We start from the raw sequence: 120,792 nt of genomic DNA on the forward strand, positions 1-120,792 counted from the left end.
CCCTGGGGAAATGAGTCACTACATTTGGAAATAAACAGACTACAGAAGAGAAAAGTAGAAAATAAGAGCAAATAATAGAATACACACAGGGAAATCCTAGACTGGGGTTATATGAAGGTGACATCTGATGTGATAAGTCTTGTTGAGGAACATCAGGGAACAGATTACAACATTATTAGGGTGTGCAAAACAACAGCAGCTGGGACCTGCTGCAGGCAACCAAAGAGGAAATGTATGCATAATAATTGCTGTTATTCTAGACTCCTGTAATTATGCTCAATATTGTTTATTTGAAAAAAATAGTCAAACAAGTTTTATTGTTGATAATGCACGTTAAATGGGACTTATAAAAGAGCAAGCATGACATTTGAGATAATGGAAAGGGCAACACAGAGCCATTTCATCTCGGCTTGTACTTTACATCAGTGCCTGTTTTAGTAACTCGGAGCACATAAACAAGGTCACGATTGTCGAGAGGGAAAATTCATATCGGTGGGGAGGGACCCCAAATACGCAGCAATGAGCTGTTGCAGACAAACGGCTATAAACTCTGCCAGCGTAATGAAATGGAAAACTGTTGGCTAAAACACCAAGACGAGCAGAATTTTAATCACAAGTAATAACTGAAGTTAATAAAACAATGAAAGCTCCATTATTTCCTGCCACACTGCTGAGTTCAGAGCTGCTTTCCAAAACTTCCACCAATGGTGAAGAGAGTTTAATAAGTTTAATAAGGAAAGGTTCTATATGATAAAGCCAGGATTATTTCAACAGTGATTATCAGTGTAAACATTAAAACCACTCATTGCATGCATCATGTTGCAGGGTCCTTTTGCTCCAAGAAATTTCAAGTCATTTGATTCAGGTTCCGTTCACATGTTGCTAACTTTTGCATTGAAGTCCAATCAGTTAATTAAACAATAAAAAAGCTTTTGGCACAGTGTATCACTGACTATGAAGCTGACTATTAGTAAGGAAACACTGCATTTCCATAGAAAAATCTCACTCGTGTCCAAAACAAAGAATCTTGTCACCTTCTCTGCCCGGGTGTTTGGGTTGAGTCAAAACCCTTCACACCTCAATATTCTCTCTCATACAAGCTTTAGGTAGTGCCACCTACTCTCTCTCACTCCTCCTTTATGCTTTATATGCATTTCTGTAATGTGCACTTGTGCAGAGCCACAAGCATGAACAGGGAGTCAGACGTCTCCTTTTGAAATAATTCCAGTCCTTGGAAGGAGCCGTGTCTGTGGCCATTCACCTCGGGAGTGATTGACTCTGCTGACTGAATTCAGATGAGCTCGACACTGGAAAAGCCCTGCACCTCTTTCGTCTATCCCTTTCGGCGCGAGCAGGAAAACTGCTTCTCCGGCTACCTCCTCAGATTTCTCAAGCAGCTGCAATACACTGTCAAAGGTGATAGCGAAGGATTTTTCAGGGAAACAGATGACCTGCTTCACCTGTGAGAATGAAAGCTTAAGGGGCTCTTGTGTGTCTACAGTGTACAGGATTGGAAATACGGAGTATATTGTGTGATTTTTTTTTTTTTTTAGCTACCAGGCTCTGAACGCCGTGCATCTAATCAAGCGCACTGACCTTTTCGCCAGCATCATAAAATATTCATTGGGGCTGAACGTATTACAGGGATGCATAGCACATTCACATCCATTCTTTATGAGGAATAATCAGTTTCTTTGTAGAACCTTGACAAATGCTGTATTTTACCTGATGCGATATCAGTTTAAATCCGGTTTCTCTCTTCCTGTACCACACAAACAAACACACACACACACACACACACACACACAGAGGAAAGGTAGATAATGATAATTCCCCATCTCATCTTCAAGTGCAGATGAGTTCCTGGCACTGAATTCCTGTTTCTTCTTTTAATACCTGGCAACAGAGGGAGCTGACTGCTGAGTTCTATCACAGTAGGCCATACACAGGCTATTCGTGAAAACAGCATGTGGAAGTATGGTGTACTTAATTCGCAATGTGGGTGTGTAATTCCTGCTGCTACTGTTTACGCTGACAGCTTGATCACACAGTTTAGGCAAAGTCACAAGCATAGCATAGCAGTTGGTGAGAAGCTTGAGATCTTTTACAACAGCTAAGCGCCCGGCGTTCTCGAAGATTATTTCTCAGAGAGAACTCTTTTTATGTGTTTATCAAGTCAAAAATCACAGCACTGTTGCTTTCACCTTCAGGCTGATAGAAATTTTTATCCGAGGGCACTTGTTAAAAAAGAGTTTGTAAAAAATAAATTAAAAGAAAATGTTGAGGTTGGATACAGAATAGTTGTGTTCTCAGCACAGTCGTGACACAGCCCCGAGACTGGGTACTTTATCAAACCCTGACCACGCCGAAGATGTTCCGCTGTGCACCGCTGCTTGCAGTCTTAATTATGCACCGGTTCTTCCAGTTGGCCGGCACTGACTTCCAGTCCACTCTGCCTCTGCGGGGGCTGTCCCACCAGCATGTTGTTCTTTGGTGAACAGCTTTCAGGCTCCATAGTCATCACCCGCACCGAGTACCCATGAGTCTCTGCTGCCCACGACCGGTCCAAGTCCACCAGGCCCATACACTGTTTACCTGCAGTGGTCAGAAACGAAAACAGAACTTTTTATCGAAACAAAACTAAAAAACCCTGGTGTCAATCTCTTGTAACAGCTTATTTTTTACTTAAGCATAGAAACAAAATAATGAACATAACAATGAACATGTCCAAAATTTTCTTAATTAACTGATTAATTACTAACAATAACAAAAAATGACCATGATGTTTTCCAGAGTGCAAGGTGACATCTCTAAATGTCAAATATCAAAAACTAAATATATTCAATTCACAATGAACAAAGAAAACCAGCGAATCCTCACACAGAGAAATACTAGTGTAAGGAAATATAATTGTTGTAACTGATCATAATAGCTGCCAATTACTTTTCTGTTGATCAGTGAATCAGTTAATCTACTTATTATTTCAGCTCTATCTAATTTTGAGCTTTTGACATGTATTTTTTGGTAAGGATTAACCACATTTTGCTATTATCTGACAGGTTATTTTACACTTTAACAATAAACTCTGTTGTTAAATTTGAGAGTAACTGTCAGTATTATAGAACATACAACAAAAAATCTAATCTAATTTAAATGATCCAAAGTAATTATAAATTCACACAAAATGCAGTGTATAGAATCCTAATGTACTGCAGTTTGTTTCTGCATATCTGCCAGACACAGATGGGTTATGTATTAAAAGGAACCAGTGAAACATTTGCTAGGTCTGCTGCCATACATGTATACATGTATACTCTGTGATTCAATTAAACATTTACTTCCTGTCATGCTATGTGACATGTCTCAGACCAGCAGGCAAAAGATCTGAGTGACTGCAATGAAGCGCTACTACCCTGATGTGTGTCGTCTCTTCAAGACAATGTCCTCACCGCAAGGCACGAGTGTTCACTGGATGAGTGTGAAAATGACATAAATATTATCCTCTTGCCCCCACGGACATAAGGTATTAACACAACTGAACACCTCTGGGAGATTTTGTCTCCAGCAGAGTTACAGAGATTTGGGAAGTGTACACCAAGGAGCACAGAGGCTGTTTTGGCAGCTTGTGTTGGCAGGCTTGTTTTTTTTTTTTATTATTATTATAAATTTTTTTCACCCATCTGTGTGTGCTGCTTATGTTGATAAACCACAGCCAATATCAGATTAACATACCAGTCAGACTCTAAATCAGCAGCATTTACTATGGTAGTACTGTACTGTTTCACATATCGCCAGGTCTTCCTGTTAATTTGTCCTTTCCTGTATGTTCCTAGCATTCACATATATCCTACAGAAACCACTTATTCATCAACAACCTTGACACTGATTATCACAGTTGTCTCTAAGGATTTCCTTTTAACAAAGACTTCATGTGTATCACGCAGTTTAGCAGCTAGGTAGCAGGTGGCAGACACAGTGAGCGCGAGCTGTGGTCTGCCAGGCTGACTTGACGGTCACAGTCACACTGGCAGGCTCTAGAGAGAAATGAGATCAAACATGGTTAGAAAATGTTAGTGGGAGAGGTTGAGCCCTGTTAACTGATACAGAGCAGAGACCGCTGTGACAGGTGATGTCAGGTACATATGAAAGGGCTTCAGAGTGACGAGGCATCAGGGAGCCTCCTCAGATTCAGAGGGAGGCTTTGATAAGCTGGAGAGCTATCAGGGTGAAGAGAGTCCTAGAGTGAAGCTTCAGCACAGGCCTGGAGCTTTCAGCCTGACAAAACACTTCCCTCTGAATCTGACAAAACTGATCTGGCAGCTGTTCAGTGCAGCTGTTATGTCACACTGTTGAAATCCCTGCATTAACCCTGTATTAACGTTTTTCACACTTCTCAGGCGTCTAGACCTTTGGAAAAATAGAGAAGTGGGTTCAGGTCACAGGGTAAAAATCTCAGGAAACATCAACATGCACTGAGGTAACTGTTTAAGGCTTCCTAACAACAAAATCAATACAGTAGTATCCATTTCTGATGTCAGACATATTAAAGGAACAGTGGGTGAGCAGCGGTGTAGAAGGAGAAGATCGAAGATGGTACCTATGAGTCGCCTCTCAGGAGGGAGCTGGACAGCAGTTTGGTCTGCAAAGCGGCAGAGGATCATGTGCTCCTGAAATAAGGACAGACAATAAGTACAGGGGCTATTTATTACAGCAGTTTATTCACGCTAACCCTAACACATTTTGGTTTTCTACGCCTTCTCATCCTGCTTACAGCCATGGCTGGATGGAGGCGGAGAGTTCTCATTGGACCATTAGACGATCCCTTCGCAAGAATTCGAGGTAACACTAGCACAGTCACTGTGAGCAGGATTTCAACATGGCTGTAGACTCTTGTTTGTTTCAGTCTCTGTCACTGGACTGAGGAACACTGATGGACTGGACTGAGTTCTGTGCATCGTGTCCATCATTTGTAGACCAGTTTACAGTTTGTTAAGACTCTGTGGAAATATTGAAAGACTTCATTCATATGGTAAGCTTTATGTCAACAACATTCCTTTCATAAGAACATCCTAGCATACTTTTCAGAAAGGTCAGGTGAACCCTGGTTATTTATTTCTATCCAGTTTTTCTGTCCTGTTTTTCTCCTCGCTATGGTTCATGGAACAAGTGACTCAGGAGAGCGGTTAGTCATCTCTAACCTGCCTCTACTTTAATTGATTCTGCTCCTCACTCCGCCGGGTCGACGCTGAATGCAAGGCCACGGAGCAGGTGCTTAAAGTTAGAGCTGAGCACCAATATCTCACACCATTAGCCGTTTATTCCAGCGATACACCATTTGTCAATGTGCTGTCATTCTGTTAAACTTCTGTAGTTCAGGAAGGACAACTTCTGCTGAAAAACAATGCTGTGCAGCTTCGATATCTGTGTGCCAGCTGGGAGTTGGGAGCAGAGACACAGGAAACAGTGGGGTTCTGTATGCTGAGTCCAAATGAATGGCAAATACCAAACATGGTTGTTGAAATCAAAACCATAGTGGGAGGCAGGGGAGATTTAGAGCTCAGGTCTAAAGTGGCAGATAATGTGTCTGCTGGTTTAAATAGAGTATAGATTTTTCCTGCTGTGTGGCGACATGTTTAGCTTTGTATTTCCAAACAGAAGATATGGCAGTTGTGATTTCTTTTCCTCTCTGGGCTTTTGGACAAACAGTAGAAACATCACAACTCAGTATCAAAAAACACTACAACTGTAGGTTGTAAATAATACAGAATCTTTTGCGGCTCTCAAGCCCTGTCTGTAAGAATGTGTTTCGTCTTGTGCACCAAAGAAAAGAAGTTAGAGGTGGTCCGATGTTGTGACATGTCAACTCCCGAGGTTGCTATGGCTAGGACCTACAGCAACTTTTGCACAGATTCTCCCCAGGGGCACTGACAGGTCCCATACATCATCATGGGTTGGGCCCTCCCAGAGCACAGTGCTGTGTCTGTGCTGAGCGATAAGGGATTGAAGACTGGAGGGTGTGCGCCTCCCTCTTGTAACTGCCTTGGGAATCTTTGCTCCCAAGACAGTGATGAGCCCAGAGATCACATTAATTTTATTTCACTGTCCCATAAAAGAAATAAAATAAATATAAAAAATAAAAGCAAGGAGAGCAATCTCATAGAAAACCTTACTCAAAGCAAAATAAAGTCATGTCAACTATTTAATGTTTTTAGATTTTTTGTCTTATTCCAAATTACAAAATGAATCCATTGCATCAACTCTTCATCAGGTCAGACTTAGAATATTTACAATATGACTGTAGATTAAGATTTTGATGCATCACCAAAATAAAATAGGCTCCACCGCACAAACTAGTTCTTACACAGAGATTAGTTGTTAATAAATAAATTACACATAGCTATGTAACACACACTGTTACACGGCTATATGAACCAAATTCCAGCACCAATGTTGGCTTGCTAGAGAGATAAATGTTGAATATGTTTTATATTTTTACAGGTTATGTTACAATTGTGATGTTACAGTTTACACACTGTAGTTGTCCTACTTATGTTTCCAAGCGACACATTTACATGTCACTCATTTACTTCCAAAATCTTCACTAGCTAAGTTTCAATGGTGCAACATGGTTCAGCAAATCACTCGTTTGAAACCAGCTAACAGCTAAGAATTTAGAGAGGACTTAACAAACTTAATAATATTTAACAAATAGCTGGTGCAACCCATTCCAGGTGTGTGTCTGCTTGTCAACTTGTTTCACATTTGTCTGAATCCTGTCTGGCTGCTGTGTTTGCTGGGTGTTGACAATTGTGGTATGGGTAAGCACGTTCACCTTTCACTGGGTCACTACACTCTGGTCCAGACATGTGAAGCTTTAACTTTGTAACTAAATGCTTGGGAGTCATTTATACTTCTGTTAATGCAGCAGCATCTCAACGAAGATGCAATTAGTGAGAAGAAAACCCTGTCTCATTGTGTTGTAACAGAGCACATGACTCTAATGAATATGATGTTTTAAACCAAGTCATAACCCACAAAGGCGTCGTTCAGTTAACTGAATATTAAAAACAATCCTTGTGAAAACTGAGTGGATGTAATTCAGTATTCTGTACTTGATACTTTGCCTCAGTGCGAATGAATAATAAATGCAATAGAGGGACTTAATCACTTTTAAAAACATACCTTAGAAGTCAGAGTTTCTTGGAACCTTTTGCTGTAAAAGAAAAAAGAACAGAGGAAAAACATAAGACATTCTGACATTTAAAATGCAGTGAGTTAGTTTGTGGTGGTTAAAACTCAGTCAGATCATTGTTAAAGCTAATTAAAAATCAACATGAGGAGGGTCAGGGGTTTCAGAAGCAAGTCAGGTCACATGGAGAGAAGTCCTATGTTTAACTCAAACTGTTAAGGATTTAATGAAATGGGCAGTTTAGTTTCACAGCTCATAAAAACCTGCGAACCGCCTGGAATGTCTACACCTGCAGAATATCCACATGAGTACCTGGAACATGACCTGAGGGGAAAAAACACTGAACGTAGCGAGATGAAGATTGACACAGTCAGGTGCGTTGGCCCCTCACACATAGTGCCCTGCAGAAACACAGCTTCTTCTTGTCCATTACAGCTGCAGAGTCCTTTTTTTTTTTGTCATTCTTTAATATTTTATGAGGAGTCGGGAGGGGTGAAGTGTCAAGTTAGCAAAAGTGAGGAAGGGAGGAACTAAGTATGTGAAAACTCCTAAATATTTATACTACACACTGAGAGTCCTCCCCAAGGCATAATTTTAGTGTCAGCTGTGTGGACACGCAAAATATCCCGAAACACCTGAGACATGGTAACAGTCAACAGCTGAAAGTCCTGGAGACCATATCGACGTTATCTACACTTCATCCTGGGTTATTAGATGTGGTGAAACGAACCTAAACATTCGTTACAGTGACAGTAACACTGAGGTTGACAGGCGGCTGATGGTATCCCACTCCTGTTCTCAGCATGCCGCTCCTGTTCTGCTGGCTTATGGCTCTTATAAACACTATGTCATTCATTTTCACCATCATATACATTTCTCACAGACATGCATCCACTTTAATGGACATATGCAGCTGCTAATTACAGTATGATGATGCAGAGTGCGACTTATAAATGGCTTATTATTTCTATTTCACTGGCAGATAGCACAGGTGGTGTGCAACGCCACATTTGTCTGACTCTCCTCTGGCTTCTATGCTTTCTGGGTGTTGATGTGTGTGGTATGAAAAAGCACTTTCATATTTCACTGGGTCATTGCACTCTGGTCGAGGCATGTGGAGCTATGGTATAATTCCTATATATGGAGCTGTGCAAAAGTTTTAGGTACCTTAGATGTTTAGACTTATCCATTACACAATACCATCATGGAGGTGTCTGAGCTCCAAACATACAGCCAGAGACATACAGAGCAATCTTCAGAGACATGAAGAACATGGAATCCTGCAACAGATGGCGAGGCCCCCACAGTGCCCTGATGTTAATACCGCAGAGTCGCTGCCACTCTGGCAGTCTGTGATCAGAGCTGCAACCTCTGAAAGAACGCAATTTGTCACACATTTCTGTTCCAAAACAGAGAGATGAAGAAAAGAAGGAGTGCGCAGAGAGAGCCAGAGGTGATTCAACTTAAGTTGAGTGACATCTGAGTGATTCTGCACTGAAACCTGATCAGTAAATTGTAAAATAATTTTCACTCAGGCAAATAGGACCAATGTGCTGTTTGGTTGCTATTTCAGTTATTTTATTCTATGTGTTAAAACAGCCAATAAAACCTGAGCCTGAAAGAAAACTGGTTGAATCTTTAATCACCACACACTATAAGATGTTATCACACAAAGGCCCAAACTGGAAAAGAACTGGCCCAACTTGGTCCAGTCGGTCTTTATGCCAAAACCAAAGCTATAATCATCCCAAAAACTACAACACATATCTCCACTTTATCTTGCTTGTAATCACAGTCTCTCAGTTGCTACAACAGCAATCCTACACAACAGCTTTGCTTTGTTGTCCTCAGTTTCCCAAAGTTGTTTTAGCGACATACTACCTTATTATGGTTCTTAAGCCATTACAGTACCATTAGTCAACAGAGTGCTGCTATAGCAACAGGATCAACACCAGCCTCTCTTTCCACTTTTCCCTGTATGCTGTTGTTTGTTTCTCCCATCTCTGTTCAAACAGTATCGTATTGTAGCTTACTTTATCACCAGGAAAGAAAATGAAGTGCCTCATTCTCCATAATAATATGTGTGATAATGTATGTCCAATAAAAGCAGCATTTCTCGTCTGTGCCTTCAACTGGGTTTTGCTGTCACTCTGTAATATCCATGACAGCCGCTGCATAGAGAAACCTATTCTGTGCTGCTGATAGAACAGGGCTGAGATTAAAAAGGTGAGGGGTGGACCCTGTTGTGAGGGTGACGCGACGCTGCTGCCTCATACTGTCAGTGGTGATGATAAGAGAAGACAGGTGGTGGACAAAAAGCAGCAACAAGAGATATAGATTGTGTGTACGTGTAAGAGAGAAAATGGGAATGATTGAGAGCGAGAGCACTTAAGAGAAACTGAAAAAATCAGGAGAGGGGAGAGGCACCGACACAAGCAGGGAGCTAACAAGAAAACAACAGGGTCAGAAACATTATTTTAAAAGGCAGAAACCTAGAGAGGTGACAGCAGACTGAGGCACGGCGTGCAGGTACAAACCTCTTGGGGAAGGTGAACTTGACTGCATTCTGGATGAAGCCGTAGCAACAGGGACTGATGACAAAGGCGGCTCCCTGCCTGGATGCAGTGCTCCATCACCATGTCTGTTGCAACTCCACACGCGTGGAGGGCCACCTGATGTGAAACAAAGACAATATCTTCTTACTTTCACCAAAACCCTCTTTGTCTGACAGAGAGACCAAAACTCAGAGCACTTGAGAACATGCACTCAATCTCATTGATTACTTCATAATGGCTGCTGCTATTAAATACATCTATGCTCTCAGAGGTGCAGACTTGGGGAGTTAGAGCAAACAAAATGTATTAGTGCTTTAGGAGCAGAGGCACGAATTCCCATTGAGTGGGTAAACTGTGCGTGGTGATGAACACCTAGCTATGCATTAGTAATGGTGTGCTTATATATTGGACGGCAGACAGGGACTCAAAAACCCAATATTATAGCCTGTCTGTATTCCAGCCATCTCTCTCCTCAAGTCCATCTGCAAAAATACATTATGACTCTTCAAAGGCAATAAGTTTAATATCCAAAGTACAGTGGTAAAATAGATGATTTCCTCTCAAGCGTACATTCGCTAAATAGATTCTTTGTTAATGATCCAAATAAAATGCATTATCAACAGTCTGATGTGACAATAGCTACTCAGTCTCCCTGAAATTAACCCCCATCCAACTCAAGTAGCCACCACAAACTTCTATTCTCCGCTTCCAAGAAGTTGTCATCTTGGCGTCCATGAGTCTGAATCCACTGCATGTTGCCTTGACAGCAGTGCCACAGAGCAGAAGTTCAGATCTGGGACAAGGACAGGGTTAAGCCAAGACTGCAGCTCCAAAGATTAGGGAAGATACAGACACTCTGAAACTCCAGTAATAAAGTCACTGAAATGTCTGGAGGGGGGTACATGTCTCAGAAGTAAATAAGCTCTCCAATCCTTCAGTTCACTGACTACACAAGAAACCAAAGGTGTAAACTGAAACTCTACAAACTTTCTCATGTGTTATTTCACAGTCTTGTACTTGTAAATAAGCCCTCTCATCAGCGTGAAGAGCTCGGCATGGAAATATGATGTGTTTGGTCTGTGAATGTTCGTCAGCAGAGAATAATTTATTCCTCCTCGGGAAAGGTGCATTTATTTAAATATGAAGTTACACGAGGTGAGTTTGCACATGAAAGAATAACCAGGAAGTGAAAATTGGAGAATTAGCATCAATTACCTGCATGGCCTTGCATCTATTTGACACCTAATTTTCTCTCCCACATTTATTCATCGGCATCAGGGAAAAGTCTTATATTCTTTCAGCAGCGTGTCTCAGACTGCTGATTAGGAGGAGGAGCTGCTATCAAAGATTGCATGATGTTACATCCCCCACATCTAAAGCAAAAAATAATTAACAAAGTTACACCATCACTCTTACCCAGCTACTTAATGTTGTACATTAGTCATGCTGTGGTAAATCCTAATTACATTTTATAACCTTTGGCCTTGATTTAACACAAACACAAAGCCTCTCAAACAAATGAAATGCACACAACTCAAATAAAACTCGTTCTGATATGTTGTGATAACTAATTATACATTCCCTATTCTTAATGTAGACTGCATCCTTGTTGAGACTATTTTTGTCTGTTTTAAGCTGCAGTGATAAAGCACTGCCTCAGCCCACTGTGTTCTGTGTGTTACTAAATAAAAATGTATACATGTATGCCAGGCTGATTTAAAGCAGTTTTACAAATATAAAGTGTGGTATTTCTTACATGACCTGCTAAGTTTTACCTCTTCACAAACATAGTTCGACTGATATATATAATCATAAATTAATATGCAACAACCAGGACCAAGGGCTTTTAAAAAACTGTGTTTTTATATTAATTTGCCTTTTGGGAGGCAGAAAAGCTGCTTCAATCTGTATCTCTCTCTCTCTCAATAATCACATCACAGAAATGATGAGGCTTCATTATTCACTCTTATTCAAGTAATTACATCCCACTGCTGTTGTATGTGGGCCTCGACAGAACAAGTTCCTGCAGTAGAGCTCAGTAATACTCAACTTAATCAACATCACACTCGTCTACAACAGAGGAGAGTGATGCAAAGGTTTGATGGCCTTTCTTCACAGCGTTGGAGTTTTTAAACTTCAGTTTTTTTTGTGCTGATTTTGTTACATGAAACCTAATATTACCTGACAATAAAAGAAAAACACACATCATCTGGAAAAAACTTTATGTCAGCAGAACCTCAACTTATTGAGCTGTCCTGTTTTGTATCTATAATACAGTATGTGAGCTTAACTTTGTGTTTGTGTGGAACAGACTTGAATAAATGTGATTACAAAGAATCAAAGCATTGTTTTCATTTCAAAGGTGGATGCAATGCTGCATTTTACAGATAAACAGACTCAGTCTTGAAGTCTTTAAAAAAAAAGAACCAAGACAAGAAACAAACACTGGGCTCCTTAAACCAGTATTGGAATTACACCTGATAAAGCCTTAATGGAATTGATCAATACCCATTTTTACATAAGCCTTAAGGCAATACCATAAAGTACACTTCACACAACATAAAGAAGTCAACTGAAAGAATCAATTGCAAAAAATCTGAGCCCCAAGCAGAACCAATAACGGACCAGGATCCAATAAAATCCAAATCAACTTCAAGCTCCACAACACCTCTTGCCTCTGAGGTCTGTCGGCTCAATGTCGGGAGAAATGCTAAAAATTAAAAACATTTATTTTAGGTACAGGCTGGTTCTGATACCAGTCTAATACCTGGGCCAGGCAACTACAGACAGGAAAAGCAGACACTGACTAAGAATAGGGACACCGCGGCTTAATTAGCCTGATTAAATGACCGTGACTAAAAAAGGGACCATGTATAATACATAACAGGAATAAAATCAGTGTGACAGGCAGCTCCTTCAGGTAGAAATATCTGTATCACGCAGGAAAAAGCTCAGCAACAGCTGAGGTTGCGTAAATGTTGAGGTACGAATCTCAGGCAGTGCAGAGAAGGACAAACACAAGCACCTGTTTCAAATGTAAGTGTTAACATTCATGAGGAAATAAAAATCTGTGTGCGCGCATACACACCCACATACTGTACTGTAGAGAAGAGTAATCTGTGCTGTTTGTTTCTTGCCAAGTGGAACGGGTCTCAGTGGAGTGACGACGCTGGAACAATAGCTATTTCTAATTACAGCAGGTACATATATATGTTCCCATTTTTCCCAGAGAGAGTTAAAGTGAGGCTAGTAGAACAGCTGGCTTTTCTGAAACTGGGCTATGACACCCGTCTGGAAGATGGATCTCCCCAACGTGTTTGGGGGAAGACGCTGACCTGAGACACATAAATAATGACAGCGATCAAGAGTGATGATAGCAGAGATTCTGTGGGAAAGCAAACGGATGCATGTGTGGGAACAGGAATTTAGTCTATGGAGAGTAAGAGGATTTTTTTTTTTTGGAATCACAAAGACTTGTTTTTGTGTGACACAGCCAGAGTCAAACAGCCTATAAACAACCACAGTTAAGCACCTATTTGCTCTAAATTGATAGTAATTATCTGTTCGAGAAGTCAAGAGCTCTGTAGATGAAGGTGGGTGTTTTAAATAGGACCAGCGAGGGTTGCGACTACGCAGTTGGAGAATCTCAAAGCTGAATTTTAGTTTGTTTTAGCCTCATTAAGCATGGCGTTTGAAAGCTAGTAAAATATTTATTCTGTTGTCGCAGGTAGCTGTGCAGAATTAAACACATTTACTGAGCCGGGGCTTTAAGCTTAACAAACGCAAACAGGCACAACTGCAGTCTTGGCAGAGATGTAGGTATAAAAAATGTGTGATGAATTAAGAAGTAAAAGGGTGACATGGCCAAGTTGCCCGCATAAAACCAGACATGGCTGGCAACCATTTTTATTTTTATTACAAACACTTTCCAAAGATTACACTTTCTTTTCCAAAGACGACTGCTGAGCCTTTACTAAGAGCATAACTCTTAAGATCTTGGCAAGAAGCTTTTGAAAGCATCTTTGGACAGCAGCTTTTTACAGTAAACAAGAGCAAACCAAGGCAAGTGAGCTTTTCATATTCCTCATTTAAGAAATCCTTTAACCCTGATATTACCTTTGTCCTTCATGTTCTGGATAAAACTACCTTTTGACTGAATAATCAGAGAGGGGACAGAGACATACACTGCTTGACTGAAGTGCAGAGCACTAAAGGGCTTCTGATTAAAAGCTCCACTTCAGGAAATGAAAAGCCATCTTAGCTGCTCTGACAAAAATAATTGCACACTGACATTTTCAGTTTCCAGAAAAAGATGAAGGAGTGACATGTCTTTCCATGTGATGCGTGGCTGTGCCTCTCTGAAATGAAATAAATATTTGAAGACTAAAAATACATTGTTCAGACACCTTGCAGTAAAGTCGTGATTGTGGCAGAGTTGGAAGTCACACATTGTTTATGCAGCGTTAATCAAAGGTGTTTACCTCTCAGTTTCAATCTATCATCAGAAATGAGAAGTGCTGAATTATTGGATTGATTATTTAAATTATTCTTTTTGGCATGTCTGCTTCATAGACAGTGAAGAGTGACAGGAAGTACAGGGGAGAGAGAGGGGAAGACTTGCAGCAGAGATTCAAACCCGGAGCGCTGTGGAGAGGACTCAGCCTCGTTTGTGGTTATGAGCTTTACCACATCAGCTATCCTGGCACCCCCAGTGGATTAATTATCATTAGTAATATTTAAATTTCCAAACCAAAGGGTTGCGTTGTGCCTCACTATCATATGCATACATGTGCAGACTGTTAGAGTTCACAGAAACTGACAACTGTTGCTTTCAAACATCATGCAAACATCTTATAGTAAGTATATGGAGTTGGATAATTACTTGGAGGCTGAATTTTAATGCAGTTAAAATAAATTAATTGTCTTGGAATTGCTGATAAGAAACACATTTTCTTTGCAGTGTAGCTCAATAAGATGACACCAGTCTGAATCTCTGTGTTTTCATGTACAAAGGAGATTTTGCCATAATATTACTAATTCCATTTCCCCTATTTTCTAATTGTTCTGCTAACAATACAGCAATTCTGTAAGTGGAAAAAGTCATTTGATTTGCTTAAAATGTGTGGAATGTGGAAATTGGATTATGATTACAGTTCTAACAAAATGTTAATCAAATCAAGACAAAGGAGATTAAGCAATTGTGGAAAATATTGCCAAACTATGACTTCTGTATCAAAGAAATTAAAACATAGAAATATGGTACAGAACAATTTAAACATCCGGTTTAATTTCAGTGCCGCACAACCAGAGATTTTAAAGCTAAATTTGCATTTACTTTGAATAATTATTCTTTAGTTACTCACAAATGAGTAGATTGTTCAACAGTTAAATCACATGACATGGTTACCATATTGTCTATGGAATCTATGAATCATTAAACAACAGCAAAGGCACATTTCTTTGTACAGTGTTACTTGCTCTGCTCACCCCGATGTGAAAAGGTCCGGTGAAATAATCCAAATTGGCCTGAATGAAGCCGATGTTTTTCAGACCGAGCTCTGCACTGCGACACTGGGCCCTGACCAAAGACTCCTCTTTGTTCTCTATGAGGATGACCTTGAATAAAGACAGAGAAAAACTCACACAGCTGCATGTGATTGCTACTTTTTCAGATGACTTGGAATGAGCAAGAATAAAGTTCAAACGTACGGCGAAATATAACAATGTTCAAAACAAGAAGATTTACGCAGGATCAAACAGTAAACTCTAAGAATGAACATTAAACACAGGCTTTAATTACCATGAGATGACACGAGACATATTCTTTAATAAATAATAAATAGAATAAAAGAACAAAACATTACAAAGACCACAAACATATTATGACTTTCTCATCACTAATTGATTTGTTGGTTCATCTTTTAGTCTTTAAAATCAAACACGCACATGTGCACATATACACACACACACACATTACCTGGCAATCTGGAAGAGTGTGAGCCAGAACAATCCCTACATGGCCCTGAGAGACAGCACAAAGAAAATGGAAATTCATGACAGGAAAAGCAGCACACATCAAAGAAGGCATCAATAGAGTTATGATTAGTCCTGCCCTTTCCAACCAAGCATTGAACCTTTAGCCATGCAGCCCTGCCGCTCTGAGTCAGTGTGCATTTTCATGAGTGTAATTACCAGTCTGCCAGCGTACACCGGCCAAAAACAAAATGCATTTAAAGGGGAAAGAAAAATATGAGAACTAGTTGCTCTCAGATGGTTGCTAATGGAGAAGCAGTCTGATGTACCCAAGGTCAGGTGCGGTGATAAATATACATGCAAAGCCGGACTGATGGATGAGTACACCTACCGTTCCACTGCAGAAATCCACAATGGTGTATCCCGGCCTGGCTAGCTCTGTAACCATGGCAACTAAGTTATTCAGCTGTTGCCTCTTCCTGACAGCACGGATATTTGACATTTTCCCTGCAAAAGAGCACAAGTTCACGAAGTGGAAAAGCAACAGGTTTTTACAGGCAATTACACTGAAAAGGAGAAAAAAAAAAAAAAAACTGAGCCATCAAACAGAAACGGGAATTTCATTTCGAATTTTAAAAGCCTGTTATGTAGCTCGGCTGGTTCCTGTACTTATACTACATATTCGTCATTTCTTTAATGTCCTCCTTTCCTTTGCAATCAGTGCAGAAACAGCCCCCATCCCCCTCCACCACCTGCTCAAATTTTGATTTACAACCAAACATTTCAGCTAATGGTTATGGCACACATATAAAAAGGCCTCAGCTCTCTCATCAGTATGTTTCTAGCCAATTGCCAACTAGGGAGTCTAAACAATCATTCAACATCATCAAAAGCGAGCCTCCGAGCCACAATCGTGCGTCCTCCTTATTTGATGGCACAACTTTCTGCTGCTGTGCGAGCAGTATGTACCCCATTAACTCAAAGCACATTTCAATCTCCTGCATCTCCCTCTGCCGTCTTCTCGCGCGCCACATCAGCAGTGAGCCGCTGACATGCTGTGCCAATACCATCTCTGCTCCATGAATCTGGAGTGACGAGTGTTTCATTTAATCCTGAGACACACCCCTCATATGCACACAAGTGGAATATCAGAAAAATATTATTCCCACACTTTCCTACTCACGCTGCTTTGTATACGACAACAGGGGAGGAGAGAAGGCAGAAGAGACTTTTCATTCCGCTGACACAAATAGGAAATATCATTCAGCTTCTCACACTGTCTGTTATTAAGCTGATCCCAGTCGTAAGGAGAGCACAATGGAGAAAGTAAGGGATGAATTTAAATACAGAGAAACAGTGGGGAGGGTATTGACAAGCCCATGCTCTTCATTTGGATGAGTAATTCACATGGGTGCAGGCACTTTTATGTATCCATGGCTCTGGAGAGACCTCGGTATAGAGGCCTTTTGATGCATCTGAACACATTTAGATTTTAATTGCTAATTGCAATGCAGAGTGTGATAAAAGTCAACAGGGCGGAAATAGAGAGGCTTAGTATGAAGACATATAATAACCGAACAAAGAAACACTGGAGGTTATCTACAGAGGACTCAAACTTCTGCTCATGTGATATCTACACTGATCACAACAACTGAATATTTGACCACAAGAAGCACAAACTTTGAACACAACACTCACATATTATTACCTGATAAAGCTGATATGGTAACCATGGTGACCATTAACACATTCAAAAGAAGACTAGCATTCATTTGCAATTGTGTTTTTGGCAAACTGACTGATAAAAGTCCAATATTCACTCTGCTTTTGGCTCTGTTAAAAAACTGAAGTGCAAAAGGTGTGTGCTCCTTGCATAAAAAAAGTGTACAAATTGATTTTACAGTTTGTGTATGTGTGTGTGTGTTTGACTTCCAGCATTACTCCTCAGACAGGACTGTGGTGCTTGATGAAGTTTAACCACACGGCTTGAGGTCAAACCCATGAGCGACGTAGAGCTGAGTGGGTGGCAGCAGAACAACTCACCACATGCCAGTCGACCTCTTCCTTTGTTTTCAATCTCACTTATTTAAAAGATAGGTTCTGGGAAAACAGTAAATCTGAGAGAAGTCTTTAAAGTTCACGCCCTGGGTTACTGTAATTGTGTCAAATTCACCCAATTTCAGATGAACATCACAGAGTATGTACTAAACAGAGCAGAGGTCAAAAAGCCACAAGATGTGAAAAGAAAAACAAGAGTAGGAACACACTGTAGAGAATACTAAACATGTCTATAGAGGCTTAATGACACAAATAACATGGAACTTGTTTCATGTTTCCCTTGAATTTCAAATGGTTAGCCAAGTGGATCTTCCTGCAATATAAGTCACTATGAATTTTATAGCAGACACCTTTAAGGGAAAAAGAGACATAAAAAGATTTATTTGCTTTCCCTTTATTTTAGGAATTACTTTGGCATAGATAGGAAAGGAAAGGGAGAAGAATCAATACCTTAATTAAAGATACAAATGGTTATAGTTTCAACTTTTATCATTATCACAATAACTGACAACATCAATCCCCAAAGTGAATTTCCCTCTCTACTTGCAACTTAATTGAAGGTTTTATTTACTTCTCTCTTTCTGCCTTAACACAGCTGAAGGTCTGGATAAACCACACAGTTGTTAAATATTTAAGACTTAATTAATATGTTGATCACCCCTAGCTGACATGGCTGAAAATGGAAATGATGCTTTGTATCAGTATTAGTGCCCATTAAAGGTATCAGAGTTCTACTGTGTTACACCCTAACACAGAGACAAATACTGAATTTTAGGGATTATGGGCTAAGTCACTTTTTTCAGTCATTAAAAGAAGGGTCATATTGATGCTGATACAAGTGAACTTGCTTCAGTCACCTCTGAGTTTGATCTGCTGTATGAGATGTATTTAGTTCCAGAGCAGCTGCATCCCTTGACCCTGCCCAGTGCCTAACAGGCCGTGTGCCCAGGTAATGAGCCCACAAGGTAATGCTCCTACATCGTTTCTTTGCTAAGAGGGTCATGCAGGATTCCACTCACAGGCAAGCACATCCCCCAGGGTCATCATGAGACATCATCGTTTGTCTTTCAGGAGGAACCCTGCACTGAATTGAAATCCACTTTCCTGGAAGAACGCTGATACTGGAGGATTCTGTGAGACCTTGGATTATGTCCAATAATGTGTGGCTAGAAAGCTAACACTAATTAGTGGCCTGAGACAGGACACCAGCTCCAGTCTAGTAACAATGTCTTGACCTGTCAGAGGTTTTCAAGACACATCTGACTGGGAGGAACATCGAGGACACACAAATTTCTCTGATGGTGTCCCAGAGTGCTCAAGATCCCTCGGAGGAAATGGAGAAAGTATCTGTGAAAAGGCTTGTTTCTTTTTTTCGGCAGTGTACCTTCTGCCATGCACTGTTCAAACTACACACCTTGTAATCAGGATTCTTGAAATCGTTGGGGTTTGCACACATGACTGATCAGCGACAGGGAGTCAGAACAAGTCTGTCTGGTTTCTAAGCTACATTTTGTCACAAAAGGCGCACAAGAAGTGACACAGGAAATAACGTGTGAGACAGAGCATTTTTTTCTTCCGCGTGTGAGTTGTTTGTGCACTGACTCGCAGCGCAAAGGAAGGCTTGTTGATGCTGTACAACTCCTCCACCAGGTTTCCCCTTATCCCATGTCTTGTGCTCTCATTGGCTTCAGCTTGTCGCCACACTCAAGTGCCAGGAACTACCAGGTAACAACACTTTTCATATGACTGGATTTAGACTCTCTGCAATGGATCGGTAAGTCTCTCGGATCATGTCTTTGAACACTTTACAAATAGCGATCAGGCACTGATCCAATCAGGGCTAAGTGTGTAGGACAGCTGCTCTGTTGCCACCACAACCACGACCAGGACAAGTGGATGGATGGATGGATGGATGGATGGACAGACCATAACTGGCCTGTGCTGCACACTGCACACCATCTTTGTGACCATCTGCAGTTAGCACTGTCACCACTTTTGCAGCTGTAACATTGCTCTGTCACACCTATCACTTTCCAAGTATTAGACAGCAGGAAACATATTTATTGAAGCAGGGCTTGATGCCAGAATGGATTCTCTATCCAATAAACAAAATCATTATATGACAAGATGATGCCAGAGTTGCCAGTTTAAGAATAAGCTAGGATATGACATCTACCATTAGCCTCAATGACAACGAATACAACCGCTGCAGCAGAATGGAGCTCAGTGGAATAAAACATAACACCACAGCTGTGACATGGAAACCTCAAAAGTTTTACCCCAACTCCAACTCACAAGAGAAAAACAATCATAGACCATGTAATTCACAGAGAGTTCAGAAGGAGAGGGGCCCATCTGCACGGTAATTTCTTTGCACTTTTCTTTCCTCATGCATCCCAACTAGATCTTCTGTCTTCCAGCCATTTTAGAACCAGCCACAGCAATCACAGGCATGACAGGAACTGACTGCAGCTGTCATCTAGCCAGATCCAAATGATGCACTACCAAGAAGAGTCGCTGACAGGTGGACATTAACTGAACTCCCCTTCTCTGTAATTATTCACATCACAGCGCATGTACAAGAGTGAGGACGTGCTGCATTGTTTTAGCAATTAGTCAGGCACTGTCTTTTTTTTTTAGCCTTGCGCCAAGTATATATAAAAATGCAAATAAACATGCATAAATTAACACTGAAGGGGTGAAAATTAAGACAACATCACGTCAAGCTACACATCTGAGTCCATGTTATAGGAAATTAAAGACTATAAAAAAACTGAATCCACAGTCTCCTTTCCAGCTGAAACTTGGCATCATGGAATATAATCCTTTGCTTGTATTAGACAAACAATGAGAACACACTGGCAAGGGAAAATACAATGTTTGGCCAAATGTGATTGCATAGTAAAAATCTTATTTTCTTACAACAAGCAAAACCAAAAAGAAATCCACCGACATGGCGAGATTATTCCACTTTTCCAATCAAAACTTCACAGCAAATTTCACCAATTTTCTAGAATCGGGGGTAATTTGTTTGCTAGCAGTGCAGCTATCTGTCTGTTTATGTTTTGTCTGAAGATACTCATTTCTGAACAAAACCTGAAACAACTGCAGTGGGAACAAGTGGGATTATCTGACAGATGTGTTTGTTGTTTTAAGGGTAAAAAGAAGCCTAATGTTTACTATTTGTGGAGTGGATTTATCTCTTGTCTGTATATTAATTTTCATACAACATAATTTCATACACTATTCTTTGGATTTTTAGATTTGCCTGAGCGTAGAATACTGGCCAGCCACAATCCAAGTCTTCCTGTGCAGTTGAAAATGTAATTATTTTCTTATTCCAGCTTGGGTTTCCTTGACCTCGGAGTATACTTTGCCGACATGTTCCATTGGATGGAATCAGATGGGGCTCAGGTGTTTTCCTCTGACAGACTTTTCTGTTTAACCTCCTTCCCAAAAGCAGAATATACTGATGGTGGTGGTGTTTTATGAACAGGTGCACAGACACGTACCCCACCCAGATAACCACTGGCACCAAGCCAGAGATGACAGAGCCAGTGAGAGTCTTGGTATCAGGGAAACAAGTTTTCTGTTTTTTCCAGCAGGTTGACATCTCCCAGTGCTCATTGAGAAGAAAACATGTTGTGGCTGCATCACTGGGAGAGACTGAGGGTCCATTAGCCTGCGTGTCCTCTACTGTTAAATGTTGCCTACCGCTGCTGCTGCTGGCAGAGAGCCCTGTTCTCTTCCTTTTTCCCCTGATGCTGCAGAAGTGCCCATGGCCTTATCAAGAAGGTCCATCACACAGATTAGAATGTAAACACACCACTGTGGCACAGGGGACCTCTGTTTGGGTTCTGCAGGATCCAACAGCTGCCATCTCTCAAGAGGACATGCTGGTTTGAAGAGCAAACATGAGAGAGAGATGGTTTGGAGATCCTGGTTTAGATTAAGTTTTTAAATTTATGACTGCATTATTTTGAATTTAAGTGTTTGGATTTGATATATTATAGTTTTCTTGCTAACTCTACTTACTGCCAGAGAAGTTGAAATACATACAGGAAAAGTTTGCTATCTCTAAATTACATCTGAAAGAGGGCAGTTGAATTATATTTGAAGACAACTCAAACGCTCTCTATGTGAAGAGAATGTGCAAGCTCTTATGTGACAGAGTGAGCCTGTTACTTTCACAGTGTACTATGATGTAGATTATTTGTAGCCTTAATGTTAGGCTAGAATGTCTTCATATGTTCACCTAAAGTGTGCACACCAAAGTTACACGGGCCCCAAAAGTGTCCAGTAACCTACAGAAGTTATCTTCTGGCTCACGTTACGTGTTTTACTGCTAGAGAGGAAAGAAATTCCTTACAGACTGAAAGCGTCTCCAGACGTGTTTACCACAGAAATGTTCCAGACAGAGTCATCTGTCAACGAACGGGAAATATGGTGTCACACTATGTCATGTTAGAAGATGGTGAGCCTACAGGAAAAGTCTTGAAAACACTTAGGTTACACAGAAACTCTTTACATGGTTCTAAAATTGAAATCTTCCAAGAATGTGTGAATATATGACTTAAATAGCACAAAATGCATTTTTATTATAGTATCACAATACATTCTAAATATATTACTACTACTATTACTACTACTTTGCTTAATTCTGTGTTTCTCATCTTCAAATAGTCTGCTTCTCATTTTATAATAATATAAAGTACACAAATATAAAAGTGCTTGAGGTGGTTGTTCATGTAGGATAATACTTTATCCTAAATAATATTGACAGTCAATAGCGATCTAAAATAAGTAATAAATTTGGCAAAACACAGTTAATAAAATAAATAAGACAGTGGTTTATCCTTTGTCACAGAGATGTTTATACTCCTCCAGGAGAAGGCAACTTTAATGATTTTTTTATGAGCTCATTTTTTCACACCTCTCAGCCAATCTGATGGAAACAAATAAGCAGAAGCACAGGTCAATAAATCAGTGAGAACCTGTGAAAAGGGTCACCAGTGGGAAGGAAGACATGTACATACTGCATCTGAGTTCTTTAAAGAGTTAATCTTTGCATTCAGGTTCATCCATTTTAGTGTATGTGTCAGTATAAACAAAATGATGCAGCATGAGCACACGAGTTGTGCACAGTCGGACCGTATCCAAGCACTCTGCATATACTTGTACATGTAAGCACAGGGGCACAAAATATGGAGAAGTGTTGTGTGAAATGAAATGGAAACAGGAAAGGTGTGGTGGATCATTATCTTCTCAGCCTGACTTTCAGCAGCTCCTCTGATTGGTATCATGTCTGAATGCCTGGATCCTGCTCAAGTAGTCGTGAATGTACCAGTGCGTCAGTTGAGACAGGATCAGCTTGGCTGTCTTAGTCCTTCAGAGGAACAATAACAATGTTTCCTTGTCTTGGCAGCAGCTCAGAACAATGCAGTGTGTGTCATAAAAACAAAGGATGGAGTGGCAGGTCTTGGAAAGGTTGAAAAATAAAGCACAAACTTAACCTGTTAATACTTGCTTCCTGCAGCAGCCCAGGGTTGTTGAAACTGCTAAATAATATCAAATCCATACATTGACTAAGCCATAGCCTGTCCAGGTATGTGAATGTGCCATGCACATTGGCTAATGGAACCGTGACTGCTCTTAAAGTGCCCGGTGTGAGAGAGCACGCTTTATTTCCTTTTTGTGACTGGGAGAGTGCAGAGTGCTGTGAATTGCACACATGGGTTCTGCAGGAATAAACCACAGTGAAGAGTGCTTCTATCTGCGTAATAAACAAAGTGCCTGCAGCTCAGTAACAAAGGGAAAATGGATTACCAAGACTCTGACAAAGGTGTATGGAAGAAAAGCTACAGGAATAACAACATGGTACATACAACGACTCATCTCTTAAAATCTGAATTTCCCCTCAATATTCCTCTTAAGTGACTTTAAATTTAAAAGAACTTTTCCTCAGTATGACAGTATCACCAATATACCCTGTATCTACTTGTTCAAACACTTCATTAATGACTTAATTATCATTTTATGATGGTTACAATAAGTGAAGTCCCAGGGGTCATAGTTCATACCGCTGCTTCGTTCTAACTAATGGTAATATTTTAGATGTTTTTGCTCATGTAAAACATTTGTCACTTAGCGAATTAAAACTCTAATTACACACAGCTAATTACACATTTGCTACAGCCTGTCAAAACATATGCATGACCTCTCCCTTTTAAGCAGAACGTTTTCTCGATGCATTCTTTGAATATCTGTAAAACAACACAGAATAAGCCAAGTAATCCTCCCTACGGACGCAAGGTCTTTGACAACAAGTCTTTGTTTAAGTTTTCTCTCATTCCAGTGTAGATTGTGGTGTGTGCATGTAGCTGCTGCTCATAGAGATGTGAAAGCATGATCAGAGGGAGACAGAAAGGGAAAGCAGACAACTGTTGCATAACAGGAGCAATGTTTTTTGAAACGTGAGCCAGCAAATGTGAGGTTATCTCGTTAGTGCTGGATTTGCTTTGCATGGGTTTAATTTCTGTAAGGAGAACCAAACTCATTTTATCACAATTCCACAGAGTTAAAGGCACCTTCAACATATTCTTTATGTGACTAGATTCTGGCAGTAGCCCATGTTTTTGTGAATGGCAATAGAAATAATTTAACAGTATTTAGCTGGCAGGGCTGTAGTTTGAGCTTGGCATGGACTACTGTGGGCAACTTGCAATGTCTTCTCCATAATTTACAATTTGGAACTTTGAAGCGTTTGCACTGGAGCAGAAAAGCTCCCATATGGCCATATGTTCCTTATTAAGGAAATCTATGGACCAAAGGATGAGGAAATGAACATCTATGCAAAGTGTTGATAGGAGGAGAGAAGGAGAGAAATCTAAATTCATGGTGCCTCTCTGGCAGTTTAAATATTCTGGGGAACAATCCCAAAAGCTACACAACATCACAACATCAACAACTGCAACTGTGCTGTGAGGTATTTAGAAAAGTTTGAGGCTACGCAGCCAAACACTGAGCAGCTACTAAATATAATCTTGTTGAATCGGCTTGAAGTAAAAAAAAAAAAAAAAAGACATTCGCAAGGCTGAAAGCTTCGATTGTTGTCACGTTGTCAGGGGAAAAAAAAAGCACTTTCACAGCAGCAGTCACTGAAATTTTTCAATGTATTTGCATAAGACTGTGATGACAAGAAAAACGAGAGGTAATGAAGACAAACACAAGAGGAAAAAACTCCTCAGTGTGCATCGTTCAGCAGCTTTGGAATGTCTGTCAAAACATGACCAGACGTAGCTGTAGGCAAGAGGTCTGCGTAATTATGGAGCTCCCATCGTCCCTCTCACAGGCCACAGCACATACCTAATTCATCTGCACTGTTTAGTTTCAAAACGGGCGGGGAAGCTGAGACATCACTTATGCTTTTCCAAATGCATCCAATTACTAACTTTTCTGTTCCACATGGACAGTGTCACATCAGCACACCTTATCTGCACATAAACTGTCACACTGGAAATCTGAACTTATGCTAGTTAAGGGCTGAAATGGTTTGTTAATAAAGTGATTAGTCTGTGGGAAGAAAGTTTACAATTGTAGATTTTGATATTCAGCTCATAAATACCTGGACAAAGCCTCTTAAGCTCAAAGATTTACTTGTTTTTTCTGTATATTATACAGGTGTAAATTTAATCCTCTTAGATTTTTTGATTTTTTCTCAGTCAATAAAAAGCTGTTTAAAAGAAGTTTTGACTGGAAACTTGTAATGGCCACAGATGGATGAATAAACCAATAATGAGAAACATCATTAGTTGCAGTTGCAAATGTCAGCAAACCAAAACTGGTAACACTTCGTTTTGCAGGTACCATTAGTCTACATAATCTCAGAGAGGAGAACTGATATTTAAACTTTAGGTTCTTGGAATGAATAACTTAATAGGGTACTGATTACAGGAGACAATGTTCATTTATTCCAATTAGTGGCACCAATTGAGAATATAGGTATAATGGAGGTATTATAAAGGCATAATGGATGAGTGTTTGCTTGGGTCTGAATGGAGACGTTCTTCCAAAGAAATTCTTCTGGAAATCAGTAACAGCTTATGAACCCGAGACAGCTCTTCAAACAAACTCAAGTCTCATAATTTGTTATATTTTCCCATAAAAAGTATGAAATGATGATGTTCTTTCGAGATATCTTCTGAGGAATTTTTATGTTATGTATTGTAAAACATGCCAAAGTGTCTAATATTGATTTGTAGAGACCTTCTCCAGTCTGTTGATAGTGTTTCACCTCATTTGTCTTGTCAAAATAACCACAGACAAACACAACACCTTTCCAAACCTATACACGTTTATCATGGCAACAGAACTTTCTTCATCATCAAAGAGCAGTTTTTTGTGAAGAATGTTAATGTGTTGGGAATATATATGCTTTCATCTGAAAACTTTTTCTTGAAGATGTTGTTAAAAGGATTACCAAAGAAAGCCAAAGGCAACACTGCAGCAAGTTCAACAGCAAATCTCAGATATTTCCATTTTATTGCAACATTTATCAAGAAAATACTGTATATTTTGGACAATGATTGCACTGTGACATTTTCACTTTGACATTTTCATATTGGCACATGCCTAGCAGACAGAGACAGAGCAATCTTGCTCCTTTTGGCTACCATTCACTGTGCAGGTTAACTTGACTGACTTGCAGTCTGTCTCCTGAGTGCTGTTCACTGCACTGTTTGAAGTGGATGTGGCAAAACAACATCTACACTCCTCTGCTTTAAAACTTGGGGAGTTTGGAATCGATCTATGCTGCTGGTGAATTTGTCTGCCATGGGCAGAGGAGAAAAAAATACTGTGGTTGTTCAGACAGGATTCAAATGACTGAAGTGCACTAATCCTGATCAACACATTGACAGCTAAGCTCAGTTCAGGTAAGAAACAAATGACCTGAGGCTGCCCACGAGCTGACACGTCGGTAAACCATATCTGAAAGGAAAACACAAGATTTTGCTCAATCAATAGACTCAACATGGATTTTACACTTTAAAATATCAACCTGTGATTTAACAAAAGCAGAACTGCCACACTAACAAACAACACAACAAGATTGGTTGCACATGACTTTAAATTTAGCGTGTCCTTCAAACAGTACTTTCCCTGATGTGACCCTGTCGTAAAATGCATCACTGAACACAAAAAAAAGATGGAAAAACTCATTCCCATCCTGAGCTAAGCACCATGAACAGAGGAAATCACGGAATATAGATACTGTAATGTGTTTTTGAGGCTACCGTAAGTGTTCCCCAACTTCATTTTCCTGTACTAAAATATTTATTATATTGTACTGCTTCTGCAAAATTGCTGTCAGATACACTCTGCCAGATATCCTCCACAACACGTGACACACACATAGATCTGTTTATACCACACAGGGTGTTTGCTACATTTTGTGTTGCCCAAGGACGATCTGTGCATTGTGGATGTGTATTTGTTTCTAATACTCTAGGTGTACATGATGTGTTCAGTGGTTGTTGGTGCTTACAGTCCATGTGTAAAGTTGACATTTTTAAGCTACGTATGGATGGACTAAGAGTTGCGTATGTGGGCAGATGATGAAATTCATGTAACACAGGTCCCTTGGTACAACATGGATATGGAAAGTATGATGTGTGGAGGAAAGTAAAAGTCAAAGAAATACTGCACATTCTAGAGGTGAGACACACCACGTTAACACCATCATCTGCGAGAGATATGTTGTTTATTATTTTTGAAATACCAAGCAATATATTTATTGTAAATGGCATACAGTTGAAAACTTTTAGATAAAAGGAACTTCTAATTGGGATTTGTCAGTAACAATTGACATTTTACAGATGTATCCCTGAACATTGTTGGGGTGTGGGTTTCCTGGTGGGTTTGAATGGACATCAAATGAAAAAGTCAAGTCAGATCTACAGTTAAATTCACCAAGAAGAGGCCTTCTGTTGAGTTAAATTCAAAAAACATAAATGGTAAATTATTAATGTAGGATTATTGGGTTGCATGACTGAATAGAATAGAACAGAATAGGCATCATCAGTGTTTTATCACCTCCGCCAAGGAGGTAATTTTTTTCACCTGTCTGTTGGATTACACAAAAAGTACCAAACTGATTTGCACCTTAGCAGAGGGATGAGGCATGAGCCAGAGAAGAACCCATTACATTTTTGTCCAGATCCAGTTAAAGGGGCAGTTCCATTTTTTAAAAATATTTTTTATAAGATTTTAATTAAAAAAAATTTTTTTTTAAGATTTTTAAAGATTACAAGATTTCTCTGTGAGGATCTGAAACCTGGATATAAAAAATCAGACATATTTATGGTGTTGAGATCTATGAGTTTGTGCAACTTGATGCAGATCCAGATCTTGATTTAGCACTTTTCTCCTGCACTGTGGTAGGTCTGGTTTTGTCTGTAAAAAACTTTTAATAACACTAAGAATGGAATAAATATTTTCTGTAAACAAAGTCAACAGAATATTTAAATGCAGCTGTTCTTCCTGTTATGTCTGCTGAAAACCTTCCCCCACAATTTCTTTTTCAAACTAAACAGTTTGTTTTTATTCAGTGCACACTCTGCCCCTTCATCCCTGCTCTCTGTACTCTGCCGGAGCTGTCAAAGTCAGGGAGTAAGTGGCACAACGCTGGCATCTGTGGAGGGCCGTGTCAACGTCTTCTGGCCTGCCACCTTTGTAAAATCTTCCAGCATGGCTTTCAGCTCTAGCCTTGCAGTGCTAAGTCAAGGATAAATAAAGGCTGGCTGGACTCCAGCCAGCTGGTGTCCCAGCTCCCCCTGGTTTTCTTATGAGACGTTGGGTTGCCAAAGCCATGGCCCCTCTACTGGGAGAAATAAAGGGATTCTCCTTTAAACTCTGTGCATTAAGCTTATTTGTCACTGCAGAAGTAGACTCCTGGTGTTTGAAGGGAAAGTTTTCACAAACACTCTTTCTTGTCAGACTGCAGATCATTATCCCTTTAATATATTCTGAAATAGGCATTTTATTTTTGTGATGGAAAGTATATGTTTAGTCTCAATGTATATCTATTTCCCTATTATAGTTGCAAATGCGTTTGAAATGCACAAATATTCTTATTTAAGAAAGTGGGACGAGAATCAAGGGATTGCAGATTGGCCACAAACACTACATGTGCCCTTTGGATAATTAGAGCAGGATTTGGATGAATCATTATTCTGTCTTACTGAGCCACCTGCATACTAGAAAAACACTTCATACAAGCTATTGTTTCTCTCCAATTCTTGCAGGTCGCTGGAATCTTGGCTCTCTCTCACCACTTATCACAAAATAGAAGCCAAAATAACTCAATTATATGACATGAAATTTTGACAAAAGGACAAATTTGTGCTGGTAACTCCGCGAATATGAATGACTGTCCAGATTTTAACAGGCACATACACACAAGTGAACACATTATAGCCATTATAGAGTATGAAAAGGTAGAGCAATGGAAGCCCCTGCAATTTAGGTGATATATGTTTATTCTTCAATGCACTGCACACGCAGAAACAGACAAAACACACACTAACTCACAGCCACACACAAATGACAACTCACCCCTATAGCAGTGTAAGCCAACACCATGTGGGTGTAAAAAAACATGAGGGAAAACTCTGCTAACAACAAGACGTAGCACACAGACAGACAGAAACAGAGACACACATGCCAGAGTCCATACACAGCCTTCTTTTGAACCAAATTAGATGTGGGCACTGGGGGAGGTCTCACAGTACCACACTGAAACCAAATATGACACCTCATCTATTACAGTGGGCACCAGATACAGAATATAATAATAAGCCTTGAGCCTTTCTTTGAGCCCATGCCGACAAAATTAGAGACTCCAGTCGGGTCACTTTGTTCAGGGATGGGAAGAACAAATACAAAAGTGATGCACTTACTTTTGACAATGGCAAAATGCTTTGAATTTGTTGTCGGAAGTGTGTGAAAATAAATTTTAACATACTCCCTTCATGTCAAAGCAATGCTCACGGCACAAGGTTGCGGAGGAAAGTGAAAAGGTTAAGAGGTTAGAAATGTAATGACAATGCAAGGCATGTAGGCAAAGACGGAGGAGAGAAAAAAGACAGAAAGAGTCAATATAAATAAAGAGGTAAACTAAAACAGAAGTAGCCGGAAAACCAGACAGAAGGAGAGATAATAAAGAAAACTGGACTGGAGAAATATAAGAACAGAAATAAAACAAACACTACTACATTTTACTCAGACCCATTCTGTGAAATATCTATCTCCTGTAATTAACAAGAGTCTGTGAACACAACATGCCAAGCCATAAAATGTGCAAATGAAACTGACAGATGTCCTGAGAATCCTTCCAAATCAAGTATCATATTACTGTTTTCAACTTTGAGTTGATAATTTGGGTTACTGAATTGGTTCAAGACACTGTGGAACATATTATTCATCAAATCAGGATGTAGTTCTCATATATTTTCATCCTCTGCTTTACAGAGGGTGAGATGGAAGTGCAAATCTGCATCTGTTCATCTCCATATGCGTCTTTCCGCTGACTTTCTTGGAATTAATGCTGCCTCTTTATATCACTTCACACTGTATAATGCAACTGAATGTCAGTTTTTACTAAACTGATGGAGGAAAAATGTGAACATTTGAAGTTTGTGGCCAACTGAGATTTTTTCTGAAGACGTCCAAGTCCATTAAAGTTGTCTCAAAGTTTTTAGGAAGCTATGACTGAAAAAAGTTTTTAAAAATGTTTTTAAAAAATGTTACAAAATTCTTTCTTCACTGGACAATTTATATATTAGGATAAACAAGGAATAGTCAACTGATCTTTTGAGTCAAATTTTGTCAAAACTGTTCATTTTGTTCTTAATGTATCATTACATCCAGTCAGAGTAAGTCCATTATATAAGAAAACCACATAACAGCAGGCAAACACCACGGCAATAATTCCTGTGTTATATCATCTCTTGTTGTAATTCAACTAACAAGACAAAGAGTGAAATAATAATAAACGTGTTAAACACTTCAGATAAAATAAACCTTATGTAACATCAGGGTCATAAATACTCACATACCTTCTGAACATTGCAGAACACCTTCGACTGAGACAATAAAGTGTTGTTGCAGAAATATGTTACGAATGTTATGAGTCCTTCTTCAATTCATTTTTAATCAGTGATGCTTTGTCCTGTGTCTCCTGAAGGAGAACTGAACAGAAAAAAACAGACTAAACCAAAAAACTTTTGTCGTATCTCTATGATGGAGATGAAAAATGGATGAAAGTGTGTTAGAGTGTTGACAACTAAAAGATAACAGGAGATTCATTATTTTAAATCTGCTGCAGCCCTCAAATGTCATCTCCAAATTCCAAACATACAAGATTTTAATAGACAAACTCCAAAGGAAAGGCATAAAGAGAGAAGATTTAACATTCTGCTCACGGCTGAAAGCACTAATAAGTAATTAATTATGAGACTAGTGAAACGTTGTAAGAAACACTATGTAATCCGAAACCCAGTGAAAGCTGGTGGAGGGTAAGGCAAATTGTGTCCTCGCTTCGTACCCACACTGCAATGCCTCACCAGAGATTATTGAACAAAACAAAACTAAGGAGACAAATGAATATTCATGATATGACATTTGCAAGAAGCTCATCATGAAGGCAGCCAGTGGCTCTGCATTTAAATGGGCAGAACTCAAACATCACTGCAAATGGTGAAACTCTGTGGTAACCCTCCAGGGAGTCTAGATGTGTTTGAACTTGAATTGTAGAAATAAAGTGCCAATTATCCCTCTAATTGGGAGTAACAAAGCTGGTTGCCCGTTGTGCTTGGTCCCATGTTTGCTGCGTATCTTTAAATCTCCAATTTAAAGGCTCTAATGAGTTCAATTAATTGAGAATGAGAGGAGTGATTTGGGAGTCACAGCCTGCTGTTTGGAGCTGTAAGCCCAAGGGAATGAGGTGTTAACCTAATGCTGGCGCATAGTACAAACAGATATCCTCACCAACACTCAACAACAATATTTTTAAATCACATCTTTGTGTTTTTTATGTTAACATGTGCTCTTCAAAACTCTCTAATCTCTAGTGTTAATAACAGGCAATTTTCCTTTAATTACACACAAGTATAAAACTCATAAACACACACCTTTCCTTGAAGGCAAATGGAAAATCTGACGTCACATTTTACACATGCTAATTTTAGCCATGGCTGTAGAGAAGGTGAGGTCAGCCTGTCATTTGGTCTACTACTTTGACTAAAATATCTCAACAACTATTGAATGAACTGCTCTGGTCATCCTCCAACTTTTCCTCCAGCACCCTGAGATTTTTGTTTAATGTCTTAACGACTATGGTGTGGATTGTGGTGAAAGCTGGTATCATTTATATCCTCAAAATAAACTGTAATCACTTTGGTCACATCCACTGAGCATCACCATGAGATCAAATCTGCAAAATTAATTATATTCCCATCAGCCTCAGCTGTACTTTGCATTCAGTGCTAATTAGCAGATGTTAGCATGCTACCATGCTAAGCTAAAATGGTGAACATGTTAAACATGTTATCATTCCTACTAATCATCGCTATGTAAGTCGTTAGTAGGTATGTTAGCAGGATGACCTCAGAATACAGGACAAAGCACCACTCTGCCCATACCGCCTCACACAGCCACTAGCATATCTGCAGACTCTCAGACTTGCTTTCGAAATCTAGAAATCTGCTGTCCTGTCTCGTGTGTGACGTGTGTTGAGTTGCCACGCCAACTTGCTCTTGAGGAATTACTGCAATTCCTACTAATCTTCTTTTGCAACTCTTAGATTTCCTGATGAAACACTTTATAGACACTCTGAGGTAGAATATTTCATTCATTACAAGCATCTGGAATGGGGCAGTTGAATTTTTGAAAGGTGACAAGATCAGTAAGCTATATTTAGTGTTGGGAAACTGGACACAGACTTCAAGGATTAACACAAGTAGAATTTATTTGTGTGTGCATAGCAAGTGTGTGAGGCAAAAATCAACCTGCTGATCTTCCATCTAGATTTCCCCAGACATTTATCTGACAGAAGCCTAAAGATGTCAATCACGTTTCGGCGAGTATTTGACAGGCAGAAAGACTTTTGGAAAATCATCTTGCCCTGCGCCCCGACTTTGTCCTTCTTACTTTTTTGGCGCTCACAGCAAATGCAAAAAAAAAAACACATGCAATTGGAGAGAGAATCAGTCAACATTATCTCTGGACTGAGCTGATGTAGTAATGTGCAGGACAGTGGTTTCACAGATCTGTGACTAAGCCTGCTGTGCGTCTCTCAGCAGCGCTCCATTCAGCCTGATAAATGGACAAGAAAAAACCAACCATAAAACCATATACACAGACTCTTGTTCAGCTGCATGCAGTACACAGGTAAGAAAGGAAAAATCTATTTGTATTCAGTTAAATCAAAATATTTCAATCAACCACTTTTTTTTTTCCTGAGACTGGATGTTTCATCACTTAGATGAGTAGATGGACATATTTGCTACTTAAGTACATTTGCTTCTATCTCAGTAGGAGGACAAGCATGGATCTATTTTAACTGATGACTATAGTCCACTGTTGTCTTTAGAGGGGTTAACCTTGGATTCAAAAGATAACATCTAATCTAATTCTTTCATTCGCTGCTGGAAGTTCATGGCCTCTACTCTACACATGAATCTGGAGGTGAATCAAAAGGATGGATTTGGTCTTAATACCTCACAGTTTCTTTCGATTTCCAATGGTAACAAAAGACACAAAATATTTAACTTGAATGCAACAGAAATTATCAAAAGTAGAATCTTTAAAGTTCAGGTTTGGTAAATAAGCTCATTTATTTGCTTGTTTGTTTTTGCTTTAAACCTGCGTTAATTAATCAGTTATAATAATAATGATAATTATTTTGCTACTCTAAACACCACAACAAACTGTAAACACAGCACTGACACTGGAATTCACTTATGTCACATTTTTGGCCGCCTGGCAAATCTAAATCCAATATCCACTCTGCTTTTAGCCCTAATTTGGTCTCCACCAGCTCCTTAGGGAAATATCTGTCTCTTAAGCTGCTAAATGCTCCACAATGATCATCAGCTATAGCTCTCCGCAGAGCTGAGGGGAACTGCAGATCATATTATCACTTGATCCATTTTGATACAGAAATATTGATTAGAGCAGCTTTAAAATCTAACTAGACTGTCATATGAAGTTTGTAAAAGTGGAACTCCTGCCTGAATGTAGAGAAACACATATATTCCATTTGGATCAGTATCCTCATGATCCCTACATCTAATCTTTAAATCTAAATTTAAATCTCTGGTTGAAACAGGCTTAAACTACCATGAATGTAATTTGCAGGGGGTATTATTTCTATAAATACCATACACAGATTACAATCAGATAAAACACCACATGAATTAGTTGCCCAGACAGTAATGAATTCTGAAGAACACAACTTTCAATAAGAGGGAAAATGGAATCACCACCCTAGTCCTTTATTTAAAGTTAACAGCAATGCACTAGTGTTAAATGCAGCTCAAAGAAACTGTATTGTGTCCTCAGGGCACCTAGTCAATATAGCTACTCCACTCTCCTCTAATGTCTACGCTAAGAAAATTAAGAAAATGTAAAGGGAAATTCATGAATCTGGACTTGAATCAAATCCACCTAATTATCTTCATCTAAGTTCAATGACATGTTTGAGGGGAAATCATCTCATTAAAAACAGCCTGACAGCTGATTTAACAGTGGATGAAACAGACACAACAGCTCTGTATCAGAACACACTTAACATCTTTAAATCCAAGTCATACGGAAGCTTTTATAAACAAATGTGAAAAAAGTACATATCCACCTACGTAATGAAATATCTAGTTGTTACTTGATTGAAATTCCATCTCTGATGCATCTTACAGACAGCTCCTCCAATTCCCAGTCTAATTTGGTGAACATCAGAGAGGTATCCGGAAACAGAGCATGACAGATGTTTAACTACTCTGTAGACCTATGTGCAATGTAGGAAAGACAAGCAAAGCACTGAGAAGCGTGGGATATGACTTCTGGTATGGTTAACATTTCTACTGGGATTTAAATTACAAAGATGATGATGAGGAGGAGGAAGATGTCTGTGAAGAAGTAGGAAGTTTCAGCTCAGCTGCAAACATTGTACTGCAACTGTGTTTAATGCTGCGTCAGGATGCTGTGAAATCACTTAACACTGCATGGCTGTCATACTGCTGAAAAGCCATTACTGCAATGATCAACCTCATAAAAGCCACCATCAACTCTCAGGGCAGGCAGGCTGAGCAATATGATGATATACAGTAAGTTGACCACATGCACAATTTATCACAGAGAGCTTGGTGTTACATGACAACAATAATAAGAGCTGAAATTGTGTGTATTAAGACTTTGATAAATATGTTTTGTCAAGGTTACTGCCCATGTGCAGTCAATTTGAGAACTAACTTTTCCTAGTAAAGCAGAAAAGATCACTATGTTCTTAAAGCAGCTTTAATTAATACGTACATATCAACAACAGATCACATAACTAAGAGGTGCCTTGTAATGATGAACTCACAAGAAATGATTCCCTGACTGCAGTTCCCCACAGCCCTGCTGCGAATTCTTTAGCATCTTTCAGCTCATTTACTTTGGTTTTACAGCCCTCAGCTTTACTGCTTTGAGTCACTGTCATCACCCTAGTCAACAACATTTTGGGCCACAGCAGCACACAGCTGTTTTCAGCAAAAAAAAAGAGCCACTATGCACTAAGTTCTTAGCCACAGCAACAGCAGAAACACAATGTTTGCTACTAATATTTCATTCAGAAGTTTGTGAAGACTAAAAGTTTGTTCAGCTTCATGCTAACAGACAAAAATTAGTTACTGCAAGCATATGAAGACACCAAGCTAAGTTTAGGTGCTATATGCTATCACTACATAGCTAACATTAGCAATAACAGCTGTTAACTTACCAGTCTAAAAGAATAATTGCAAGTTCAGCATCAAACTTCATTCCTTTACTCGCCAGGAGGAAACCTCTTGCCTTGTAATGCAACATTGGCTGAGGGTCTTCATAAGTAAACAGCTAATACTAATGTTGGCTGTGTAGCGATTGCAGAAAACTTACATATAGCACCTTTATGATTGGAATGAAAAATGTTTTTGACCATGTGACATACAATGTATAGCATACAAAAAATCATATTGGATATTTCCAAATGTTTCTTTTTGAGAGATGCTCAGAGGGATTTACCTTTTGGATAGAAACAAACCTTCACTGGATATGGAGAATATAGATTTTGAGTTAATAAACCATCAAACCAAGATGACTGGAGCTCTGCCTTTCTTTAAAATTGTGAGTTATTGTGAGTGGAAACAAGGTGAATAATGAATATTTGAACAGAGTCTAAATATTCTACTTGACTGGCTTTTCAAGAGGTATTGAAGGTTGAGGCTGCCACTACAACAAGTCCAATTACCACTAACAAAAGATGTACAAATGTGGATTTCATGTTGGGATAATGAATCATAACTGGGATGACAACTATGATACATTTCTACAAATAACCACAGGCTAATGTAAGCTGTTCAGCCTTTCCTTGGCTTCATAGTTTCTACAAAATCATCACCAAAAAAAATCACACCAGACAAGTGTGGAGTTTGTGAAATCTCAATCACATCTCTGCTGCAGTGGAAGCAGGAAGACAGAGACAAATGGAGCCAGTTTTCACTCCAGCAGTTCAACTTCTGTCATACTCTTGTAACCTAAGACAAAGACATGGAAACTCATCACATTTTCTTGTACCAAAACAAGCCTGGAGGACCTAATAGCACCATGTCTCAAGCATGACAACTATGCAGTTTCCTCACCAGCCCTCCCCCCCTTTTTATGCCTCATTGTCTCGTTCCCCCCTCTTCCCCTGCCTTGTTTTCTCCTGATAACCCCCGTCTCTTCTCATGCGGTCTCACCCCTATCTCAATCTTCCACCGTCACACACTCCATCATTCTAGCCTGCTTTATTCACCACCTACCCTCCTTCCTCTATTAGGTGAGGTGCTGGAGACGAGACATTGGCTGCTCTATACAATGGCCTCTGTATTCACATTGCTGTTTACCTGTCTGCAGACAGCCCACACCGCATTTAGCGAAGCAGCCCTCTACACTGGGGGGACAAAAAACCTCACATTCACAGAGGTCCCTTTGTTCCTCTGTAGACTGTGCATACCTGAGCATCTGCATGTAGGATTTGTTACAATTGAATGCAAATTAGCTGGTTCAAGAGACTGGAGCAATATATAAAACTAGAATTACAGCCTCGCAGCTGTATGCCTCCATCAACCAGTCAAGTTGCAGAAAATATCGTCACAATCTTCCCTTCTGTTCCTGAGTTATAGGTTTGAATAACGTCCTGACCTTTGACCATTTGGACAAAAAATGTCACCACTTTGTCAGTTTATCCTATTTTACATTTGGAATAATTGGCATTCTTGAGTTATGGACAAAAACATGTTTCATGAGGTCACAGTGACCTTGACCTTTGACCTTAGACCAACCAGATTCTAATCAGTTTAACCTTGAGTCCAAGTGAACATTTGTGTCAAATTTGAAGAAATTCCCTTAAGGTGTTACTGAGGTATCGTGTTTACGAGAAGGTGACAGAGGGACAAATTAAAAATATAATGGTCGGTCACAGAGGCATAACAAAGGAGGAGCATGAATGTGCATTCATCTTACATCTGCTTTAAAGAAGTGGACATGTACTGTAAGTCAGATAGAAATATAGGTGCAGCCAGGAAGTATCAAGACATGATATGTGATATATCCCTTATTATTAAAGTGCTGACTTTCAGCTTTAAGAACACATTCAGTTCACATCCATAGTGGATGTTCAAAGTGTAATCCTTTTTTTACCCTTTGGGGGTTTGGATAAAAAAAAAAGGCTCAAATTTGTTCACAGTTCATTGAATGAGGATGTAAACACTCAAATTAAAGCTGAACATCAGCACTTTAACCTCCTAAATCACTGTTTCATTTTAAATCTAATCCTCTGGGCTACAGAGCCAAAACTATCCAGGTACATGCAGGCTGAACTGTTAATGCACTTACATGATAATGAATAAGCCAATGCACATAAATAAGACAGCTTTCAAAGATGTGTGTGTTATATTAGTTTTGCAGGTATGGAAATATTTGTGCATACGTAAGGGGAAAATGCTGCAATTTTCCCTGTAGCACTGTACGTGTAGGCGTGTGTGTTGCCATTTGTGTATACTGTAGGAGCAGATAGATAGGAAAACCCACGCACTGGGGTTCAGGACAAATTGGCTGCCTTTTCGTCTCTGCTCCTCTTTAATTACACAGTCCTGAAACGCAGGGACTACCTACCTACCAACCAAACACTGCAGAAGGAGATATCAACAGCGCCGTTTATCATGCAGAGTGCCGACAAAAGTGGGACAGCTAAAATTTTGTCTCTCTGCTCGATTCTCGCTCTCAGAATAGACACTCTGCCCACATCATCAAGGGTACTTCTGTTAGGATGTCAGTAGGGGATTCTGGGATAGAAATGGATGATGAGGTTGTACCGAGGAAGTACAGTAATAGGTTACAAATGCCTGTCAAAAATTACTACCAGTACAGTGCTGTAAAAAAAGTAGGATAGTGAGATGTTATTCACTGCTTTGGCTTTAATCCAGCTCTAGAAATATTGTACTGTACTTGAAATAAAACAGTGAATGTCAGACCACTACCACTATTTTTGTGTTCTCATCCATACTGTGTAAACAGAGTTAAGACTTGCAGCTTTTTTCATACAAAGCCCATCAGTTTTCAGACAAAGCATCGGGACAATGATCCCAAATGTACAGACAAGGTAACTAAGTAATTTTTTTGACTGATTGGTCACCTCAGTCCAACTGATGATGTGAACAGTGAACAAAACAAGCAAAAATCGAGGATGGATGCAATGGGTCATAGACTTCACTGACTGCAAAGGACTTGCAACAAATGTTAAATCTGATGACTTTACTGAAGTTCATGTTAACTTTAACTAATTACTTTCTGTTCCCAAAAACTGGGGGACTATGTATTAAAAAGGCTACAACTCCTACACTGTCCATCTGCTCTAGATGTAAATGCCCTCAAATTAAAACTGAATGAGAGTCAGAAATTGAAAGTCACAGTTTTCCTTAAATCCACAGTCCCAGACAACATAGACTTAGGAAATAATAAAAAATGTGCTACTGTCCTAATGTTGCTAACTGCACTGTATGTAGCCCTGATGTAAGTAATAAACTGACAGTTACATTAAAGTGACAGTTTAACTTACATAGTGATATTAAGTCTGATAAGAATCAGCAGCATTTTACATGATGAAGTCCCGAAGCGATATAAGTGAGCGACGGACCACAAACTGTTCCACTCAGGTCAGACTTTTCTCTAAAACTGTTTTGTTGGTGGTGGTGTATTTTTATAAATTCGTGTGAAGCAACTGTAGCTTTTTCCTTTCTTGTTAAGAGTCAAAGTTATAGTTCACTAGCATGATGATACTGTAATGAAGTAGAAGCAAGGTCTGCACAAACACATGAGCTGGAAGAAGGAGGAAGCTGAACTTGCGGCTCCATATATATTTTAATGATTAAGTATCTCTCCTGTTTCATTTGCCCATGCTCTTTGATAAATGGAGGAAATAAGCCATGAGAATGAACTTCTACTGTCACAATTTTCCACATAAGTGAAAATGAAAGGATGCAGGAAATGGATGCATAGAAAAATGATGAAGAGAAAAGGAAATATCTAAATATTCATATTATGTATATATGTGTCTTTATCAACCTCTTCCATTTTCTTAGAGCAATAACACTGATATATTGGAGCTGCTCAAACATTTGCATACACACCATTTAGCATCACTACCGCCACAGACATCTCACTAAAAAGAAGAAAACAATGTGGGCAAGAGAAAAGGGAGACAAAGCAGCAGATATTTCTTCTCTCAGCTCCGCCTGTGCCACCTGGGGCAGCAATCAACAACCTTTCCACTGCCTATTAGATACTGCTCTCAATACAATCAGCATCCACTAAGGCATGTGCACAAGTTCAACGTTGCACATTAGTTGTTTGTGCCTTCTGTGTGTGTGGGGTTTTGTGTGTTTCTGTTGTGCTGAGTCTGTTTCTGTCACAGACATATTTCACACTCTCACCCCACAGCATAAGGAGGATAACTCATCGAGATAAGCACTTTAAAATTCATTAGGGGTGGCCTCATGGGGAAACACACCCAGCTGAGGCTGAGCAGAAAGCTTTGCAATGTGTCAGTGGTTAATATTTTCTTTTGGGGAGGTGACAAGGTGCCAGTGAAAATCACCAGGCCACAGCAGCACTGTACGGTTTCATGCAAATATTTATGCACATTCCTCACTCCTTGCTCCATATACAGTATCAATAACATTTGTTTTGACTTTGTCCAAGTAATAAGGTGAAAGACAGAAGGAGCAGGGAGTGATGCAGAGGCACACAGATAAAGAGATGGGGGGAGGTAAAAATGATGAGAGGAGGTGGTTTTGATGCAGACAGAAAGAGGTATATTTGGACAAAGCAAAAAAAAAAAATCTAAAAACAACAACAAAAAAAGTACAGCACAGAAAAGAGCAAAAGGGCAAGAGCTATCAGCAGCAAAAAGAAAATGGAGGAAGCAAAATGGGGGGAGCTACAAGGCAGAGATTTGACTTTACCTTCAGCAGGGTTGATAGCTCCTGGTAAGCTGTCCCATGGGAGGGTCCAGGCAGGGCAAGGATGAGGAGCGAAGACTGCCTCTATGCCATTTTCCTGAGGGAGGAACACACAAGCACACACACAAATACACAGGTTACCATAGAAACCCCTCTACAGCCTTGAGGTTCTGTGGTCCAAATGGCTGTAATGAAGCGATTTAAAGAGAGCTGCTCTTGAACAAGCCCTTTGTTACCTTGCTCACACTGATCTGAGACTATACCTGCTAGTGCACTTATTACTCTCTCAAGAGAGAACAAATGTTTCACCAGTCCAGTACATACTCCTGCACATCCAATACATTTTAAAGAAATACTGAGGAAAGTGAAAATTGAGGCAGACAGCGTAAAGCCCTTTTCCTTTTCTGTCTCTCTCTTTAATGATAAGAGGGTTAGAACAATAAATAGCTGCTTTGAGACAGCCTATAAAGGCAGGGAGATGGTGTAGAGTCATTACTGTCAAAACAAATACATTTTATGAAGTCTCTTTAGGAAAAATCTTTCTGGAAAGTTGCATGTTTTCCTTCACATGAATGGTCATCCTAATTACTACTGATAACAGGTTCTGCACAGCTACTAATGAACATGATGAGGTGTATCATGCAGGCAAAATATCACTCACATTATTCTTAATTTCGAAGGTATAGTGACATTTGACAATAACTTTCTCTCTCTTTTGGTTGAAACTTCACTACTACACCAGCATGGTGTCTTATGTAAGTATTTCAATGTAGTAATAACACTGGTACTTTTTTTCAAATAATGTGCATTTCTATTTGGTTATCACTAAAACCCTGTGATTGTTGCAATGGATTATTTCATGAATACTGAACTTTAAAAAACACAACCATCTACACAGTATTATAGAGGTGCAGTGGTATTGCTAAATTCTTGTCAGTATACCTCATGTCACATCATATTGTCTATTCACTACAACATACAATATATAAATAATCTGAAGATATACACTGAGAGACTAGGACAATATGAACACCTGTATGATGTAATGCAATGCAATACAATACAACACCCCTGCAATATACACTATTTTACTGAAAATACTTTGTTTGCTGCTACTACAGCAGCTACAGCATACTGGGACTGTACTGTGTGGTGCTGTGTTACATTACAGTATATCAAAATACTGTGTTCTAATATTTTGTCTAGTTTACATTTACATCATGACATAATGCAATCCAACACAAGAGTACCATAAACTACAGCCTCAAAATGACCTCAGAGAGAAGTAAGCACCTTTTTGACACAGTGTGAAAAACACTTTATATCCTATATATTAGAGAGTTGCTCTCTTGAGATTTATTGCACTGAACCTGGAGGGGCTTTAATCTTTGTCAGTCACTGGCACACAAGGTATATTTCAGAAAGTAGATGAAGTAAAGCTGGGCTTTTGAAAAAGCCTGAATTAATTTAACTTAAACAAGTGATTCAGTTTTAAGTTAATGTAGCCATGATCCACAATGACTATTACTGATTTAACTACAATGTAAAAGCACAAAAGTTGACTGTGCTTTACATTTATATACACCTGATCTCTATATACAGTATAAAGTAAGTAGATTTGTATGAATTGATCCAATCATTAATATACTTATGACAACAATAAAACGATATGAGAATGAGCCTGAAAGCTTGTGTGCAGGATGTAAGATCAAGTTAATCTGCCACACAAGCAGCAACAGTAGGGTCCAAACGATCAGCATCACGCCTGTGTTGGATAGGTCACAATTTCAAAATCCATCTGTTTTTGTTGCCCAAAGAGGATAACAGAGTAGAAATCAGTGGCTAAAACGGGACGTTCAGTTGGACCAAGAGTAAGTATATAAGCGGGATATACTGTATACACAATAGATGGGTAGTCTCTGGACACAAGTTTCCACAGGAACAGACACAGAGACATTCAGTAATCCCAGCTCTCCTGTTCTCCCAGCTGAAATTCCTGGACCTATTTTTACAGCTATCTTAGATTAGGCTGTTGCAACTGTAACAGTGAGAGACCTGTCAATCAAGTAGGAAGTTATAGAGGACAGATTTCAATCACCAAGGCATTCTGGTGTGGGGGTTGCCCTTTTGTTTACATTTAGTTCACAGGTTGTGTGTCTACACCTCATTGCACAGGCAGTTTGACTGGCATGCATCAGTGTGTGTTAAGTGAAGTGAGAAAGAGGCCGAGTTTATGAGCCGTTCATATTGTGGATAGTGTGGCGAGATGAGCCCGGTGCCTCTGGTTAGCAGCAGTGAAGGATCGCGTGTCACTGTGTCAGACGACAGACCTCTCTGTCTCTATGTGCCTGCCTTGGCAGACACACAGTCACATATGAGGACGTATGGAAACACACACAGGCACCTTGGCCAAGACAACACAACAGCTGCACCGCAGACATGATGGTGGCGACACGCAGCCATTCTTGTAATCCCTCTAGGCTAAAAAAAAAAAAAAAAGAATGGTGGCCATTGTGTGCATGTCTGTGTGTGTGTGCACACATTCCTCTCAGTTTTAATGTCTGATTTCAACCTGCCATGAAAACTGTCATTTGAACACATCTGTGCCTAGCTAAATTTCATCCGGCAACATGGTGCGTTTAAGACACATCGCATCCTGACCACCCAGCTCACTCATTCAACCTCCCCAAAACCCTCTTTTACTGCTCTCTCCCTTTGCTCGCATCCTGTCACTTAATATCACATTGTTATAGACACTTGGCCAGCAGGAAATCACAGAAATATCTGCTGAGAGAGCAGAGCAACACGGCCAAGAGAACAGTCTTAAGGCTCAGTGGTGAGAGGTTAGTCAGGGCTGAGGAGACAGTCTCCTTTTAAACAGCTGGGCATGTTTAGCTGAAAAAGCTGGTCCAAAAACGAAAATGTTGCGGGGGCAAATATTTGGTGTGCTATGGAGCTAAGAAAGCTATAAATGTGTGTGACTGTGTGTGTCTTGCCAATGCTTGCTGAGGGAACTACATTCAAAGAGTGTGGACACATTATGCTAATACTGTGTGCTGTCTTGTCTCTTTACACCAAGATTTTCAGCCATTACTAGGAGCTACTTAGTCTAGCTATAAAACATTGTTTTGTTTTGGACTGGATTCATTGTTTTTATTGCCCCTGAAATGAGGATAAGCTGAATGTGCGCGGTCTGCACTATTGCAAGTGGCAACAGGATCCACTGAGAATACTGAAGTGAGCATTTTAAAATGTACTGAGGGCAGTAAAAAAAAGTTACAGTTATAAACAGATTGTTATGTTTTTAAGAAAGGTCAGTTTTTTGTTAGTTTGTCTTGACTGATAAATACACTGTCATACAAACAACCTGATGAGGAGAAAATCATGTGTACAGATAAGCGTCCTAAAACCTTTTAACAGCCCACTTAAAATGTTAATCCTGTGACTGAAAGCACTTAACGTTTAAGCACTGGCAGAAAGAGGGAAATTTCAACAATTAAGAAAGTCTGCCAGAAGCCAAAACATTAACTTAGAGCTACACTCCTGAAGGCACAATCAGCTGAAAATGGAGGCATGAAATTACAGGGATAATGGTTAACAACCAGTTGGAGCCTCCACACCGTCTCTCTGTGCTGTGAAGGGGCAGTAGGGAGACGGCTTCTTCAGTTTACTGTCTGTATATGTGTGTGTTAAAGCAAATATTTTTAGGGAAAGACAGAGAGATAAATAAGTAAAGAGATGTAATGATTTACTTTAAGTTTAGTCATCGTGGGCCTGGGGCCACCAACAAATGGCTGTGTGGTCATCTCCTGGTTTTCTTCTTGCTCCAGGAGGTTAGCTGGGTTGTCCTCTGCTGACGGCCTCAGGGTTCCGGACGTGGAAACCTGAAGGATGGAGAGAGACATCCCACAAGCCTCAGCTGCTCGGAGGACCCCAGGTACCTCCTGAACACGGCTGTACCAACGCAGCAGGTGAGGGAGCCGGCTTAGGGTGCTCGCAGCGTGGCCTCGGAGGGAACACTATCAAAGACAATAAGAGGAATGGAGGAGAGAAGGAAAAGAAAACAATGAGATATTGATTAAGTGACTCATCGGACGTGTCATCTCCAGCAGAGCGAGATGTCAGGTTCCACCAGAATTCATTCATCGTGCTGGCGGACAGACATGCACACGAGGGGCAGGCAGGGAAAAAACATCAAAACATCGTTGGCAGGCGGGGAGGTGTGAGGACACAAACAGAGACGTGATCAGAGAAGCAGTGTCACTGTGTGCGACTGTGTGTGGAAGACAGAAGAAAGAGAGAGGGACGCCGACAGAGAGGGAGAAGGGGCTCTCTGCAGTACGTCAAGTGGGTGGAGTGGAAAGGATCCGCCGTAGCTGCATGTGTCGTGAACAGTGATGGCCGTTAAGAGGAGACACGCTAGGCTGAGTGTGAAACTGGAAACCACTGGAGCACAGCTGACTACTAAAAGCCTCATTGTGAGAACTTGAGTTCATTCCCACAGTTGAGGAATGGCTGGGAGAGACGGCTGAAGGGTGAAATGGGGGTTGAGATCCACTCCACTGACTGACAGTGCAGCATTCCTGATCAATAACAATATACCACTGAACTAAAGAGCCGTGCTGCACTCCGCTGCAGTTACTTTAATTGCTGCTACCAACTTTACTTGTAAAGTATGCAATCATTATGTGTAATGAATATTCAGAAAATGTTCCTGAGCTTTTGAAGTCTTGCATAAAAACTCTTAAAGTTAAGAGTTTTAAGGTCAAAATAAAACCCTGCCAATTCTTAATCTGTTGCAGAGAGAAACACGTTCCCAAACTCCAGTCATTGAAATGCATTTCAACCTGCTGCATTTGAATAGAAACTCTCCCATACACTGTTATCACTCTTTGCCAGGTGGCTCTAGACCACCTTTGAGAGCAAAACCTGTGCCAAGTCTGATGCAGTGAGTCTTCTTAACTCAAGTTTCTGCCTGGATGGATCTGAAAGGAGCTGGATGTACTGTCTGCTCACCCTGACCAGAGTGTCAAAACCAAAAGTCATGCATAATTTGACAAGTCATCATAATAAGGGCATTTAAAAAAGGCCAGTAAATACATGGGGGTTCTGTAGCCTGAATGGCACCATCTATATCGTGACATCAGATCTAAGTCTAAGTCATATGTTCTACTGTTTATGTTGAGAGACAAAGCCTTGTATGGCTACACATGACCGCTCATGGCACAATGAAGGGAATTTTGCTTACAGTAAATGTTGTAAAGATCATATTGTGTCAAAACAATGGAAATATTACACTTATACAGGACACATACTCAGGGTTCCCACACCTTCAAATCAAAACCAAGGACTTTTCAAGGACTTTCTATAATGAGGGACAATTCCCTCTTTTTTAAAATAAAGAGAACTAGCAGGCTGTCCAGAAGCTCACAGACAACAATTAAAAAGAGAGAGAGGCTTGAAAGTGTGAACACATCTTTTTGGGCACTGTTTGGTCATGTATTGAGTGACACATTGCATATTTACTGACATTAAATAACAAATATATGTATAAAAATCTAAAGAACTTCAATGTCTATTTTTTTTCAGAATATGTACATTCAAGCACTTTTACACCATATTCAAAAACTTTCAAGGCCTTGGTTTTAAAGGATATCAAGGACCTGTGGGAGGGATGCATACTAAAATTTAATGAGCGTCTGACGTGTATTCATGGATCCAAATTATAACTTAAGGCAGTAATAAGAGCAGGGTCCTCAGCCACAAGGGTTCATTACTGACAACACTCTCACACATAAATCATAAACTCCAAGGCCCTTACCAGGTACTGATAGATGCATGGCAGCAGCACCACATCAGTCAGAGTGAAGTACAGTCCTTCAGCAAACACATGCTCCAGTGGAGGGAGGTCTGTGGTCTTCACTTTCCTGATCTCAGAGTTCTCTCTGGTGGTCACAGCTGGAACTGAATCCACAGACAGCTTGGCCAATGCAGCCCTGAGCTCAAGTCCATCACAGACCTGAGTTGACTGTCCAGGTTCAGACTCACTGTCCACATCCCCTCGGCCTTCGGGGGACTCATTCTTTTCATTCTGTCTCTGCTCTTGGAGCTTCTGCCTCCGTATTTTGTCATCATTGTGGACTTTGACAGGCTCGGCCAGCCTTTGCTCCAGGGTGAGGATGGAGAGAGGAAGCTGCTGATATTGATTTGTGGGATTTTCTGAGGTGTTCTTCCACAGCAGAGGGGATACCAATTTCACACAGCCTGGTCCACTTGCTCACCTGAGAGCGAGGGAAGAAAAAGATTTTTAAGGTCAAATACAGCACTGTCTTTAAATTGAAAGACACCAGTGGTAAATGTTATGTTGAGGTCAGTCTGATCTGCCGACACAAAGCCCGATTAACATGCTGTGACAAAACTTTTTTATCAATATGTTGTTCGGCCATTACAGTAAAGTAAAAGTAACTCTGTGCTGAAACCTTGTCAGAAGACCATGTGAAAGAGAAGCAGTGTAACCACAGAGGGCTTGAAATTTCATCAGCCAAGGAGGAAGTACAGAGCTGAGAACCACTGATGACTTGAACAATAAGTATTGGTAATGCTTAATTAATTAAAGGTCCTTGTTACCTCCACCAAGGAGGTTATGTGTTTGCCAGTGTCTGTTTGTTTGTCAGTAGAATTATGCAAAAAGTTCTGGACTGATTTGTACCAAACCTGGTGGAGGGCCTCCCTGGAGGACCAGGGGTGAACCCATTAAATTAAAAATTTGGTGGCAGATATGACAAATAAATAATTTATGTTATCAGACTACTTCCTTATTCATTTTATTTTTCCATCATAAGAGATAAACAGAAGTGTAGGATTGTTTGGTCTTGGCAGAGATATGCACTCTACTGAGCGCCACTGGAGGTTTCCTAATTCCTCCTGAGAAGGTTCTGGTGAGGAATCGTTTGGCATCAAATTTCAGTAAATATCGAGACTAAGACGTGAGGCAGTTATTGCAGTTTTGCTTGATTTTCTAGGTTTACATATGCAGTTGTAGATTTCCAGAGGAAATGCTCTTTTGTGACTAATTAATTAATTTGTCATTTATTACTGGAAGGTTTATTCTTCATATATGTTGAATTACAGGGTTGCAAATTAACCTGTACTGAACATAGACTAGCTCTGATGAATTTACTGCTGCATATCAGATCCATTTAATGAAATTACAGGAGCCTGTTACAATCAAGTATTTCTGAAATTTTGCCTGACTGACACTGACATAACAGCATTAAGCCAGGAGACACACTGAACCAGTCAGCATAGTTTCCTGTCACATGTCAGGCACTATGTTTCTACAGTATGACAGGGGGTACACAACAGAGAAACATGTTTCAATCAATCAATATGTATACAGTCCTGTCACGTCTGTACACAATGAGAGGCTGAGTCAACTCTCTGCATGACCTCTAATAAGCTTAGCTCTCACAATAAAGTTGTTCCTGATGTTACATGTGATGCTGAAGTTTTGACCATATAAAGCTGCCCCTCTCTTCCACATGCACACTGCAAGGAGGTGAAGTTGTACAATCAACACCAACTCTATAACTGATGCTAAATGCCAGTGGAAATCACTCAGGCACTTTCTACCTCCTTTGTGAGAGCTGGTGATTTGTTTCCCTGCTATCCACTGACCTCAGCACAGGCCTTCAGGCATGTCTTCTTGAAGCCCAGCAGTGCCAGCACATCATTTCTTGAAGGGTCAGCCTCTAAGGTCTTGTTGATGATATGTCTCAGGACCACTGCCAGTCCAGCCCTGCAGAGCCGCCCTGTCTCATCCAGAACAGTAGGTAGACGGCAGCCCTTCACCAGCTGGGGCAGATCCTCCGGCTGGATGTCAGACACATCCACAGACTCTGGGAGATGACTCTTCAGCGACCGGGGGCTGACAGGTTTGGTGGAGACCAGAAAAACTTTGAAAGACTTGCACTCGCAGTACGACAAGAGAAACAGGACGATGGAGGTGTGCAGCGAAAGACGCGGCTCCTCACTTTGGGAATAAACTCCTAAATAGAGGGAGGGTTGCTGCTGCTGCTGCTGCTGCTCTTCGTCCGTGTGCTTCATTGTAAATAACGTTGCAACTGTGGAGTCGACACACAGGGAGGTTAACAAGCTATTAGCTTTGAATATATGTGTACCACTGTGTTTTAAAGGAATGGCAGCTGGGACGTGTAACGCTATTATACACTTTTGTATCCGGCGCTTAAAATGACATTAATAGATACTCACAACAGCTCTAGAAACGTACGCATACACAACAGCAGTTTCAACAGAACCACGTTGTTGTGATCCCGCTTCCTAAGACAGTGGTGCTTCTTCTTTCCCTATGCTAAAGCTAAAATAGCTCCACAGCGCCATCACCTGTCTGCTGTCAAAACTTCCCCGTCAATACTAATGGAAATATGGTGTATATCAAAACACTATATTAATTTTAATTATATTATATATAAATATTTGATGTGTGTACACACATATATATATAATAGACTTTTAAAAGTCGGAAGGTTTGAGTAAAGCCATTTTTTACACAAGGTTCCGTGTGCGTAGATTCCGGGACATATTTAACGGTTGCACAGGTCGTAAGAAGAAGGTCCATCCCGGCTGTCTGCTTCTTTTGTAGGAAGTGCTGCCCAACCGTCATCTGTTCATCAAAACGAAAATACCGGCTCACAGGACAGGCTTTTACCTGAAGCAGGGTGTGAGGTATTGTAACCAACTGAAATTAATCATATGTGTACTGGGTTTTCTAACTGACAGCTGGAGGAGAAGGTAACTTTATCCGTTGTGCCGCTGTTACAGAGATGTGTGTGTCCGGACTAACAACGTTACACAGCACCCACATTAACTCCGTTTTAACAGTTGTATTGTATTTATATTAAACCCGACTGGCTAGATCGGGACTGTGAGGGCATATAGGCCTCAATCATACCGTCGTAAATAATGTAAAATTCTCACTGAAGAAATCATCGCTATAGCTGATGGGAAACTACAGTACAGGACATAGGTGGAAATGAGGCATCAGTGTGAACAGTCCAGGTCGACTACAGTGTCCTTTCCTTCCTTCATACGTTTTCTTTTGGCCTTTTTTCTCTCCTCCTCTCTTCTCTCACTCTATTTAGTATTATGTCTCAAATAAAATAAAAATAGTGATTATATGTGTGGCAAAATGAGGCCAGGCTTTGCTGAGGAGAGAGAGAGAGAGAGAGTTGCCACTGAATTTTTCAATCCTCCTAAATGTTTCATGTTGAGGGAGATGTGTCTCTGTCTTTACTGCTAACAGACTTAAAGTAATACAACTGAATATGAGAGTGGACATAAGCTGCAGAAAGCTTTTGTTTAAAGATCTGTTGATATTAAGGCGTTTAAAAGACATTTTGTACTTCAAATTAATGAAGAGTTTTTTCATATCATGTTGGCATATAATCTTCAATGCGTAAGCATGGTGTCAGTCCTGACATGTTATGATCTCTAGTTAAAGCCATGGCTGGACCTGTCAGTCTGGAGTTGGATCCCATCTTCTTAAAGGGATTGAGTTACCTGCACTCCAAGAGTAAAGACTCAGCTGAGAAACTCAAAGCTTTACTAGATGAATCCCTTGCAAGAGGAAGTGACTCATCTTACCGTTCGACACAGAAAGTAAGCATTTCATCATCAATTTTCTCTTTCAGCTTCATTAGTATGTAATTTACGTAACTAAATGCTAAGTACTCTGTATTATCACTGTGCATCCTCAGGATATAGAGGTGTCCAAGGTGTCTGTGTCAAAACTGAGCTTAAGTAAACAGGACTCCAAATCCTCCTCAAGTTCCTCATCCTCCAGCAGCAGCAGTGGCAGCAGCAAATCCAGCTCGGAAAAAAGCAAGAAAGAGGGAGAGAAGAGACCCTCCGAGAAGGTACGGGAAAAACGTTGCGTCTTTTTAATCAGAATAAAAGTAGTCTCACGCTCAGAAAGATCTTAATACATTATCATTTAGACATGATCTTGTATGCAAGATCAAACGTCAGTCACCATCCCATAGGAGAAAATAGACATTCTAAAAAAATAAAAAATTAAAAAGCACACATAAACATGCCAGTATCCTTGAGGCTGCCTTGCATAAATTGTGAAGTCAAATGTAAAACTCCATGTATGCATCTGTCATTTTAGAATGACCATCACGAATGGGATGATTTAACATGAGTATGCACTCTCTAAACTGACCTCTCTCTGCCCTACTGACAAACAGGTAAAGGGTGACCTGGGTGACGTGGACCCTCCAAAAAAGCTTCGTCCGGAAAAACAGGAGAATCGCTCTTCTCCGATTACCGTTCAGACGAGCAAAGACCTCATGCCAAACATGAACGACGACGAGACCAACGCTGATGACTTTGCCATGGAAATGGGCCTTGCCTGTGTGGTTTGCAGGTACATGTTAATTATTAGTAAATAAAATACATAGACTTCTCCCCTTAGCAGTTATTAATATTCTGTTCAGCCTTCGAGCCTAGAAAGTTATACCTAGTGACTAACCCAACATTTGTCCCATCCACATCTCTCTCCTGTTGTGTTTCTTAATTACTGAAGACAAATGACAGTCACAATGGGAAACCAGTTGGTGGAGTGCCAAGAGTGCCATAATCTGTACCACCAGGACTGTCACAAGCCCCAGGTGACAGACAAAGAAGTTAATGATCCTCGGCTTGTGTGGTACTGTGCCCGCTGCACCAGACAAATGAAACGAATGGTGAGAAAAATAAATCAGCTTAGTAACAATTCACCACTGACCAGGTGACTGAATGCATAGTCATGTTACTGTTACCTTTTGTTTCTGTTTTAAGGCCCAGAAACCTCCGCAGAAGCCGTCCCCTGCATCCGCATCATCAGCGCCTGTTGTCAAAGACACACTGGTGAAAAAGACAGAGCTCAAATCCAAACCTGACACAGCAAGCACCTTCCAAGCCTTCAAAAGAACAGAAGTGAAGGTATGTGTTTACTCATCATGGCCGTCACAATGTGTGAGACTTAAAAAGCACGCAGGATGGTATTTACGAGTGTTTACGTGTAGCTAAGGGGATGTGAAACTCTGTAATATGCAACCATTTTCTATGCCTCACATATGCTACTGTGTCACCCTCAAGTCATGCAAGAACTAGCATTCTGCATCCTTATTACTGGTAGCAAGTGAGAGAAGAGCAATAGCTGTCAATGTGCAAAACTGCTCTAAAAGTCAGACTGCAGAAAGGAAAATGAGCAGAAAGTACACACTTATTTTTAAGGATCAGACCACTGACTTCTGCTGCTGTATCATTTCTCCAGAGGGAATGGGTTTAAAACTTTTCCTGAGTACTTTTACTTATTGGAGTTCACCGTAAAGTTATTTTGACAGCAAACATTTTGCCTTTAGTCAGAGATTTGATTATGTTAATACCAGCTGCACTGGGAATGAGAGTTTTGTTTGTTTTTTTTCCAGCTAAAGTATTTCCCAAGTTAGCAAGTTGAGGCATTGTCTAGCTTGAGGGTAACTCTGCTGATTGACACAACATGATAAATATGTATTTGCGCTACTACACAGTGATCTGAAGATATGTTTACATGACACATAAGCATCATAACATATTGCAGCACATTGGTGTTGAACTCCAGAAGTATCGGTGTCTTCTTCATTAAAATATGTTGAATTTGTGTTGCTCTGTGATAACTGTGGCAACTTTTTTTCATTTCATGCAGGCATCCACAACATCAGCCAATCCCACGAGTAGCAGCTCGTCCTCCTCCGGCAGTGGACTTACAGGCTGGGCTGCGTTTGGCGCCAAGACGAGCCCTTCTCTCCCTTCCAGCTCCAAACTTGGTTCCTCAGGGCCAAGTGGCAGCAGCAAGACCTTGGCAGCTCCATCTGGCCAGAAACCCGTCGGGCTGTCTGGACTAGCCGGAGCCAAGTCAGGACTTGGGGGTGCGAAGGTACCCGGTGGGGGTAACGGAAACGGCTCCAGCCAGGTGCCTCTGAAACCTCCTCCACCCCTGACTCTGGGTAAGCAGCCGCTGAACCGTTCATCAAGCGGCGAAAACCAAGGGAAAGGCTCTGCTTCATCGGGGGGCGGCTCCCCGGGCGGCTCCCAGTCAAGTGGGGGAGGGAACGGGGGCAGTAACGGAGGAGGCAATGGGAACAATGGGAATGGGTCGAAGGTTGCACCGGGGGACAAAGCGCCGACATCTCAAGAGTCTCAGCTTAACGCCATGAAACGGTTACAACTGGTGAAGAAGAAAGCAGCGCAGAAGAAACTGAAGAAATGAGCAGAAAGTAGAGAAATGAAAAGGAGCAGGAGATCTGAGGGAGTAGAAAATAAACGCTTAAACAGTGTGAAATTAGTGCCAGAACATTCTGTTTGTATTACAAGAGCATCTGTACATGGATTAACACCATCCAGTCAAATACTTGAATCTTACTTTGTGTAAATGCTGCTGGACTCTGTGCCTCGTTCTGTCCTAACAAATCTGAACATTGAAAAAGTGACTGTCGCTTTTTATCAACAAATGTCATTAAATATCCTCTTCTTATAAACTGGCTGTAGCAGTGACTCTGTAGCATGCGGTGTTTCTGAATGTGAGTCATAGTCATATTTTACTCTGTGGGACAAATGGAGAACAGATCACAAGAGTTATCATAGAAGACATGTTTATGTATGACATCACTGTTAAAATATAAATGACATTATAGATTTCTTCATTTCACATTCACAGAAAACATAAACTTCATGTATAAATCATTTCACATATAGCATTTGCTTCATCTATAAATCAGTTCACATATAAAATTTACTCCATGAATAAATCACTTCATTATCAATATAAACTCAACAACACTGAGATACAAAAGTGCTCGGCACAGTGGCCTGTATTTTCCTACATCATTATCCATATTCATCAGATTATTGGTCATGTCATACTGGTGAGCTCTCTGGGAGGCAAAGGAGATTAAACATCAACACTTCTGGTATGAGACATCTTTGAATAACATCTGGTGATAAATTTTGAGGGTGGCACAGTGATGCAGTGGTTAGCACTGTCACCTCAGAGCAAGAAGGCTCTGGGTTGGAACCCCCCTCCACCACATGCTCTCCCTGCTCTGTCACACAGGTTCAAAGATGCAGGTTAGGTTATTAGCAGCTCTAATTTGCCATTAGGTGCGTGTGCCATAGTTTTTTGTTTCTGTATGTCAGCCCTGTGATGGACTGGTGACATGCCCAGGATGTGCCCAATGTTAGCTGCCTTTGACGTTCACAAACATGAAAATGTAACAGGTTTTATAGCCAGGACGATTGGAATTCTGTATTAAAGAGTAAATGGTTTTGTTTAAAATGCCACAGGTTGATTTGGTGTTCTAGATGGTTCGGTTTTGTTGAAATCCTAAACAGAGAGCCTCTATTTAGGCATAGGACATCCTGCCAAGGTAGTTGGCAGGGACATACCCCCTCTGTCCATTAGCCTCAGCTAACCACCATTCCTTATTGCCTCCCACATCGCAGAACTGCAGGATTCGAACATGCTGGTACTCCTGCAAGGTCAGCTCCTGGTCACAGCGGGCTTGAAATGCATACACAGCATAAAACTGTTGAAACAGACAAAAATCAAATGTTGTCATGGGCAAAATAAGCTGAGTGTATTTCAATGTTCTTTTTCTCAACATGAAATTATTTTGTGTATCCGCCTGTAAATCCAGCAGGTGGCACTGTTTATTAGCTTTCCACACAGGCAGAATGTTATCGCTCGTCCTAATTTTCATTACAGTTTACTGACCCAGCTCAGTGCCTCATGTTAAAACCAATAACTGTGTCATGTTATGATGAAGATCAGAGGCATATTGGGACGTTAGGAAATAAACACATGACCATAAGGAGGACAAAGCCCAGGACTGTTGAAGCTTGAGTGACAGCACCATTTTCATATGATGCCATTCAACCCATTTAATTTTAATGCAAGCCAGACAGAGGCACTATAAAGCTATCAAATGTGCTTCTGCAGTAACAGATCTTCTGCTGATCCAGTCAATATACCTGTACAACTCAGTTTTACTGCCTCTCTGATAACTCTCATATTTTATGGTCGGGGCCTCTTCACTGAGGATAGCTTTCTAATCCTCTGAAAACCCAGTTAAAATTACATAGCTTGTGAGCCTTGTTTTATTGTGTGAGGTTTATGTGGTGTGTGTCTTGTGCTGTTTCAGCTTTGTCCCTTATTTTTTCTGAATTCTTGATAGTGCTTGGTTGATTTCAAATTGTTTGAAAGTGTTTGTCTGTACACACACTCATGTACATGCACGTACATATGTGTGATTTAAGTTCTGCAGCTTTTAATTTTGCAAAAACTTGGAAAGGGCATCAAGCTAAGCATTTGAGCTAAATTTCTTCTGGAAATGGAAATTAAGCTGAACTGAATCATTCAGTTCTGATTCATTTTTTACCCTCCTTAGTGCTAAACAACACAGTAAGTGACATCTATATGGTGCACGACCAGTTCGGAAAAACACACGCAGGAGACCCCACACACCTGCTGAGCCTCGGTGTCCAGCGCGTCCTCCAGGTCTTCCAGGCTCTCCGGCTCCCCCTGTAGACCAGAGAGGGTTGAGCTGCTGTCGGTGGTGTTGAGGTTGAAACTGCGCAGGCTGCTGCTGCCACTGCCTGACACGAACAGGCTGAGGTCGTCAAAGTCATCGTCCACCATGGCAGGTGGCTGCTGCTGTTGCTGCTCTTTAGCCATCTGGCCTGCCCGCTGCGAGTCCCTCAGAGGGTTGTACTGCTTCAGGAATGTGGAATAGACGTAGCCTTGTTCACCTAACAGTGACACACAGCAACAGTCTGTCAGGATGCCTTGACTTCTTTACTTTTAGAGGGTCAGTTCACCCAAATTACAAAATAGTGGAGGTGGTAGATTTCTGCCTCCGCCACAGCAGAATGGCGATGAATACGACATGCTGTTTACAACAAGAAACCAGGATATTGTTTTTTTTTTTTGTTTTTTTTTTTAATAAATCAAGTTGCTTTAGAGTTTTCAAATGTATTTTTCAGTTCTTCAAGCAACATAAGCAAAAATCCATTGACATGATATTGGGGTGAAAGCTAAATCTTAATCATGGAGGACAAAAACCTGTGGCGGTGGAGGTTGGGGTGGGGGACCTCCATGGCTAAATATTGCTGATGACAACATGGTCTTTTTTAATTTGAGCGAAGTGTCCACTAGTGAAGTAATTTCAGAAGAAGTTACATTAGAAGACATTTCCCTGTGTTGATCACAAAACTGCCTCCTCACAATAGATGAGCATCATTTCTGTGGGACTGCGTGTCTCACATTAAGGCCGTAAGCAGAAGCAAAGAAGAGTGTTTGCTTACACAATCTTGAATCTAGTTACAGTGAGCAACCTGAAGTGTGTGTAAATATGAGGCAAGCATATTCATGGTGTTGATATCAACAGAAGGATGAACAACAACTTCCTGGGAATGCTTGTAATCCCAAAGGAAAAGACAAGTCTGTGAAGAATGTACCTTCATACCAAGAAACACACACACACACACACACACACACACCTTTTTTTTCCCCAGCGCTCATAAAAAAAGATCTTGTTATTGCAGAGTACAGAGAGGCACGCAGGCGGCATCTCTCTATCCTTGTTTCTGAATACCCAAAGGGAAAGGCTTTGTACTCTAAGTAACACTGCTTACAACGCACAGCAGTTTGTTCCAAACAAGACACTGGGATCTCAGGTGCTTCTGTGAGACATAGAGGGGAGATAGAGACAAGCTATGGAGTTGGCCCTGTTGTGAGGCAACCATCTCCGGAGGCAGGCAAATAGGCATCAGCAACCATGACATCACAGGTGCTCCTGGGACTGATTCTTGCACGCTGACTTGTCAGAGTCAGAAAGTAAAGTTTGGTGTGTCTACAGAGCCTCAGTCATCTGATAGATGCAGGTGTATTCACAGAGGAACGTGTATTAAAGGAGACCTTTACCGACCATGCCTGCAGATGATCTGGTGTGATAACTTAATTCACTTTACTAACAGTATGCGCCAAGAGCTCCATGTGCCTCCAGGGTCTTTGCCCTTATGCGCGCGCCACACACACACACACACACACACACACACTTGCCTCCAGTGTGAACCAGCCAGCGGCTGCTGCTGCCTAATGGGTCTGTGTCCTCTAGCAGGGCCACCAGCTCTCCCTCCAGCAGGCTGAGGTCCTGCTCCTGGCAGCCATTACACTTCCTCTTCAGCTGGTACAGACGGCTCAGCGGGTATTCTGCCAGCAGCCAGGCACGCTGTTCCTCGGTTTGATGCTGCACCTCCAGCACCTGGAGGATGGCACAGCACAAAGAAGTGTTGGGATAAATATTTGAAGTGGGTCTGGTGTGTGGGCACATGCTGGCAATGTGGTCGGTTATCAATGTACGAGAGTATTCTAGGGAAGGCGAAAGGTAATAAGCTCCTGGGGGTAGGAGTTTCAAATTAATCTACCCACATGCCCAGGACAAACACACTCGTCTATATGCACAGGAGTGTATGCATATGCATACACCTACATACATATAGATATCTAAACCTCACGGGAGTGATACCTGGTGGAGCTTCAAGTTGCCATGTGCCCCAGTTAATCACAGCCTAGAGCTGTTCTCTGTGTTTGCCTTTGATAAGACCTATAGCTGCTCATTTATGGCTTGGAATAATTTCAAATCATTTTTAAAAGACTCACAGGAATATGTGAGACTTTGATTTTAACCTGGGGTCAATAATGAGTTGACAGATGCTTACACAACTGATTGCAGCCTATAATGACACATTTTAGTCTCCAGATGTGAATAATGTATTTGAGATTATTTCTTTCTTACAGTTGTTTTCTTGTCTCGTTGTCTCTCAAAGCTGACTTTGCGCTCCATTAGTTTCTGTGCGTTATCTTTAACAAAAGCCAGGTTGTTCAGATCATCCATGATGCTGTTCTGCACTTCAGCAATGTTTGACAGTGGAGCCTGGAAAAGTAAACATAACACTTTTAAGTTTCAGTATCAAATAAGCTAAAAATACAACATGTCTAATAATGTGATTCATGATCAGGATCCTCACTGGTAGCTGCTGTATGGATGGAGCACGGAGCAGTATTTTATCCATTAGCTCTCTGAGCAGGGCAACTAGAGACACCACACAGTTGGTCAGGATAGTATAGGCGGCCATGTTGAACCTCTGCAACTCCTCCACCAGCAAGGCATTCATAGCTTCGTAGTCCCTTCTGGCAGGAGCAGACGGGTCCTCTGACGCCAGCGAAGGAGAGGAAGAAGTGGTGGATGACGAGGATGAGGATGAAAAGGAGGAAGAGCGCTCCAGGCGGCTGCAGTAATCCAGCAATTTGTCATAACGTTTCTGGATGAGCTTCTGCGGGGCTGTGAACATGCCCTGCAGGGAGCAGAGGGGGACGAGGACCAAGCGTTCCATATTGTCTTTCTGAGGGAAGAAGTCAATGAGGTAGCAGAAGATGAATAGAGATTTACAGCATTAGTCTGCCTACTTTCATCATATATTCCCTGTTATGTATTCTGTGCATGTAAACAGGTCATCTTAGTGTATGTCTGTGTTCTAAAAAGGTTTTTTTGTAGTGTATAAAACATTAAATGTTTTGTTTTTAGTATGCAGCACTGTCTCTATTTCACAACAATTTTCTCCAAGGGGAGACAGTAAAATATGCTTTAACATTAACCTTGAATACATAACAGCGAGAGAGCTGCTACAAGTTAATTTGCATGCAGACAAACAAAAGGTACTGATGTTGTTCAGCTTACAGCGCAAGTTTAGCAGGCATAGCAGACTTCATCTATTGTAGCAAGGAGCATGTAATGGGTAGCGCTATATATCAAGAAAAAGAATTGTCCATTCGGTGAAAATCTTCTGCTTCCTGAAAGCATCTATCAGTTACAGCTGTCATGTTTTGACTGTAGCAGACACAATGGAACCCTTTTATACACGTGCAATTATTTTGTAAAGGTCATTACAGACTTTGTTTGGGGCAGTGCTGAGTTGCTACTGTGAAGAGCTGCTACACAAAGAATCTTATTCAGTGGTGCAGTTACATCAGAACTGGCAACAGTGCAATCCAAAGAGAGAGGAGAGAAAGAGAGGGAAGGTGTCAGGGTGACTACAGGTGGCGTAGAAGAAAAGGATTAATAAAAAGACAGAAGACAGACAGCTATGGGCAAAGTGACAGATGATTTACAGTGAGAGGGTGAGTGGAAAGGTCGTGTAGGAACAGGACAGCAGAGCAAGGACAAGACACAAATACAGAAGATTAAGGGAGGGGAAAAGATGGACAGTGAAGTAAATTATGCCCTGGATAAAACTGAACTGTTCAACTTAAGTCATACTTACAAAGTGCTTATAGGGGTCACTTCCATTATTGTGCAATGAGCCATTTGTACCATTTTTGTTTGGATCCTTAACAATGTTCTCCATGTCTTGGACACTCTGGACAGCTACAGACACCATCTCCTGCAGAAAATACATAAGGAAAAATATATAGTTTATTAACATTAAACAGGATTAATCATACCCATTTTGTAGAAGGATAAGATTTGCAGATATAAACCTACCTGAGTGTACTGTAGGTAACAGTGAACATTCTTGACCAGCTGCCTCCCAGCCTTCTCCAGACCCCTGAACAGCTTCTCCTCTCTGTCAAATACTTCATCTCTCACCTGCAAAAGAACAATTAAAACATGTGGCTTAAATACTGACTAAATGCCAATTATGCCTTTGCCTTACTCTAAACTTCTGCACTTACAGCTGTATAAAAGCAGCAATTACTCCATTAATAATAATAATAGTACACCTTTAGGCCAGAAAAAGTGATTTCATTCAAAGTCCAGCTTTGTAATTTTATTCCATTTACTTGTTTTTATTCCAGTTGTAGTGACCTTTTTTTCATATCATATTTTACCTGTGGTTCGACCCCAGTGAGGATCTTGAGATAGCCAGCAAACCTGTCACCTTTCTTACGGATGGAATGTATGTTAAATTTGTGTAGTTTGCCCCTCAGTGTGCCTTCATCTTCCAACCTTTTGTACTTCATAACTGAGAGTAGATGAAAATATGGGGAAAATCGAAAGAACGAAGATGAAAATACATGGAATTAGCAGATAATATAGCAAGACAAGTGAATATTAAACATCACAGGTAGCAAAATCATGCATTTGACAATCTCACCTATATCCTTGCGCCTCTTGAACTCATTGATGTTCACATTTATGATCTTGGCGGCTGTGAATGCCTCCTGCAGTGGCCGACAGTCAGGATGGTCTTCAGGTGTGGCCTGCCACAGCTCCCCAAGCAGCAAAGGGTACTTCATGATCCTTTGGACTGGTTTGATGAGCAGTGAACCCATGTCCAGCAAGTTAGGTTTTCCTCTGTGAAAATAAGTTTATTATAAAGTAAAGCAATGATCTACACAAACTGTTATGGCCTACAGAACAAGATCCAGAGAAATAAATGATCAAATCTGCTAATCAACACAATAATCCAGATCTATACATGACAGTATATTCAGTATGTACTGCAATTCAACATCTTATGAATCAGTTTTTCATTACAGAGTACTTACTCTTGGTCGTAGATTTTCCTGGAATAACAAAGACAAACAAAGTTACCATCAAAGATAAAAATCAGTGAATCAGCACATTTGAAATATCAAGGAAGTTACGTTTTATATGACGTGATAAATATTTGGAGGAAGTGACTTGACTTACTTCAGTGCTAATATGCATGTGGTGAAATGTTGCTTTATTTCCTCCTCTTTCTCGTAGGATTTGAGCGACATGTTGGCATCACCGTGGTGGTAACAGTAAATCTTATAAACATCTTCTAAAGCTGCCTTCGCCTGGATGAATACTTCTCCTTCAAATCAAAAATGGGACACGAGATCTTTTGTCTAAAAATGATCCAGAGCAGTAAAAGTCGGCAAAAAAATAAAAAAAAAACAAAAAATAAAATCAGGTGAGAGTCATAATGGCATTACCTATGACAACTGCCTCTGGATCGGGGTCAGCCATGGCCTCGTGAAGTCTGTGATAGAGTGCTGCAGATACCTCGCACACTGTCTCTATGTTGGTGAACAGCCGATCTATATCCACAACCTGACAGAAAATAAGAAAACTACAGTGTAAAATATGGGTTTGACCGACTGTGTCCAAATGAAATGATAAAGAAGGACTCAATTAAATCGATTATTATTTACCATTAAAATAAACTTTAGCTAAAGGTCACACTTTATTTGGATATTTCAGTGTCAATTCCTCTCTCCCTGTTTCTTGGTAAAATGTCTGTAAAGTTTAATTCAATTCTCATGATTTTCTGAAAACAAATGTTTAGATGTTAAGTGTGTAAATCAAGGTTACTGTCATAGATGGGACTAACATTAGAGTTAGGTTAAAGTCTGGGTTAGATGTACCAAACAAGCATGTGCCACTTTGAACATCAACTTATTCTCAGATAGTTGAATATTAATGTTGAACTTCACAGATGGACTTTTATCAGGGGCAAATCTCATTATTAAAAACAACAACAACATCAAAAACATGTACCTGCAGGTTTCGTAGAGGCTGGACCACCTCTCTGATACACAGCTCCAGGCCTGTGAGGTAGTCCTTTTCAGTCTGCACGAGCTCCTGAATGACCTTTGCCCTGCGGTTCATCTTCCTCAAACGGACCTCCTCTGGGTCAATGGCTGGAGAGGGGGGTGTGGACAGGTCATGTGGTGTCATTTTCTCTGAGAGGAAACAATGACATTGTAACATTACTATAAAATAAGCAAAGCAAATAAACTCCAGTGCAGCAATCACAGCACCTGACAGGCTGAATGATCAGGCATACAGGTCATACAAGGTCATGCAAAGCTAATGATAATATGAGTGCACCTAAATCTGCAATTTCCAAAAAAACAAAAGATGTTTGCAATGCATTTGCCAGCATTTTAAACCATCTGTAGCACGTATGCTCAGATGGTGGTAAACATCCCGGCCCTGTGGGCTGTGTATGCTTGGAAAAACATACATCTCCTCTAACACATCTGCTTGACGCCTGAGCAGCCATCGGTATTTCACGGTGATCTAATTATTTTGACTCAAACGCCAAAAGGCCTCACTTAACATGCCAGTCAGGCTCACTGCTCTTTTTTTATTGCTCTGCTGCCTAATCAGTCTGTGGCTGCTCTGTGCTTTGCATGGCAGGCAGGAGTGTCTGTTCAGGGAAGAGGGATGCTTCCTTGCCGCCTAATCGACACCACGCACCACTTCCTCCTCCGGCGGGGGAGAGATGAAGAGAGAGAGAGAGAGGTGGAGGGAGGGAGACAGAGGGCTGCGAGGCCTGTGTCAGGTTACAGAACTAATCGTGCCGCTGATGTAATGCTACAGCGTGCTCAGGCATTCCATCTGCTCAGACTGAGCATGTGTGTGTGGGGGGGGAGTGGCACGCCATGAAAAACACACCTACATATGCAAGGACACACACACACACACACACACAGGCAAAGAGGGTGAAACATGTATAAGATTTGACCTTATGGAGTTCAACTTTGTCGTAAGCTGCTCCCATGACAACACTTGCACAAGAATACTACACATATTACCTCTGTGGGTTAATGATTTGACAAGTCACACCCTTTGCCTTTACACCTGGTATTAAAACATGTTCTCATTAATTCAGGTTTAGGTATGTAAACATGGAAGTTGCACTGTCAAAGAAAACAAGTATGTGTTTTCAGCCAGTGGGCAGTGCTTTCATATAAATGCTGCACAGATTCACACGTGTTCACACGTGGTTGACTGCGGCAGAGATGTGATCACATGTTGCGTACAGCTACAGCAGTGAATCATCACTACTCCAATAATTTAAAAAAAACCTGAGCACTATAAGCTTCACCATGTCATTAAAGGACTACTGGATTGGAATGCATTGTTCATGTTTCGTATCTTATTCTGACACAGATCAAATTTTTATACTTTGTCTGAAGTTACTATGACATCATCCCCACTTTTATTTTAATCTCATTATACATACAGCACAGCAGCTACCATAACACTGGACATGGCTGTGCAGTCATTCTTTCATCAGCAGGTATTTATTGACTGGTCAGTCTGTGATGGCTCCTCCAGAAAAATTCAAAACAGTCTGATGAAGCTTTGGAGTAAATCCCTGTTCATATATTTCTACTTTTTACTGTGGAATAACATGAATTCTTGTAAAAGCATCAGAGACACAGTTTTACTGGTGGAAATGTTATGTAAGAAACATATCGCATTCATGTTTCAACAGTATCATCAAGTGTCATGTGTCTACATGAGCATTCGGTGTGAAAAGAAACCCCAGAATCTCTGAAAACCTCCACCCGTGAGAAAAGTCCCCTTAATGAGAGATCAGGTGAGGTATGTTCATGGTTTTCCGGGCAGAAGTGTATTCTATTTTTAACCTGATTTCAACTCTTTTCATTCATCATCACTTACTACTCTCTTGCCACAATATAAAGTCTTAACACGAGAAATGTCATATAGGTTCTTTTGAAATCTTTGTGAAATTTGTCCCATTCAGAACTGGTCTTGAGAAGATTCCTCTACACCTACACATTCACAGTGTTAGGGAAAAAAAAACAAACCCTAAGTGTGCCACAGCAGCACTAAGCAGCAGATCTCAAACTATGCTGACTTATCTTTTTGCCAGCATTTTGTTTGGTGAAGTATGGCTACAGACACAGGAGTTCCCATGAAAGTGGATACAGGGCTTTTCAGTGTTCAGCCCATTGAAAGGGATCCAACAGACAGCCCCAGAACTGAATACAAGGCACGGTGTATCACATATCGCCATCAAAAAGGAATGACACGTTAGACTTCACCACACTACAAAGTGCACAATGGGATTTTATCACTGAGAATATATTTTGGAAGTGTGCTGAATTCAAACAAAGTCAGAAGATCTATTAAAAATATCCTCTAAAAGGAAAGTCAGACATTTATCTTTTACACGTGTAACTATATAGCAGGTGTAATTTAAAAAAAGATAGATGCCAAAAAGAATTTTCAAGGCTGCACACACACACACACACACACACATACACACACAGAAAGAAAAAGTCAACAGTACAAAATCTCCATTAAAGTACCCTGCTCCAAGCATGATTAGTGGATAAATACATGGGAATGTTTGATTTATTACTGTCCCTGTATGTGGGCTTTGTGCTGGTGAATCATTGTCAGAACTACTATATGAGCTAGCTGTATTACTGTAAATAATTAGACATACTGATATCACGTTCGCCATGGTTTTGTGGCTCGACCAACCTGTCTGACAAGCAGATGAGAAGTGGCTGTCGAGCAACAGCTCACATGTTTCCTCTTTCAGTGAAGTCATCGGTCTGTCAATATTTGCAATGGTAATACCACTGTAAATATGTAATACTGCCTGTCAGCTGTGAGGCAGAAGTCAAAGAGGGTGGGTAATTGGTTTACTGGAAACAAACCAGTGTTTTGTTTTGTTTTTTCTTGACACCCGTACCTGATGTAATGCAGGTTGGTCAAGAAAACAGAAAGTGCAAAGAAGAGAGTGCCTGTGTTTCAGGTAAACAGGGCAGCTGCTGATAAGGCAAGTGTGTGTGAAGGCTATCCTGTCAGTGCAACACCAAGGGAGAACTAGGTTATATGTTGCTATTTTAGTACAAGGTGGCATGAGTCGTCTTGGCATTTATTTGTGTATTGTTTGCAGAAAAAGGAAACCCAGGAACAAGTGGTGCAGGAAAGTCAACATACTTTAGCTAAGCTTTAATACTAACCCCACCACCCCCCTTCGACACAGTGATGTAAGTCATTTTGCCTGAAGTGCAGCATTCCCAGTCACTGACTGCACTCTAAGGACAGGTGAGGCCAGTTTTTCTGAAACATGGACGCGTGTGAGACGAGTCAGCTGATGGGATGAGGCAACAAAAAGCTGAATCTACAATTTTTAAATTTTTTATCACAGCCCATTTTCTATTTTCTAATTGGTTCTTACTTTCCAGGCCGCTCCATACAAATGAAATGGTTGGTTAAATGTCATTATCAGTGTAAACCAAAACTTTAAACTCTCTGATGATACATAAGTATAGGTATATAAATATATAATGTCCCTCTAAACACGTCACTCATGTCTCGGCCTTGTTTACTAGCTGGTCTGGAACACTTCTTAGGCCACTCCTCTGTGCCTGAGTTTGGAGCACAGTTTGCATATGTGGCTTCATCCCTCTGGGAGTATCTCCTGCTCAACACATAGTAACACAACAGGTGCCCAGTATCCAGAGCTGTAGAGCAGTGCATACTCTGTGTGTGTGTGTTGAATTTTTGCCCCCAAGCCATAGATGCTGGTCTTACAGTCCATCTGTAGTGGACATATTTGTTTAAAGTTCACCTGGTCAGTGTGCCACGAACAAGTTTACAATGTAAAGAGTTGAGAGACTTTCAGACTGAGTGTTGGCTCACGTGTGTGTAGATTGTTGCTATAGCTTTGACCCCTGGGGAGGTCATTAGCTCACGTACCTTTAAGTTTAGCGCTGTACTCCGTCTTGTCCGACTGACTCCTCCTCACCAGTGTGCCCAGGTTGATGTCACCTTTGGCCATGTCATCAGCCACAATAGTGTCCGTCTTTCTCCTCTCCAGGTAACGCAGGAACACGGGCCGGTTCCTCCTCTTTATTACTTTCTCCTTCTCTTTCTCTTTCTCCTTCTCACTCCCGCCGGCCTCCTTGGGATCCATAGCGAGGCCGTCAGCTCCCCTGTGCTTTCAGAGCAGTCAAGGAGAAGAAAGAAAGGGAAGAGAGAGGGACAGGAAAAAGGGAGAGAAACAGAGAGAGAGAAAGCCTGGGAAGTGCAACAGGTGTACTGTTCACTGTGCACTGCCTGACTGCTCTGCACAGGTAATATAGCTCCTCCCTGTGTCTACCTGTCATAAGAGCTATGTGGCCACACCTCTCCACTGAAGTGCTATGCTTCTTTGCTTTAGGCTATTATGTCCATCCAGGGAGAGAAAGTGCATCTCATCACTTTCCCCCAAAGGTTTATGGACGGGGCAACGGCCATCAGTTAAAGTCTTGTTTTCGGTCTTGCTAAAGCTAAATGTCCTCATATGAAAATGAATGCGAGTCCTCACAGAGACAATCACAATGTGTTGAAAAGGAAGTATTTATGTAAATGATCCAGGTACTGTAAATCACACTAGGAAACACGGAGGGTTCTATTCACACAATTTCCAAATCAAATACTTTAATTGTGCAAACCACTCAACAAGTCAGGCTGTAAGGAGCTGACCTAATGTTAGACACAGCCAAGTCTCTGAAACAAATTCAGTGAATCAATAAAAATCTAAAACATGCACAGCATGTGATGCCATGACAATATATACACATGCTACTGATACCGTAAGTTTCATGTCACATTTCTATGTCAGGACAGAAAGTGCGTGTTGACAGTTTGCAGTGTTTGTGGGTTCTGTCTTTTTATGAAACTTGTCACATTGTTTTACTCAACGTGTTTCTTACATTTTGTTTCCTTTTACAAAACTGTATTCTCTCTAGTAGTAACCCGTGAACTGACATTCATAAAGTGTCAGATCTAGTTAGACAGGTAATTCACTGACACACTTCCTGTCACAATGATTTCTGGACACAGCAACCAGACACTGTGAGTTCTCATCAGAACAATGAGTGGATGCATTTCCTCCCATTGAACCGCAGCTAATCAGGGCTCCCATTCTGGTTTCAGATCACTGTGCAGTAGTGCACCTGTTGGACTTAGACTAGATGCATGCATATGGCTCACAACCATATGTCAGCTGGTTATAAATGCAGCAGCCTGTCTCACATTGCATCATTATCATCACTATCATTGTGTGTATTCAAGAAAAACCAAAGAATTAGACTATCAAATGTTAACTGATTGTTTTGCTGCCAAACAACTACAGTTAAATTGCACTAAAACAACAAATAACAGACGTCAGTGTTCGTAGTATTATGTAACCAAGTGGACTCACTTAAAGCAGACCATACTGACCAATCACATACTCTGTACAAACATGGAAGTGAGTAAACAGTGTCGCAGCAGTCAGCGTGGCAGTATTCATTGTTTTGACCTCACATCATGTCACTCAGGGTGTGGCTATTCTTGACCTTCTCAGACAGACGTTTATTCTTTTGAATGAATTCACACCTGAAGAGAAATGTTAGGGACTACAACTTAGTTTGATGAAAATAGTGATTTCGTTTACAGGAAAATAAAAACACACTCAAACCCAAAACTCTACAGCTGCAGACTTCTGCTGCTGGCCACTTGGGCATCGTCACTGGAAGGGTCATGGTTGAGTGCTTTGCTTATGGGCACTTTGACAAACTGAAGGAAGGGACTCTCACTTTCATTTGACTCTCCATCCTGATTTTCCAAATCAGTACAGAGGTTAAAAGTGATCAAATACCAGACATTTAAGTTCCCAGCTCTGTCTAACTTGCAGGCTTCTGAAATCTTGTCTACTACAAACTTCAGCAGCATTGGTCAAACACAGAGTTAATAAAATCTTGTGCACTGCAATATCAAAGCCCTTTGGCAACAGTATCAAAGGCAAACATGAAACATAAGATTTTAATGAACCGGCTTTTTATGGTTGTCCATATGTATGTCATTTGTTTGAACAGAGAACAACAGTGAAAAAGTCACATCAAGGCGGCTGAGGGTGTGTGTTTGTTCACGGAACAATGGATACATATGGACTTTGATCTGGTGATGTATTGTGGAGTTTAACACCATCAAATCCACTAACTTCAGGCTTGTAAAAATCACAAGGAGACATTAAAGCAAACGTGACAGGTGACCTCTCTGGAAGGTCTCAAAATGGAGGACGAAGCTGCAACATTCTCAGTTCACCGTGGAAATCTGTACTGTCTTTAAGCCTGACATGTTTTTGCATAAATGGGAAAAAAACAGGTCACAAAAGTCTTGCACCTTCGTCCTCTTCTGTTTCAGCTGTATATACTGATAAGATTAAATTGCAGTTATTATCAATGCTGCAGAAAGTGACAGATATTGTCACTTTTTTCTTGTTTAAAGCCCAAAACACTGATGAACAGAAGGAAAGGAGAGGAAAGGAAAAAAGCAGTGATTAGGATAAATGTGTTCTCCATGTCAGTTATACTCCAGCTGTTACGCTGCCTCAGTAGCACTTGGAAACAGGGGAGACTAGCTAGGTGGCAGTAAAATAGAGCTACTACACATGGACCACGAGCCTGCAATGGAAGAAAAAAGTTAACATGAAAAATCATCACAAACTTCCAGTTACACCAATTTTCTTATCAAAATAAAAGAAAAATATTAATAAGTAAATGACTAATCTGTTGATGTGTAATGACACGTACACCACAATGCGATACTGTAATATTCAGACAATGGAATAGAAACATAGGTAGAAAACATATGCTGTGTATGTTTTAGTGACTTAACTCTCCTCCAGGCCCACAGTACAGCAGCAAACATCAGGCCAAAGACCCCACACGAAAAAAACCAAGAACTAATGTCAGATTCCAATAAAATTCACATTACACATTCAAGATAATTCAAAAGTGAACCCCCGCCATTTTGCATAAAGAAGGAGATAAAATGTCAACTTTGTACACAAGATACTTCCATATTACTGTCCTGGCATATCCCTTCATTTTTGTGATTACTACTTGGGCTTCAAAATTACACATTTTCTTAGCCAACACTTTGTATCACAGGGTCCTGAATTTATTTAAAAAAACAAACAAAAAAAAAACAGTCTCAGCCTGAACGCCCCATCATTGTCACCGTGTAGGCTTTTATTTTGATAACCACTGGCCGGAAATGCCAGTTCCACTATGGCGGACTTGACGGCTCGGGATGTGGCGGAGGTGGAGGACGGGAAGCAGGAACTGAGGGTGGAAGAAGAAGAAGAAGAAGAAGAAGTGTGTGTATGATGAGACCGCTGCTGCAGCGCTCGTCGCTCCGCTGCCTCAGGACAGTCCTCAGTTCATTTCCCGCTTCTCGAGACAAACTCGTCACACAAGCAGCAGCTGCTCCTCATCTGTTTTATCTCAGAAAAACGATGCACTATCAAACCGAGGAGAGAGGACGCCCCAATTCTCCCGACTACCGGATTTATTTTAGTAAGTTAATCATCTGCGAGTTTGAGAGCAGCCATATGTATCCCCCGGCATGTCATGGGGTTGTAACGGTGTAGTACCGCGGTCCGGTGCGTGATACACAGGTGGCCACAGGTAGACCTTCAGGTCAAGGTAAACGGTTGACCTTTTAGAGTTGCACGCGCATTGTTTTCGTGGTATGGGACACACTTACCACTGAGCTGTAGAGCCAGACCCTGCATCAGACAGCTCCCGGTGTTCACCGTGTTAAACTACTTCATAAGCAGAAAGGAAGTTTTTTTTTTTCTTCCCTCACGCGGTTTTAGTTCCTGTTTGACGGTCACGTGGACACACAGTCTGTCTCCATGACTTCAGAGGACAAATAATCTAGATTTACTGTAATCTTAACCATAACCGTTACTTGCCTAATATATATCTTAACTTAGCCTGATCTGAAAACATGTTTTCACCTCAAAAGTTAATGAGTCAGGAGACTTGATTAATACCAGGACCACACACACACACACACACACACACACACACACAAGACAAAAACTTTTCTCATCAGCAGTAGTAAAATTCAGTCACACATATCAGATGAAGTTAAACTTACTAAATTGTGATGCAGAGGTCGATGATCACTGATGTGTATCGACAAATGAACTAACCACCAAACCAATATTCACTTTGATTACCAATATATCTGACTTTTTTTGATAATCAATTGATTGATTACTTCCCTAAAATGTCAGGCGAAAAAAGTGGAAAAGGGTGTGTTATTATTCCCTGAAGCCCAAGCTGACAAATTGAAATTGCTTTTGTCTAACTGACAATAAAAAATAAAAAACCATAGATCATAGAAAGGTAATGCCATGTGATTGTGTGCATTTTGTATTTTTCCTCTTTTTTTTTTTTTCTTTATAGAAATCTCTGAAGGGAAGTACATTTCACCGTTCCATGACATTCCACTGATAGCGGAGACAGAACAAGTAAGCCTCCTGATACTGTTTGACAAATGCTGCAGAAAATTAATGACTCCTTCTGGCTATTAGGTAACTACATGAACATAAAAGTCAAACTAGCAGCTTTTTGTCTTTCAACAGGACAATGATGTGCCAGCTAAAAAACCCAGGAACAGTGAGACTGAGGTACTGTCACATTAAGATGGTTTATATCAGCTTTAGTTTGAACCCAGAATAAACTGTACTCAACTTTCATGCTTTACTCCCAGGTTCTCTATAACATGGTGGTGGAGGTACCTCGATGGTCAAATGCTAAAATGGAGGTAAGTAAAAATGCAGTGCATTGATTTATAAATAACCTAACATACTGTTAATCTGAAGCTATTTTATTTATTATTAGATGAACCCCTAAATTGATAACACCAGTCCTAAGTGACATTACACAATTACATGTAACTCACCAACAAGTGAAATGTTTTACATACCAGTTAGTGTACCTGTAGCTGTTATGTAGCTAGCTATGATAGCAGTAGTCAGATCTAAGGTTTTGTGTGTGGAAATTAAATTACTCGCACATAAATACACAGATCCTTGTACACTTTCATTTTCCAGATTGCAACAAAGGAACCGCTGAATCCAATCAAACAAGATGTAAAGAAAGGCAAGCTCCGATACGTTGCTAACATATTTCCTCATAAAGGTTACATATGGAACTATGGAGCGCTCCCACAGGTGAGGAAAATGGGTCCGAGTTACATTAGAACTGAGGTCATTAAGGGTTTCAGTTTGTAGTGACTGACACAATACAGCAATTTAAACACTTCATGATTAATTTAATTTAGTGCTCACTGAATTTCATAATTCATGTTCATAACTTAGTCCAGTGTCTTTTGGAATTTCTTTTATGTTTTTGAACTGTTCCTGGGAAAAGACATGGGAGGACCCAAACCACACAGACACAGACACCAAGTGCTGCGGTGACAATGATCCCATTGACGTTTGTGACATTGGCAGCCAGGTATGACTGCTTCAGGTGCATAAAAGAATGATGTCATTTCAGGGTGTTTTTTGTTTTTTTTTTACTTTATATGTTTTTTGATTGACTGTTTCTTTGTTCTTTGTCGGCCTGTGCAGGTGTGCTCTCCAGGTCAGGTGATCCAAGTGAAGGTGCTGGGCATTTTGGCCATGATTGATGAGGGAGAAATGGACTGGAAGGTCATTGCTATCAATGCTAAGGACCCGGATGCCAAAAACCTAAACAGTGGGTGTGATCATATCAACAGCCATCATCTAGAAACTTTTTCTTTTTCTCTGCCCTGAAGAAACATAGTCCAGGAAACTTAGGTATGGAAATTAGAATTTTATCTAGAATGTGCTAAAGACAATTAAGTACAAAGGTAAAGGCTTATAATAAGACCCAAGTGACAGTGGATTTAATGCAGAGCCTTTTAGGATTAGCACACATTGTCAGATCTGCATTTGACCTCATACTATGAATAAGGTATTAATGTACCCGCTGCGCTGAGTTCATATTCAAATGATTAAATTTGGGAAGAAATATTTGCAGATCCAGAACAGAAATCCCTTGAGATGTTTGGCAGCTCAGGCAGTAACTTCATACTCGCTCTCTGTTGATAAAACACAAACCTCGAACACACCCTGTGGAATTTCTATTGTCAACATGGTTTTGTTTACATTCACCGCTTCTCTCCAAAACATATTATGTGTATCCTTAAGGCCTAAAATCATGTTGAAGGCATTGTTTTAACCTCGTACAGAATTTGCAGCGCCTGTTTCTGAATATTTTTAATGCAATTTCATGCAGACTTTTCCTTATGTTGTTGTAATGGAGATGCTAACCTTTTTGACCCATTATACACATGTTACCTGCTTAGTCACTTGTAATCACTAAATAATTGCTGCACTATTTTCTGAACACTTAACATCCTTCAGAGGGATTCAACATATATATCTAATACTAAGTGTAAATGGGATACAGCTTCATCTAATTCATACTGAACAAGGAGCAAATCCTGGTCGCTCTGTTACTATTCTGTGGAATGTGTTTCCTCAGGCATAGAGGACGTCCGCAAGAGCCGACCCGGTCATTTAGAGGCCACTGTCGACTGGTTTAGGAAATACAAGGTGCCTGATGGAAAGCCTGAGAACCAATTTGGATTCAATGGACAATTCAAGGACAAGGTACTGAGACCTTTGTGATACTACACACACACAGATAAACCATGACAGCTGGTATAGGTGGTGTTGTGGTCCACTGTGGTTGTAGTGGTTAGAAGTGAATTGCCTGAAATGGATTACTCCCTAAGAAATCCAAATGATGTCTTCTTCTCTGATGTTCTTTGTCCTTTTTACAGGACTTTGCAGTTGAGATCATTAAGTCCACCCATGAGCACTGGAGGGCACTAGTGCAGAAGGAGACAAATAATGAAGGGATTGAATGGTAAGTTGGTGGATGAGGTGGAGCCTCTGCAGTGTGTATGTGTGTGGTGTACACGTAGAACTGTCTGTGTAAGTGTCGTGAGCAGTACTGACTTTTTTTTTTTAATTTTGGACAACTCCTCCTTGTTCAGCAAAAACATCTCTTGCTGCAAGAGCCCTTTGAAATGCAGCGTTGATGAGGCCAGGGATGTGGTCCAGTCGGTGAGAACTTCCATATGCTGTTGATGATAAAAAACACAACAAAAGCATATAAAACTGTACAAGGGTTAGTTGGTAAATTCCATGTATATTTTGTGACTCCACAGGCCCCAGCATTTGGCAGCCCACATCCTGTGTCTCTAGAGGGTAGGTAAATAATGACTGACTCACATTCAATTTGGTTTATTTGAAGTGTTACATGGTTCAACGCTTATGTTTTTATGTCATTTGTTTCTTGCACAGTGGACAAATGGCATTTTGTCTGAAACCCCAATGCCAGTATGGAAACCGACAGAAATTCTTAACATCCTCTGAAGCAGTGCTGCATGTTTTGTTTTCAGCTGGATTTATTTTTGGTAAGGACTTATTCTCAGCTGTATACAGTGCCATCTACATTTACCATCCAACAATTTGTTGAAAAAGAAAATGGAAAGAAAAAGAATATACATGGACAGTATGAGCCAGTGAAGATCTGTACTTTTGTAATGCTGAGTAAAGAACCAGAGGCATGGTGTCATGTTGAACACCAGATTACACCAATTATAATTTAAGGGTTAATGACAAAAACATTGGTCTCCTTTCTATCAAATTCTATTAAATTATAAATGATGTTGTATATGTATTGCAGTGTTTTTGTGGTCAATGCTCAGGTACAGGCCTTGCACTGTATAGAATTATGATCTGATTTGCCTTTAAGACCATAATCAATTTGTACTTACCGCCACAAACACGATGTCATTTGTTTGTAACATTTAAACAATTTCTTTTCATTTGGATAAATAAAATTAAGGGGTGAACATGGCAAGATTTCTTTCTGGTTTTATCAGAAACTACACATTTAAAAGCTTCAACATTTGGACAATAATGCACAGAATTTAGATATTAGTATTAACTTGGAGTAACAAATCAGATTGCTTTAAATAAATATAAATTTTATTAAAAAAACACCCACATCTCAGCAATATCAGGAATGATATAATAAACAGCTTTCAAATAAACTGCATTCAGTACATTACAATACTTACAGTATTAATACCCATCCTTAATTCCATTTTTTGTAGCATACCAAACTTCAGGAGAACTAGGAAAGCCTTAAAAAATAAAATGACAGGCAAAAAGTTGCACATTTTTTTATACCTTTAGTGTCTAACTGCAAAAAAACCAAGTGTGTATCAACTGCTAGCTTAACCTTTGAGCTGAGCACATGTAGTGCACTAGTTAAGCCCAGAAAGTCATTCAAGTAATGTTGACTCACTCAGAAGCACTCTGAAGCATCTTCAAGTATGGCTATGCTTGTAACCCGCTATATCTTAGACACCTCGGCTTTCTCAACCACAACCTGCTACTGTAGCTGGGTCCTGTACAACGAAATTCAAATTTTTTTTTTTAACGTAGATTTATTTTTACAAAACTGGAACAGTTAAAAAAAAACTAGAACTTCTAAAGTCTGAGCTAACAGGATACTATAACTGTAAACATTGCTGTGACAGTGAGCGTAATATTTACAAAGACTTCCTGGATAATCTAACCATGATCATGTCCTAAACCTGAAAGAGTCAAAGGGATATTTTAAGATATGATGAGGATTGCTGATAGAGGAGCTGTGGGTCAGTTTGACAACAAGAAGAACCTACATCAACATCAAAGAATGAGTTGTATTCCTGCAATACAAATTCTTGGTATGTACAATGTGACATAATTTATTATTTTTTTAAACACATTTACAATCTGTTTAAATAAAATGTTTTGCGATTCTTTATTACATATTTTTTCCTGAAAAAGAAATGAAGTGCTTTCAGAAAATGAATATGCTGAAGAGTGGGGTGAGTTGTTACTATAACATGACAGTCATTCCATTATATATCGCATCAATTAAATCAGATAGACGGGAGAAAAATCATTATACAATTGCTTAGTGGTTATAAATAAATTTAGCTATACACGGGCACAAAGATGTGCAACTACGTTAATCACTGCCCTGGTCTTGCCTCATAGAAAAAGCAAATACATTGCTTTTTACTTAGTCAATATCATACTTTCCCTTTAATCAACTCAGTGCATATATGTTCAAATTACTTTTAAAAGATTACCACCATCCTACCAGCTAAAATATAAGTAAAGAATTGCAGGAAAGTATCTGTTTCCTCACAAAATAATTTTTGTCCGTGTGAAGTTGAGTAGATGAGAGTCACGTTGGGATTCAGGATACAATGGCAAGTCCCTGAATGAGAAAATGACAAGATGGATACAGGCAATGAAGATGTACACAGAATTAGTTGAAAATGTCCCTGATTTTACAGTAACATCAAAGATTCAAGTTCAAGTAATACTTTCTAGCGGATTGATAAGAAAGTAAGAAATGAACTTTTATGCCTTTTGGTGGCCTGAAGTTTAACTGTTATCAACATTTTGAAAGTAATATACAAAGAAAGAAAGAAAAATATGTTATAATCCTATTGCCAAACTAGTTTTGAGGTATATGACAGGTTTGTACTGTACATTATTTAAAAGCCTTCTCACTGCCCAAAGAGTCTCACATTGTTTGTTTCTAGTAGGTTGAATAGCACCTTATGAAATAAAATCAGTTGAAACCCAAAGAAATACAATGAAATAGGCTGTTAGCATTCTTTACAACACAAAATCTATAACAGTAATTCCAAAAAGGGAAATTAATTTACTGTACAAATCTCACCTGTTTATCTTACAGTTAGATTACAATAATTAAAGACCCCACAGCAAGCCAGCTGCCCTCTGAAACTGACACTGAGCTTACCCTGTTTCGTGTTCCTCAGTGTATAAAAAGCACATTTACTAAGCACAACAGACATAAAACTACATGAAATATTCACAATCCAGGTTTGTTCAATGAACCTACAGTAAGGAACATTAAAAACAGTCGCTGACAATGTAGTAAACCTGGGAGAAACTAAAATAAAACAAACGTAGATTTTTTTTCTCCTCAAAATGTTTCAAATGCACCATTAGAATGGCTCGATGTACAGTATAAATGACATAGGAAAGTGAGAGAAGCACCAACACAATGATAGTTTTAAAAAAATCTTTTTGCATGAACTCAAAACTGTTTTGTGGATTGCTCATACAACCCCCTGTTATAAATTCATCAATTTAAGTTTAGTGGTGCTAGGAAATTAATTACTGTCAATGCAGTGATACAGTATAACCATATTTTCTATTACCAAAACATTTAACTGTTATTATCAAAAAGTGCTCTAAGAAACACTGACTTGCCAAAAACCATTATGATGCTGATGATTTGACCGTGGGATAATATTTTCAGTGTCCGGTTGACATGAGTCATTGAGTGTCACTGTAGAGTGTGTTATTGTTATAGTGTGAAGGCATTTGAATAATAAAAAAAAAGAATGGTAAATAGCACACACTTTAGCACCGTGAATGTTATCATTTACAAAGTCAGTGTTTTATGCCAAGATTATATCTCCAAATTTTTTGTAAGAAAAATAAAGCCACCAAAAATGAAACTTTGTTTCCAGTAAAAATAGGTCCTTATGTATCAGACTAAAAGCACCAGAGATTTGACAGTGTGTATCTTGCAACAGTTGCCAAACAAACATAAATACATCCTTGGTAGGGTCAACTAGTAAAGCTTGATTGTTAAAGAGGTGAAAGACCTGATGTGAAAAGTGATTTCTTTCTCATCTGATCACAGGTTCCTTTTTTATGCAACGCTGTTGTTAACCTTAGGGATAGGAAGGAGTGTTTAGATGAGGCCAGTGGTGCCTGTGGTCTTTGTCATAAATAAAGCACCTTCCATTTCCTTCATCATGAGTTTTTTTACACAAACTTACTGTAAGGCCCTGTGACCTTGGTGAAGGCGTATGGAGATGTACTGACATAGGTGTTCGTTGTGCACGACAAGGACCCCTCCAGTAGTGCCTGGATAAAACGCTTGTAAGGAGGCTCCCCGGTGGTTTCTGATGAGTCCAGATGCTCCCGCTTCACCCCCTTCTTGCTGCCCTTGCTGGGTGTCCCCTCGCCACCATTCCTCTCTGCATCTTCCTCCTTCTCTCGAGCCTTCTCTGCCATCTTGGCTTCCCATAGTGCCAAACCGTGCTTGGCCTCATTCATATTTTTGTGCTGGTAGAAGACCAAGGAGATGCGTGTTGGATGGTTGCGGTCCGGATTTTTAAGGGGCGTTGTGGCGTGGAGCTCCCGTTTCGCACACTCAATGAGGACTGAGCCGTGGCTGGGCGCCACTGCCACCCCACCAATATCAGGATCCAAGAAGTTGTGCTCATTGTCTGACCACATCTCTGGCTTTTGCGGTGTTGTGGGTGTCTGTGGTGTTCCAGGCTCTTGCTTAATACCAGAGCTCATGAGGTTTCCATTAGGCAGACCTAACCCTGACTGTGTCTCAGGATTTAAACACCCACCACTTAACTGAGAAGAAAGCATCTGTGGGCCAGGCATGCCCATCTCTGTCTTGATTTGCATATGGAAAGGATGTTGGCCTGGGGGTACGATTTGAGGGCTCCGAGAGAGGTATGGATTTGGGTATCCTCCAAACTGATTGCCTTTGCTCACAGCAGCTGGGTAGTTTAGACCTCCATGGGCTGAAGGAGCCCTTGAGAGAGGATCCATAAACTGGGATTCTGAGGCTCCATTAGGACCATAAGGGGTGTAAGGTCTCATGGGGTGAACTGGCCTCATGTTGCAGGCATTGTAACCATTGACCTGTAAACCAGGTTCACCGTATCTTGGCGGATAATTGACCTCAAAACGTTGATGTACACCGTACTGCTGCTCTGAGTAAAGCGCTGGCCGCTGTTGACGATACATGTCCAGGTGTTTTGGGTTTGAAGCATAGTATGGATGGTAATTGTCAAGGGGCATTCCTCCATTACACTGATAACCTGGGTATGGACGATTTGATCCATTAATGTAAGAGTTTGGTACATGGAGTGGGGAGGGATAAGGGCTGGCTGGTGTTGGTGGCTGAGGGGGATACATGCTGCCTGGTTTGGAAGTGCTTGGAAAAGAACCTGGGTGGTTAGGGAACCTGGGATAGCTGGCTGCGTTTGTTGAGCCAGGATAAGGGGGAAGAATACTCTGGTGCTGTTGTTGCTGTAGTAGATGCGCCCCTAGGTGGTGTGTTGGCTGACCTGGCTGTAGGTTTGCTCCTGCAGCACCTGGAATAGGCCCTAGAAAACAAAACACCCAAAAGATAAAAGCCTAAACACTAGCAAGAAACTTTCCATGAATTTTAAATTATGTCTCATTTTTTGTCAATTCATTGGGTTTTTCAGTGTTAGTTTATTATATTGATTATACGATACAAAAAGACAAAAAGAAACAATGTATAAAATGTGTTAGAATAAATGTCAGCTTACCTGCCATAGGAGTGCTGTGAGTGGTATTCTCGTAAGTGCCAGCTTTTGACTTAGCCAGGAGGGCCTTCTCTGCCTTATCATTAGAGCTGTCCAGCATAGCATTCTTGTTGGCAGCTGCCTTCTTAGCATCCAGCTTCTTTTGCCGGCAAGACTTGGCGGGCTCTGCAAGCATGCGCACCTGGCGGCGGAAGGCACTGAGGACTTGGATGGCTCCTGACTTGATTTTCTCTTGCTGACCCTCCTCACTGCCAAATTCATCAGTGTTGGAAGTCTTATAAAGAGGCAGGACATGGAGCTGCTCATCCTCTGGTATCTTTCCAATCTCTCGGTTATCCTCCCTTGTTAATGTACACACCTGGAAAAACAGGATGAGTTAAATACCTTTTTGTTGGGAAAGTTATTCAAACATCTGCTCTAAAGCCATGCTTTGATGGGACTTGGAAAGATATACGTTTCCCAGGGTCTACTTACCACAGTACTGCCCCCCTGCATGTTGTGGAGGTCCCTGTGAGCGTGGGCACAGAAGTCCAAGCAAGCGGTGACCCCAGAGAAGGGACGGCCCTCCTTGAGCCCCAAACGACAGTCTGTTGCCCTGTGCTCATGTTCCACCTGTGTCCAACAACAATGGGAGGTACGTTTTAATAATAAAAGTTTCTGAAAGTCACTAAACAATAAAGATGGGAAATCTATACTAAACTTCTTTATCATGTAGTTATTTTCAGAAATACTCAATCACATTGTAAGGATTGAGTTATTGTTGGTATTTAAGTTGTATCACTTACATGTTATTTATGTGTACATGTGTTTTAAAACCAAGAAAAAGAAAGAAACAGCACATTCTATATTTTGTGATTTTAATAAATTATTAAGATGTGGATTTGAATGGACAAGTAGTCTGTACAATGTCCACATATACTCACCTGGTTTCCATAAGCTTCAGGTGCCATAGTTTTATACAAGGGCGCCAATAAGGTTGCCAAATTTTGGAAGTTTTGATCCAGTTTCTCTTCCTGAAAAGCAAAAATTGGTAGTAGTAAAACACTTTAATTAACATTTTATATTTATGTAACCATTTTGTACACTTTGATTAATATGGTAAATCTACATGACATACCTCTTTCACATCATCTCCCAGCAGCTTGAATTTTCTTGGGATTTTGCTCCGGGCAAACTTGCAGCCATTATAGTACATGCTCCAAGAGCAGCCAAAGGAGAAAGATGCTCCACAGGCTTCAGGATCTAACCCCTGGCATGCACATGTCCTCCTGAAGGGGAAGGAAAGAAATCGAAATTTTAAAGAAATCGAAATGTGTCATTTTTGTCCAGGTTAATTCAGTTGTAGCCATCAACTGATGTCTGAGGATCAAATTGGGAAATGGTTCCCTTTGACTCTCCATGTATATAAAATAAGAACTAAGAACCAAACATTGCTAGCTTAATTTTCTGCAGTGTTTGCAGACAGACACACATGTATGTATGTGTGTTTATAAATATAAAAAGATTTGAGTTATCTAGCACTTACTCCTCATTGAGAGCACAGCGTCTCTGGGTGAGGGCTCCATGCTTTGTTAGAGTTTCACTTAGCTCGAGGTAGAGGCGGTCAGCCAGGCTGGGCAGGATGCCCTCCCAGACCAGGATTACTACAATGATGCAGGCAGTGTCACATGAGTGACCATTACGTTCCCGCACCAGCACCAGTAGCTTTTCTTCTACGCTGGATCGACGAATCACCTGAAACATTACAACACAGTAGAACTTGAGCACATGCAGATATTTGAGGCAAATACAAAGGCAACTGATTTATCTACATCTCAATGAAATAAACAGGAATGGTTCTTACCCATTTGGCTATGGGGCACCCCTGTGTACTTTTTCCTTCCTTGCCGGTGTATATTACTTTCTCAATCCTGATGGCATGACCAGTTAGGCCAGACCTTCAAAGCAGAAAAGAGGCATTGAAGTACAGTAGTACACACTGGTTATGTAACATGGTCCACATTTACAGTATTTTTCAAGAGGTCAGATTTGAGGTTAACCTTTTCTCCATCATCTCACGTATAGCAGGAACACTAGGTGCTGACCCCAGATGAGTGTAGTATGGGCCTTCATCCTTCTCACTGATTTGTTCTAAATATCATAAAAGAACATGCATTAATATTTACACACTAACTGATCATTCATGTTTCAGAACCAACATCATGAGACTTACCAACACAGTGACAGGATGCAATGTCATATTGTGTCTTCATGGGGGTGTCCAGTAGATTCTTTATAGGGGTATCCAGTAGCTTCATAGGAGAGTCCATGAAGCTTTGTAAGAGATGCTCCTTTTTAGGGGTGGAATCAGGTGGTTTCTTTAGGACTACAGTGTTTGAAGCAGCTGCAGATGACTCCATTCCACTCAGGTCAGTGTTGGTTGACAGGATCGTGACAGGCCCAGAAGATTCCACCTTGACTTTATTTGCTGAATTGATGACAAGGGATTTCTTCTCGAACACAGGTGAAAGCTGGTACTGCCTCAGGCTTTGTTCCATAGTGGCCAAGATGCTTCCCTGCCTCTTGCTTTGCACACACAGGGATTGTTGATTCTCTTGCTTGACTTGCATTCCACCTATGCCTGCCTCTCGCATCTGTAACTGCTGCTCCTGCTGCTGTGGACCAGGCAGCTCGAATCTGGGTCCGTTTTCCACTTTCACAGCTCTCAGGCCATGTTTGGGGTCACTAGTGCTCTGAGGAGGATGAGGAGGGCCCTGACGCTCCTGCCTTTGTAACAGGTGCATACGCAGGGCTGCATGCCTCTGAAAGTCTCCTTGGGGACTTGTAGGTCCCAGAGGTAGTCGAGGTCCCCTTTGGAACTGAGTGCATGATGTCTTCAGCTGTTGTTCAGCTTTAGGATACATCTGTGTTGATACTTGTTGGTTTAACGCACCTTGTGATAAGTGAGGTTGTGACTGTGTAGAGGTCTGGGGGAAGTCCGTGTGGTTGGGCTGGTGGCAGTGGTTGTTAGGCCGCTGTGGTTGAAATTGCTTGAGGTTGCTGCTGCCTGAGTTCGGTGGATACTGCCTTTGATGTTGTTGTAATTGTTGCATTTCTGTTGAGTTATTGTAGCTGAATGTTGTCTGGTCATTGTGTTGGATGTGTTGGTTGTTGGACTGGGCTGAAATATTTTTGAGAGGCTGGTTGGGTTGAAGCTGCTGCAGACCTGGTGGAGGCTGACTGTGAGGTCTGTAATTGGGAGATTTGAGTTGCTGCCCTTCATACTGTGGTGGGTGGGACAGTGGACGCTGAAGACAGTGCTGTTGTTGCTGTGTTGGTAAAAACCCAGGTGACAGTATATCCTGCAGGTCAGGATCTTCACATAAGTGCTCAGACTGCATCTGGGTGTGGTAATGGCCATCTGCCTGCTGATTTGGGGGGAAGTTACGCTGCTCAGACATTTTCTGGGGTAGAGACTGCTGCATTTGAGATGCTTTTGAATTTGATTGCTGCCACTCAGGGGCAGTGTTGTGCTGGGCTGAAACACAGTGTGTTTGGGCTGGGAGGCAGTCCTGCTGTTGCTGCTGGAAGCTGTTAGACCCCTGGCTGCTATCTGTGAAGACTCCCTGTGTCTGGAATCTTTGCGCCGGGTTTGGCTCTAACATCTGGCCGTGAACCTGGTGGTTAGCTGCCTGCTGCTCTGACTGAGGCTTAGAGAGGCCCCTCCACATGTCCTGTTCTTGTGCCTGAGATGATGGGCCACTTCCTGGCTGCTGCTGGGAATGTGAGGAGTTCAGCTCAATCCAGCCTCTCTGGTGGGGAGTCGAACATGATAAGTTGGCTCTCTGCTGAGTTGTACTCTCCATCCCATTTTCCAACCCAGTGTGACATGGCTGCTGGAGACTGGACCCCATGGGTCCCATATTGTCAGCTCCATGTGGCTTCCCAGCATTTTGTTTAAAGTTCTGGGGTTGAATCCCATACTGATGGCCCCCGTCAGTGCTGTGGTGCTGATGCTGACCAGGCCCAGGTCTCTCAGTTTGCCCCATCTTCTGTATCCCAGAGTTGGGAAAGGCTCCATATCCACCTGCCTCTGCTGCCTGTAGAGGAGCACTGTGCTCCATAAAAGAGTTCTGGTTAAACTCCTGGTTGGCTTTCACATATATACCTTGAGAATTTGTCTCATCTGTATAACACTGTGGGCCATTTTGATGTTGTGAGCTACTGGCATTACTTGTAGGTGAGATCATACCGGGCAGCTGCCCCAGAGATAGCTCTTGACCAGAGTAAGGAGGTGGCTGCTGCTGCCGATGCTGTTGTTGTTGCTGCTGGTGGTCTGCTCCAAAATTGTTGGAGTATCCATTCACTACATAGTTGACAGAGTTGTAATTTTTGCCCCCTTCAGCATTGCCAGATGCCCCAGGCAGCTGTTGCTGTGAGTCAGGCATCTGAGCTGAACTGGGCAATCCTGAGGTTAAAGAGGGAGGTTGAGCACCTTCACTGGGCAGCTTATTTGCCAGTGAACCATTGACGGCATCTAGTTGCGACCCAGATGTTTGTGGTGCAATTGACACTTGCTCAGGATAGTACTGAGACAAAGTTTTCTCTAAAAGATCACCCGGAGTGCTTTCTATTGTTGAGGGGGGTGAAAGAGCACCATTTGGAATTGAAACTTGTTTATTCCTTGGTATACAAAAAATATCACCATTTGGAAAATTACAGTTCCTCTTGTCTAACTTAATCTCTGTCTGTGGGACATTGCATTCAAATTCTGTTGCTTTTGTCAACTCGGGAAAGTTGTCCACCAAACTAGAGCTCATGTCATCATTTCCTTTCATCTCAGAATCTATTTTAAGTTTTTTGGACTGGTGGACCAGTAAGGACTGCTTCAACTCTCCATTCATTAATTCTCCATTCATCATGTAGGCTCCTTGATCAAATAGCCCTTGTCCTGAAGCAGGGCTGTTGCAGTTCTCCCTGTGTCTCTTCATGGAGTTGGCACCTGTGCTGGGCTTGTAATGGTTCCAGTTCGTATCTCCAGTGATCTGCAGAGAATCTCCCTCTGAAGACTGGCCTCCATTCTGCAATTTGTGAGAGATGTTGTGAGATGTGCCAAATTGTGCTAATATCAGACTTTCTTCCGTCTCATGTCTGGCCTGTTCTGTTTCCATCTGGCCTGCTCAGAGTCCATCCACAGGGCTGCCCTCTGTCCGTCCTGCAAGGCAGAATGTGGGAGACAGATATTAGGTTACATAATTCTTTAGGCAGAGTTATGTTTTCAAATACATTTATACTATGGGTACAAAATATACTTTGCGTGGTTGTGGCCCTGTGCATTGAAGATGCATTGGGGTCTGGACATTGTAATGAAGTAATTTTTTCTGTGCCAAACAAGTTTTAATTTACTTCCAACATCAATAGTGAACCAGATCCTTTTTAGTCCTTTAACACCATCTATACCAATTCTCTCTCTGCTAACAAACACTTTATTTCAAATCTGAATATGGCCTTAGAGAGGAGAAGGTCAGCAGAGTAATGTGTTTACACTTGGCATTGAAGGTGTATCAGCTGGTGACGCGATCATATCATGGAATTAAATTCACCCTGACCTCATCCTGCAACCTCCTGAAGACCAACAGATAGCAAGTAGAAAGTGAGGAAGGAGATCAGAGCACAGACTAGGTTATCATGGGGCTATTTTGGCTGACAGAGGACTGTGAGTCACCATTCTGAATTTAACATACACAGCTTAACAAAGTGTATTGTGAATGGTACACCATGTTTTGTGGTCACATTTTCAGTGCCCAGTGTCTGAACTGTAACACAATAGGTGTGCTTCCTTTCAAACTGAAAGCTGTGATTTCCTGTTATTTATTGTACATGGATAGTAACTTTAAAAATGCTACAGCAGTCCAAATGCTGACTGTCACCCATACAACTGTTGCGCAGGTTACAGAACAGGAAAGAGCTGTGACTCCGCTATTTAAAATAAAACCATTTGGTTGCAAAAATGTCCATCAACCAGATGGTGTTCAGTTTGTATATCATAATGTATGTACATCCAGTTTCATTGCTCTCTAAACATCAGTAGAGACTAGCAATAATTTTAAATAGAAGCACCAGGAACTGTTCTAAGAGAAGGAAAAAAGGATAGAGGAATGCTCCATTTAAAATGCACGATCCAGGGCAGAGGTGTTTGGAATATTTCTTTGCACATGTTTCAAGTAACTTGCGATATAAAGTGAAATTTTAATGAAAAACCTTTTCTGGATTTGGTTCATTAGTTATTGTACCAAAAGACTGAATATATTCAACAAAACATAAGTCTAGTTGATTGAAGGCAGTAGGATGCAAGGTTAATGTCCCAGATGGTAGATGGGAGGAGGAGGAGTTGGCTGCTCGTCAGCTGTTCAGTCGCCGTGTTCCTCACCCTTGCCACATTGTAATGTCAAATATGCAAATACACCTCGGCTCTCAAGTTTGAGGCCTTTGTTATTGGGGCTAAACTCTAGCATTGAAAGGTCTGTGTCATGAAGTTAAAATGAGTACAGAATCTAAACTCACCCCCACAGATGTTTCCCACACTGATTTAATCATCCTGATAAAGTTCTTGGCTTAATGTTTTTTCAGCTCCACAAAAATGTCTGCCAAATTAATGTCATATAATTAAATGTAGGTGGAGTTGGTTCCAAATACACCCCCCCCCAAAAAAATAAAAAAAAAGTAAAAAATGAGGGTTTGTGGGTGAATATTTCACATAGCAATCTAACTTAGTTTTTCTGTCTAGTTTTAGCTGAGCATTTAATACATGACACATCACTATTTTTGGACCTTAAAAAGTGCAGTGAAGGTGAATAAAACTGGAATAATTTTGGAGCTGTAGGTCTTGTGACAAAGTAGTATAAATAAGTAATAAATGTGATGTGTGGCGAATAGGATCACTACAGAAGGTTAAGCAGCAAGCTCAGCTTATGGTTTCATCTTGTTTTCCCTGTGCTCTCTCTCTGCCAAAAGCAAATAGATTCTAGTGATTCCAGTAGAATATTGATTTCTGTCTGCCACCCTCCATTATTAATGCATGTCACATCCGCAGCATCTGCAAAACAATTGCAGCATGCAGGCACAAAGAGCCGCAGTCTAATCCATCATAATTATGAGCAACTCTCCTGCAGATGCTAAAGGAATGGGCAGCTGAGGAGCACCAAGAGGCGCCCAGACTCAGTGTTAAGTATTAAAGTAAAAGTGTTGGGCATTAAAGCTGACTGACAGAGGAGAGAATCTGAGGAAGAGATGAAGGGAGTTCTGACATTGCCATAGAGGATATATCACAAACCTGTTTGTCCTCCTCCTATAGTTACATCTGTGTCTTGCATACATGTCTACCTGTGTCCTGTTTAAGTTTATTTACCAGGTTTTGACTTTAGAGATTTTCAATTTAGTTTTTAATCAGGATCAAATGCAGAATGGGCTGCCATCTTTTCAAACATCCTGTGTTTGTCCTTGAGCATTATTTTCCTACATATGCTAAAGACAAGAGATGCATTTTCCTGACTTTAATTAGTGGCTTGTTCGCCAACATACAAGCACCCTACAGTATCACAACCACCTTCTACTTTGAATATTTCAAGTTTGGCTGGGTTTCTATATGACCCTTTGTGAGTATAGTATAATGCGAAATCCAACAGTCTGATTCCAACATTTTATACTTTTAAGTCAACATATGTCATTAACAGCCTTCATTTTCACAATTTACAATAAAATGATGACTTCATTGCCCATATTTAACCTCATCCAAGACATTTTACAAATGGAATAGAGATAATAATAAGATCCTAATGAATTTATAAACCCAAGCTACCTAAAAATTCCACATTGACATTACTTGTTAATTTTCAAATCTCTGTGATCAGGCTATATAATGTTAATTGATGGTGACAAGTGTTAAAGGTGTTACATGACTTTAAAGTTACTTAGTTACATACAGCAGATGTAAGTCATTTGTCATAAATAGGACAGTTACATTTAGTTGTTTGTAAATGTTTTGGCACAGCATGTTTTCCAGTAAATAGCAGTAAAGGAAAATATGTTCATCTAGGAATTTTAGGGTCCAGTAAGTTTTAAAAAGTTTTTTTTTTTTTCATGGATCTACACAACTTTGGCCAATATACTCATATTATCTAAGGAAGTGGTTATGACTGTAAGTTTTTCAGATTTATGGTTTTAGAAACTTAAGTCAGCTAAACACTCTGTGTGTACTTAAAAAGTAAATAATGTCATTGGAGCCCTGAGTGAGGCCTTGGGTCACAACTGCTGGCTGCTATGGTCAAGTTCAGAAAAATATGCTATACAACCTTTGAAAACATAATTGGATCCAGCTTCAGATTCCCACAAAAGCCCTCCTGTTAATGTAAACCTACTATAGGCTCACTATAGGCACTGACTGATGTTTGGGGGGGAAAGGACAGAAAAAAAATTGCTAAATATTTGAGGTACTATGGCATGTTTCATTTGGCATAATCGCTCTCCATCACTGAGCCTGATTATCACATCTGGAACCAGTTACAGCTGCTTATGATTCTGGCAAGAGAGCTGTCGTCTTCAAAAGACGTGTTTCAACCAAAACCTGATAACCTATTTTGAAAAATGTTTGTGCATGTCCAGTATCCATTTCAACCACAAAATGCATGGCCTTTTAAAGAGAAATTCACTATTAATCATGTTCACATCACATTGTTTCACTCAATAAGGACAGTAAACAAAGGTTAGAGTCAGTAAGGCTTTGCAATTCATGGAAACCTCTAAAATATGAGTGGATTGACATGGATTAGACGGTGTAGATAGGTAATGTAGGATAGAAAAATATCTATTTAATATATTAAACTACACATATGAGAAATATTTTATCTCTGGGGTGACTGTAGACTGGGCTACTTTCTTTTATGGTCTTTAAATAGAGCACCTGCAGCTCCAGATGACATGAATTGTGAGTGACAGCTTCAGTCTTTCGACCAAAAAGTTATTTTGACTGCCTTTCAAAAAGTTTTCATAAAGTAATTCAAGACTTCAAGATACTGTGCACTTTCGGGGACAGTACTTATAATCAGGTTCCTGCTTTTCCTTAACAACAATGTCCAACCTGGTCAAGTGGACCATGAATGAGGCCAAAAAAAAAAAAAGTCACTTTTCTGTAATTGTAGCCCAGTCGACCGTCTGGACCCAGCACAGAGAACTGTCAGGCCGAGCTCTGCCCGGGCAGGCGAGCTGGTCGACATAATGATCTCCTTCCCCGTGTCAATCACCCCTCCAGGACATTAGCAGCCTTCCAGACCCCCAAAGTTGGAGTGCTAAATCTCCCACTAACGAGCCAAGCTGTTACAAGGGTGTCTGGAAGCTCCCACCGTTGTCACAACAGAGGAGCCAGCTGCCTGTTAGCAGGTGGAAGAGGGAAGCAGCACATTGAAAACAAAGACAGCTCTCAGGTCAATGGCTGGAGAAAAGAGCCTGAAAGGTGTCTTTTCGTCTGTGTTGGGTGAAGGATGGGCATCTTGCATCCCAAACATCAGCTTTTTTTTTTTTCTTTCTTTCTTTCTTTTTTTAGAAAAACTGCCTCGTTAGCATGATGAAAATTCATTTTTGCCATTATCCTATGCAATTTGAAGGGTTGTCACAACACTGAAGAAAAGATACATTTCGAAACCTCAACACAGTGGGAAACACAGCTGGCGTAAGCTGTGCCTCTACCATTAAACATAGTGGTAATGAGAATCACACAGATTCTATATATATATATATTCTAGGGACCATGAATCTATGGTATGGTCCTTCAGATATAGACCATGCACTGTAGTCTAGCAACTCAAAATGACGCTTATAAAATAGACCAGTTTAAACTATAAACCCTATGAATAAAACTGTTCATTTGTAAGTTACATTGAGACAGTGCTGAAACCTGAAGATGGAAAGTCTCATGAGCTTCTCAAGCAACAAGTTGCAGAACTAATCTTCTTCTTGCTGCTGTCAGACACAGACGGATGTAAAATGCCACAGCAGGATACCACCAGCAGCAGCATGCTAATCACAAGTGACAACACAGCCCCCTTATGATTATGTCAAAGTTATTAAAACTGAAATGTGTTATTTTGACAAATGAGTATATCGCAGAAACCATGCGGGGGTTGTGAGATGTGTGCGGTTCCACTGGATGAATGGCAAATGATCTTTGCATCCAGAAGGCATCTAGTCCTCATCCGTGGCAGATCTGCTAATTTTATAATGTGCTGTTTGAATGAGCATTGGTTTCTGTGTCATTTGTTGAGATGAGGTGATTATGATCAATCATAGAGTTACAGTTTAATTTAATAGTCTCATTCAACAATATGCCAACAAATTTTTCATTTGCCAATATTATCTCCCTGGATTTTTAATTCCTGCTTAAATATTAACTAAAAATACTTTAAGAAACAGCTGCACAGAGATATGTTTTATATATCATTAATATACACTGAAGAACACACAACTGGGACAAATCAGGAAATTCAAACCTGTAGTTTTTTTTTTTGTTTGTTTGTTTTATTTTTATTTTTTTTTCAGTGGACTCTAAATTCTCTATGGGAACATCATATTAAGAAATAAACCAATGCTCCCACCATTTCTTGCTCTCTGTCCCACATAAAGCATCCGTTCCTTGCAAACACAACAATGAGATAAGCGGCTGAATAACACTTCCCAACCCCATGTGACTACTCCTTTGTTTTGTCTGGCCCTCAGTGCAGTCTGTAAATCAGTAACTTAAGGTCAAGAGGTGAACACTGGTGCTAAGCTGCTCTCAGTGCAGCTCCGTTCCTACGGGACACTCCAGGGTTTACAAAGGACCGAATGGAGCCAAGCAGCTTGTCACAGTTGGATACACCCACACTGACAAAAAAAAAAAAAAAATCTTTGCAAACCCAGAACAAAGCCAGAGATCCCAGCTGAGTGTGTGCGCGCCTGTACGCGTACAAACATACAAACACTCACACCAATTACGCAATGTTGTAGCCTAAGTCCAACTTTGAATGTGCATGCTTTAAGACACTGGCTGCAGTCTCTTCATTATTTATTAGATTCATAGGGAAGGTCTATTTTTGCTCCGGAAGTAGAGCACTAAACTAAACCAGAGGCACAGCGTTGTAGTGGCTTTAGTGGGGATGCCTGCTGGAAGTTACAATGCTTTGATCTATTTTGGTTTTCTTTCTAGTAGCTAATGTCCACCAGGGAAATGAGCGCTCTGTTTTCAGTTTATGATATAACTCAACTTGCTTGGCTTGAACTGGATTCCCAACAAAGCTTCATTTCCCTCCAGATGTCAGTTTCTTTGTCTCTATATGCTGTTGTTTGGTTTCCCTCTCTCTCCCACAGCCTTACCTACAGTCCCCCACCCTGTAATTACACTACAGGTTCCTCTGTACTTCTATCTCCTACTCATCTACTTCCCTCCTGTTCAGTCTATCATCTAGTCTGTGTATTTATGAACCTGGCTGCTAAGTGCCATTGTAGAAATCTAGACAGTCATTGCCCACAGTTACTGCTTATGGAGCTATGTATTTGTTGGGATTTATAGGTGGTCAGTAAGTTTAGTGCTTTGAGGCCTGGGGGCAAGGATGGACTTTTGGACACAGTGTGATCAGTGTTGTAAAACAATGGACACAGTTTGCACAAGAGTCAGTAAAGGGCAGCAGTTAATGCACATGACAGTACAGCCTTATTTTAACAATGAAGAGCCTTGTTCTTAGTATAGCATGATTTTACCAAATGCAAGAGTATACAACTTGTTTCAGATTGTCCACTGACTTGCTAATATATCTTCTTGTCCATTCCAGAATCTTTAAAAAATGAGCTACAAATCATAGCTATTATGCATATTTATCCCTGTCTCCTCCAGTAGCATGAGGTTTTGTCTTCTCAACACTACTGTAACAAAGTTTAATGCATTGGACTCTCACTGTGTTTTTGTTATTCCCAGAGAGAGAGCCAGTGAAATATGAGAGCTGCCATAGTAGATGGGGTCTATTTGGCGTGACTTGGCAGCCGCATGTGACATTCACCACTAACGACAGCTGCTGGGAGACTCAGGTCTCTGCACTTTCAGGTTTAGACCTAGGCGGCTGGGCTAAAGATCTCTGCTGTGGAATAAAGACAGAGAGGTAGAATGGGAGATGTAGAGCAGCTCTGTAAATCAAACACACACTTGCCAAGCCACACCGCTGTTTTGCAGAATGAGCCCTAATCTCAAGTGTACATTTCCTTTTCTTTGCTGAAACACACCCTTGGAGCACGCTTCCACTCCAGAGACAATAAATTTTCAGAGGACTTGGTAAAGATAAGTCTGTTCAGCACTAATATTCATTGTAGTATCACCTGGCTGAATATAACTTTAACAAACTGTAATGTCACTAATTCAACTCAGTGCTAAATCATAATAACTAGAACATTAAAACATCTAACACTCACCAAGCTGGGCTTATCAACAGTGTTAACACTCTCTTATCTACTATAATTGTCAATAGCAACTATCATTTGCTACTCTCAGCAACTGTGCTAGTTTAGCCAATATACACACAGCACAGATAGTATTGATAGTGTATTGATTAAAATCCAATCTTGATATTTATTTCATAAAATTCAGAGTTTAATTGTAGAAACTATCATTACATAATGAACAACAACTGCTGGTGAAATTACATTTCTTTAGGCCTCAGCTGTATTTAATGTTACAAATAATTCTTAACATTTGAACACAATGCAAAATAAAATACACCAAATTGAAATGCATGAGCCTCAGTTCAGTAAGATCTTGTCCTTTTTTTAAAAAAAATTTTTGGACATGAACTAACCTCTCACATTTTACTCAAACAAACAAGTCAAATCATGATATGGAAAAGGAAATGGAAGTAAAACTAAATCCTAATTTGTAACAGTAACTTTGGTAATACTGTAATGGCTGTATATGCTGTCAGACTGGAGTTAGACAGTTCAGACATGCATGCAGCAGCGCCGGGAGTGAAACCTCATCCTTAGCAACCCCTACCAGCCTAATTAGGTCAGATGACTTGCATTCTACAGTGTTTTAAATCCCTCCCGTAAATATAGAGCTGAACTCGCTGCTCTGCAAACCTCATGACCTCTGACAACATATTCACAACTCTGCATTCCAGCTGGCTGTGTAAACAACTGAGATGTAGGCTCAAAAACAGCACACAATCTCTTAAAGATCCTTTTTAAATCTATGGCTGAATTGCTGCTGTTGTCACAGTGATCTTCGCACTAAATCACACATACTGCACCCTCAAACAGCGTGTGATAGGTATGGTTTCTGATGCCTAATCATTTAACAGCCTGGACTCTTTATCACACACGTTTGCCTGATTTAGGGCAGTGTTTGATTATTCCTTTAAACATCTGTAGACGTTTTGAATTATGACAGTTCGTGACATATGGCTGGCATATGAACTGAGGGGGTGGACTTTGCTGGAGAGAATTTTGGGGGAAAAGTTTTAAGGGGGTGGACAAGAAAGGCTGGACGGTCTTAACACACCAAGTCATAAAGCACAATGTGAAGTTAAGTGTTGGCAGCATGTGTTGTTACTGACGGTCAAAAGCTCGTCCGGCTCGGTTGGACAGATGTTCGTTCATGTTCTGCATCTCACGGAGTCCCGCAGTCAGACACCTGACACTGGTGATTTATGTCACATGGCACGCTCATGCAGTGCGTACAAGGCACCTCACATGGTTGCTTGTGCTCTCTCTCTCTCAGTCTGAACATATGACACCCTCCACTCTGTCTAAGAAACAAAAGCCCCCTGTGTCTGCAGCCATTTCTATAATCCTCCAAATTTACATGCTAGGCAGATCATTGCAACATTTTCTTCGAAGTGCTTTGATCTTGTTGAAATTCTGTCACATGAAGATCCCTAGCATCATGTGGCGTCTACACTCTGATAGCACACTTCCCAGCCAGCGCAAAGAGGAAATATCTAAACAAATTAAACATGAAAGTGGATTCCAGAACAAAAAACACAGTACACATAAAAGTGGACCACACACACCGGTCAGAGCTCTGTGCCACCTTGACATTTCCTCTTTGTCAGATCAGAGCAACGCGCCTTTTGCTTTTCCCCTAAAGAAACTGTTGGGGAAATATGCTTATTTGTTTACATGCTTATCGTTACATGAGAACAATAACATTCTAATGCCTGTACCATAAATATAAAACTGAACCAGGAAGTCACTGCTACCGGAAAATAGTTCAGCATAAACTCCCTGAAAAACTTCCATTTTTACAGTTTGACTTGTGTATGGATTAAACAAGCGGGATATAACATAGTCATTAGTGAGCTTTAGGGGAACTGCTTTAGACAGAAGCAGACTATTTTTTTCCATCTTTTTCCTATCTGTGTGCTAAGCTAAGCTAACTGGCTGCTGGCTGCAGCTTCATGTTTACCACAGAAATGAGGCTGGTATCAATCATCTCATCTGACACTTAAGTAACTGAACGTAAAGTGAACAGGCACGTTTCTCAGAATGCAAGGTCATCTGAAATGTTAAAGTATAGCACTGTTTTAACTTTGATTGGCATACATTAAGCTTTAGCTGTCCCTAGCTAATGCCTGATCCATCTGCCTCATGTTTGCTGTATATACAGCTTCTGTTGTAAATTTAGATGCGGGTGATCTTTTCTGTTGGTTACTGATTAGATGCAGATACATGTGTAGGTTATTACCAGGAATGCAGAAGCTTGAGGATCAGACTGGTGATGTTACACATGTTGGTTTCATTAATAACAGCAAAGGTTGCTCTAGTTTTTCTGTCAGGTAGACCAGTGCAGTTTCCTGTTGATTCTCATTGTGGCCTAATCGCTAGACTGTGACGCAATGATGGCTGCATCACATGACGGCCTGGAGCAACAGATCTCTGTTTTTCCTCCCATTCTGTCCTCTCTCTCGACGGCTGGCTGAAATCAGTACAGCTCTGCAGGTAGAATCAGCTGTCTGAGAAACTGAAGCCAGATAAATCTTTCTTCACTCTTTCAATTAAATACCATGAGAAAATCTCCCTACATTCCAGTGAGATGTATTGTATCAGTTACATTTACATCATCTAGTAATTGGGTCTTATTTTAAAGTGTTAAGGGATTTTCAGTGGCATATGCACACAAATACACGTAAATGTTATTTGGCATCTTGGTTTTCTTCTTTGAATCTGAAGATGAGATTAATAGATTGCACAGAAACACAGAAGACATACACTTCTGTTTGTAATTTCTTCCCTAGAGAGCTTCCTCCCCCTCTGTAAGAAAAAAGGGATCTGTACAATCTACATTGTTCTTTATGTCTAATGTAAGACAGATGTGACTGACTTGTGGAGATTCCCACTGCAGTCTTTATGCCTCCACAGCTTCTTGTCTCTTTGCCTTCTTTGACTGTATTTTAACATCTAACTAACTATAGCATTATTTGAGCAAGTTAGTTTGAATTACTCAACATTAGATTACTGAACTAAGTTCTTTTCCATTAATAGAGAGAGAATACAGTTGAGGACCCAGGCTTTAAGGTGTGCAGTGGGGTTTCAGGGAAATCTGAGTCTGATTTTCATCATGTTATGTGAGACTACACATGCTGTTAAGGGGTTTATATCAGGGGGCACTATCAGTCCCTTTTTGGCTAATGGTGGCAAAACCTATGGAGATTTAGTTTTTCATACTCTTATTTTTAATCTGTGACGACTAGATAAATGAGTGTTTGCAGATGTATGGATAGGTGACAGCTGGAACCCAACAAATGAATGTCAGTGGCTGCACACCCTACTATCAACAGGATGCATTAATAACTACAACAACTGCATAGTTCCATGGCTAGCTGAAAACAGCTGAAAACAAAACAATCCAATGGTCTAAAGACAGAGTAGTAAGAAGTGCAGTACTTTTTTTGTCAACTGGTCGACCTGCGTCAAGTTAAAAAGATGAACTAAGGGTGGGGAAAGACAGGAGAGATTATCTGGCACCATCATAATAAGCCATATCCAAATGCTTAGAGCCATAATTAAGATCAATTTAAACACTAATCCAAGGTTGTAATAATTATGTGCAGGGTTTACTGGGCTTTGTCTCAGGAAGCTGTGAACAAGACATAAAATATATTTACTCATAAAGAGCCTTCTGAGGAATAAAGGAGCTGGTGATTTGTGGCAACCTTTAAAGGACCAAAGGACATGGCTGGTTTTGTCGAGTCTAGTTTCCGTGGGTGAGGTGGAACTGGCTCAACTGCTAACAGTTGTTCCTTGACACAGTCCATATTGTGGCTCCAAAGCCTGTTTAGACTGGTAGGGGTTTGAAGATATCACTTGTTTTTGTGCTTTAAAATTTGTGGTGTGATGAGTCAGTGACAGGGTATGGAGGTTTGAGCATCATATTAATGGCAAAGGTAAGAGATGACACAGTGTATGTTCTTGTAGATGACTTTGGTATGAATAACTCAACAGCTTTTTTTGCAGGGGATAAACCCCGCCTCTGTACATTTCTGATACAACTTGTTTGGCAGGTATTCTGGGAAAACTGCTCTCACAACAATCACACACAACACATCATGCTGGCATGTTCTACTTGTGTCTACTTAAATCAGTCTGAGTTCATCATTTTGGCATTTTTCTTCTTGAAAGCTTGATGAAAGTCTAGACAGGAATGTTATTTCTTTAATTATTTTTTAATTATAACACAGAAATATGATAATTTGACTGATACTGAAACAGCCACATTGTCATAGATCATATCTATTAACCATCAGCCTTTCCCCCAAACATAAAACCATTTCAGAAAAACAGTGCTATTGCTCAGAGATATTTACATTCATGTCTGTGTAGAATGTTTCCCAGAAGAGGTCAATCCTGTTAGTAGATAGCAACTGAAAATTATCCCAGATCTGACTTCATGAACCTGTTAGTCTTGAAGTCCTTCCTGTTTAATAAGCACAACTTCAGAAGAAACCCCGCCTAGCTTGGGAAGCACCCTGTACAAAGTTTACGCACAGAGTCTAAACCTTTTTCTGTGCCTTCAAGCTGCATCACAAGGAGACTCTAATTAAGAAATGGGCTTCTGAGCGTACATACCAACTAACCTGCCCCCAACCCACAGTTCTGCTCTTTTCCTTACAAGTTGCCTGTCTCTTTTGCCCTCCAAACCTTTGTCTATGCAAAAGTCAATATATCTGACTAACTTGATGAACTGTGCACAGAGCAAAGTTAATTTCTTTCAGAGTACATGGTAGCCATGGCGACCATCTTATGAGCGCTCCAAAGCCCATCTGGTCTAAACATTACCCCAGCATGGCTGACTGCAGAATAGGCTGCTTTGCCATGGTGTGCACATGTGCTTTATGCATTGATCTGCCAGTAAATCAATAGTGCCACATATGCAGAAACCTACATTTGCACTTGTGTGGATCAACACCTTTAAAAGTGCATTTTAGAAATGAGCCACAAAACCTGTACTAGTACATTTCTAAGATTTCACTTTTTGAAATATAAAATACTCTTCTCTTTGTGTTGTCTTGAGCTACTGCATTTATTTTCAGAGTTTTACCAAGAAAGATTTCTTGTTGCTTCTAGTTGCTCTTAGCTGAAATAGTAGGGGGAGAAAAGACTTTATATTAACCTTTTGCTCTTAACTCATTTTCTCATCCACTACAATCTGGCATGATATAGAAAAATCATACACAAAGCCAAGTGATGTACAAACCCTGATTCCCATGTTTCTTCAATTCACCCTCCAGCCTGCAAGTCTTGGCATGTGATTAGTTCACAGGCACATTTATTTAGCAAATATTTCCTTTCTGTTTGCATGATCCAAATCCAAACCAGCTTCCAATTAAACAGGAAGCGGAGGTGAACAGTAAACAGAGCAAAGGGACACATTATTGTAGAAGGGAAATTAAAACATGGCACACAACATGCTAGTGAAGGAATTCTAAATGGGCTCGATACCAGGGCAGATTCCTGTTTCATGGGAGACTGAGCTACATATAGGGGTTTATTGTGAATAAAAAGCAAGGCAAGTTTGGCAATCTCCACTTTCTTTCTTTCTTTCTTCTATTCATCAAATTTGGAGCCAAAAATATACTGTAGTAGTGCCTAGAATAATTCTGAATCAAAAACATTTGCTATGTGCTCTTTTGTCATCTGGAAAGCGAATGTGGTGATATTCTTTCCCTCATTGGTTTCTAAGCAGCCTGACCTAAGCCGCTGTTGCTAAGCGCCCTCTTTCCCTCCACTGAGTGGGAGGCACGTGACTCTCATTGAATAGAAATCACAAATCCTTTTGAGTGAGGAATATTTTCTATGATTCATGGCTTCAGTCTAAGGATGTATAAACCCTTCACTGCAATTCTCACACCTCAGCAATTCATCAGCAAGTGCTTACATTTTAAATAATGAGTTCTTCAGCATGAGCTACTGCTTTAGTGTTCCCTTAAAGACAAAATATGTTGCTCAGATATGGCAGAGCTTCAGGAATAATCAGTCACAATCTGCCATGTGGATTGGTGTTTGACTGTACAGAAAACTGGATTTGTACCTACCTTACTTGTAAAATTGTTATTTTGGTAGGAAGCTGGTAGAGTAGAGAGTGTACGAATGTAACTATCTCATCCAGGAGTTTCTATCCATTGAGACACAGAGATAAGATTTGACTTTGAGACGTACCAATACAAATACATATATGGACGCAAAACCAGCCTGATTGTCATTGAGCAGTCCGGCGTGGAAAGACACCAGCTGCTGCACTCGTACATTCCACTAAGGAAACCTAATATTGAGACCGGGCCACTTGAAGCCCACAGAAATAGTTAGTGATGTCATTCAAAGCCTTTGGTAGGGTCCTCTCTCTCGCACTTCTAAATGACATTCAGGACCAGCTGTCTGTCTTTGTGCTCCTTGTGTAGACAACAGGGGGCCATGGGGCCTAACCTTTTCAATGACAGCTCCTAGCAGCAAAACCGTCCATATCTGACAGCCATTTTAGAGGAGGGCAAACCGAAATCAGAAGCAGTTGCTTGGAATCACCATGGACCCCTTTTGAGATTGTGCGATGATGACTAAGCTTTGCACATCATGTGACAGGAGCATTAGCTGTAGAAATTCCTTCTCAGATATTGATCTAGATTAGGCTTTTTTTTTTTTAAGCAGGTGATTAATTTCGACATGTTATATTGTCCTGAAAGAAAACTTTTTTTTCCCCCCAAAGAACCGTTAAGGATTAAACCTCTTGAACAGCTCCCTCTTGTCACAGATTTGATTTAACTGGAACTGACTGACCTCTGTGTAGTTTGACTTTAGAGTCTTACTAAAGGTCAGATCCTAGCATGAGGTTAGGTCACCTCTAGAATTGTAAGGCATATTGAAAGTCTGTGTGCGAGTTTGCCAACTCGTCATGCCTTTGTTTGAAGAGCCACCTCTTGGCTGGTAAAGAGGAATCTTTGACTCTCCGATACTGAAAGACCAACATTTTTGTCTGCAAATGTTCAACTCGTTGAGTAATAAATAAATAACTTTCTTTAACCATCCCCTGTCAACATTTCTAGCTTATTTTTTCTTCTAGAATGAGCAATGGTTCACTAAGTTCTGGTCAAAGCACAAGTTTTCTCAACAAATAAATAATTCATGTGAAGCAGTGCAACACAATGGAAAGTGTCACTATGGTGTCAGATGTGGCCATACCAATGCCTGAGCACATTTAGGTGCCTGGTTGTACTAGATGCATTGAGTTTAATGATGACACTCTCCATGAAACATTACAAATGTTGCAGTTTTGTTTTCATACCCCTGGACCTGTAACGGGAGTTTGCAGCCAGTTTATTCTCCTGATTTGCTGCTGTTAAGGCCTTCACCTTCGCAGGAGCCATTCACTATCAAAGTGGAATCAACATAAGAAAAGGCCTACTCTCAGTCTCGCTGCGTTTCCGAGCACAGATGCTGTTGTGGCTGTGGCTTTTAATTTCTTTCTTCTTTTTAATTCTTAACTTCAAGTAGCGGAACGGACGAAAACAGCATTCAAGAAGATTGTCCAAGCGTAGGAGGAGCGGCCCGGCGAGAAGCGGGAAGAGATGCTATTCGCTTTGGGGTGGTTACGTAATATCTCACTTGCCTCTCTCTGCGGAATGCCAGGATAGTGTTTGTAAACAGAGCGGCCATGTGCGTGTGCTCACGTGGAGGAAGCTTTTGAGTCGCTGCCCTTGCTGTCTCACCCCTGAGGTAAACCCTGACATCGATACATGCTCACAGGGCCAGCAACACTCCCTCCAGCGCTGTGCCACTCAAAAAGAGCCTTATCACTCCCACTCCATAATTACGCCTCAGCCGGCTAACAACGTACAGGCTTGTGAAAAAAGAAGGCCACAAATCATATTTGGGATTCACAGTGTGTCTGGTGTGGCAATTACTGATAACATTTTTGCATCCCAGACTCATAAAAGCATTATTACTATTGCACATTCCCATCGATGACCAATAAACCACTCCCAAGCCATTTTTACATCAAAGTCTCCTTAACAAGGTACGGCCTTCGTGGGACGGAAAGCCAAGATTCTTGTTGGGGTTTGGGGTGGATCTGGTTTGGCAATTACTAATAACTGACATATTTTTGGTGATTTTTCTTGGCTTCAGTTAATAGATATTCTCTGAATTTAGACAAGCACGCAACTCTCTCAAACCCACAATGATTCACAGGTCAGAAGACTGTTTGATACATTCATCAGGCTCCAAAACTGGTTAGTGCACACAGCATGGATAATTGTCTAGTAAACGGTAAAATTCACGCAAATATCAGGATGACGTTTAAACCTTCACCATCAAAACTTCACAGGGATGACTGAGGCAAACACTGACATTTTTCAGTGCTCAGCTTTTAATAACAAGAAACCTCACACAGCTGTGCATTACTGATGGTAAGTTCTGTGAGAATGTATATAAATGTGTTTAAAACTGTGGCAACATCCATTATGTTTACTTGCACACTTATTTTCCACTGTTATTCCAAGTATGGCAATATTCAGAATTTGACATGGGGCAAGTAAATAGGATATGCTATTACTCAAATTCGAATTTAGCTTTTTCTAATTAAAACGTGGGATATACTGATTTTATTGGGGTTTTAGGAGCATTCTTTGGATATGTATACAACACATCCAGAATATGTGTTGCATCTGGGGTTTTTATGGTATTGTGGATATAAAATAAAGTTAGAGAGGGTGTAGCTATAGGATGTATATCAAGGAGGTCTTTTAACATTAATCAGAGTTGCATATAAAGAGGGATATTGGTGGAACATTAATTTTCATTAGCCATGTAAACAGCTCAGTTGAAATATTTTCTTTTTTGGAATAAGGACAAAAAAACTGAATATTTTGTGCTTGTAAACATGCTCATTCAGATTCCGTTGCAGAAACACATGATTGTGGTTTGCTGCTTCTCTCTTGCTCTCTATAGAAAAACAACCCCCAATAGCAGACAAGAGGGAAATCAATATTGTAGAAATCAATACAACACTCAGTATCTCGCCATTTTGTCTCAGGAAAGCAGTCAAGCTATGACCAGTCAGCCAGCAGGTAGTGTAATCTAAAATGTCTAACCTGCCACTGGGCCGATTTTTCTGTGTCATTTGTGCAACAGCCCCTGGCTGGAAATATGATGCGTGGGCTGGACAGAGCAGGGTCAGAGGTGAGGGCTTGGGTAAGGGCTTGGGTATTGTAAGTGGACAGCATTGTTGTAGAACGCTATGGCAACTGGACATTCTTCCCAAAGGTGATATTGTCTTTCCCTTGGGAGTGACATAAAGGGGACTTACGGCCATGACGAAGGAGCAATCCAACCGCAAGGCTTTATCTGTAGGTGTGGATAGATGAGAGAAGCTATGTGCATGTGATTGATCTATCTGGCCCTTCCCCCACTCTGCCCCATTAAGGCTCTGTTGCCTTTTCAGCTGCTGATGTAACAGCAGCCTTGCAGAATCTCATGACACCCTCAGCAATACTGTATGCTTTTATTTTTAAATTTTATAATATGGAGTTATCTGAGGATGGTAATCCTTATGCAGGTCAGGATTAGCATTTGTAAATCCTGTACAGCACAACAGTACATCTGAACACAAAGGGAGCACAAATTGTACACGCAAACTGTGACAGCTATTAATAATGTGCTTTCATTTTGTATACGAAATGCAGTGAAATAGGTTAGATGCAATCCATCCAAACTATGCAGCAGATATAAAGTACAATATCATGTTTAAGGTACTTAAGGAGTAGTTAAAAATAAATCAAGCAATCCAAAATTAGACTACTTCCTTGTTGTGAGCTAGTTTGAGCTGCTTAAAAAATAATTCCTCTAAATTTAAGTAACTAAAAACAGAACAAAACAAAAAAATCCATGACCTAATCCAGTCGTTCACACGAAACATTATTTACAGTGTCTTAACATTATAAATGGGGCAACGGGACCGCCACACATGCACGCACCCATACATGTATGCACACGCACACAAAAGCGGGTATCACCTGATCCCATGCAGTCACAACAAACTTTATGGAGTACTATGGAGAACACCACTGCTTAAGCACTCCTGTTGACACTACAGAGTCAATGACCATGCTTACCATATCAAAACACTGTCATGCCATTGCGTCAGAGGGGCACACTGCCATTGTTGGTTCAAAAGTTTCTTGACAGGTCATTGGGAATAAAAATGCGATTCTCTTCCACTACAAGCAGATACTTTTTAGGGTAGTGTATGTCTGTGTGTGTGTAGTAGTAGTGTAGTGTAAGACCGAACACAGATATGAAGCATGTAAGCATGAGCATTTTAGAATAAATGATTAATTCAGACATGCAAAGGGAACATTTGGCATATCTCCTGTTATTATCTGTTAACACAAAAGCCTCTGTTACTGTTAGTTTATGTTTCACAAAACTTCAGCACTGGCTTAAACTAAAACTGAGGCCCTGCATTGCTCCTGCAGGCAGCCTACTCTGTCAGGTTACAATGCCCAATTAAAGGTCAGTCATTATTCTCCACCTTCCAGGCAGGCCTTTACTATGCTGTTTTACCTGAGGCCATGCTGTAGCTACATTATGACTGTGGTAAGTAGAATACACAAACTCAATACACAAACCTGAGGGAGATCTGTTATATTCTAATGCACCATTCAGATGTTAATCTTGAAGCAGCACTTAGTTAATTCAGGGAGGAAAACAAACTAACAACAAATTAGCTGTTTCCTAATTGAGATTAGACCTGATGTCCTGTAACAAATCTGAATTTACATGCTGTTATCATGTATTTAACTACTGCACCTCTTAAGTATACACATACTAACACAAAACCCTGAGCTGTCATGGTATACAGGTGATTATCTCACTGCTATTGCTTTATTGTTGTAGTTTATTTCTCTAACAGGTGAAGTATCAGGTCAGCTTTTTGTTATTATAAACTAATCCTTTTAAAATATAGGACACTGTGAAGTTACTGTTGGTTTAGGTTGAGTCATATAATAATATGTTTGTTGTTGCTCTCTGGCAACAAACCCTTGTTTAGCCACTAGTTAGAGGGGAAAAAAGAAAAAGAAAAACCTGCTCCAGAATTACCATTCTTGTTCCCCCAGTTAATGGTGCGGTAGGATTGAGTTTCAGTTCCTTCAGAGCTTTCTGACCTTGTCTGCCTTCACTACACTCAACCACCACAATTGTCCCCTCTTTTGCTTCTTGTTGGGATTTAGCCTTTGTGTCTTCCTGTCATTCTGTGGTGAAAGCAATGAAAGCTGATTCACAGAGATACACAAAGCCAGAAGCTATTCCACTGCTATGCAGACACTGTGCACTAACTGCTGGACATGTTCAGGTTAGACTTACTAACTCTGCCTACATACAGTCTCCCTCCTGAACAGCACAAACACACACATACACACCTATAGATATCTAAATAAGTAGCCACAGAGGGTACTACTGTATGGACCTATGCATATTTAATAAAAAATATCATCTTTCTGTAATAGCCATTAATTACACATATATGTTAAAAATGTGTTTCCCCTCTTAAAACAAAGGCACTCATTCAAAAACACACATATTACACACTCAAAGACACCTTTAATTACATGTGCCTGATAAAAAAAAAGCAAGGTTGAAATGTTGAGCAAAGACAGAGAGCCCTATACAGGCACTTACATTAGGCTATGCTTAAAGAAAAACTCCTGAACAAGCAGTCTAAGTACACCATTTTCTGTGATGCATTCAAAAGCAGCAAGAATGTTGAGTGACCACAGGCCACTCAGGAAAGCAGAGAAAGTGTCTTTCAATTTCAGCTGGCAAAAAAAGAAAGAAAATCGTCAGCCATGTTGGAGTAGCTTTATCTAATATCCCCTCCTTATTATGTTGGCTCTTGCTTTTACGGTGGGGGACATTTGCTACACCTCGCTCTAACACAAAAACCACCAAAAATACACCTAAGGTTACAGGGGATTAGGATAAGCAGAGTATTAAACCACTGAGCAAATTCTCACCTCCTTTTTACGTCCCTCCACTTTGTAGAAATTCCAACAAACCGTCTAGATCTCCTCTTTAACAAATCCTAAAGGGCAGCCATCTTGCCTCCTTCTGTTCTTCTATGAAACAGACTATCCTCCACATCAATATTCATGGAAACCACTCTGACGTCGGATCTCATCATCAGGAGAAGCCCGGGTGTCGCTGTTTGCCGGCTTGAGAAGCACACTCATATGTGACTCTGGTGTAAAGGCAGTAGAGGCACGCAGAGTGGACAAGATGTTGTTGCAGGTCAGGGGGAAGAGCCTTTGCTTTGCTGGCAAACTCAAATAATCACAAAATCACTTTCCTGCTGAGTCCTTCCCACACAAAGAGACAGGTTTTCTTTCCCCCCTCTGCTCCCTCCTCTTTTTTTTCTTCTTCCCTCAGCCGCACACAATAGTGAACACTATGATGGCTGCCCTGAAGCACTGGAGTGGATTCAGTGAGCAGGACAGGACTCAACCCCCCCCCCCCAGTGCACTTTATGTTGAATATTGCACTGGTCTCAACTGTCTGACTGTGGCAGAGTAGAAGAAACCTCCACCCCCTTCCTTTTCTCAGACAGGAAGCCAAGTGACTCAGGGGTTTTTCCCTCTCTTTTCACTCTGTCTATCTTGACTTCCTTCTTTCATTTTCTTTCTTCCTCTGTCATAGGTTAAGGAAGTTCCCCCTTTCATGTAATAGCACTCATTTTTGGGAGCATTGCAGCAACAATCAGATGTGGCCAGTTTGGAGCCCAACCAGTTGAGCAATGTGCTCATTTCCAACGGCTGTGTCTTATTTTGGCACGCCTTGGCTGACTGGCTGGCTGACTGGTAGGCTGGCTCATTTTTAGAGTGGGGTGTAAGACAACTCTCCAGTCTGCGTACAGGCAGCATACTTTGCTTCATGTGGCTGCCAAGACCCACCTCCTGTTGACACTGGCCACGTGGGCTTAAAAGAGATAGAGAGAGCAGTGTGAGAGAGAGAAAAAGGGGATGAGGGTGGTTTAAGAGACAAATTCAGCCTGGGAAGGTTGTTAGAATTACACGAGTAAAACATTTGTTTTAATGGGGAAAGTACTAAAACTTCAGCTGTGGTTTTTGTTGTGGGTTTCTGTGTGAGGTTATAATGCAGAGTTGAAAGTCTGAGGCTCAGTTTGCAAAGTGTGCAAGAATGTGTTTGTTTTTGTGTTCTTGATTTTAAAAGGTCATAAACTTATCTCGCGAACAGCTCCATTGATGCCTTCAACACGTCTAGGAGACCATGTTTTTTAGGGGGAAAAAAATGTGTTTGCTTTAGCCGGCATGTTCAATAGTCAATGGCGCGTCCATTCACTTCACTATTTAATTTTTCCTTTACTTTACTAACAGGTGGCTCTTTTCTGAAAATAATCTCCCTTTAGCTGCAGTTAAGGCTTAAAAGGAGACCCCACCTCTTTCCCAACAGCCTTTGCCTAGCTGCAGTGACATTTGTTGACTCAATAGTTTCAGGCTCAGAGCAGAAAAGGAGATTTGTTTTTACACAGAATGGGGGAGGGGAAGAGGCAGAGGGAGGAAGGAGGAGTCACTCAAGCTGCAACACATATCCTACAAAGACAAAACAGACCTTTTTTTTTTTTTTTTTTACATCAAGCCTGACTTCTTCCGCTACATAACTCAGTTGTTACAGATGGATGTTGACCTGCTTAAATGTAAATGTCTTCAAACCTTATTAAGCAGCTGCACTTCAAATTGTGTTGTTCTTGCTGGTTGTAGGGATAGGTCATTGTTCAACCTTTAGCAATAAATTTACATACACGTGTCCAAACTATCAGGAACACTTACTCTGTGGTACTGAGTCACTTACTGAACCGCAGCTAGCCCAGATAGTGGTTTGAGAGCTTATAACCCCAAATCTGAAATCCACAGATGAGTCATGAATGCCTTTTTTCCCTCCCTCTCATCAGTGGCAATCAAAGTGCCTCTGAGCAAGGCAGTAAACTTACCACTGCACCAGTGAAGCGTCCCGGTGATCAGTGCTGTAGGGCTTTCGACTGGTCAGCTTCCTCTCCACCTCCCCGCTCCCTCCAGGCCGCTGCTGTAAACAAGAAAGTGCACTCAGTCAATTTTGTCTTGTTGAATAACATTAAAAATACACAGGTGAAGTTTTCTTAACTGTAGATGTCTCTAGGTTCACTCTGTTGCACTGAGGCTCAAAATAAAGGTAACTTTCTATTTACTACTTTGAAAAAATTGATTTATTTGTTACAGGACTTCATTTTCAAGCCACAGCACTCCAGTAGTGGAGTCAGTGCATTTATCTTTGCTTGTCTTCCACACAACTTAAAATGGCTGCATTGATTTTTGCTGTGTGTATTGTCAGTGGTCAGGCAGCAGAGGCTCCTTGCTGGGCTGCTTCCCCTGGAAGCTACTGTAACTCGTAAATCGGAGATTATCTTGTCATTCCTCTCACCTTGTCACATTTCAAAGGAACGGAGGCGTGTGCCGTCACCTCATCTGTAAACACAGAGCTTGTGGCCTCACGCTGACCCAGGGTCATCGAAATTTAGGCACACTTGTCACTTGACTGATTTCACACCTAAAGATGACGATGAGCATTAGTGAGGGATTTTATCTGTTTTTTTTTCTGGGACCAGCGCTCTTGTTGATTTATGCCAAACAAAACAAAGATAGGATCCAACCAGCTCCCCAGGTCAAAGAGGTGGGCCTCTGGTCTTAAGATCTGTGTCACTTTAAGTCATGTGGTGGTTTATAGTCCTACTCCCACTGAAGAGGCTGCTTTAGCTGTTTTGGGTAAAACTGTGGCTGCAGAGCATGAGTTCACGTTATCAAACTGGGTGGTGAAACCACAAAGTGAAATGAGTCAGTCTTTTCAACGTTTCAGTTGCTACGTTAAAAAAAAAAAGTCTGTAACGGACAAAAGTCAGAATGATAAAGCTGGTTCACAGCATTGTGTTGAATTCCTAGTACAAGACAGCACAGATGTAAAGGAGATTAGAGATCTCTTACTTAAAACAACTGTTCTTTTACTAAACTGAAATGTAAAATTTATTTCCACATTACATTAATTGAGCACAGCACTATACACTAAGTATTTGAATGGTTCTTTGTTTGATCTGTGTTTAAGGAACAACTTTCCTCCACAAAATATGAAGGGAGACACAATTCTTAATGTTTTTCATGTAGAGCTCTGTGGAAGCAGCATGATTGTTCTTGGCTGGTTTGATACAGTATGTTACAGCCCCTCAGTCCATGTCCACACTAACACAAACACATTTGAAACTGCATCATTTTTTGTCCTTTCCAAAACTACTTATTTCATTTTAGTGTGGACAAGGAAAACTCATACAGTGTGACTGTCACGTGATCTGACTCGAGTGGTTTGCACGTGCCTTTTGGCAGAGATTTATTTTCCTATTGTTTTGTCCTCTCAGTGTGAACAGCAAATTTCAACAACATTACTGAGGACATGACATGATTTTACTGCCCCAGGGAAGTTTTGTTTTTATATTTGGTGTGAATCATTTTGGAGCTAAACAAGGTAGAGGCTGATTTGTGATGAAAGCATTGATTTACAGCTTTCTTTACATTGGTCTGAAAGTGGGAGAAAAGGGTGACATTTGAGGCGTGACAGAGCTACTGGGAGCTACTCGTGAAGCTGAGAAAAGCAGCACTTCTCACAAGAACCAGTGGTATTAGCACACATCTCACCTGGGGCAATCTAAACACACACACACACACACACACACACACACACAAACTCTTTATGTGGGGTAATAACTAGGTATCCTCTGCTTGAGCCCAATACACAAGCGACTGACCACAGGATTCTGTCCTAACAAGATGTCACCCACAACTGCCCCTCCTTCTGTACTTATCTTAAAAGACAAGAGAGAGTCGTTAGTGTGGGTCTCACATAGCCTAATTGTTTAAACCACAGCAGGAGGTCTGGGACAGGGTGGTGAAGATGGGGGTTTACAGAAGGCAAGAGAGAGTAACTGGAGAACAGTTATTCAATATCACTGAGGTCCAAAAGCCACCGAATTCAAACTTTTATGTGTAGATTTTTTTTTTTAAATTTCACATTTCCTGCACATTGGTAATCGCAGGACTTTTGTCCCACCTCGCACAATGCCTCTCTGTCTGCTCTGTGTGTGTGTGTGTGTGCGCGCGTGTGTGTGTGCACGCTATCTAACGATTGACAGAGTTCCTCCCTGGGCACAGCAGGGTTGGACAAGGCCAATCATGGCCTGCCACTGTTCCCGTGGCGACCAACTGCTTCTGAGAGGTTTAAGAGCTGGTTCCCGCATTCAGGCTGCAGGTGCTTCCATCCTCCCCTTACACACTACCCCCCTCTAGCCGAAACCTCCATAGGCACAGCCCTCTATTAAGAACGGGGAAGCCCTTTTTTAAAGCCATCTGTGTGACATAAGCTTCTCACTCACTTCTCCAACCTCCTTCAACCCTTGATTTACTGGGAATCATCACTTGGACCTCACCGACCTCTCGTTTAGGTCACTGCTGTGAGCCTGTTTCTGCTTTTGGTGCAGAGTGAAGGTTGTAACAGTGTTTTTAAACCAACTGTGGTAAAGCATGACATATACATACACATATCAACAACTTGTCATGGACTGGTTATTTAAATCAACTTAAAGTGCAGCAGAAATGATCCCTATCACCTGTAAAAGACAGTCAGAATTGGGAAAATTATTGTCACACACTTTGATGGAGGAAACAGCTCCCAGGCTGGATAGGGATTAGTGCCTGGTTGACAGGCTGTGTGCTCTTAAAGTACTGAAGCCCCACTGTTTGTTAAGTAAATGCTCTGCTGTTTGGCATGGAGCAGATGATGACCCCTGCTGGTGAAGCATGATGACCTACTATGCATCTTGATCCCCCTTTTGAACAGATTGTGTATTTCTGTTTGAGTGGGTTTGTGGTTACCCTCACTCAGTTTCCTGGACGCTCATATTAAAACTTTATTACAAATTGAGAAACCTCATTACACTTTTGGAATTCCCAAAAGTCCATGCTTTTCTCTAAGTCTACCAAAATGTTTGTTCTCTCAGAGACAATCTACACCTTGCGTTATTTCAGAAATGTTTTCAATTTTTCTTTTATCTTTGCAGTCTAGGTCTAAGACATTAAGGGAATTTAAAGTGAGGAAAATCAGAGGATTGTTTTGCTGAGGCACAAAGTTGTTCTTCCAGCCAAGTTATGATTTGTGTCTGTTTAAAGTGAAGAAAATGAGATGCAGCCACTGTATGTGCAGACAGCTGGCACTTGACATTTGTGACTGTTAATGTCACATTGCAGCACAGCAGCTTTGAATGGTCCCCACAGTCTGAACAACATCCTGATTCACCATCCTCCCACAGGTGGCCTCTGGTTTTGCCCCCACCTGCCAGCCAACTGTCCCTGCAGCAAACACTCTGCTGTGGCAGCCAGAGCACATCACAGTCCCCTCTCACTCCTGCCTGAGTCTCTGTTTGTCATATAGCAGTTTTAAGGTATTAAATAAGGGTTATTTGAAAGTTCACTATAGAATAGTGTGTCTGGACATGTGTTGTACTATTCAACAGGACTGCATGAAAAATTCATTTCTACACATCCAGCGGTGAAATGTATTCAAATCCTTCACTTACATATGAGTAGCACTGTCACAGTGAAATACTCCATTTCAAGTAAGTTCTGCATTCAAAATAGCTCTTAATAAGAGTACATTGTGATATTACCAACAAAATAAACTTTTTTAATATTCATTATTCATATTTTTGAGAATTGATGCTGTCCTGTTGACTTGTGGTTGTTTTTAAAATGAGTAAACATTAAACTTTTGCACCTAGCTTAGGGAGAACAAGGTCTATATGATGGTAAATAATGCACTTGCTCAAGATTGTTGCTCAACTTGTTTGTCAGGCTGGAATGATGCACAACCAGCCTGTTGAGCTGCCTGCAGCTCATGGCTCAGAGAGAGTCACACAGCTGCCTAGCAGCTGCCTCCTTCTTGCTTATCTATGCATTGGCAGCTGAGATGGTCCTTCTAGATAGCACAGACATGAAATCATCCCTTCACCTGCTCTGGGCTTCGTTCAGCATGATGAGCACCCAGCGCAACAACCACCCCCAGCCATGTTGTCTATCACCAGACAAACCTGCTGTCCTCTGAACTGCTGAACCATAAAACACTTAAACCTGACAGGAAATAAAAACAGATAAGAAAGGCAAAGCTATGATTTTACTCCCAAAACAGAGCTGTATGTGACGATGGTGGAGATTAGGCACAGATTAAGGCATTCAGAGCAGAATGCACCCAGACGAGGAGAGAGACTGGCATTAAGGTAATTAAGGTGATGTTTTGCAGCAGCAAAGATGTGCTTGTGACTCAGAGTATGTAGCGTAACAGCTGTGCCGTGACACATAAGCCCCCCTCCTTCTGCAGCCAATCACTGATTGTGGCAAGTCCTTGGCTGTGACCTTGCTCTCTCTCTGCTGTTGTGAGCAGGAGATGGTTGACGATCAATTTCACCTGCGTGCGCGCCGCGGAGGAAACCAGCATATGGTTAGACATGATTTACGCACAAACACGAGCACCCCCTGATACACCCCCACAAACAACCCACCCCAGTCACAAACATACAAACAAGCACTTACATAAATTATCATGTTTTGTGCTGCTGCAGATATTTCTGGTGTATTGCTAACGTTAATTGTAGGTCTGTGGTATATGTGGTATAGCAAAGAAAGGATGAATAGCGGAGTGGAGAGGACGTAAAACCTGTAGACCAGAGTACAATAATACGATAAAAAAAAAGTAATGGGTAAAAGGCTTAGTCTTTTTTTCAGGTCTTTTAGGTATTTAAGGATAGGTTCACATTTTTTCATGTCTGTCTTAAAACGGTACTTGCCCAGTTGTACACTGAGACAGTTTTCCCTGTGCCAATTCAAGATTTCTCCCTAATGTGATTCCAACAGAGAATGACTACAGCAAGCAAACACAGGGTACATAGTGGCATGTATGGCATATGGTTTTAAGACAGCACATTTTACATACATTTAAAAGGATATTTATGAGATGACAAACAGAGATCAAACAACAAGATAATAAAATATTTGGTTTAATAGATAAATGTGCTGCTATTTATGGATTTGGAGCCTCAGCTGGCTGCTCTGTAGCAGTATGAGCTCTGAAACTTAAAGATTCATCCAATTTTCTATCCTATAATCTCCAAAGATGTGTCTAACCCTTTTCTCAACATCACTCCCACTCAAAAACCTATACACTTTCATGGCCTCCTGGTCTCTCATCGTGCAATCCACAGGGGGGGAATACCTCTGAGATTTTGCCCTGAGTCTCTCTCCCAGGGTTTCTCGTCACAAATGTCTCTGGCTTTCACCCCTCAATGATATCCATTCGACTTCTGATTCATCATCTTGTCTCCGACCCCATTCCACCTTTATGTCTCCTGCCTTTATTCAATTTCAGTAAACTAATTTTCATGAATATGTGGCATGAAAAACAAGTAAAATCTCTCCATTTCTTAATACTGTGCAGGGCTTATAAATCCGTCAGGGGACAAGTCTGCAGGATGCAACAAGCAGGGAGGATGTTCGAATCAGTGTGATGTGCTCTAACCTTTCACCTCCAGTCACAATCCTGCTCCAGTCGTTTCAAGATGACTCAAAGATTATCGACTCCTGAACGTTTGTAGAGCCGTTCTGCTTTGTACTTCTCTGATGTGGTTGCGATAAAAGCGTAGTCTGGGTGAGCTGGACCTCTCTCACAGGGAGGTCAAGCAAACGGAGGATCTGAGATGCGAACACAATCAATTTTATTCTGGTCAAGGCTGTGGCACATGATAGATTAGCAACCCCCCACCCACCCAAAAAAAAAAAACAACAAAAAAAAAAAAAAAAAAACGCAATAACAAATCAGAACAAATAAGCTTTTGTCCAAACAAGGATTTCAGAAAAGGCACAGATTGTCATCTGTCTCAAGTCAAGTTTTTATGATCATCCAACCAGAATAACTCATCATTGTCATATAATCATCATGTAATGAGAAATAACACACAAAATGGACTTCATTTTCAGTATCATTTAAAAAGCCTTCATAGAGACCATTAAACCTGCCTGTTTCTGTAGCTAATGGTGACTTATCTGAATACAGCTGTGAGATCTTTGACTTTTGGTTAAGTTTTGTTTCACAAAAGGCTGTAAACTGTAGTTGTTTTTCTAATAGTCATATATGCAGCAGCAATGCAAGCAAGAGAGCAGTTTGGTTAAGTCCGGTCTCAACGCGTCCCTTCCTGCCTCGTAGAATACTTCAGCTTGACAAAAAACACTTGGCAGCAGAGGGGTTTCTGCTCACTTTTACAGAGAGCTTCACCATAATGATGTTTTTATTCCGGGAGACATGGCCTAAATGATTTCATGTGCTAATGCAATGGGCTTGGCCATCCCCAAGGCAACGGCAGTGGTCTCATTAGGGTTTCTAGTCATGAAAGTGGTGAGAAAGGAAAAGCACTGAATGGGGTCGTTAAATACATCATCAAAGAGGTGTGTCTCTGCTCTCTCGTTATAAGTTAAGATAACGCAAAAAGCTCCTCCGTTATGAGATGGGGGTGGGGGTGGTGGGTGATATGCACGGGAAAGTCAGTCAGTGTTTGCTTGTATTTCTGTTTTTTGTATTTAATTACTAAGTCATAATGAATTTTCCATATCTAAGGAGGAAATTTAATTTTGTTGCAGCGAATAACAGTTACGTAGCTTAGACGTTCTCCAAGAATGGGACATTTTCTTCATTCTGAATTGCAGGGTGCAAACCATAAGTCACTTATCTCAGGATTTAAAAATCTCCAAATTCTCAGCTTTATTTCTATCCTCTTTTGTGATCAATATGAATTTAAATAAAGAAATCCATAAAAAAATGATGGTTTTTACTGGATTCGCCTTATTGTTGTAATTCATGAATATATTTATTTGTCAGTCACTGTATTTGTCACTCACATTCAAATGGGACATTTTAATACACTTGTTTTTATTATTATTTATTATTATAAATGCATTTTGGTTCAAATATATGCAAAGAGAACACTATTAATCATTAAATATTAATCTTACTCCTGTAATATCTGCTGTAGAATTTAACTGCTGTGGCATAATAGCAGCAGGAGTTCTCGACATGACTTACTTTTATCTATGGCTGTGATATACATTGCCCACATACATTAAATATCCACTAGAGGGCAATGTGTCCAATGCATTCAATCTGATGTCACAGGTTTCATAAGGGCGACAAACCCACACAAAGAGAAATGACAAAGAGTCAGTCATTACACCATGTGCAGATTAGAAAAGTGAAGCAGCCCAAATCTAATCATTACCCTGATATGAAGCAGGTTTTTTCTTCAGTCCTCCTTCGCTAGGAGGAGCGGGACACCTCTTTACCCACCAATTTTCAGGCAGTGTTTTTTTTTTTTTTTTTTTTACAGTGTCCACCTTGCACTGTCATATTGCAAATTAAATCTAGTGATGATAAAGCGTGCAGTGTGTGATTTATTAATAATTAAAACGTAAAAGAAGAAGGAGATTAAAGGACAAATAAAATATCATTCTTGTTAAGTTTCTACTTGTTAATTATTAGCCATTATAATGGTACAAGGGAAAAAGAGGATCAAGTGTACACTGTGAGGTACGTAGCAATTGGTAATATTTATCATCAGAGAAATAATTGTTGCAGTAATGTGCAGTAAACACATTTTCCTTTATGTTTTTTCCAACAAAGAGGAAACCGCCTGCCTCCTCTTCTACTATATGTTCCTATTTCTCTCTCTCTCTCTGTCCCCTTCATTCCCCCTACTGCTATCTGTTCCTCCCTCCTGTGGGATCATGGGAATTGTGCAAGTAGCGTGGCGTTCCACGCTCTGCCCGCGGCGCTCCAGGAGGAGGCGTGCAGTAATGACCTGCTCCTCAGCTCGCTCGCCATCATCGCCCTCACAATTAATTCCCGCCTCGCGTTCCTCTGTGGTAGTTGGGGAGGGGATGGGGGGTGGGGTGGGGGTGAGAGTGTGGGCTCCCTCATTAGAGCTCCTTGTAATGTGTCTGGCAGCAGTTCCCATCCTGCCACTTCTGCCCTTCCACTGCTGCTACCATGTTTGTTTTATGGATGCCTCCCCTCTATGCTTTCCTGCCTCACAGAATGACTGACACCGGGTGTAACAGTGTGCCTGGTCTGTGTTTTTATCCACCAGGGCTCTAGGAAACACATGAATACACCTTTCACATGTGTGACATGGTGGGGAATATTTCAGCAGGTTATTTCAGGTCCATCCGCTTCACAAAGGAGCCTTTTTGCAACAAACACAATTCATGGAAATGTCCAGCACACTGTCACATTGTAAAGCCTTCAGAAACAGGTGATGACATTTTGAATGGCTGGTGACACCAAACTCAGGCTAAGAGCTGAACTTTTAAACCGAGCAGAACGAAGTCTGACCTGGATTTCAACTCTGAGCCTGACCACGGACATTTTACTGTTTCATCTCACCATGGTCTACCTCACACGGCTGGTCATCCTGCATATTTTCCAGGTTTTAAGTGTGAAAGTGCAGCAACATAAGGCATAAAGAATATTTTATATATATATATTTTGACATCATGTTGTATATAATGTAGAGGATTTTGCCATTGCTATGCAAGCCACCTTTCTGATGTGGTCACTTCGACCTGTCACATACAGATATACAGTCAGGACCCTTGGCGTCACTTTTTAACACACTGGGTACCCCGTTGGCACCATTTTTCAAAATGCAGGTTGGTCCCATAGACTTCCAATGTTGTCTGTCGCGTTGAAAGTTAACGCATGACTGAAGCAGACTACATCACTTGTCTGCTGACATGTATGGGGTGAGATTGCATTATGGTTTTGAAGTCACAATGAACTTTTTCTGTATTAAACCATATCACAATTTCTCCTTAACCTATATGCAGGTACACGCTTTAAAAAGCGCTGCCAAGAGGTTCTGACCAAAAATTGAATTGCAGAGCCAGCAAATTTGAATCCTTGAAAAAACATAATGACGAAGAAAACAAAAACTCACAAGAGGCCGTAATTCAGATTTTTATGACAACATACCAAATGATGTTTTGAAAACAATGTGACAATGTTAAGGGGGTCGTTCATAGCAATAAACCTACAGATAATTATCAAAAAACTGGCAGTTCTCCTTGGTTTTATGCAGATTTACAGTTTTAGTACATCACTCCACTGCTCTCGTAGCATAATTTTTTTTGCCACAGCAAGTAGCTGTTCTCAGTGAAAAACATCTAAAAACTCTGTATACACTACCTGGTCAGTGGCAAACAGCAGACAGAGACCGTGGTGAACATAATGGAGCGTTTAGCAGCTAAAGAGCCAGATATTTCCCTCAGGAGTTGGCAGAGATCAAAAACAGAGTTACAAGAAAGTGAATGTTGGACTTCCATTCATGAGAAACACGACTCCAAATGAGTGATAATGTCGGTCTGTAACTGCTGGATGAGTAAAAAGGCAACTGTTTCCTGACAAATTAGCAACATCAGTTAAATAAGTGACCATATGTTGTGTTCACAACTTTTTTCCACTGCCCCTAAGTGGCCAAAATAATTAGTTAATTCAGGTTTAAAGCAACACTTTAAAAGGTCATGTCATTACTGACCAGTGGAGCACAATATGAGCATAACCCAACTTTACCCACCTAGATTATCCATTTTCCTATAAACATTATCAGTTTTTCTTTGCAACACAAAAGTTTGGAGAAACAAAATGCAATGTAAACAAGCTGACAATGTCGCAACCTGGCTAGATATTTTTTTTAACTGCAGTCTGAAGCTGTTTGCATTTATTGGGAGCCACACAGTCAACAAGCACAAAACAAAAAGCAAAAACAGCACACTACACTGTATATACTCAGTACAAAACAAAGTAGTAGACTGGTATCTTTTTGGGACAACTGAAAAATAATCTATGCTGCTATATGCTAAAGAGGCTGACACAAATTGAGACCCATAAGTCAGCTGTTAACCTTTTTGTATAACATACAGTTCAATGTAGCATAAGGAGGAGAAGGCCAAATATATCAAAATGTCAAGAAATGATGCCATATTTGGGCAGTTTAGTTCTGAAAATGGGTTGGGTTCATACTTTGGATTAGTTGAATAAGTTTGCAGAGATCTGTCCTCAGTAATGCTGCACATTGCATCACTCAGAGCATACTCTCCGTACTATGTTACCTGACAGGAACCATTTAAAAAGTACTTTCTGTCACAATAAAGCTCGTAGATAGGCAGCTGTTTATACACACACCCTTTTAAAATAACACAATCAAGGACACTGACTTGACTTCTCCACACTGTGTCATGGATACTTTGGTCAGTCGTGCTCTGTGTTACTACAACTCTGTGCTCATTCACTGTCATAGTTATTCAAGACTGTTTTGCTCTATTACATTGATTTTTGCACTGCTATTGTGCAGGAGACAGATTCAGCATCTGCCATTGTGGACTCTGTCAAAGCCAAGGCTGCAGCTCAGAGGTTGAGTCAACACGCAGATAAATAGAGGCTAGTTCTGGTCGACAGTTCTCTGAAAGAAGTACAAAAAGTTGCATTCATTTCACCTAATATTGATGAAATGATCACTGTGATAAGTGGGTTTGATAGTGTCAGTGAGTATTTGTACGTGTGTCATGTCTCTCTGCCTGCCTGCCTGTTTCTCCATCTCCAAAATATTAACAGTTGTTACAGCCTGTGCAGTGCCTCTTCTGCTTTGATCCGGTGTATCAAAGCAAACAGTTCATTCAGACACTGTCTCTCTTAGAAATTAAGTTTAGACACAACTAAACTGCAACAGAAAATAGAAAATGTAATTGCAGGTGGGTTATGTTGAGAGTTGATTTTGTTTTAAATGAATGAAGTTTTTGTATTCCAAAGCTAAAAGATAGAATATGTTAATTGTTTTCTTTGCATAAACAAGACAAAAACTCTATATTTACCACATTAAGTTTTTATCCAATCTGTATCAGGATATCATATCTTCAAAGGTCAAGCAAGTTTGGAAAAAATATGGATGTATTCAAGAAATACATCCATTAAATACATCTGTGAGCTCAGCATAAGAAAAATAAATTGAGCCCTTGAAGTAGCATCACTTCCCTTGACCTTGGACACACAGTGTTTGTTGATAAGTCAATCTGTTTCACCTTTGGTACCGAATTTACATATCGAGTTCTGATCAGAGCATGAGCCGAACTGAGATAACAAGAACACTTATTAATACCAGGTGTAAATGCAAAGGCCTGTAATCATATATCATTAACCAGATAACACCTACAGATGCATATATATGTAATAGCAGGTTTAAGTGGGGTTGTCTTTATGTCATTAATCCAGACTTGGAACAAAAGCAACAACCAAATTTCAGCAGCTTCATCACCAGCTGTTGTTCTATAAAATCACCTCTACAGCCGCTGTTAGCGAGGCAGCAGAGACTTCATGGTGTCATGTCCAGATGTAAACACTTTCTCCAGAAAATCTGACAAGTCTGAGTGCAAGCACAGTGTGGTGTGAACCGCTTAAAACAGAGTCACATCGTGAATGTGACTTATGGACTTAACTGGGTGCTTCCAAGATGTTTGTGTTTGCCCAAGCTGTTTGCTCACCCACACTGACAGATGAGCATGGGCCACAGTGTTTGCACATATTAGCACGAAAACAAAAGTGTCCCCAATTCTGGTTCATGAAGAGAGACACTTAAAGTTGAACCACTTGTCAGTGTTTGATAAATTTAGGTTTTTGTTTGTTGAACAATTTGTTTTTAACTGGGCAGCTGCCTCAGGGTGCAGGATAAAAGAAAAACATTCTGGAAAAATGGTATAAGACTATAAAGCTACAAGACATTTCTCTGCCTAGGAGTCTAGATGCTTTGTGAGGTCTCTTGTGAGTTTGCGGTAAATTCAAATTACGTAGCCATACTCATTCACATGACAAAAAACATGGGAATAAGAATCTAAGGACTCAACTCAGAGGTTAAAGGCCAGAAGAGGTTGAGAAACCCTCAGTGATGGAGAGTAATCTCTCTGATGAGTTTAGTGGCACTAATTAGTTGCAGTGAGAGCTGGATTACAGCAGCCACAATAAGCAAACCTTCAACAATGTTTGACTGTATTTCCAACAAAGCACAAGCTTTATATTCTATAGACACCTTACTCTGTCTCCACAACACAGTCCTGTTTATTGTCTCTGGTCACTTTAACAGCTTCTGACATCGAAGAAGGATCATTATTGTCTTAGTGTTTACATTCATGTAGCAGGACAGCCCTGTGACAGGTCAGAGCAAATATTGATTGTGGGCTGTGCATTGTTGCTTTTAATTCCAGCTAATGACCTTTGTCACCTGCACCGCTACCATTCTTATATCCTGTCTGTGAAGCAGCCAATCACACATGTCCACCTGAGCGAACTAAACATTTACCATCCAGTCTTTACAACTCAGCTTTACAACTTACAACTAAAATGTACCAGTCAACTTTATCATGCTGTCAAATGGAAAAATGTAATGTAATTAGTGATGCTATGATTGTGTGTATTGTGTGTATATTAAATGTTTTTGCTTTTACAAATTGAATTGACACTACGCTGTATAAATCCACAGTATATAGGATATTAGTTCATAAAGAAAGGTTTGAATTATAATAAACAGAATGTGGTGTAGGAAAAAAAAAATTTTAACTGTCAAATACTAAGCACATTTTGTGAAATCTGCATGAAAAAGGACGTCATATTAGACAAAATACACACAGGTACATGTTCCAAACTGATTGGATGCTTGATGACATAAATGGTCAGTTTCTTTTCCTTAATGCCAGTTAAAACGTCTCTTATTCCAGTGGTGGAAAGTAAATAAGTAAATTTACTTAAGTACTGTACCTAAGCACAGTACAATTCACTCATAGGGAGCATTTTTCTACATAATGAGCACTTTTACTTTTAGTACTTAAATGTCGCTGGTAATGCTTTTCTTAGGAGCAGGACTTTGAAAGCAGAATACTTCAAAATACTTCTTCCACCACCGCTGTATTCTGCACAGATAAGAGCATCTGATGTCGTAGCCCGACAAAGGGGTTAAAAGGAGTTAAGTGAAAACGTTCAACATTCAAATAAATCTTCATTGTTACTATATAAACTATATGTTCTTGTCCAGAATGTTCCATAGGACTCTCTGTCAGTGTTTTTTTTAGTTTGCTGAAGAAACCAATTTTAAAGAAAACAGACAGGCGAGTAAAGGTCCCTGATTGGATCCCTGGCTCCACCACAGAGCGTTTTTAAGTGTCCTTGAGCAAGACACTGAACCCCTAACTGCCCCTGATGCTGTGTGTGAATGTGTGTATGAATATGTGTACAAATATGTGAATGAGACATATATTGTAAGTTGCTTTGAGTGGTTGATAGACTAGAAAAATGCTATATAAATTGCAGTCCATTAACTTTGCTGGTGCACAATGTGCAAAAGTAAAACATAGACAGACCCAGAAATAATAATAAGAGACATCTCCAGTGTCGTTCCCTCTATCTGAAGACAGTTTTAAAAGTAGACACATCTATGGAATATGACTGAACTTTAATGCAGATACTTTCTATCCACATTTTACTTGAGGTTTGGAAGTGATTGTGTGTAGGTGCTGTCATCTGTATCAGACCGTGTGCCAGGAGTCAGCTTTCTTTCAGCAAAGCCACTAACTGGATAATTAAGGGTGCTGTATACACTCCAATTAGCAGGCAATGGCAAAGGGAGGGGGGATTGCTTGACTGGATCCGAGGAAAGCTGTGTAAAACCGGGTGATACACATCAAATCACAGCAAAAGGCTAATGTGCGCGGAGTGAGGCCACCATACATTACAGCCTGCAGGGAGGAAATGAGGCAGGTTTCTAAATAAATACTGCCAAGGTTGCTGCTGCACTGTGGCACATCACTGCCAAACCCATAATCTCATACTGTTTATTTTCTCAAGTTGTTCTCTCTCTCACTCTCTCTCTTTCTCTCTCAGCGTCTCTTCACTCTTTCTGTCTTTGTCTTTCTCTTCGTGCTTTAAAGGCCTCAGAGGAATGCTGTTTACCATAACAATCTGTGTGAGTCCATCAGGAACACCTCCAGGAGACACAGTCAAACCACACACACACTCCTCCCTTTTCCTGGTCAGATTTTTATGTTCATAATTCCACTGAGAAACGACTGTGACTCTGTTGTGGCTTGCTTTGCTAGCACACAAAAATCTATACATCCTGCAGGTGTCCAAACAAGAGGGGAGTATAGAGTGTGCTTGAAATAACAGGTGGAGATATAAGGAAAGCCAGCTAATCCTACAACTTCCACCTTGTGGGAAATATTTTTCTTCTTTTATTTCAGTTTAGTCAAATAGGTTTAAATTTGGTTTGCAGGATTATTATAATTTCACCAGAAGAGAAGACCAGGCTGGATGTGTCCATGTACCCTGTGCCTTCGCTGTCTCTCCCCTGACAGATGTGAGCACAGAGCCCAGATCAGATCGAGACAGATAAATCAATGGATTCACACCATCACCCCTCAAACACCCATGTCTTATGACTTCAGCCTCCGTGATTCTATTTCCATCGACTAAATGCGGGCTACATTTAAATCTGGGGTTGTGGTTATTAATTACTCCTCCAAGTTCAGTTGAAAGCCCGGGGAAACTGGAGGGGAGGAGGAGTAGATGCACGGGGAGTAACGGCAGAGCACGCAGACAGGAACAAAGGCCTGCCATGAGGGTTCATGCCTCCCCACATACTGCCGTGGCTCTGCAGACAGAGGTTAGGACCACCTAGGCAGATTTCCCCTGGGGGCTATTATCGCCCGGAAGATAAAATGGTTTTCAGACAGAGGAGCCTCTACTCACACAGATGTACAGGGTCTGATACTGAGGATACTGAGGAAAATCAGGCTTTAAAGGATGGTTCCTCTAAAAAAAAATAAAAATCTAACCATCATTCGTGTCTCATGTCAAAGAACAAAATCTTCATCATTCATCATTATTTTAGGCACATGTCAAGAGAAATTTATTCAAATATGCCTTCTCACCAAAAATACGCGTCAAATGTGCTTTTTGTCGTGTCAAAAAGAAACATAGTTTTACTGTAGTTTGAAGAGGACACTACTAAAAAGACAGATGCAAACAAATCATATTAACAGGACGAAACATACTGTAAAGATGAGATGGAGAATGGATTTTTTTTAAATGTCTCTTTAAAGACCAAAGAAATGAAAATAAGACACAGACCCTTCAAAATAAGAGTCCATAAGCAGGAGAGGAGGAAAAGCAAATGCTATGACTGGTATGATGGGGCTAAAGGTGGACAGTAGGCCACACTGGATAAATGTTTTAGTCCACAGTTGAATGTTGACACATTGAGTTTGTTTTTATGTACACCTGTACTCTGATTACCTGTCGTGATCTCACAGGATCACATGTAAACACCATGCCTCTTTCAGGACATTTCATGTGTCATGTCTACACGTTTTATGTTTTCATGTGTCATTTAACACTGTTAGGTTTACAGGCAGTTAAACTTACAAATGACCAGGCTGGAAACATTTTAATATATTTTATCAAGCCCTACTCTAATGTAAACACTGTTACATCATTCATATACAGAACATCAGTATTGTTGTAACAACCCACCTTAAATGATTCCATTATAATTCATTGTTTTTACTGAGCCAAATGAGGAAAAGATCAAGATGAAAGAAGAGATGAACCAACCAATCACTATCTACTGAAACACTTCTCACCTACCAGTTTCTGATCCAGCACATCCATGCTCCACCTGCTGCTTTACGGCTTCAGCGACAAGTATCAGCTGCACCCCTCAAGTCTTTCCGAGGCCAAGTTGTTGGTACGTCACCATGCCCACAATGACTGACAGCCACAGAGAGAGTGATGGTGTGACAGGTGCTGAAAGAAGAGGAGGAAGTTATGGGTTTATGGTTTGTTGAGTTGGATCTTTTGTGGCTGTGAAGAAGTTTCTTGTAGGTGTGGCAATGTATCAACCACAGCACAAAAGAAAAACACAACAGCCGTCATAAACGCTCCCACAACATTTTATCAGACGGTTGTTTTGTACTTCAAGAAACAGGATCTTCAGACTATAAAAAAAATAAGGACACTGGAATTGCAAGAAATAATTTGTTAATAAGCCAAACATTTCTAAACAAAGTCTAAAACCATTATTTACATATTAACTCACACATAATTGCGAAACATTTAATGCAGGAGTCTTTGCCAGCTCTCAATAAATTCATCAAAGTGTAGCCGTTAGCAGCCTATAGGCCTGTGTCACACAGCTCACCTGGAAGGGCTGCAAGACTTAGAAATGTGTCAGCTGTCAGTTTGTTTACTCACACCTAAGTCTGTCT

At 40.6% G+C, this 120,792-nt stretch overlaps 5 protein-coding genes across 5 annotated transcripts; 2 read left to right on the forward strand and 3 right to left on the reverse strand.

Moving 5' to 3' along the window:
* Nucleotides 1-245: 245 nt before the first annotated feature.
* Nucleotides 246-48,951, reverse strand: gstcd (glutathione S-transferase, C-terminal domain containing). The gene is given in 14 exon segments (XM_051070590.1): nucleotides 246-2,595; nucleotides 4,598-4,667; nucleotides 7,183-7,213; nucleotides 9,727-9,800; nucleotides 9,802-9,861; nucleotides 15,232-15,360; nucleotides 15,722-15,766; nucleotides 16,109-16,224; nucleotides 40,572-40,665; nucleotides 44,321-44,587; nucleotides 46,390-46,788; nucleotides 46,790-46,849; nucleotides 48,246-48,691; nucleotides 48,840-48,951. Coding segments are annotated over 13 exon segments (1,968 nt in total). The 5' UTR covers nucleotides 48,675-48,691; nucleotides 48,840-48,951; the 3' UTR covers nucleotides 246-2,401.
* Nucleotides 48,952-49,162: 211 nt separating this feature from the next.
* ints12 (integrator complex subunit 12) lies at nucleotides 49,163-53,149 on the forward strand. The gene is made up of 7 exons (XM_018695703.2): nucleotides 49,163-49,313; nucleotides 50,083-50,246; nucleotides 50,345-50,503; nucleotides 50,837-51,015; nucleotides 51,175-51,334; nucleotides 51,429-51,572; nucleotides 52,318-53,149. Exons 2-7 carry the CDS (start codon nucleotides 50,091-50,093, stop codon nucleotides 52,879-52,881), a joined length of 1,362 nt encoding a protein of 453 aa, XP_018551219.1. The 5' UTR covers nucleotides 49,163-49,313; nucleotides 50,083-50,090; the 3' UTR covers nucleotides 52,882-53,149.
* A 95-nt stretch (nucleotides 53,150-53,244) lies between these two features.
* On the reverse strand, nucleotides 53,245-67,154 carry arhgef38 (Rho guanine nucleotide exchange factor (GEF) 38). The gene is made up of 14 exons (XM_018695702.2): nucleotides 65,174-67,154; nucleotides 61,199-61,383; nucleotides 60,634-60,751; nucleotides 60,365-60,512; nucleotides 60,220-60,237; nucleotides 59,826-60,025; nucleotides 59,560-59,693; nucleotides 59,213-59,317; nucleotides 58,992-59,111; nucleotides 57,699-58,073; nucleotides 57,467-57,604; nucleotides 56,731-56,932; nucleotides 55,135-55,418; nucleotides 53,245-54,196 (listed from the first exon to the last, which is right to left on the reverse strand). Exons 1-14 carry the CDS (start codon nucleotides 65,388-65,390, stop codon nucleotides 54,014-54,016), a joined length of 2,427 nt encoding a protein of 808 aa, XP_018551218.1. The 5' UTR covers nucleotides 65,391-67,154; the 3' UTR covers nucleotides 53,245-54,013.
* Nucleotides 67,155-68,469: 1,315 nt separating this feature from the next.
* Nucleotides 68,470-73,199, forward strand: ppa2 (inorganic pyrophosphatase 2). Its single transcript, XM_018695705.2, has 12 exons — nucleotides 68,470-68,802; nucleotides 69,703-69,767; nucleotides 69,882-69,926; nucleotides 70,010-70,063; nucleotides 70,353-70,472; nucleotides 70,672-70,758; nucleotides 70,875-71,001; nucleotides 71,815-71,942; nucleotides 72,116-72,201; nucleotides 72,332-72,401; nucleotides 72,506-72,545; nucleotides 72,642-73,199. Exons 1-12 carry the CDS (start codon nucleotides 68,610-68,612, stop codon nucleotides 72,662-72,664), a joined length of 1,038 nt encoding a protein of 345 aa, XP_018551221.1. The 5' UTR covers nucleotides 68,470-68,609; the 3' UTR covers nucleotides 72,665-73,199.
* An 872-nt stretch (nucleotides 73,200-74,071) lies between these two features.
* Nucleotides 74,072-102,829, reverse strand: tet2 (tet methylcytosine dioxygenase 2). The gene is made up of 11 exons (XM_018695699.2): nucleotides 102,319-102,829; nucleotides 79,977-82,958; nucleotides 79,804-79,894; nucleotides 79,608-79,701; nucleotides 79,290-79,498; nucleotides 78,882-79,032; nucleotides 78,688-78,777; nucleotides 78,239-78,376; nucleotides 77,768-78,122; nucleotides 76,226-77,578; nucleotides 74,072-74,619 (listed from the first exon to the last, which is right to left on the reverse strand). Exons 2-11 carry the CDS (start codon nucleotides 82,912-82,914, stop codon nucleotides 74,477-74,479), a joined length of 5,562 nt encoding a protein of 1,853 aa, XP_018551215.1. The 5' UTR covers nucleotides 82,915-82,958; nucleotides 102,319-102,829; the 3' UTR covers nucleotides 74,072-74,476.
* Between the last annotated feature and the right edge of the window lie 17,963 nt (nucleotides 102,830-120,792).

This window comes from Lates calcarifer, linkage group LG5 (assembly GCF_001640805.2).
Source record: "Lates calcarifer isolate ASB-BC8 linkage group LG5, TLL_Latcal_v3, whole genome shotgun sequence".
Taxonomy (NCBI): domain Eukaryota; kingdom Metazoa; phylum Chordata; class Actinopteri; family Centropomidae; genus Lates; species Lates calcarifer.

Bases quoted from the DNA above. Each gene is read 5' to 3' on its own strand.
- ppa2 (XM_018695705.2), top strand. From the start codon at position 68,610: ATGATGAGACCGCTGCTGCAGCGCTCGTCGCTCCGCTGCCTCAGGACA. The intron at 69,768-69,881 runs GTAAGCCTCCTG...GTCTTTCAACAG, and splicing joins TGATAGCGGAGACAGAACAA to GACAATGATGTGCCAGCTAA. The intron at 72,202-72,331 runs GTAAGTTGGTGG...CTCCTTGTTCAG, and splicing joins AATAATGAAGGGATTGAATG to CAAAAACATCTCTTGCTGCA.
- ints12 (XM_018695703.2), top strand. From the start codon at position 50,091: ATGGCTGGACCTGTCAGTCTGGAGTTGGATCCCATCTTCTTAAAGGGA. The intron at 50,504-50,836 runs GTACGGGAAAAA...ACTGACAAACAG, and splicing joins AGAAGAGACCCTCCGAGAAG to GTAAAGGGTGACCTGGGTGA. The intron at 51,573-52,317 runs GTATGTGTTTAC...CATTTCATGCAG, and splicing joins TCAAAAGAACAGAAGTGAAG to GCATCCACAACATCAGCCAA.
- tet2 (XM_018695699.2), bottom strand. From the start codon at position 82,914: ATGGAAACAGAACAGGCCAGACATGAGACGGAAGAAAGTCTGATATTA. The intron at 79,033-79,289 runs GTAAGTGCTAGA...CTTCCCCTTCAG, and splicing joins CGCTGTGCTCTCAATGAGGA to GAGGACATGTGCATGCCAGG. The intron at 78,377-78,687 runs GTGAGTATATGT...TGTTGGACACAG, and splicing joins CTGAAGCTTATGGAAACCAG to GTGGAACATGAGCACAGGGC.
- arhgef38 (XM_018695702.2), bottom strand. From the start codon at position 65,390: ATGGATCCCAAGGAGGCCGGCGGGAGTGAGAAGGAGAAAGAGAAAGAG. The intron at 61,384-65,173 runs GTACGTGAGCTA...GTTTCCTCTCAG, and splicing joins GTACAGCGCTAAACTTAAAG to AGAAAATGACACCACATGAC. The intron at 54,197-55,134 runs GTGTGTGGGGTC...CTGTTTCAACAG, and splicing joins TGGACACCGAGGCTCAGCAG to TTTTATGCTGTGTATGCATT.